The 118,391-nt window shown below is 38.0% G+C and overlaps 2 protein-coding genes across 7 annotated transcripts; one reads left to right on the top strand and one right to left on the bottom strand.

Moving 5' to 3' along the window:
- Window positions 1-2,929: 2,929 nt before the first annotated feature.
- On the bottom strand, window positions 2,930-5,513 carry LOC107306542 (uncharacterized). The gene is made up of 4 exons (XM_085530034.1): window positions 5,504-5,513; window positions 5,042-5,447; window positions 4,901-4,957; window positions 2,930-4,629 (listed from the first exon to the last, which is right to left on the bottom strand). The coding sequence occupies exons 1-4, from the start codon at window positions 5,511-5,513 to the stop codon at window positions 4,590-4,592; spliced, it is 513 nt and encodes a 170-aa protein (XP_085386160.1). The 3' UTR covers window positions 2,930-4,589.
- On the top strand, window positions 5,408-118,029 carry RASGRF2 (Ras protein specific guanine nucleotide releasing factor 2). Of its 6 annotated transcripts, none has more exons than XM_015849798.3 (27): window positions 5,408-5,796; window positions 38,937-39,043; window positions 47,982-48,129; window positions 48,601-48,690; window positions 50,445-50,698; window positions 51,846-51,925; window positions 52,418-52,611; window positions 54,138-54,247; window positions 56,622-56,740; window positions 60,561-60,721; window positions 61,642-61,708; window positions 62,577-62,713; window positions 65,829-65,911; window positions 66,752-67,000; window positions 67,272-67,660; window positions 70,997-71,122; window positions 74,038-74,127; window positions 88,469-88,575; window positions 100,502-100,614; window positions 107,331-107,391; window positions 108,061-108,164; window positions 108,782-108,866; window positions 109,596-109,793; window positions 110,854-110,933; window positions 111,911-112,028; window positions 112,792-112,860; window positions 113,360-118,029. In XM_015849798.3, the coding sequence occupies exons 1-27, from the start codon at window positions 5,512-5,514 to the stop codon at window positions 113,450-113,452; spliced, it is 3,717 nt and encodes a 1,238-aa protein (XP_015705284.1). In that variant the 5' UTR covers window positions 5,408-5,511; the 3' UTR covers window positions 113,453-118,029. The 6 variants fall into 6 exon arrangements, with proteins under 6 accessions (XP_015705284.1, XP_015705283.1, XP_085385793.1 ...); XM_015849797.3 differs by having other exon boundaries at window positions 70,994-71,122; XM_085529666.1 differs by lacking the exon at window positions 5,408-5,796 and adding an exon at window positions 7,265-7,294 and having other exon boundaries at window positions 70,994-71,122.
- Window positions 118,030-118,391: the final 362 nt, after the last annotated feature.

Here is a 118,391-nt window from a genome sequence, read left to right as displayed (position 1 = left end):
TTCCTTTAGTTTAAAATCATTCCCCCTTGTCTTATTACCTGTGTAAAAGGTTGTTTTACCGGACTCAAGATGGACCCCTGGGGGACACTGCTCATTACTGGACATAGTGCCATTGACCACAACACTCTGGCTGGGACTTTCCAATCAATTAATTACCCACCCAATAGTCTACTCTTAAAATCCACATATCTCCAACTTAGAGATAAGGATGTGGTGGGGGCCACGTCAAAGGCCTTGCAGAAGTTCTGGTGGATGAAATTGGTTACATTTCCTTTGTCACTGATGCCATCACTCCACCACAGAAGGCCACCAGATTGTTAGGCACAACTTTCGTTTGGTGAAGCCATGAATCTTTGCTCTTTTTGAAACAAAGAAACAGGCCTGAAGAGTGAAACAGTGTCTTTCCTTGCTATGACATTTTAACAGCGACTTAGACTACTAGCATTTCCACACTGTCAATGCTACTTTATTTGTCGGCATTAACCTCAATCTCCTCTTGTCACTTCATTTTCTGCATTGGACTGACACTACTGGATTCTTCTCTTCCATGCTACTGCCCACCAGCCCCCTCAGTCTGCTCCTCAGCATAATGGTCTATTTTCCACTCACTGCCTAACACAACCCCAGGGTCTCTACTGTTGAATTCTGTTTCTTCAGTGACCACCTTTTTTTCCCCAGTGTACCCACAAATTGTACAACTGCTATGCTCTGTCACTCCTAACATCTTCTCTGTGACTCTCCACCAGTATTTCCCACTAGTTTCTCCCTCTGCTTATCCCTGTTATGCTCCTCATACTGTCTTCTCCAATTCCCCAGCCATTTTCATCCCTTACTTAAGCAGAAGCTGCTGGCTTCTGGCTTCCTCTGCACTTCATCTGCAGTGCACTCATTATAATCAGTCTGCCAAACAGGCAGCATTCCTCCACTACCCACTTTCTTCTGCCTCCTGCCTAAGTACAGCTATATTTTTTTCAATTTAATTGAGTCCCTTGATTCCAGCTTTTCTCTCTCTCTCTCTCTCTCTCTTTTTTTTTCTTTTTCTTTTTCTATTTTCTTATTTCTTTCTGTAACTGTAAGACGGCTTCTGCAATTTCCTTTCTTTGGTAGTCCTATGACTCTTTTTGCATGCTGTTTCTGACCACGGAGCTCCCCAGTGACCTCCCCAGACACACCGAATTACTTCTTTCAAAAATTTCCTTTAAAATCTCCTTTTGCTGTCACTCTCCCAGAGAGTGAGACTAACAAATAAGTTAGTCGTGCCTATCAGGATAGGCATTACATAAACCTTTTCCATAGCACTGAGCACAAAGAAGCTCAGGCATTAGACTACTGCGTTATCGTCCTCAGCTGCATAATAGCAAAGTGATTTGCAGATGCCTGCCTTCTGCTGCGGTCTGCCACTGAGAGGAAAAGTCACTTTGTTACCCTTCAATACAGCAGCAAATATCCTTTTTCCAGAGCTTTCAATCCACATGAATCAGTGTGTGCAGAGTTACAAAACTGCTGGATAGCACTTACTTGTGTTGTAACTAGATGTTTCTGCTGCACCCAGAACATCAACACCTTTTTTTTTCTTAAAATAATTGCATATGTTCTTTCTTGGAAGGATGTACAAGATGTATCAGAGGCACTCATCATGTTTGGCATAGAGCCACTGTGTAATTACTATTATGCTTAAATTGCTGACCCCAAATATTCAAGTTGCTAAAACAGTTAGTAGCCTTGAGAAATGAATTTAAAGAACTTGGTATACAGAGTGATTTAAAAGTGGTTTGCTAGGGCAGTTCACCCCCAAAAACGTCTTGGTAAAAGAAGCAAATTTCCTCAAATGACATCAATTGGTTGATTCAACAAGCATGTCATTTGTTATAGTTGTTTAAAAGGCGAATGGCTATAGCAGAATATATCCGAGAGTTGCTCCAAAAGTAAAGCCTCTGATGTTATGATACTGGCCCACCATGTCAGAGGCAGATGTTGGTGGCATGGCAGCATGGGCTGAACATTACATCCTGTTTACATCCCGTTACATGTCATTACTGTGTGACAGATGGCAGCAGAGGAGCAACCTGACAGAATGGTGTCTGACATGGAAATGTGGATGAAGCAAAAGTGTGTCACTGAGTTCCTCTGTGCAGAAAAAAATGGCATCCATTGATATTCATCAATACTTGCTGAATGTTTATGGAGACCAAACAGTGGGTGTGAGCACAGTGAGGGAATGGGTGGTGCATTTCAGCAGTGGTGACAGCAACAGTGGGTCAGCTCTGCTGGTGCAGATGGTTACGAGTGTGGCTTGCAGGCTCTTGTTCATTGCTGGTGAAAAATACACAACTCACTGTAGTGACTCTGGTGAAAAATAGTGTTTTGTAGCTGAAAATGTGTTCTGTTAAACCATGTTAGTATACTCTTTGTATCTATTGTAGTTTCAATGGAAATAAATAGGAGGCAGTACTTTCAGAGCAAACTACATAGTAATTTTCAAGCTATTTATGATTTACTGTGTTGGTGATGCATAACATGTTCAAAAACATTCCTACTTCATAGGATAGCTAATTTGTAGATGGATGTTTCAAGCACCTTTTCAATGGACAAATCCTGTTCTGTGCCTTAATGAGTAAACCAGGGTGTCAGTAAAACACCTCCTGAGTACAATTATGAAGACGCTGGCTCAGTTCTGCCTTTCAAAGTGTACTAATGGATACGCAAGTGCATTCTTAGTGAAATGGAATTCCTTCCCCTCAAGATACTGCAGTCACTGTTTACCAGCTTTACAAAATTATTTTGTATCTGATACGTTACCTTGACATGTAAAGGTAAATAATGATTTACTATCACAACCTAGTGACAAGTGGAGAGAAAGACTTCTAAATGTGTAGAAACATACAGCGAGACCGGACAAAACCAGACATAAAATGACAGCAGAACAACATTTTTCCATTGCTTTAAGCAATTTTTATTACCATTGTATTAACATCACTTTTTTCCCCAGTGTTATTCAGAATAGAGCCTTACTTTTTGCAGACATTCGGAAATAGATTTTCCTGACACCTGTCAATCAGAAGAATGACAACTCACTGACTTGCCCTCACAAGCTTTTGGTCCCAGAACAACATCAGCACTCGCACCACCATACACACTGGTATGTATTTTGCTATCTATGTTAGCGTTAAACAACTTGCAACGAATTACCTCCCAAGGAAAACTGCCAGGTAACACAAGCTGAACTGACTTAACCAATCTCAGCTGGTGTAACTTTCCAGCTAGCCACCAGTGGTGTCTAACACTGCCATAGATGGGGATATGGTTTTACAGATTATCCTCTGCAATGAAAATACACAAAGCAAAGTTATTTAAGGAAGATGTAATGAAAATAAGGTAAAACAGCGTGCTTGTCTGTATGTCCTGTTCTTCAGAACCCCATGGTACCAATGATATCAACATTACATCCCTTAAATCCATGTCTACATAAACAGCTTGATCATATTCCTACAAACTTCTTTACTGCTGGCAATGAAGTTTTTTTTTAAAAAAAACATACTTACTTGCATGCATTTATATGCATTGAATATTACACATGGGTAATACATGGTAAATATTTCAAATGGTAAAACCTGGGCTGTGTTTTATAAGGACAACCAAGTGATGAAGCACTTATCCCTCAGACAACTATGCCATACTCTGTACAGTAAAGCAGAGAAGTTCACAGCAAACTGATGGTTGCACAATCAACGTTTACTTCAGTGAACAGGAACATAAGATGCCTCATAGTTCCTGTGGATTGCTATGCATACCAGCATTCTCTGTGCAAGAAAAATGCCTGTTGTCTAGAAGAAAATGCAGTGAAATGAAATCCTCTTTCTTCTATTTGTAGTTGAAATACCTGTCATCACATTTTAACGTATGTTGAAGCTGCTGTGGTAGAATAGATGTAACCATTTCTGATTTATGCAAAAAGCACATTGATGTACAAATGACTCAAATCGGGGCAAAACTTGAAACCTTTCTTTGGCAAATACATGTTTGTACTATAGCTTTTGTTCATGACATACATGTGGTTCTGTGGGAAAAAACTATTTATTCGTGCGATCTGCAGTATTTGAAAGCTCTTTTGAACAGCACCCTACATCTTTCCCTTAATTTTTCTGCCTTGACATTTGCTTCTATCAAGAAATACAGCATGTCATGATGTTTCACACACCTGAGTTGATGCTGGCTTGGACAGCACAGGGCTGAGTGATGCTGAACCAAAGAAGCAGAGTGAGGTCCAAGTAAGAACGCAGTCATTAGTATACCTGAATATGGATTATGTCATACATGCAGGTCATCCACATGACGTTTCTTCAGTCCTGGTCCAAAAGCTGGAGTCCCCTGGGCACTCAGACTGCATGATCTGAAGACACGGGGGAAGGCAGCCAATTTCAGCAGAACTTCTGTACGCTTGCTTCTCCCTACGCAAAGTTGTGCGTTCACAGAGTGCGCTCCGCATGGGGCCGCGTGTTCATCAGCCAGGCTCAGAATCATCACTGCTGCGGGAGATCACAGCGGAGTATCTCACAACTCGTGCGTTCACAGCAACTTTCAGACGTTGTTCAAATGGACAAAAGGTCCAATGTTCTTTTTCTAAGATATCTTCAAAGCAAAAGAGGCAGGGATACATTTTAAATGAAAGAGATTTAAAGGTGAAGGAGCTACAAAAGCTTAAATAACACAGTCGATTAAGTAGATAAAGATCCGGGGTCCTCAAGCGAGCAGCAGTTTCCACTCCGCCTATGTTTTAATGTAAAACAACTGCTGCCAACAGCTCCTTTCCCACACGTTATCTTTTACGAGGGGGTCTGCCCGCCCCCGGTCCCCGCCCGGCTGTGGCACAGCGCCGAGCCCCGCGGAGCGCAGCACTTACCGTGCAGTCTCAGCATCCCCTCCGGGCAGGTTGGGGGCTCCCTGCGGCGCTCCTCTCCTTTAAGAAAAGAGAAAACCGGGTTAAAAGTGCCGTGTTTCCGCGTTTGATTCTCCGCGCAGCTCGCGGAACCGAGTTACCGACACGGCGCGCTGCCACACGGCGCTTTCCAAGGTTTTTATCTCAAAGAGAAGCAGGAAGGCTGGGCGCCAACAGCGGCCGAACCGCCAACACCCCATCCCGTCCCATCCCGTCCCGTCCCGTCCCGTCCCGTCCCGTCCCGTCCCGTCCCGTCCCGTCCCATTGCCCGCTGCCGCCCCCGCGCCGATCGGTGCGGGCGGAGAGGGGCGGCCCCGCGAGGCGCGGAGGGAGGGACCGGGCGCTGCGGCGGCGACTTTGCTCTTTAAATCGCCGGGCTGTAAAGCGGCTTTGCGGCTCAGCTCCGCCACGTGACGCCGCTCGGGGGGCAGCAGCCGCAGCTCGCTCCGGCCGGGCCCCAACTTCGGGGAGGCGGCGGCGCACGGAGGCGGGCGGGGCGGGGGCCGCCCGGCTCAGCCGGTGCCGGGGCGCCCGATGCCGGGCGGGCTGTGAGCGGCGAGGCTTGGCCGGGCACCATGCAGAAGAGCGTGCGGTACAACGAGGGGCACGCCCTGTACCTGGCGCTGCTAGCCCGCAAGGAGGGCACCAAGCGCGGCTACCTCAGCAAGAGGACGGCCGAGGCCAACCGCTGGCACGAGAAGTGGTTCGCCCTCTATCAGAACGTCCTCTTCTACTTCGAGAGCGAGCAGACCGCCCGGCCCAACGGCATCTACATGCTGGAGGGCTGCAGCTGCGAGCGGGCGCCGGCCCCCAAGGGTGCGGCCACCGGCAGCGCCAAGGACGCGGCGCTGGACAAGCAGGTGAGCGGGATGGGCCGGGGGGGTTGTGTAACCCGGCACGGACGGGTCCTGCCGGGTCCTGCCGGGTCCTGCCGCCTCACCTGCCTTATCTCCGCTCCGTTCTCGTCTTGGAACCCGTCACAGCCGCACCTGGCGCTCCCCGGTCGCGCCGTGCGGATGTCGGAGCTGTTTGTAGTCACGTTTAGCAGAGATAGACTGGTTTCTGGACGGCACGCTGCGTTTTGCCTCCTCTCAAACATCGGTTATGTTTATGTTTCTATAAATGACGCCGTAAAAACGTGACAGACCAAGGGGTCGCTCTCACAGAGACAGAACACCGTTTAGGTTTTTCTTGAGGTTTTAGTCTGAGTTTGCGAGGCAGACCATCAGAAAACACCTTTCTCCCATTCATCCCATTTCACAGAATAAAGCTGCTGAGTGTTGGAAGCTTTTCCAGACCTTAACTCTTTCAAACACACCCTTGCATGCATGTTGGTGTAGACACCAGTGTTTGCTAAGGCGTGCTGCCACAGTGACCAGAACTAATCGAGAACAAGACTGAAGAAGTATTTGAAAGTCTTTTGCCATTTAAAAACAATGCTTGTTTTCTTCCAGGCATAAAGTAAGGCATAAGATGTGAACCTTCCATTTGGTTACAGAGGAAGACAAATTTATTTTAATCAGATGCTAATGAAAACTCCGCATTACACATTTTAACTGCTGGCAGTGTAAGAATAGTGCCTCGATTTAACTTGCTTTGATTTATCCTCTCAAGTGTAATAATGGAATGAAAAAAAAAAATGAAAACAAATGAAAGTTGGACCTCAGCTTTTCACAGATCAGATCAGCCTTTGCCAAGGGACAAAAGAGAAAGAAGCCCACACAGTTTTGGTGGCTGGGATAGTTTAAACACCAGAGCAATTTGTGCAGAGGAATTACACAGTGAGAAAGAACAATTAATTACACGAGAGTTTCATCAGCATCCTTCAAATTAACATTTGGACTGACAGTACATTTTCTTTAAGTTATGTAGCCAAAGACTGTGGCAAATGCGTGCAGAAAAATATATTTTCCTTAGTTTTCCTATTCTTTTTAGTTTGATGTGCTTTAGTCCTTATTATCACTTGGAAATTCATAAGTCAGATCAAAACTCTGCTGAGGGGTGTTTGGAGTTGAATGGGGAGAGTGCTGGCACTGTGCTTTGGTATCCAGGATCCTGTGTTTTAGGCAACAGATGCATTTAGGCTTGGATATCTGGCTCCCAGCAGGCACAGCAGCTTAATTATTTCACATTGAGCCATGCTGGTGCTGTTAGCTCTTCCAACTGTCCGTCATGAGGGAACACAAGGTATTACAGACACGGTCATGCTGTTTTGCAAAAGATGCCAATAAGATTTTTTTAAGGTAACCGAAAATAATCAGAGCTTTAACAATTACAAAGGGATTTTTATTTTCCTCCTTTGCTGAAGGTTTTTGTATACTTTTTGCTTCAGAGTCCTTCAGGATGCTTGTTTTGAAAGTAAGTACAGTACATTTCTCAATATTAAGAAGTTGCGCTGTGCATGAATCAGTTGGTATTCTGTGAGTGAACCAAACGTGCTGCAGATACTCTTGATTTTCAGGGAAAGCATTGATTTAAAAATGGTGTTTTGATCTCCCTCAAAATTTTAGGAGTGATTTTGTAAATGCTATCTGCTCTGATTTTACTTCAGAATTATTTCAGGAAAGAAAACAGATTGAAATTGAGAGAACAGCGTGGAAGGAGCGCTGTTTCAAAACAGCAAATTATAGCATGGAAATTTGAAGAGCTTAAATTCTGATGTTAGTTAAAATACTTCTCCCTGCAGGAACCACAGAGAGCAAACAAGTGCAGGTCCCAACAGCTACTCCACTGTGACAGAGATAGAGATGATAGGAATGAGATTCAGCTTTTCTGTCAGAGATTCTGGAGGGAGATTGGTTTTGTACCTGTGAGTGGCTTCCTTCTTTCAGAAGTTAAATAAAATCCTGAAGAAGCAAGCTTTTCCCAGTATTTCATAGGAGACCAATGCTTGTTATCCAGCAAGTTTTTATGATTATTATTATTTTATTTTTTATAGAATTTTGGAAATTTGTGTAGTTTAATATAAATATTTTTGTCTTCACTAGGAGGGTAACTGTTTATTAGTTTGTTTTGTAGCTGTAGCCCGAATACATCAAAACATTCTGATTTGATCATTAGTAACTGTCCTAGTGTGCTTTAGCTTGTGAATTTCTATGGTTTGAGCAGGAACCATTGTTTATATCTTGCCTAATCTTCCTCCCACTTAGCAAAATTAAATGAAGTATTAAGTCCATGTCCCCACAGATTAACAAAATCCAATTATTTGAATTTTTGCTGCTTACCGTAGCTGCGTATTTATTTTATAAAGCACACTGTGATTCTTTTTCAGGGTTTGAAACCTCACTGTTTTCTATATGTTCTGTGAATTAATGAAGGCATGTGCCACTAGCAGCTTTTGCTGCACCTCTCTGCTAATTCAGTATGCATGAAATCTGGCAACAATGCTTAAAGGTCATTTTATCTGAATATACAATGACTTAAAAGTTCATCTCCTTAACCTTTGATAGGCCAAGAAAACCCCTCTGCCACTCAGTGTCTTGTCTGTTACGTTACTCCTCAGGCATGTGTAAGGTCTTTTCGACAAGGCAGGTTACCAGGTTCAGCGGTAGTACTGTTCATAAGTCATACTGCTTGTGTTCAGGCACATATTGCTTCTTTGGAAGTTCCAGTGGGTAGGTCCAGCATAGATACCCAACTTTTAGACATTCACTGTACAATTTTAAAAAGAACAGATTAATTTGTTTTCTCAGTGTCTGGGTAGTTTGCATGGCAGTGGTCCTGTAATAGATATCGTAGAGTATTAGCAGAGGTGTTGCTTTGAATAAAAACGTGTAAAGGTTGTTGGGGTTTTTTTTTGTTTGTTTGTTTTAAGATGTGGAAACACTAATCCCGATAGAGAAAATAGGACCTTCTCATGGTCGATTCTCTGAATGGCTCTTGCATGAAGATGGTTTTGATCTAACTAACTCTTAATTACTTTTCCAGATAAACTCTATCCCCTTGTCATTTCTGGATTGTTGTAAGACAGTGTGGTTTGTGGACATAAGTGCAAAAATTACTTTCAGATACAGTCAAATAGTAACTAATAACGAGCAGCTGATAGTGGTTACCTCTGGCTCCTAGTGGAGAGTTCTGAGTTGGATTTACAGAATACTTTCTGGCCTACAGCAACATATAGTAAATAAATAGAAAAGTTTAGCTCTTCCGATCGCTGAGTTGATTGAACTTTGTAACCTGATAAATGTTTAGGATTTCTGCTTCCTTGGTGACACGTGTATTTTGTGAATAAAAATAACAGAAAATAAGTGCAATAAGTGCTGTGGCCATACTTACTATGGCATGTTGCCAAAGTGTAGGCATTTTTAAGCATTAAATTCTAACCCTTGGAACGATATGTTTCTGTCACGGTATTAAAAAAAATGTCCCTATGTGGGGAATATCTCTGAGAAATGATTCTATAGGTAGAATGAGTTTGTTTTTGAGATGCCTTCCTCTTTAAAAGTTAGCCAAATCTACACAGACATGATTTATAGAATACAGATGTCCTTCAGTTGGTTAATATTAACTCTGGCTTTCTTAATCTATGTCAGGTGACTTTGGTCCTGAAGGTGACAATGATCTGTTGTTTTCTGTCTGCAAATGTTGATCATGCTCAGAGCAGAAAGGCAGCGTTAAGAACATTGGAAGTGTGGCAGAAATACCAAAACCAGTGGGTACAAGGTATTACTGAAGAGAAACTGCAGTGTGACATCCTTAACGACTCTCTGTGAGGTGCTGTAATACTGCAGGATGTTACAGTGGAAAAGCGTGCTCCTTAGTTGAAGTACTGGCAAAGATATGATCCCAAATGGCAAACATCATTTGGCAAAGTCTTGTTAAGGGACATGCTGGGAATTCCTTATAGCCAACAGGTGAGATATTAACAAGTGAAAGACTGGAGGCATGTAAAATTAGAACTTCATCCCAGAGCATCATGACCATAAAAAGTTGTGTAGATACTTAAAGGGTCAGTATTTGTTCAACCTTTGCAGGCTTCAGCATTGCACAAAAGCTGCACAAAATGACTGAAGCTAATGCACGTACAACAGCGTAACTCATGCTTAAAATGTGAATAGTTTCATATCAATTTAACATGAATTTCATTCTTCTTGATGGTATTTCTGTTAGTAAAGCTGCGCACATTTCACTTGATTCGATTCCTCAAGAGTTTTTTAGGAATGGGTGGGAAAGAAACAAAAAATTCTGAGCATAAAAATAGCAAGTCTGTCCCTAACCTGCTGGATATTTATGCTCCATCCATCTTCATTTGACTTTGTTTAACATTTAAAATATATATTGTTTTCTCCATTGTCATAATCCACACACATCTGTAAGAATGCAGCTTGCTTCCCAGCCACTTGCTGTCTGTACCAATTTCTAACTGCTTACTTGAAAAGAGATAAAGGCAGACCTTTCTTTTTTCCTGTGGTAATCAGACAACTTTATTGCACTATTTTCATGTACTATGTATAGCAGTGTCATCATTAGCAGCACTTTTTTTTTTTTTTTTTTTAATCATCTTGCTGAGGATTTTTCATTCTAAGAATGTGTGTGTACAATAAAATCTGCTAGAGTTTCTTACTTCACCCACACCAGTCTAATCACTGGTCTTGTTTTTGTCACCTGCAATTTGTCTGCATTACCAACTAGTTTCTATAGAGAGGAAAGGGACAGGTCTTGTTCTAGGGCATCATTTTGTGATTCCTGGCATATGTACCCATATTGCATCCCTACCAGCAGTGATGTTCTACCTAGATAATAGTGCATACTCTCTGTGTTTCAGCTGATTGCTGTAGCACCTTTTGCCCTCACTAAAATTGACACTCTGGATTGTGTCCCACTTTGTCACCTTATCTTGGTTTCGAGGATGGCTGCTCTGGGCATTTGTGCAGAGTTGGTGCACTATTCTCCGCAGCTCAATATATAAACATGGGGCAGATTTGCATCAACAAGAACTGCTGTGGTACAGTAGTAAATTGTTAATGTAGACCTATTGTGGCTGGTGAAGATAATGAGGCCTGAAAATCTCCATCCACAGGTTTTGGCTGCTCTTAGCAACGGATTTTGCTGCTAGCTGTGGTGTACTTCTCTAGATCCACTTTTTCGAAGCAAGTTTGATGCCATGGCTGCAATGCTAACCTGTTTTTCAGTGTGAATGTTCTAAGCTTCCTCATTTTGTGCTTAAAAGGTGGTGCGATGTTCAAATTTAGGTACTGTTTGATAGATCTGATGGAGTGCTGTAGGGTTAGATTTTGTTTGAACTGAAAACAGTTCTGATACTTGTTGCTTTCTTTTTGCCTGTGTGAACAATTTAGGAAGACAATGCCATTGCTCTGTTCATAAAGTTAAAAGAAAATAAGATTTCACATAGTACCTCTTTTCAGCTTTTCTGTCTGGCAGCCATTACCGATGCTGATTGAAAGATGGGATTTTATTTAGCACACTGCCTCTGCACTAGGTGCCTAGGAACATATGCTTGCAATCTAGCTTCCAAATGCTTTTTGACTTGCCAATCCCATAAGGGTTTCTGTTTGAGGTACAAAATCTGTATACGTAAAAGCAGAGGCTTCCCCAACTCCATCTAGTCATTTCAATGTCTTCATGATCTTTTCCACAAGTTCAGAAATTAGCATTTTATTAGGAAGTGATTATAAATTACTGTCTGAATTAATTTGTGTCATTTTAAGTGATTTTACTTCCACTGTTCTGTAGTGCAGGCATTTACAGTGAGAGCTTTATTCAGTTCCACTACTTCTTTTGTAAATACACATTGTGACTTCAATCTCAGTGTCTTATTTATTGTAAAGAATTGGAATTATTTTCTGTATCTCTCAAATGGTTCCCACTTTTCTTCCCATGGTACTGCAGGACAGTAACTTCTGTACATTTTTTGCCTGTTAAATCTTTGGCTGCGGTGTAATGGCTGATTAATGGAAATTATCTGCCTTATAATCAATCTATGGTGTGACTTAGTGTGGTTGGAGTTCTTAAATCACTGCAAGATTTCCACTGCACAGCTGCATCCTCTCCAGTCTCTTGAAGTCTGCCAGATCATTATGGTGCTTTTGTTAAATACTCTGCATCTATTTAGCATTCTTTGAAGAAATTATAAACACTCTGCAAGTGTCCGTGTATTTAAATTGACATGGAGTAGGATGCTGCTTGTGTAACTTTAGGTACCCCATGTGAGCTGACGGGGAGGACTAGGGAATGATTCATTTCAGCATAAGAGATATCAATATTGGTTAAACTGAGCGGACTCCACTGACACCTTCTGAGTTGCAGCTGACTGAAACATCAACTTAGATTCCTGGCATGCAGACACCTGTATTCCAGGCATGTTACATGATGTGTTCTGCTGCTGGCATGGAGAATAGGCTTCTTATTTTTTTCTTTTCCCTATCCAACCATGAGGTTTGTGGTGTGTCGACAAAGTTCTGAAATGTCCCGTGCTGGGTGCTGAGACGTACAACAACATTGCTGTTTTTTGTTTAATATTTTCGTCATGTTCTGGGTTCTCACATGTTGGAAGTTTAGAAGGTTGGAGTGGGACAGTATTTTTTAATTCTGCTTTCCTTCCTCCCCTTCGCACAAACTGTTTTTCCTGTTTCAGCACATGCTGAAGCTTAGAGGTACTTCTCTGGAATGGTGGAAAGCATGTTTAGTGACTTTTTTTGACAGAATCTGTGATGTCCTCTAGAATTTGGGAATTCATTTTTAACTTCATGCATTCATGGGTGTTCAAGTATGACAAGAAAATTGCCACGTTCTTTTATGCTAATTGTATCCTCTTCCATTTAGCACAAAGAGCAGTTTTAGAGAAATATTAAAAATGCTTCTTCCTAATAAATATGTGGAAGTTCAAAGTTGTGGACCATCTGCAAAACTCTCATAAGAGAAAGAAAGAGAGACTGACTGAAGAGAGGAGGAATCCATCACTGACTGCAGTACAGTACTGTCATAGTCATGCAGATGTTTATGTGTACTGATAAAGGAAAAGTCAGTGTTTGAGATGATAACACTGCTGCATTAGTTGCGTAAGTGTTCTTGCCTATTTCTAGGGCTTGACCAGGAACATTGGGCAAATGAGGGCTGTTGGATAATGTTCCTGGGTTGGTTCTCTGTCTTACCTGCGTAATTTTCCAGGGGTATTTGTCAGGAATTTTGTGACTTATGGTTGTAGCTTCCTTGACACAAAACAAGCATGATGATTAAAGGCAATACAAGCTGAGCTTGGGAATAGTGGAGGGGAGATGAATTTGTTGTTCCAGGCTTTCCTCTTCTTTTTCTTTACTCCAAGCTACATGCCAGCATGGCATGCTTAAAGTTATAAGTGGACAGTGGAATCTGTTGTGTTTCAAGTCCAAGTAGGGCCACAGTTTGGTAACACATTCTTCTTTTATTTTCTGGCTGATCAGTTTCACGCAACATCTAAAATTCAGATAAGGGAACAGCAGGAACTGCATGTACATTGATAGAAATGCCTGGCTAAACAGGCTGGACTATCAGAGACTGTAAGCATTAAACTGTATGCCTTTATGAACTACCACTAGAATCCAAGAATATCAGGACAAGTATAAAAGCTACTTGAGAGGGTGGTATGTCTCTTCTCTCCTTCTAGTGATTAACCCAGATTGGGATCATTGTCAGCTGCTATCACATTGTCAGCCCGGTCCAACTCTCTGATCCCGTAGCTGTTTCTTGTTAACATATGTTCAGGTGAAGTGTTGTCCTATTCTGTGTCTTTTGCTTTACTAAAAATTTTACAAGGGGTTATTATTAATAATTCCTTATTTTGGGTACCTTATGTCAAACAGGAGCTTGGCAGTCGAAGGTAGAATTTAATTCTCTGAAAATTATGACTGAACCTAACAGAAGTGCCTTCTAAACACAAAAGGCTGATGGTTTCTCAGATCAGCATGAAAATGAGTTGCTGTTTCTGAAATGACTGTTTCTTGTGTTGGCCATCTTTGCACTGCTGCCTTCTTAGTTCACAAGCTGCTGTGAAAATAAATGTGTTTATTTTAAGGAAGCATCTGAATGATGTAATGAGGAATGTCAAAGGACAGTGTGTAAACAGTTTCTGAATTGTATTTAGTCTGCAATAAAGTATGGAAGACATACATTCAAGAATTAAGAGAAAGCAAAGTATGAAATTGTGTAGTAACTGATTATAATCAGTAAACTTGCAAATCTGGTACTAAAGGAATAATGCAAAAATCTGCTTCATATGTGGCACTTCTATTAACCTCTGTTTACTTGACTTTGTCATCTAATACCAAAGACTAATGTGCCTCAGTACCATCTTCCCCAAAAAAACAAATCTAAAGCATGAAAGTTATGTATAAACGGACATAAAAGATGAAGTGTTTTGATTGAGCAGATGGAGACAATTCATTTTGCTGCAGATTTGTTATTGTGATGGGTGTGAGCTCGCAGGTCGAAGGCTAATTCTATTCAGATTTGTGTTGCCTGCTGCAGATGGAAGTTTCATAAGTGCATTACTTGGTGGCCTGAGGGAAAGCCGACTTAGCTTGTGTCCAGTATTGTGCAGTCCAAAATGTTCAGCGACCTGAGAGAGTGCTGTCATCAGCAGTATGAAAATTGCTGCAGACCTACAGAAAAGTAATGTCTGCACAACATACACTAATATTAAGATGCTTTGAAGAGAGAGATTCTCCCTTAATGCTGTACTGCATTCTTGTAGCTTAGCAGCAGTATGTTGGCCGCATGCCATCCAAGTGAACCAAGTAAAGGCAACCACTCAGACTGACAATTTTGAGTCATGCCAAGTGGTTCCATGTGAAATAAATAAATAGATCTACCTTCCATAGAAGGGCATAAAATGCAACCAGCTCTGGTTTTAAATAGGTTTTCTTAAAGGTCATTGACTTTGTGCAAATACTGCTTCAATTTTTATTTTTTTTTTACATTAGTTTATTTTTATTTTTTTGAGGACATCTGAATGCATGCATGTTGTATGTGTGCTGGGTGGTAAGGAGTTCTTTGGAGTCAATTTATTCAGTGTACATTTGCATCCTGCACCCCTTGCGGCCTCCTCCTAAACCAGTTTCTTGACTGCCCTACTTCCTCTGTAGTAGAACAGGCCGAATAGTGCTTCCCATATGTTAGCATATGGGTAACACCATCTGCATGGGTATATTTGTTTATCCTTGTAGTATTTTAGGGTATTCATCTGTGGTTTAATGGGAGAACACAAAAGTAGTTAACAAGTTAGTTCTGATGTAGTGTGTGTGTGTGTAGTACCTAATAACTAAACATACAGCTGTGCTTTAAGTGTAATTAATCACTTTAGTTCCCTCTGCTGGGTGCACCTTGGCAAATTATACTGCAGGTGAAATGCTCTCATTGATCTTGTTGACCTGAATTGCATGACCTAGTGGTTTTGATGCACTTAACTGAAATCTCTCTCTCTCTTTTTTTTTTTTTTTTTTTCTCTCCTGCAACAGTAACAACTATTGATTAAGAGCATCAGTTATATGTAATTATAGTGTAGTATCTGTTAATGGTACTAACACTAGCGGGATGTTTCTTCTCTGCTAAGAGTATGATTTTTTGTAATGACTAAAACTCATTACTAGGTTTGTAACACATTATGCACACATCTTTCTAATGTTTTCATTTTTGTCTTTCCCTTTGGCAGAAACTTTGCCTTGTTTAAATTTCACACTGCTTGTTTTGTCTGATTTCTGCCCCACAAATACTAAGGCAGCGCCTCTGAGTTGCACTGTGTGAGTCTGTGTAGTCTCCATGCTCCCTCTCATTCACATTGTAGGAGAAGATGCTTCAGTGTGCTACCAGGAGGGAACACGTGACCAAAACTAAAATACTGTGCATTTTGTTACTCGTGCCTTTACAAATGTGTTGTATCTTTTTTGCTTGCCTGTTCCAGTAGCTTCTAGGGCAAGAACGTTTTATTTCTCAGTTTTCTGAGTAATTCTGACTTTCTACTGTTGTTTCCAGGGGCAGTGAGGAAGTGTAAACAATAAAATCTTGTTCTGACAGTGGTGTGATGGACTTCATTGCTGAAATAAAACAAAGGATTTCATTTGATTTACTCATCTTGCATGAAATAAGCTTGGAAGAAAATACTGTAGTGCAAAGCCTGCATGCCCGTTGGGGAGAGTACGTTGGAAGGTGTAGACTGCCTCTCAGAGTATTATACTCTTATTATACACTGCTGCAGTATTTGTGGTCTCTGGGAGCTTGTTTTCATAAAATCGTAGAATGGCTTGGTTTGGATGGGACCTCAAAGATCATCCAGTTCCAACACCCAGCCATGGGCAGGGCTGCTGACCGCTCCTATCTCATGTCTGTGGGATGTTTCCCCATGGTTGGTTCAACTTCTTTCTTTCTTGCTTGCTTGCTTGCTTGCTTGCTTCATCTTTTGGAGAAATACCTACTGCGTCTTCTCCTTTACATTGTGTACATCTGCAGTAATTTCACTGGAGTGGGTTATTTAAACAGTGAATGCTCCAAATATTTTGAGTGGGATCAGGTGCCTCAGCTACTCTAGTAACACGTACGTTTTATTAAGGCTTGATCAGCTGTCTTTTTTTGTTTGTTTGTTTTGTTTTGTTTCCCTTAAGTTCTTACTTGATTTGAAGTTATTTCTAAGTAACCCCAGTCAGGAAGGATATGATTGGGGTGGAGTGCAGTGGGAAATACAGACAATTAATGGAAAACATTTGGTAAAGCGTCTGGGGAGCTTCCAAAGAAGAAAATCACATGTAATTGCCTCACCTGATTACAGATGCTTATCAGAATCAAGTTGCCCTCTTACCCTCTTGGGATATAGGGAAGGGGTAACAAACCGCTAATGAAGCTGCAGCAGATAATTTATTATTTGTATCACTAATAGTACACAATTCTGCATTTGTTGTACATGTGAAAACTGCATCTTTTAGTACGAGTTACTCATGTCCTGAGAATGTCAGCGTATGTGAATTTGTAGTTGCTATTTGGGATGATGGAGCATGTCAGATCTGTTTCAAACACCTGTGGTTTTTCCATGAACTGCCTGAGAATAATTTGAAGCTGCTAATGCGGTAATACGGAAAATAACAGTCTAGAGTTGCTGACATTCCCTCTTTTTTGAGGGGTTAGAATGTAGCAATACAGACTATGAAACATCGTAATTTCATGAGTGTTTTTCTACTTTTCAAAGTAAGGAATTAAAAGTGAGTAACTATTTGAAAACACATCCTGTCACTAGGGGTGGGCATATGTGATTACAGTGTTTATGTTGAACAAAAACTGTTTCATAGCACCAATTTTTATGTTTATAGCTGTGAATAGAAACAATCAAACAAAAATTTTATTTGCCTTTCTCCCATCAAATAAAAAACTGTCATTAATTCTTCAGTCTCCTGACCTGTCCCTTCTCCCTTATCAGTTAACTGCATTAGGCATCTTGGATCTGTCACTGGCTTGAAGTGCTATTTGACAGGAACTTCAGAATTCTATTACGGAGGTGTTGTTATCTGTTACTTAAGCTGTCTGCTCTAGTATTTGAGAAAATACACAGTATTGTAAACCGTTCTGAGATAAATAAATTCACATGTCGGTCAAAACCTTACAAACCGAATTTTGCTCTGAAGTCAGAATTGTGATGGATAACGTCAGCTCATCTCTGTTTCTGGGTAGGAATAACTTGTGTATCACCAAAAATACCCAAGTACCCTTCCTTTCAAGCGATGATTTAGTGGGCTTGGTGAATTTAAACCAACAGCAGCCATTTGGGTATATGGAAAATTAGAAGTTGCTTGTGTTTGTGGAAGCTGAAGTTGTGTACCAGTAGGTGTCTCTGAGTTAGGCATGCGTATTTTACCATACATAGGCACAGGAAAACATGGTAAGATACAGCAGGCATCCCAGATGGGATAAAATGGAAGTTCTGGGATCTGTTAGAATAATAAACACAGAGTAGATAGCTAAAGTCCTTGTGATCACTAAATACACAGTATAGATGTAGAAATATGCATAGATGCATTTATTTATTTATTTATTATGTTACAGAAATTGCTTTGAGAATGTCTTTAAACATACCACTCAAGGTACTTGTAAAAACTTAAGCTGAACTAATTGTTCTGATTTAACACTTAAGCAACATCAGCTTCATTTTTGGTAACATTTGCCAGTATTCACTTTGAGCTATTTATGCAGCAGGAGCATACTGTAGGTGAATTCAGGTGTTTTAAAAATCTTATTCTGGATATTACTAAACTGAATTTAATACACTTTTTACTGTTGAATCTTGAGTGTTCTTATATTGAGAGCATTGCAGTACACTCCAAAAGTTTTTAAAATTCCCAACTTAAGTTTCCAGTGTAGAAGATTTCTGAAACTTCTCACCTAAAATAGCTCATTTCTGATGTGCTTTGTGAAAATTACTATATAAAAAGTATCCTACATGACTGCTGCTGCCAGGGAGTTTGGGATGTGGTTGTAATAATTCCTGCTTATTGCACTTACAACTTAGAATGTGTGATGAGTGACTTCTTAAATAATATGTAGTTTTTCAATCCCTAACATAGGTTGTGTTTTAAATGTAGCACTTGCACATCTCTTTATGGTTAGCTACATTGCTAGCAAGTCAGCTAGGTTTTCCAGAATCAGATGGCAGTTGGCAAGTAAGGAGTAATTACTTTAAGTACGTAATATCTAATGTATTTTAAAAAAAAAAAAAAAGTCTTGAAAACTTGCATTAAAATTGGTTTCCTAGTCATACACCCACACCCAGATCAGAAAAGTGATGTCTAGTGCCTTTCCTGAGATGTTCTGATGGCTGCAGAACATTAGTTGACTAATAATTATGGTACTCCTATCTAGATAAATATTTCACAGTAAAGAATAAATCTTTCAGGTTCTCAGGTTTTCTATATTCTAGCCACTGTCTTTGTACTGACAGGGAGAAATTGTGCTAGCTTTCATTAGTTTAGTGTGAACCCTCACTGTTTTCCTGAGAATGTATTGTTATCCTGGCCCACAGGATAATGACACAGAACTCAACCTCTCTGGGTGGGCAGCCTGTGCCAGTGCTTCATCACCCACACGGCACAGAAGTGCTTCCTAGTGTTCAGATTGAACCCTTTTTTGTTCCACTTTGTCTTCATTGCCCCTTGTCTCCATACAGGGAACCACTCAGAGGGCCAGTGGCATTCTGGGGTGCATTAACAAGAGCACAGGGAGGTGATCCTCCCCCTCTACTCTGCCCTGGTGCAAGATGGGACAAGGGAAAATGGCCAGAAACTGGAGCATGGTTGTTCCAAGTTCTGCAAGAATGTGCTCAAGAACTTCTTTACAGTGATGGTGACGGAGCACTGGAACAGGTTGCCCAGGGGGGTTGTGGAGTCTCCTTCTCTGGAGATATTCAAGACCTGCCTGGACGCCTACCTGTGTGACCTGGTGTAGGGAACCTGCTTTGGCAGGGGGGTTGGACTCAATAGTCGCCTCTGGAGGTCCTTTCCAAACCTTACAATTCTGTGAGTCTGTCTCTGTCTTCTCTGTCTTCCCTCATGGCATTTATAAGGCACTGTTGAGATCACCCAAGCCTCCTGCAGACTGCTTTCCTCTCTGAAGATGCGTTCCAAGTCCTTTGTTGTATTCATGGTCCCATGTCGTACTCTCTCCAGCACGTCCATATCTGGGGTGCCCAGAGCTGGACACAGTATTTCAGGTGTGGCCTCAGCAGTGTTGAGTAGGTGGGAAGATCACCCTCCTTGTCTGACATTGCAGTGCTATTTCTAGGTGTAGCCCAGGATAGTGTTAGCTTTTTTGGCATGGACATGTTGCTGGCCCGTGATCAACTTGGTTTCCACAAGGAATCCCAGGACCTTTTCTGACAATCTGCTTTCCAGATGTAGTGTCTGCTTACTTAGGCTTGTTCCTCCCTATGTACAGGACTTTGAATTTCTTGCTGAATTACATGACCACCACTTTGACTCTTAGAGCTCCACACAGATGCACAGACACAGATGAATATATTGGAATCTTCTTATCCAGGAAAACTGTTAGAAATGGAGTTTAACAGGAACACAATAAAAACTGTGACTGTGACGCAGAAGACATGGACAGAAATGTGCTGGCCAGATTGGCCCTCTTTTTTTCTTTTCTTTTCTTTTTTTTCTTTTCTTTTTTTTTTTTTTTTTTTTTCTTTTTCTGTTGTTTTTTTTTTTTTTCTTTTTTTCCCTATTTTTCCACAATTGTTCTTCCTCCAGCCTCCTCAGTCCCTCACTTGCACTGCCTTTGGTTCCTGTGATCATCCCTTAACAAGACTTGCACAATCCCAACAGATCTTTCCTGCATCCTACAGGTGTTATACCTATATAGACGCTTACTTTCCATAGCCTGAAGAGTTTTCAAGAGAGCTTTTCCACTGAGTAAACTTGAGGGTTTCTACCTTTTTTTCCCCCCTCCATTTTTCAGGGGGCTTATGATGCATCTGCATTTCAGTCATACTTATGAATGTTTAGTAAATCAAATAGATTTTGAAATAATTCTAGTAGCCATCCAGTGATGATAATCATAATAGATTTTTTGTGACAAACTGCCTGGTCATTAGTTCAGTGCAGGTATATACTTCAATACTAGATGCTCATTCTCTGTAATTTTTGTTTTTCTTTTTCTTTAACGTAGATAACAATATTTGGCAAAAGTCCACTGTGAATAATCTCATGAATCACAAAATGTCACCACTGAATGAGGGAGCTACTAGCTTGTAGTTCATGCTTCCAAATGAAAGAAAGAATAAATTGTTAAATTTAAATAAAATTTATATTGGAAGTGAATGCCAATGCCTCTCATCATAAAACTGTTTTCTGTGTTTAAGTCAAGGTGTGAGAAAAGAGCTGTGAAACTGACATTTCAATTTTGTACAAAATACCTGATTGACATAACTAACTGGAGCCTTTTTTATATCTTTGTAGTACTGAGCAACAGTTGCATGTGTGAAGACAAATACTGAAGTGATTGATGGTGATCCTATGTTATAAATGGATCATTAGCTTGAGTGCTGTCTTAGTAGTAATCATTTCTAATGTAGGAATGATACGACATAATTTTAGTAAAATGAACCCAAACTCTTAGGTCTCAAATTATGTGCGTATAAATACACAACCAGAAAAGAGCGTTGTTTGAGCACACTTGTGAGAAACCTGTCAAATTTGGACTAAGTTGTTGTTTAAATTACCTGCTGCAAGAATTTTATGCTATGCTGACCTGAAAAGACTTCCCTTTCACACTGTCTTAGGGGTCAAGTCTGTGTCAGTGAAGGTTTTGTAGTGTTAAAAGCTGTACTTTTTCCCCCCAAAGAGTTGCTGCTCTCACTGAACTTAGATAGGATGTACAGAAGTGTTTCAAGCTACTGTGTCAAAATTGTGCCCAATATGTGTGTCTCATGCACTATATATCTCTCTGACGCTTTTGCACTACTGATGTGTTGGTCATAAATGGAGTAGGAGTGGCCACTACACATGCTAGATTGGATGGGGCCCTGGGCAACCTGCTCTGGTGCCAGATCTGGAGGTTGGTGGCCCTGCCTGTGGCAGCAGGGTTGGCACTTGGGATCCCTTACAACCCAAACCATTCTATGATTCGGGCTCCACAAGTTTCTCCTAAATGGACTTTCTGCAGAGCCCATATGTATGGCTAGGAAAGCACTCACAGTTGGCCTAGGAAGTACTACAAATATGACTCCAAACAGCAGCAGATTATTAGTCTTGTATCTTGGTGTTATCTTCCTTTCCAGAACTAGAAAGTACAATCTTCAGTGTCTTTGAATAATGTCAGGTTTTCTCTTCCACACTCCAAATAAACAACAGGTGCTATGCTTTGGCAGTTTCTTTTGAGTCTTTGCAATTGAGCATACAATGTGAACCACTAACTCCAAGACTTTTCCTTTAGTTTGTGTACTCTACTAATTTTAAAACTTGTTTAGATGAGGGCAACATGGGTGGTGCAGTGGAGAATCTTTAGGAGGTAGGCAAAGAGAATTATTTTTATGTGGTTCCAAGCCAGATCTTTATCTTCACACTGGAGAGATATTAAGGCTGGGCTACTTGGTAGATAAAGAGGTGGCTGGAACATAGAATCATGGATTTGCCCTTGTTGGAAAAGACCTTAAAGATCATTGAGTCCAACCACAACCTAACCATAACTCTAACTCGAACAGCCCTCCGCAATGGCCATGTGCAACATGATATAGTGCATGATTTACACAGAATCATCTCAGAACTGTAGGAGTTGGAAGGGACATCTGGGCCAAGGGACATCAAGTCCACCCCTTCTGATAAAGCAAATTGTACTGTAAGTTGCACAGTAAAACATCCAGATAAGTCTTGAATGTCTCCAGTGGAAGTGACTGCACATCCTCTCTGGGCAGCCTGTTTTAGTGTTCTGTCACACTCACCATAAAATAGTTCTTCCTTGTGTTTATTTGTAACTTCAGACGCATCAAACACATTTAGTGGGTAGCAATCCTGCCTGTGGCAAGGGGATTGGAATTAGATGATCTTTAAGGTCCTTTCCAAGCCAAGCCATTCTGTGATTTGTTTGCTTTGACCTTAATGATGTGACATTTTCAGCTGTCCAGAAACATGCTTGTGCATTCATGCAAGAGGTAAGAAGACTTAGAAGAAATAATGGGTGATGATAACTGTGATTAGATCAATTTTACTTCAGTGTGAGTTAAATCAGCGTTCTAAATAATTCTAAAGCAACTCTTGCACACGACCAGAGTTATGCCACTTATTTCAGTGGTTATGGATTTCAGCCCAGCAGTAATAATTTATCCAGCTTAATGAGAGTACAGATTGTTAGGAGTTAAACTTCCTCTATTCTTAATTTTTCTAGTGTTGCTACTAGTGCTTTATGATCAGTGTTCTACAAAAGCATCTTGAATGTCTTCATTCCAGCTCCCTGCCTAGCTATGTAAATAGCTCTGTTTGTATTACTGACCTTCTTAGTAGAACATGTTGTTTTCTTTTACACAAGCCCCAAATTATACATTGGTGCATCTGTCACCTTGTTATATTGCAAACTTGCCTTCAGCTTATTTTGTTAGAACACTGGTTTATAGCTACTTCAGCTTAATGACATTATGATACAGTTTAGTAGAACAAGAATAAATTGCTCTTCAGCGTTTCAATTCTAAATAGCAGTAATTTAGCTGGAGAAATTGTATAGATTGGTACCTGTGCTTTTAAAGTTTTAAAATAATCTGGTATAAATATTTACAAGAGGTAGATCTCAAGGGTAACTTGAAATATCTGAAAAGCAAACCTTTGAAGATTTAAACAGGTATGATGCTACTTTCAATGTTAAGGTTTGTTCAACAATCTAAATTACTGTTATAACTCACATAGAAAATCATTGCCTTTTGAGTGATTGTGAAGTAAACATAGTTATGATGCAAGAAAAAATATGCACATATATTTAAAGTGAAGAACTATCTACTTACAGAGCTGGTAATGCAAGTAAAACATTTACATGCCGTGTATTCTAATAGAGCTTGCTCTTTAAAATTTTTAGAAGTAATGCAACTTACATCTCAATCATACAATAGCCACTGACAGCAGTCACTAATACCAGCCGGCAAGAATTGCGTTTTGCTAATGTCAAATTAGGCAATAGGCAATCAATGCCTATTTTCAGCAATAATTTGTTCTTCCCTCTGTCTCTGAATCATTTAAAAACCGAGAAGTGGTTGTGGTGACAGGACAGTAGATAAGTGGTTTGTGGTAGGTGGCAGAATCCATAAGCAGAATGTGTAGCTATCTGCCTTGCCTGCAGAGTTATGTTCTGATTATACAGAAGTGATTTTGTAGCACTGTTACATGCCGTGTTTTTAGCTCAACAGACTTTGAGAGACAGTAGTAGCCAATCTGCAATTCTATGTTGTATAGGAATGCACTTGGAGCAGAATGATTCTGTGGGTCTTCCTGAGAGAATTCAAATCAGGTTGTCAGGGTAATGGTTTATGTTTTGAATGGGTTTGAGGTGGAAGGTATGAAAAAAGCTTTCAAATGTCACTGTTTACACTGGAGCTGTTGGGGTTTTGCATCTTTCTTCAATGCTTACACAAGATTTGCATCACTAAGCCTTAACCTCTCCATGCTTGGAGACTTACACTTGTCTGTAACTCCATAAGTGCTGCATGCTATCAGCTCTGTACATTAAAATAGTTCTCTGCTTGAGTGCAGTGGTAAATATATGACACTACTGTCTTTTCATCTAAGTAATGAAGAATTAAGACATTACTAATGATTGCATTCTGCCAAAACAAGTGTCCAAGAACAGTTACTGAATTAGAGCCATACCTTTTCTTTGAGCTGGGTCCTGCAGAACTTCCTCACAAAGTTCTTGATGGAGTCTGTACAAGTATGACAATACAAATGGGCATGTTAATATGGAAGATAGAATGCTGATGAACACTGTTGTCCTCTTTTTTATCTTCCTCCCTTACTCCAGCTAGCTGTGTCATTAATGCCTCTGCAACAGCCAGACAGATTTTAAGCCATGTATTTTCTTTTTCAATGGGAATAAAAAAATATATTTTCAATGCTACGGTTTGGTACATATAAGAATGGGCAGTAAACATCTGTGTGTTGCTGAAGAAGCAAATGTTTCTCCAATTCTTTAATTTGATATTCAAATTATGAACTTTGGAACTCTGAGCTTTGCTTATCAGAAGCACTGAAGCAACTCTTAGATAGTTCTATCTTTGAAAGGATAATTTTAATGAGTTGACAGGGGCAGTTGGTGGCTTTTTATGTTTAGGGAAACCTGAGTGAGGCTGTTTTTCTTACACTGTGAGGCAGCATGATAGCAATCATCATGATTACTACAACTTCTCCAGTAGAAATAGTATCCCATTTTTATGCAACTGGTAGAACAAATTGAAGTTCTTAAAGCATTACATTACAAACATTGGAGTGGAGGTGTTAGCAATAGAGTTTTAAGGATGAAAGCAAGTAGGATGGGAATGTGGGGAGGGGAAGGTTTTGGCAGATGCTGACCTTTGGCTTTCTGGTAGAATAATTATTTTGCGTGTAATTTCAAGAGACCCGAAGAACTTCCATTAAATTTACTGCAACATTTTCCCGTGTGTCTCAGTAGTTTAAGTTGGCATGAGTTGATAGATCCGATAAATAAAAATTTCCCCTCTCACACTGTGAAATAAATGCTTGTCTTTGACTGCAGAGCTGATTTAAACTTGGTCTACAGCATTTCAGTGACTCAGATAAGCTGGACGGGGTGCTCCATGTAAGCTACATGAAGGGCACATGTAAGTTAATGTGAAACAGGCCTCAAACCTGTTGATCTATCACCATTCACCAATTCAACACAGAAAGATTTGCACTGATTTATTTTTTTTTTTAATTTTTATTTATTTATTTATTTTTCTGAGTACATGTTTCTAAATAATTCTTGATATGCTGAAGCACTGGAATTTTCTGTGGGATAGAGAAGTATTTTTTGCCTTGGTACCACCTCTGCTTCCATTGCCCAGTGATGGTGTAAAGCAAACTAGAAGATGCAAACAGTGTTTTTCCTCTTATTTAAATCTTTCCCTTAGAAAAGATGATTTAAGCAATGTTTTGTCCATTGCTGTTGGAAAAATATTAAGTTTTCAGTAGGAAAGTGGGTGAGGATTTTAAGAGATCTGAAATTTGTTGTTGATCCCTACTGTATTCTGAACTTATGCTTTACATGCCTGCTGGTACAGAATACTGTTCTTTTATATTTTCCTTAGTACATAATTTCTTGTTGTCAGTAGCAAAACTGGGTAGCTTTTCAATCCAACCATTGTGTTCCTGTGGCTTTGAAAAGGATAATGTTTATGTGGGCTAGAAAGCTCCATACATGAGAAAACTGTGAGGAGGGAAATGGAATTTCAGGCATAGTCTTCCTTCTTCATAGCCTACAACAGTCTTCCCACGGTAAATTCCAATGAGTTGAAAACAAACAGCAACAAAACTCACCAGAATGTACTCAAATGCAACTTTGGATTAACTGTTTCTCATGCATTTTCGTTGAAAAACTACCTGTATGTGGTGGTGATGGTGCTTTTCTGTGTGTAGTTTTTTTTTTTTGTTGTTGTTGTTGTTTTTGTTTTGTTTTGGTTTGGTTTTTTGTTTTAAAGGATCTATTTTGGTGAAGTTAAACCAAATTAAAGGGTAATTTCTATTTCATGTGAGTGGAAAATTAATTTAATTCAAAAAAGGGGACAGCTGTGTGCAAATGCAAAGAAGAAACATAAAGCAAACTGAATTTTGACATTTGTCACGTGAAAACTTATTTATCATTTACACTTTATTATTACATTAAGAAATGTGAATCATTGTTTTGAGAAGCTTCAGTAGAATGGTAGCATCGTAACTTCTAAAACTTGATATTGACAGCAATAATGTCCTTTGAAATAATTGTATTTGTATTCAAGCTGAAGCTGATTTAGCTGATCCACTTTATTTTCCATTTTCAGCTTTTCAGCAATGTACTATTAAAAGTTTTTTTGAAGCAAATGGTAGAAAACAGGAAGGTTTCTTTGATTTTATGGCAAGTTCAGTACCTAGCAAACTGCTGTTTTTTGTCAAACTGGCAAGAAATCAATAACATTGAGCCATTAGCTGCTGCAAGGGAAAGACCTGAATGCTGTTTTGCAATTCTCAAGCCAAAGCTTCATGTATGTGTGCAGAACAGCCAAACACCTGGATTGAGGTGTTGTGGCTGTAGTTACTGAGCCTAAGCACCTGTGAATATGAAGAGTTCTCATGCACCCCTTACAGCTTTGTGAAGAGCGTGTAGTGGTAGTTGCTACTTCCTGCAGGAAGTATTTCTCAAAGCTCGTAAAAGAGAATGGTGCCATTTTAAATATATGTGATGTGAAATGCCCTAATGAGCTGCATTGTTCAGGAAGCAAAGTCATGTTGCATGCCCCTTATTCTGAGTAATAAAACAGAATATAATCTATGAATTGAACACAAATACCAGTGCAGTCTTAGAGTGGTGAAACATCTGGAAATGTATCCATCCTCAGAAGGGTGCTTCCAAACACCTATTTTCACACATACCTTGCATGAATAAAAAGATTCTTCAACTTTTCCCTTGGTTGTTGTATTTTGGTACAGTACAAAAAAATTATTGCAGCTGTTTACTTGACATCACAGTTCCAGTGAAAGAGTTGATGGAAGTGTACTATCACTAACTCAGATACTGAAAAGTAGTTCTGATAGCTCCTCTTGAAGTATTTGTTTTAAGCTGTTTTTACTTCTGCACAAGGTAGAAATCAACACACAAAGGTAATTTTGATTTGCATTTACTAAGTTTGATTATGTCACCTCTGAAGACAGGAGATGCCTGCTGTCAAATGACACAGATAAAAACAGCATTTGGAGTCAGTTGTACAAGATCTGTTTTACGGAGGAAGCATTAGTAATTAAATGATAAAAATTGGTATTTGTGGCCAAAAAAGGGAACACTTATTCAAATGCTGGAACAAGTAATGTTTGTGTGTTCTGAATGTATTTTACTAGGATGTATATCTTTTAGTGCCTTCATGCAGTTTAGAACATATCTTTAACATCTTTTTGTTGCAAAAGATTTTGTTGAGCCTTTTCCTCCATGTAAACTCTCCACAGAGAGAGAAACGCTCCAGGAAATAGGACCCCTGCATAAGTAAAACTAATGAGCTCTGGGTCTGTACTCTGTTGTTTTAGGAAAACTGTGGCTCCAAAGGATGAGAGCATCTGTAGTCTCTTAGGAAAATTCTCCTTTTTTTTTTTTTTTTTTTTTTTTTTTAAAAATTAAGGCAGTCCTTTATAATGGTGTCTTTGAAACACTTGGAGTGGAGGAGAGAAAAAATGCTTTCTTGTATGCAGGGGGCTCAGTTAAGGTAGTCTTCGTGTTTGAACAGGTAGAAAGTCCTGTGGATGAACGTTAACATTTTTCCAGCAAAATCTGTGGCTATGTATGAAGTGTTTCTTTTTCTCCCCTGCGTGCTTAAATAGTAGGTTATAGTTATTAACAAGTAACTTCCTATTGCTCTGATTGTACAGATGACATTGTTTGATCAATAGTGGTGGAATGACAAGTATGATTAAAACCAGACCCTTTGCAAACAGTTTTTAGGGGAACTAATATGCAGGCATTCCCTAAAAGTCATGAAACTTTTCTGTCCTATTATCAGAGAATACCACTAATTGTTCAGTTACTTAAAAAAAAATGAAAAGCAAACAAACAAAACTTCAGCATCTCCTTTGCTGTATGCATGGCACTCATTTGGGTGAAAAGACAGATACAATTTCTGAAGGTTAAAAGTATCTCATGTTGCATGAAATCCAAAATCTTTGTTACTAACAGACAGCTTATTGAGTGTATCACAGTTAAAAGTATTTGAAAGATCATTGTAAAAGCCTGAAAACATTTACTGTGGGTGCACTTGGCTAAAGTTTTGAAAACCGAATATTTAAGTGGGCCTTTGACATTCAGTGTAGTGAAATGTGGATTATGTCTCTCATGCTGTTGGTTTTAGTAATCTCCAGCCAAAATTTGACAAGCAATTGTTGACTCACAAGCTTCATTGTAGAACACATTTCTCCCTCTGTTCACTAAAAGCATTTGTAGATGTTTAGCCGTGTGTGGTTTTCATTTGTAAGTAGGTTAATTGAGTGGACTGCTTAAGTTCACTGTTACATAGGGACTAAGCAAATTCATCAGCTTTATGAAACCTCAGTAAATTCTTGCCCAAAAATGTATTGACAAGGGACAGCCTGAAGTTGAAGTAATGTTACTGAGATTAGTAAAAGACTGTTTTACGGAATAGACTGAGTCATCTTAATTGTTGCTTCAGAAAAGTAAACTGCCTTGGAAATTTTTTTTGTCATTGATGAAAAATTGGAGAACTGAGAAGGATATCAGCTGTAAGAGCGTGTAGAGACATGTCATGGAAATCTGACCCAAGTGGTTCTGTCTGTTCTGACAGAATTCATCCAGGTGTCTAGGGACTAGGAAAACAGCTTGATGTGTGTGTGCCTGTGCTCCTTGTGCTGGGGTCATGCTGAGACAATAAGGTCCAAGCCATTGCCATGGTAGTCCTGAATCTCCACACACATCTATAGCCCTAGCTTTAGTTTCCTCTGAGTAGTGTTACTTTGAGTCTTCAGGAACAAGGCCAAGGAGTATGAATATAATGAAGAATTTGTTTTTATGTGGATTGATGTTAGAGAGGCTCAGTTTTTAGGTCAGCAGAGTTCACAGAATTCATGTCCACATTTCCTTGGTATGCTGAGTTTGGAATAGCCAGTGCTCCTCTTGATGCAGTATAAACAAATGTATGGCTGTCTAGGCAGTAGTGTTCTGCTCATTTTGCAATAGCCTCTTTTTACTTAAAACAAGATTCTGTCTTCCAGTATTTTTTTGCTAGCTCCAGCCCTGAACTACTGAACTACAGAATCATTGAACCATAGTGAACTACGAAGTAAAGCTATCAGTTACAGCTTGGTGTTTCCAAAAAGACATTTTTCTGTGTCATAAAGTCATTCGGGTTTGATAGCCACTTTTGAAAACATTATACGTGGCTGTTAACAGTGGTCTTTTTATATTCTATTAGAGCTTTGGCAACTTCTCTTTCTAGAGGGTGGATTCTAACAGTCTTGCTCCTCAACTCACAGTACACTGCAGCTGCTTGAAATTTTGAGTGTTTGTTTTTCCTAAAGCTGTTTATATATAGAAATGATTATATATAACAGAGATGCAACAAGGTCAAGGATGAGCTGACTTCTGATTTTTGCTTCCTTATCATATGTTGGCTCACTTTATGGAGAAAAGCTCTGTTTATAGCAATCTTGAGTTGAATTCTTTCACAGTAGATCTATATTTGGGCATCTTTGCACATATCGTTATGTCTAAAATAAGCACCATAATTCTTACCTTGTAGAGGAGTTAGAAGATTAGTTACTATCTGTAGAGGGCTCTAAAATTGACAGACCTTGTGTTTGTGGATATTCAGAAAGTAACTGCCAATTAATCTTCTTATTAGAAATTCATACTTCAAAATATCTCACTGTGTAAAAATTGCTTAAGTGCATGACCTTGTATATGTACATTTTTATGTGTGTGTTTTTTTTGTTTTGTTAAGTGTAAATTTGCCGAGAACCCCAGGTTTCACTCTTGCCAATACACTTTCTTTGGGCACAATATTTAAAACCGAGGCTTATTAGTAGTTTTGTTATTTAGCTGTTCATTTGTCGTTTAAAGTAAGAGGCATGTATTGTAGTAAGTGTAATTTGACATCTAGAACACTTAAACAAGAACTTAGGTGGATTTTCCATTGCTTGTTATGCTAGCATTGATTGAAGAGGTTCTGTGGCTCACTGTGAGCCTCTCTGATGCAAGAACAGTCTAGTGAGATTTTTCTGGCCTGTATTACCCAAGAGTTCTCACTAGAAGATTATAAATGTCCCTTCTGGCCTTTAAAATTTTATCTGCTAATTAAAATACTGGGATTAATGTTGTGGAGCAAAACAAAAATGGAGGTAATTTAAAGTTGAATTTTCTGAAAGAGCTCTGTATCATTATCAGCTTTTAGAGAAGAAAGTTGGATGACAGGCACTGGAGATGTTTGTTGGACAAGTAGAGGATGGCTGTCAGTACATGGAGAAAGGTTAGGCTTGCTAGGAATGAGACAAAAAAAAAAAAAGTAACTCAAAAAGTCTTAATTCCTGAAATAGGTATAACTGTCACTGACTGTAGTGTTCTGTAATGTCTCCTTCTACCCCTTTCTCCTGTCTGTCCTTTCCCATCAATCTGAACAGTGCTGTTTTTTTCTTATGCAGCTGTTCCGTGCTAGACTACATGGTAGGGCTTTGCTCCTTTTCTGTTCCTTGCATTAGTAGTGGGGGTGATTATGGTTTTAACATAGGCTTCTGCTCAGATACATATTGGTTGAATGTACATGTACTGAACATGTCTTAAACTATAAGTGAAAGGAAGTCCATCAAAGCAAGTGATGTTTTCCTTTTACAAGGAAATATAAGGAATACATTACAAATAAACTGAAGATGAAAAGCAATGTATGTTAACATGATAGCTAAAATTTAGAGATTTAATTGTTGAGTGAGAGATTGGCAGACCTGAGTAATGTTTCCTTTTTGCAGTGCTTGGAAGGGTGAGAATCCTAGGGGAAGCAGTTCATGACATGCAGTGGGAAGCAGAAGAAACTAAAAACAAGAGATAAGAAAACAAATTCTGCCCATCTCTTGGCTTTAGGCAGATTTTATTTGTTTGCTATGTACAGAATACAGTTTTCACCATATAGATATTTGTTTTTATAGAGATATTGTCAGGGTACAGCAACCCCCAGACATTAGATGTAGAGGCATATCAGTGTCAGTCCCATGAGGCCCTGCATGTGGGAGGAGAAGCTAAGGATAAGCAGGAAGGCAGCTGTTCCAGGAATGCTGTGAATTTTTACTAGTGAATATGGTAGCATCATGTTGCAGCCTTTCAGCTCCCTAAAAACTGAGGTGAGATGCTTTGTAGATTGCTTTGCCAGAAACAAGCACATTGATATTGATTTCAAGTCCCATGATGGTTGCCAAAAGGCCTGAAGGAGACCTATGTTATACACAGATTTCCCAACAAAATGAGATGTTTAACCTGACTGTTTAACCTGAATTCCAATCCTTCATTATAGACCTTCTCTCTGTTCTATGCCAGGCCCTGGGGACGGCAGCAGCAGAGAAATGACTGTTGCATGGGGAGGAAAGATGTCCTGCTGCTAGGTAATGCATAGCCTTACCAGGTAACCAGCCTGTGCTTTCTGACAGGAAATTCCCACTGGACAGCATCAAATAAAGTATGAGAAGATGGTACCCATATTCTGTTTATCATTAGTGAATAATTTAGCTGTGCTTTATGTGTTCTATCAGTAACTGTAATCTTTACATGCTGAAGTCTCCTTTTGTGTGGCAGAATTTTTCCCTATTGATGATGTGTTGCTGAAGTACAAATGGTCTGCACTGAAAATTTAGCAGATGGGGCCATATTAGCCTGATTCTCTCATCCATGAAAACAAATGCCATAACCATTATCATTTGGCATCGTTTTAATTCAAGTTAATGTGTTTGCAAGACTACGGTCTTCAGTGACCATTGTGTATTCCCTTTTTTTGTTTTGTTTTGTTTGTTTTACATGCAAGTTGGGTATGGTATTTTATTTTTTTTTTCAATATAGAAAGTGTGAATAAAAGAGAGTGGACTTATGTATATGCTCTCTACATCCAAAATTGTTGATTGCTTGTTTAAATACATTGCTGTTGCTTTTGGCCTAGATGCTATTTGCAGAATAGCTCAGAAATGTGATTAAGTGACCAGGATAGATTTTATGCCGCAGTTTATAACTTGATTAATCCAATATTAGTTAAAGAGAGAAGGTACCATAAAATAACTTGTCTTTTGTAGGGTCGCTGTTTATATTTGGCTGGGATTTAACCAAAAAATTGGATAGATACTACAGCCTATCTCTGAATCTCCTCAATGCAGAAGATAGTATTCAAAAAAAATAACCTTTTATCCTGTTCTTTACTAGCAGCTCACCATATTCTTATATTTGGCATATATTTGTTATGGGTAAGCAGTTTATTAGGCTTCTTTCTTATTTACTTTCAGAAGTTTTTTTTTCCCCCTCTTGTCTGGTTCTGTACCAGTTTTCTGGTACAGAAAACTAGGAGTGATGAAGCAACATTAAGATGATTTAAAAAAACCCTTAATCTCTAATCTTCTTCAGCAAAACTTTGGGATCACAAAGAAACATAGAAGTTAAAATGTTGCAGTGACTCCCCAACGGTTTTGCACATTTCCTCTTTGTTTCTTTAAAATACAGAACTCAATGTGTGCAACAGTAAAGACTAAAGACGTGTGTAACTACTTGCATTACTCAAGATGTTTTATAGCCTAATAGTCTTGTCTGCTCTGTTACCGTCCTTTCCTAATCATCCCTACCATTCTCATCTGCTTTTTTTTTGGCAGCTGCTGATACTGCGCTGGTGTTCTCATGGCAGTATTTGTCATTACCCCAGGTTCTTAACCCTGACAAGCACAGAGCCCACTTTTTTCACATGTGAAGTTTGGAATGTATTCCCTCATGTATGTCACTTTACATTCAAGAACAACAAACTTAACTTGCCATTTTATCGTCCAGTAACTCAGGCGTGTTGAGTCTGCAGTTCCTCACAATTTTTCTTGTCATTTACTATCTTGAGTAATTAACAAACTTTGTCATCCTTTGTAATCCGTTGTTCCAGTTCTCAGAGCCATTCTCTGAGGAAGTCCTTTGGTGACCTTGTTCCATTGTAAGAACTGACAGATGGCCCAATATTCAAATTCTTTCCTAGGTTTTGATTAGATTTCTTTTTTTTCATTTTATTTGTGGAAGGACATGCCTCTTGTTAGTCTCTTAAAATCTGTCAAAAGCATTCTGGTAATGTTGTCATCATAATCCAAATGCTACTTGACCCCAACAAAGAACTCTGATAGCATAGAGGTTATGACATCGTTTTATATCTCTGATACCAGATTTTCCCAAGTACATCATATTAATTAGATTATCCACTAACTCTCTTCTCATTATAGCTTTTAGTAGTTGATGTGGTACAAAAATGATGTGCGCTGTGGGGTTTGTAGATATCCCTGGAAGCTTCTAAAAAATGATAGTAAGTTTAATCCTTCTTACTCTTAGTTCATTTTCATGATAATTTAACAATGAGCTACTGATTTCTTGCCAGTGTTGGTGGCACAGCAAATTTTGATGGAGAAAAACCCAGCTCTGGCATTTGCTTTCTTCTGACTTAAAGGAAAAGAGCTTCCTTCCCACTTCTGATCCAACCCACTGTCTTCCTCACCTCCATACCCTCATCCTTCTGTACTCATTCCTTTTTAGGCATACTGCGTTGTTCCAAAAAGACTTCTTTCCCTTCCCCTGCTTACCACAGGATTTAAGAAAAAGAAAATGCATGTGCTGTTTTTTTATTTGAGAGTCCGGGCATAACACTGACAGTAGAAGATATCAGTAACTTTATGAGTTAGTTTCCCCTTAAATAGTACTTGCTGCTTTGATTTAGAGTGCAGCTTTCCGCTTTTCTTTCAATGATTGTTAAAGAATCTTAGATCACTGCAGCGATTGTCCTCCTCTGCCCAGTAATTTCCTACTGCTTCAGATGGCATACAGATTTCCAGATCCTGAAATGAAAACACCCTTGGTAGTCAGGAATGAGAAATATTTCTGATCTGTCTCATTCAGTCTCAATTAGTTGCCTCTTCTACCTTTTTTACAGTCAAATGATTTTTAACATGCCAGTATAAACTGGGTATTAAATGTAATCCAGAAGGATACAGCAAATGATTAAGCTTCCTCATGTCTCACACTGGAGACAGGCTTTTGTTAAGGCTCCTAATTTTTGATGGTAATCTTCACTCACAGAATAACGTTTCCCAGCTGTTTTGCATTTATTATTACCATTCTCTTCAAAATGTTGGCTGGAATTTTCTTTTTAGATTCTTATCAAGGTTCTGGCTTGAATGATGTGAACAGAACTGCACAGTAATTCATTTGCCAGTCAGGAAATAGCATTAGGTCACTCCACACTCAAGTTCTAAAAATAGTATATTATGGAGAGAACAATTTTGTTTATTAAGGAAAGTTTAGGGAGAAGCAGTGCATAGGCAAGTATTGTCATACTGTAATCATTTACAAGCCCACAATATTAAAAAATTTGGTAGTCACCTTGGTGTCCTTAAAACATAATTCAGATGTTTTTTATACCATGCTGATGAAAGGATAAGGTACCAAAAGCTCATATATCCTTTATCCTGTATGAATTTTTCTATCCAGGCACTGAAAGCTGACCACAGTCTTCAAGGAGCTGGTCACAGGAGCTTGTAGTGGGAGATGTCAAGCAGCATTATTATCTATGGAAGCAGCTTTTCAGTCTGAGACGTGTAGTGGCACATCAATGGGAAGATAAGAGCTTGTTCTTCTCTCATCCTTCAGTAACTTGGAATTGTTGCTTCCTTTGTGAGCATCAGCAGTAATTTACTAACAGAAAAGACTTTTCAGATTGTTACAATAGTAGGGGATGGAAAGGAATAAATGAGGTGATGAGCTACCAGGTGACAAAGCAGAGATGTCCTTTGCAAGATTCCATGTGATCTGGAGAGAAGAGTGAGCTGTGGGACCATCCCTGTTTATTGGGAGTGCTGTGTCTTTGTGTGACTCTCACTTCATAAACAGAAAATGCTTGTGTCAGTCAGAATAGAAAACAGCATATTGTTGCTGAGAAATTTAGTCTTAAGGATGTTTGCATTGATGGAGAATTGACCCTAGTACGCCGCAAAAGTGGTGTTTATACAGGGCATATTTTTTGTTTTTCTTTGATTTCCCCTCCCCAGAATAAAGCTCGTTATTCCCTTTAGGAAGGGGAACATTAAATCTTTTGCTGTCTTATTTTGAATACAACTATTATCTGGGATTTTATAAAGTTATATATGGGTATTACACTGTCAGTGGAGACTTCAGCATAATAATGAGTGGCAATAAATGTGCTGGGGAAGTACTTTCCATCTTGTTCTTGTCCTGGTCACTTCTCTAAGCAGAAGTACTGATCATCTCACTGCGTAATCTTCCATTCTCACCACAGAAAGGAAGTTTGATTAGTGGTAGGTACAAGCCAGAGCAGTGATGCACAGTAATGTTCTTGATGCATCTTGCTCCCGTTTTTCTTTCCTTCATGATCAGGCAAGACAGTGCCTTCAAATTTATGCAGCTAGTAATAACTTAACCTCATTTACTCAGGCTGTGTTTTTGAGAACTTCCTTGTCCAAATATAACTGTATTAAGATGAAGGATTATATTTCACTAGTGCATATGTGAATACTGAAAAGACACCTTAAAATGATATTGATATGTATGCTTTTTATGAAAATGCACAATATTTGTTTTATCTTTTACAAAGCTGAGGACTTCTAGAATAAACATTAAAAAAAAGGCCAACCAAACCACGGGTTTATTTTGAAACATAAATGCCTACTTGTTGGTCCAACAGACATAATAAATGATGATACTGGTAGTTGGTGTTAATCTGTCCTGTAGTGTGTGTTTACTGTCATCAGGAAACTGCTGGATATATACAGAAAAGCACTGAAAATATGGTAAAGCATCAGTGATACCATCATTTTCTTGCAGGAAGTAATTTGCTGCTTGAGAAATGTTAAGAGAGGAGTTAGAATTCGAGGATGATGTAGAGATTCTCTTTGGAGTTATGTTATGATACTTTAAACTCTACTCACTGTAGAGCTGACTTCAGGCTAAGTCAAGTGATAATTGACACTCATGCTGGAGTGCAGTACTACACACATGTGTGTGATGGAGCAGGTAGGTGACTTTTTAAAAGCAGCTTATGGAAACAAATGCCTTTTATAATTTTGTTTTTGTTTTCATCAACTCCAGTCCTTTGGCAGTAGTCCTTTTAAACTTTGAATTTGTGCACTTTCCTGGTATAATGAAAAGTATTTAGATCGTGCCTGTCACCATAATAACTGCACACCTCTAATCCATGACATGAGATAACTGCAGATCTTGCTAAAATGAGGTCTGAATAGATGACTTCTAAAGAAGGGGTAGGGAGAACTGCTGTGCTGTATTTTCCTTTAACTTGAACACAGTGGGATTAAATCCCGTGCTTGTCTATACTTGTATCTGTTCTTATTTCATATGTCAGTTAGCAGCCTTGTGAATCACAAATAACTTGTTACATAAAATGCAGCACTGATTGGTGTGATTTGTCTTTAAATATACTTTAAAAGAAAGACTGTTCCAGTCTATAAACAAAGAACATTTGTATGTAATCGTGCTGCACTTTTTTTCCATCTTGTAGGTTGTATTCAACTGCACTACATTAGCATGAAAGTTACTCTTATTGAAAACCTTATGGATGTAATCATTTTATTTAGTTTCAAAGTGTTCAGATTTAAATGATACACATCACTGGGAAACTCACAGTTTAGCAGAGTTGTCCTTTGAACAACTTATTGATTCTTGACTGTGAATGAGAGTAGTTTTCTTTCAGAAACCTATCTGATCTGGGCCCAAACTTTATTTATGTAGCCTGTTAAATGTGAGTGTTTCTGCTTATTTTGCCTTGCCTTGCTTGTTTTGGATGCCTGTTGCTAATCCTGCAGTGCTTGTGATCTTCTGTATGAAAAGCGTTTTGTATGCATTTAACAATTTTTAGTAAATAATGCAATGCACAGGGAAATAGATTTCTCTTTGTGGAATGCCATTTTATGTGCTCACATTACCTAAAATGAAGTTAAACGTGGAATTGTACTCAGAAGTACAGAAACAGCTGGGTTTTGTAAATGTGAGGCCCCTAGGCACAAACCTAGATACAAGCACAGGTGTGCACTGAGCCATTGTGCCAGTAGTCAATACAATTCATTCTGCGCTCTGTACATGCCATGCATGCACTGTGCTTGCACAGCAGGCTGCCAGATGTTTCAGAAGGGCTCAATGAATGGATGAAACCCTCTCTCTTTTTATATGGACAAAACTCATTATAAATGTTGATTATAAATATCTGCAGCCACTTCTCTGTAGGTAAAATTTCATCCCTCTGTTTCTTTTTTTGCCTGTGTTCCTCCTGCCCTGGAAATGGCTGCTAATTCTGAAGTGGTTTACATTTGCTGGATCTCCAGCATTGTGCTTGGCTCAGAGAGGTATTTTCAGCTGAACTGTGGGTTTGACAAGGAAAGCAGAATGTTTGTTGACATCACTTCAGGTTACTTACTGCTGTAAGCCACGGCTAATGGAGTGCTGAAATAAAGTAAATTGCATACCTCAATTGCTAACTGGTGTGAGCTTGGAATTTGCTGTTAGAAGTCAGAAAATAATTGCTACCATGTGGTTACAGTCAGTTTTCTATTAATGGGGATGATGGTGGAAGAAGAACTGAAAAATTTTAGATAATAAAGACAGTTGAATGATGTGAGATCTCCACAGTCACACACCCTAACAGCTGGATGGCTCTGTGTGGGGTCAGATCCAACACAGTTAAATCTGCCTGTGAAACATCTGACTACCTAATGGCTGCAGTCAGGGCACCTATGGAAGTTAAAGGTGTGTGTTTAGTTAGAATATTTTCTCACTTATCTTCATCTATATTGCAGGAATACTTTTTGATACCAGACTGCAAGTAACCTTGTGAAATGAGTTTTGAAATTGGTGATGATATTCTCAGGTTCTGCTAGCTATTGATTTTATTCATATTACTACATTTTGAAAGGAGGAAAAATTTTCCTGAGATTGTGCATTCCACAGAACATACGGTGGGCAAAATCCTCCATGTGCAAAGCCATCAAAAAATATGACACTTCTTCTGTGAGGAGAATCTTCCTCTGAGCACAAAATATGCAGTAAATGTGTAATTATGGCTGAGGCTTCTTGAAAAAAAGGGAAAAAAAACGGTTTTGGGGTGTGAAAAATATAAAGGGACACTTTTCTTGTTCTTCTGGAGTCATGATGGAGTTTTGTACACCACGTGCACATTCTTGTGATGAAGTGGCATCACCAAACTTGGTATCCTATGATGGCATATAAGAAAAACGTTCGCTGAAAAAAATGCCAGGAAAAAAGAACTACAGGTACTCTACTACAGTTACAGCATTGTATTCGACTGTAGGAGCTTCTAAAGGAGTTAAATTCTTTTGCCTTGTATGTGAGATCTTAAGAATGATATCTTACTGTAAGTAATCATGAAAGCTATTACCTTGATCCACAGGGGAATATGTTACAGCTTCAACTTCAAACCATGTTTCATGACTAATAGCATAAAACATATAATCACGGGTTGGTAGCGGTTTGGGCTGAGTTTAAAATGTATTTTATGTACCTTTTATACTTAAGAGTTTCTAAATATATATATTTTTTTCCTCATTCTAATTTGCAGTATTACTTCACCGTTCTATTTGGCCATGAAGGGCAGAAGCCACTGGAGCTCCGTTGTGAGGATGAAGGTGATGGAGATGAATGGGTGGAAGCTATTCATCAGGCTAGGTATGAAACTTGGTCATTAATCCTCACCTCTGTTTTACTGATAATAATTTGAAAGTCTAAATTCACCTTCTAAAATAGAAATGCATTTTACAATGTGTTAGATGCGTATTACTTGCAATTTAGAGATATGTTTTAAAAATAAATGCTTTCTTCAGTTCATGCTTACAAAGCTGTATTTTATCATTTGAAAGTGATTGTATTCCAGATGAAATTTTATGCTATAATTGAAAATCAGTCAACGGAAGGTTTGAGAAACGGGTTGCAGAGGCAAACGTCTGCTGAAATACACTTTCTCCAGCCTCTTCTCTTATGAACTAACCTCAGCTAATCTACTGTACCATGGTAACACTTTGAGGAAGGAGACAGTTTCTGAGTTGCTTACAACCTAAGCCATGTAAACAAGTGACTGTGCTTTATATGTAAAAATTAACAACACCAGGTAGCAGTGTTTAATTTAGACCTTCTGAAATTAGTCCCTGAATCTCTAGCCCTTATGTCCTCTAGACACCTACAGTCTTTGTTAATGTTTTTAACATTTTCTTAGCATTGCTGCCTAAATGAACAGGTTTCGCTCTTCCTTGGAGCACCGGCTGGGCTGTGGTACTAAATGAGCCAAATTTTGCACATTAGCCCTGTCACTGTACAACACATTTCAGGAACTGAGAAGCTATCAGGTTTCAAAGTTTCTTCCCATACCACCTGTGTTATTAAGGAGAACTGTTCAACTTGATATTGATTTTAGGTCAATTTCTGTTGTGATTTATGATAAAAAAAGAAATGAAGACAGGAAACTGAATTTTTTTTGCTTTCTGGTAAGGGCATTCAGGGTAAGCAGGATCCTACAGAGTGTTCCCTATTCTGAGAATTTTCTTCTAGCTTGTTGCCTGGTATAATAGGCACATATGCAAGAAGAGCTTCACAACACTGAGTTAAAATTTCTTATTGGAAGATTCAGTCCATAAACACATCCCACATGAATTTACAGGGCAGCAGTAAGCAAAATATTAAACCAACCTTAAATGACAAAAAAAGGAAACACAGACAAACTTTTTTATAAGAAGCTAGTCTTGAATTGTTACTTGCACCTATTGTCTGAAGTGACAGCTATTATAACTTGAAACTATGGACATGGACTATGAGGGATATTCTCAGGGTCCTGTATCACCTGAGGGATTTTCAAATGTGCTTTTCTGTATAGGTTCGATATTTCTTGGCAAGGCTTTCCAAGGACCTGAACATTGCTTTTCATGTTCTAGTATTCTTATTTTGACAGAATACCAATAACTGACAAAAATCATGTCAAAATTTAGCTGCTCAGCACACAGCTTAAGACAGTACTGTTGTTGCACTGTTATTCTAATGCTATCCTGCTTGAGTGCAAATTGCTTTTATTTGCTTTATGTTGTGCCTAGCAAAAAACACTTGTGGATTAACACCTACTTATCTAAGCACTGGTCTTTTACCAAAGATCGAGAAAAGTAAAAGGTAATAGTTTTAGGCTATTACCTAAGATGTTTCTTGCCATCTTAAATAAAACAATGTTGTCTCAGGGATTATTTTTTCCACGCGTCACCAGTGTAGACTTCTTTGTTTGAGTTTGTCTTATGTTTTTGACATATGGGGACAAACCGTAGCAACTGCTCAAGTGTTACTGCTTGTCTGAGACTAGCATAAGACATTTCTGACCCTTCTCTCACAGTTTTGTTTTGAATTGCTAAATGACAGTTTGTGAAGTCTTTTGAAGATACTTTTTTCAGTATCTTAGATATCTTAGGTAAAAAAAATTGAAGAGATGTTAAGAACATCTCCCCTTCCCTTAAGTTTAAGGCCTGGAATACCTTGTTTTGTGTGAATATATTAGAAATATTTATTTACTTTCTGGAGGGTCCTTTTGTCATCAGTAAGTGATAATTCCTGTTTTTGGTGAGACAAAACAGGTTTGGAGTGAGTTGCTTTTCTTTTTCTGTTTCATTCTTGTTTTGTTTTTTTTTTTTTTAATTGATGCATACAAAATGTGATTTTTTTTGGACTGCTTTCCCTGACTTTTTGCAAAATGCATGTTGGCAGTCATCAGAGCCTGTTCCATGTTTTATCTAATTTACAAGTTACAAGCATGCAGTTGAAAAAATAAGCCTTTCCATCCCCATACACACTACAACCCTCTTTGAGAATTAGGTATTTTGTCTGGGTACAAATTATTAATTAAAACATTATTTGTTGTGGAGGGACAAACATGTTCCTTGTTTCTTGGAAGATTTTGCCATGGTGAATTGCTGCTGCTTATCATTTGGGGAGTACTATACAGTCTTTGAGAGCTGATGTGCTTTTCTGTGCTGCAGCGAGATGCTGCAGTGCTTATTCTCCCTTCCACAGTACCTCCTCCTCATCTGAGAATGGATGGTTTATGATGTTACAATGGCATATGCAATTCAGTATATTCTACTGGGACTCAGTTCACTGTGAGCTCTGTGTTCATACCTACTTTTCATCTCTTTTCATTTTGTTTCAATTCTCTGTGTTTTGACTCTTCAGTAATATTCAGAGTGGCAGAGAAAGCTTTACTTTTTTGAAGTTACATTTCTGGACTCTAGGATTTATTCTTGGCAAACACTGGCTCCTCTGTCCATGACTGCTTCTGTCTTGAGCTTTTGTTCCAGAACTTGTCCCCTTTTGAAAATGTATTTCTCCGTCAATGAACTCAGACTGATGGGTTCTTTTTGACCTTCTTTTCTCTTTCTTTGATTTTATTTTTTTTCACTTAGCTGAAATCCTATTATTTATTTATTTATTTATTTATGTCTGAAGTACTCATCAAATTTCTACTCTAGCTTATTTGAAAGTCTTAAATTAAGTACCCCAGGCTGCAGTTTCACATATGCTTTAGACCTGTACAAGCCTACACTGCTGCTGGAAGGAGCTGTCATTTTCATAAGTCAGCTGTTCTTTCCCACACCTTTACCAGTCCTTCCCTCATGCTGCCACAAGTGTGAACTTAATTGGGAAACTGATTTGCACTAGAAACAATCATGTTTTGCATATTTTTTGCCAGCATAGTTTTAATCTATCTCAGTTCTCTGAGCCTGTTTACTACACATCCACACAATACACCTGTGTTCACTACACAAAGGAATGGGAAGCACTTGGTTGGAAAAGATACGTGGGGGAGAAGAGTGGAATGTTTCTTCCAGCTTAGATGCTGTTGAGATCATATTATACGCCCTCCTATCCACAGTCCTCAAAGAAAAGGCTCACTTTTCAGTCTTGTTGGCACACTTTGCCTGCTAATGCAAGATGTATTTTACATAGGATTTTGCAGTCAGTTGTAAGCTCAGTGTGCTAGCTTGAAGCTGCCTGGAAGCTCAGAGCAAGTTCCTTTGCTGCTAATACCCTAATGCTGGAAAGGCAAAAACAACCATGATTTTGTACTTTCCATTTGGCTGGGAATGGGTCTGAAAGGATTTCAGTAATACTCAAAATGTAAGCAAAGCATCTCAAATCTGCCGCTCAAATAATGTCTGACTAAATCCACAGAACAAAAGGACAAGCAGTACCAGATCTGAGGTGAGGCTGCCTTTGTCCCTGTACCAAGAGTGAATCAGAAGTGAGCCTGAGCATGTGTCCTCAACACACATGAACACAGATGCAAACCTAGCTGGCCACACAGATCAGCACCGACAAACATTCAGCACTCATGCAGGCACAGACATTGCCTTATCCTCTTCCCCCTCCTGACTGATGAGGTTGAAAGCATACTTACAGAAGGACACATGTATATACAATATAGAACCCTTCAATAAATAGCCTAGGCATGCAGTCTGCCGAGGAACTGGCCCTGGATCCTTGGTCCTCCTTTTCTGGCAACTGGAAGCATGACTCAAAGCCCCTCAGTCCCTCTCCTGCTGACCTTTAGTCCCCCTTGCTCAGAGGTGAGGGTCTCTTGTATCTGGCCTTACACACAGAGCCTAGCTGATAACTAGCTTGTGAGTAAGCTCATTTCCAGAATTCATACATGCAGATACATTTATCAGTTAATCGCCCAACATTGCAGTCTTCCTAGTAACTGAAATGGGTTCTATTGCCTGTTGTGCCTGCTTCTGGTGCTTAAAGCTCCATGAACACATGCAGAATCCCCTCACTCAGGTAAAGGGTTAGAAACTGTTAACAGTGAAGACAGGGCATACTGTGCTGATCAGGGGTAGGGCAGAGCCAGAAATATTACTGATGAGGCTGGTGACTCCTGCTGGTGGCAGGAGCTGGCAGCTTTTTTCTCGACTGGGTCACTGGTGTTCCCTGCCTGTGCTTTTGGTCGTTCCTGTGGAGAATGACCTTTAATGGGCTGATTGGTCTGGTCTCCTGCAGCAGCTGTGGAAGTAGCCAGGCCAAGGGGCTCATTTATCTGCTTAGGTTATTTATGTTTGTTAAAATTAGTCTGTTATCATACACCCTAACATTCCTACTCCTAGTCATAGAACCAGAGAGGATGGCATCACCTATACTCCTTGCACAGTCTGTGCAAGAAGTCTGTCTTCTCCCCCAGGAGGGCTGTGTTCCTGGAGCAGACATCTTAGTTCTGCTGCAAGCTGCTTCTTTAGCCCATTACAGGAACTTCTCCATCTTTGCAGATAGGTTCCTGTTGTGTTTCCCTTTTCTGACATTTCCACATCAGCACACAGCACATAAGATAGATACAAAACTCCAGAGGCAGTCCTTATTTATTGTTATCACAGCTGTCCAGGTGATTGGTGTGGTAGTTGTTTTCCAAGTGAATATTTGCATTTCCACCAGTCCCCACTCTCCAAGAGTGCAAGTTTCCAGGAGCTCATTGAGTCCTTAGCTCACACAATGAGGAGTGTCTGTTCCCCTTGTATTTGGTCTGTTCTTCATAGCTGTTGTTGAATTTGGACCTTTTTTTGCCTAATGGGGTAACGTACCTCTCCATTTGATTTTGTTACAGATTAATTCAGTCAGATTTTCCTGGATAAAGGAGAGCTAGGATAACTGAAGCAGCTTCCTTTTTAGTATGAGTTGTAGTGGGCCCTGTGTTTTGGAATTTGATGGATAATGCATTGATTAATGAAATGTGTTTTCAGGATTGTCTCACTGTCCCATGAGAGGGTAGCACTGCCCTCCAGCATACCCATTGTCCGAAAGAAAGCCATTCTCTTCTATGCCACCCTCTCCATCCTGAGTACTGTAGTCATTAATAGTCCAAATGCCATTTCCCACCTGCATGACTAGAAATTAACAGATGCTACTTTTACAGTCTTTCTTAACAATTGTCCATGTGTAGCTGAAAGCTCATTTTGTATCTTCCAGTAAGCCACAGCCCTATAAATTCTCAAAGCCATTGGTTGTCTTTGAAATCTTATATCATCAGAAGGTCATCAAAAGTAAGCAGTACTCATGTACAAGTGGTCTCGCAAGCCACGCTGATTGCAGTCATAGGGATTACATAGGTGCTTTTGTAACATTTACCATCCATAATGTGTCTGCTAATATGACAGTAAATTTCAGAGCCTGTCTGGAAGCTGTTTATCCTTCGATGAGGAGCCCAGGACTGCTTGAAGGTAGTTCATAGGGGCAGATGTACATGCAATTTCTTTTGCATGCCACACCTCCAAAGCCATCTTGCCTGCTTTTCAGAAAGAACTGATGAAGTTACATTTTGCATTTCAGGTTTTTAGGGTGATTTGATGGGGCCATAAGTATTTCTGTCAGGGTTCACTGCATAGTGCTTTTGGCTGCTTATGTAGTTTTTGTACTGTTAGCATAACTGAAGCCTTTATCTGCTACCAGGAAAGGGAGTTCCTAATAAGGAGACACCTCTCAAGTAGCTCTGTTGTCCAAGTCTTGCTGCTTACTGTTAAAAGAGAGAATTACTTCTCTCAATAAATACTACGCTAAAGAAAACTGTGATCCCACAACAGTTTTTTGTTTTTGTTCTTTTTTTCTTTCAAGCAGTACCTAAATAAGAGAACTGGATCCAGACTGTTTATGTGTTGTTTTATGAATTTTTCTTCTTCTTTTGACAATTGAAGACTTTGGTATCATTTTCTTTATTTATGGACATATGTGTACATATGTAATTAATTAAAAGCCTGCTGATTCATTATTGAAACCATGCTGTTTTTGAAGGCTCCAGAGATTATACTTGATGAGTATTATATCTAACTCTGAAATGTAGAGATGGATGAGAAATGCAGAGAAAAGTGTTGTTGCATATAAGTGAAGTTTATTCCAAAATTCTGTAATTTTCACTTCCCAGAGCAAATGCAGATTTGAGAAGGAGAACAGCTACCCCATTTGAAATTACTGTAGTTGCATAGGCTGTTCTAAGTAACTCAAGTTTACAGTAGGCCTCTCGGTTTTGGGACTCATTTCTCTCTCCTATTTGGCTTGATTCGTTAGATCAATTTTCTATTATATTGTATTATATTGCGCTATTCTGTATTTCAATATAGTATTTAGTGAATAAGTGTGCCTCCTTAGATCATTGCCTCTGTTCTATTATATTGTATTATATTGCGCTATTCTGTATTTCAATATAGTATTTAGTGAATAAGTGTGCCTCCTTAGATCATTGCCTCTGTTTTCTTTTCCTAATTAACTTTTCCTTTCGGCCTAGGGCCCCTGCAGGGCCCACAGCCCCTTGTCACGGACGCAGGTAGATTTTGTTTAAACCCTGACACTAACTTCTCTTTGCACTACCAGTTATGGGAGCAAAGGAAGTGTTTGCTTTCTATCCCGAGACTGGCATTTTATGCAGTCAGAACTACTAGCTAGTCAAAATAGCCTGTATGCATCTCAAAATAATAATAATAAAAAAATTAAAAAATCCAGTCTTTTGTTGTGAACTTTTCATGGCCTTCTAAAGCAAGACTGCAGAAGTACAGCTTAATGCATTTTAAGAATTTGAAAAATTTAAATGAAATTTCTTCACCTAAAGGAAGAAAAGAAGAAAAAAAAAAGCTTAATTCTTGTAAACCAAGAAGATAATTAACAAACATCTGTAAAGCACTGAATCTCATACTTCATTATTGTTTATTCCACAAAAGACATATGTACTCTTCTGTTATACATTTTTTCAGGGATTATATTTTATTCTTTAGAAGAGGTGTTCTGTGCCCTTCTCTGGCCATTTATTCCTTACTACTGTAGCAGTTCAAATAAAAAAATAAATGCAGTAGTTTTGAATTCACTTTTTATCCTTCTCATAATCCATTCAAGGAAGAAAAGCTTTTGCTTTGTGATAGCTAACTATTTTAAATCTAAGTTTCCTTTCCAGGTTAAGCAATTAATTTAATAGCTGTACTAAATAGTTTACCCCTCCAGTATGTAACTGCAGCTACACTGATTGAATTAGCCTTAAATATATAGGGGGGAAAAAAAAGATTAACTGGAGAGGATGCACATTATTACGTTTTTAAAGCAGCATTTAATAGTAGATGTTCTATAGCAAGTAGAAAGAATTTTAAAAGAAAACCACATGCAATTCAAAAATTCCTTCCATCAAATCCTGTACTAAAAAGACCATAGGGAAGATGTGATAGTCAGCATTTTCAGTGATTGATTACTGATCATAAAATAATAACATAATCTTTGAAAAAGGTTTGGACCTTAGTTCCACCATGTTTTTGCAATTTGGTCTTTGTCTTACAAATTATAGATCTGTGGAAGGTGCTGAGTAGGAAAGGACCTGACAGTTCCACCCCCCTGCCACAGACAAAGACAGCTCACATTGCACTCATTCAGCCCAGCCTTGAATACCTCCAGAGTCCCGCCTCAGCTTTCCTGTAGGCCCCTTTAGGTACTGGTGAGCTACAATGAGATCTCTTTTCCAGGCTGAGCAACCCCAACCTCTGTAAACCTTTCTTTGTAAGCGAGGTCCTCCAGCCCTCTGGTCACACTTCTGGTGTTCCTCTGAACCTGCTTCAGCAGGTTCCAATCCTTCTTCTTTTGAGGGGCCCAAAGCTGAATGCTAGATTGTCTTGTGGAAATTAGGAGAAGAATCACCTCTTTTTTTCTTCTTTGATGCAGGCCAGGATACACTTTACTGAGTTTTCTGGGCTGCAAGCACACACAGCCAGCTCCTGCGCAGTTTTGCATCCACTGGTACTAAGTCCTTCTCCTCAGTGCTGCTCCCAGTCTGCTCATTGCCCAGCTGGAACTTGTGATTGAGGTTGCTTTGACCTATGTGCAGAACCCTGCACTTGGCTTGTTGAATTTCATGACTTTCACACAGAGCCCATCTCTTGAATCTGTCGGGATTGCTCTGGATGGCATCCGCTCCCTCCAGTGTATCAACCACACTAGTCAGTTAGGATGAGTGGTTAATTACTTGACTCTCAGGGGAACAGTCTCTTTGAGACCTAGGCAAATAGGCTGTATGTGTCTGTGGGTTTGGCAGCTAAGAGTTGTAAGAAAGGACTGATACCACAGTTCCTGTTACTAAGTAGATTAAATAAACTTATTTGAATAAAACAGTGAAGTAGGTATTAGCAAAGCAAAATAATGGTGTTGAAGATTATGATGGAAGCTCTTCTGTAAAGACAGACAGAGTTAGAATCATTTCAGCTGAGGAGCTAAATGCTGTACGCATATGTTCCCAGGTAACAGAAGGAAAAGGCAGTCCTTAAAATAATTAAAGAATTTGGATGAAGAGAATTCTTGAGCTAAACCTGAGGATTAGAAGCTATAAAAAAGATGAGTACAGTTGTCTTTCTCAGGGGAGATTTGGTACATTTGTATATCTGAAAAGTTTATTGAACGTTTTGTAGCTCTGGATGATTTGCAGTCAAGCTTTTCATTATATATTAGGCCAAACAAGGATTTTTTTTTGCTGCCTTGTCATTTTTATAAGTTTTGTCAATATCACAAAAAGAGATATAAAAGACAACATTTTTGCTATTTTTACTGAGCTAACTGTTTTCCTTTCTAGTTATTCAGATATATTGATTGAAAGGGAAGTACTGATGCAGAAGTACATTCATCTCGTCCAAATTGTAGAGACTGAAAAGATTGCAGCCAATCAGCTTCGACACCAGCTTGAAGATCAAGACACGGAAATTGAAAGACTGAAATCTGAAGTATGTGACAAAGTCATCAAGTAATCAATAAATTGAAATATTTTCCTGTGTGCATTATAATAATTTTCAATATTTCTGTAATTGTTATGAATCAATATATAATATTCCTCCTATGAATACCACTGATGACATTATTTTCTGTCTGTCTGGACAATGAATTTGGTCCAAACTACTCTTTTTCACTGAGTATTAGAAGTTTTGTTGCAGTTTTGATCTTAGGAGGTGTTAAATGTGCACTTCATTCTGAGAGGAGAACCAGTTCTCTTCTGGTTCTTTTTCCATCTGGATCAAGTTCTCAAGTTTAATGAGAACCGTGTTTATGTCTTTGTGACCAAATATATGCTTGTTATTCTGTGCAGCTTAAACAAACTTTGGGAAGAGCTTTAGAAGATAAGGAAATTATTTTTCTGTTAGTTCCATAACAGTTTCATTACACTGAAAAATCATTTAATGAATGGTTGTTTTTGTCAGATTATAGCTCTAAATAAAACAAAAGAAAGAATGCGACCTTATCAAGGCAACCAGGAAGATGAGGATCCAGATATTAAAAAAATTAAAAAGGTAAGTATTCAGTGTTCTCTGTTTGAGAAGATGTTCTTTTTTGGTCTGTCCTGTTTTATTTTCCACTAATTTTGTCTTCAGTTGCTGTTTAATTAAGCATACTCAACTAACAAGAAATATTTTGCCATGATCCTTACTCAAACTAAATAAATTATATTGTTTTCTGTTTTTCAAAGGTGTATTTACCGCATAGTGTATTTCTTACTTATTTAGGTGTTTGTTTTTACTTGGTATATATTCAGCTTATTAGAGAAGGTTGCACATTTCGTTCAACTGCATGTGAAGATTGAAATTTGGTCACAGGCCACTTCCTGTAAGAATCAAGCATGTAGTGAGTTTATATTCCTTGCCTGTAAAAATGTTTGTAAAGTAACAAGAGAATAATTTTCATTCTGCCACTGAATATGGAATACAAACACAGAACATTTGAAGAGCTATATTATTTCAGTTTTTCTTCTGGTCTATTTGATGTTGGTCATTCTAGGAAAATATGGGCAGTGATTTCAACGCAAGGGAAGAACTGTCCCAGTTTGTATGGTATTTACATGCGAAGCTTTTGGTAATACTACTTAAGGCTGTATATAACTGCCTCCAGAACAATGCCCATAGCTGACTCCCACAAAACCCAATACATGAGTATAAATGGAAATCATGCTTGAAAGTGTGGTCTTGTATCTGTCACCCAGATTTTCACAGTGCTCAGTCTCAGATTACGTAATTTTTCTGCTGCACAGATTTAGTTTCACTAACCATTTCAGATAGTCTGAGTCAAGGTCAACACTGAGCTGGTACCCTTATGTGAATATTCTATTTCATTGTAATAAAGCCAGAACTGTCTCTTTTTGTACAAGGAGAGTTCTGATTCTGATTCACTGCTTTCTGCATCTTGATTGTTTTGACAGTCAGGTCTCTTTTTTCTTTCTTTCTTTCTTTTTTCTTTTTTTTTTCCACTTCTTTTTTCTTTTTACTTTTTCTTTTTTAAATCTGTTTATTCACTGTAAACTGTTACCAGTGAAATTTTCCATTTCTCTTTAAGACAAATGATTGTCACATCAAAGTCAGGGCAACTGAAGTTTTCTGTGACTAGAAGTAGATGTTTTATCCACTTGTAACTTCAGTGGATATTGTGCTTAAGTAGGTTTTTCTGTAGCACAGAGAATCACTGTAACAATGCCCCAAACCTACCTTTTCTGGGTAATAGTATTTCTGGTTTAGGTGTCTGCTGTTAAACAGTATGTGTAGTTTTAGATACAAACAGTAAGTTATATCCGTATGAAAAAGAAACCAAACTGGGCTTAACAGCTTTTTCAGAATTATGTCAATGCTGATATTGAAGTTTGTCTTGAAATACCTTACAAAAAATGTTGCACAATATGATTGGTGGTGTAAGAAAGTGGGAAATGTGTAAAGATAGGTAAAAGGAGTTAAAACAACCTGCGCGTGGGAGAATTGTGCTGACAGAAAGAGGTAAAATTTTGGGACTGTAATAAAGTCTTGATGTATACATGTTGTATTCTCAAACAATTTTTGGGCAACAAATATTATTAATATTACCAAATGCTTGTGGGACTTATATTAAAAATAGATACCTAAAAGAACAGTTATGGAACAATTATAGATCAGTAATGTTTTAGAGGGCAACAGATTTTCTTTACAGATGCTTTATATGTAGGAGGTTATTTCCTGAGAGAAGAACTTACAAATAGTCATGAAAGTTTTCTTCTCATCTGTTTTTCTGCCTGGTTCCTTTTTAGGTTCAAAGCTTTATGCGAGGCTGGTTATGTAGAAGAAAATGGAAGACTATTGTCCAAGATTACATTTGTTCTCCCCATGCAGAAAGTATGAGAAAAAGGAATCAGATAGTTTTTAACATGGTTGAGGCTGAATCTGAATATGTGCATCAACTTTATGTTCTTGTGAACTGTTTTCTGAGGCCCTTAAGAATGGCTGCAAGTTCAAAGAAGCCACCTATCAGTCATGATGATGTTAGTAGCATTTTCCTCAATAGGTATGTTTATTTTTCGGTTGTTTTTGGAGATTCCTCTGACCACTCCTTTTCATTCTGTCTGTATTTGCAGTAATAAAGTTTTCTTTTACTTGTTTGTTGTGATGTAAGTAGTGTGTCTGAGTTGAACCTCATTCCCTTGCGGTAACATGTAGGGTGCAGTCTGTGATTCTGTTTGAAGCCGTTTAGTCCTCTCTGCTTCCTTACATTCTGTAGCTGCTGTGCTAGAGGAAGGAAAACACAAATAATGCCTTATGGAGGAGCTCTCTTAAATTTTCTGACACCTTTCCTGTTTCCTTTTCTCTTAAGAAAGTGAAATTGTACTTAGTGGCCTCATATGATTCAGATAAGACCCTGAGGATGAGTCTGTCATATTTTCTATTTTCTGCTGTTGTGCCTAAGGAGCTTCCTTTTCTCTTGCTTGTCTTTTCATATCCAGAAAAAAAAGAACTGTTCTTTGCACTAAGCATCCTAGCGCTATTGTAATAAGTATGTAAAAGCAAGCCAGCAGCCATCTAGAACTTGATACAGAATTGGACTGCATCCAAGACTGCCCCAGACTTCTAAGAGAACAACTTGTTCTTTTAGTTATGATACAGATTTTCCTCTCATAACATCTTATTCATGATCACTGAACTCTTCATGATTTCACTTACCGTCGGGATGCCTGTAAAGCTTCTTCTGCTGATCACATGAGCTCAAGTACAGCATTAAAGATCACCTTATAGAAAACCTCTCAGCTCCAAATCTTGAACAGTACTGAGTGAGATCACCTATAACTGCCACTGGCTAGAGGTTTTCTGAAAGTATTGATACACTGTCAGAGATATTTTTAGAACACTTAATTGCTAACCTATGTAGAATATGTTAATTAATAGACTATTTTATTTAAAAGATTAAGCAATTAAGATATGCTTTTCATGGTAAATACTGTGTATTTTGTAAAGATACTGCAGTAAGAAATCTAAATAGTATTAAAAAATTGTTTGCTTCCACAATAATAATAGTAATAATAATAATTTCTGTCTCCTGTTTTTCCTACTGAAATGAAAAATGCACCAGTAAACAGGAAGGAATGCTTGTTCGTGAATTATAAACTGGCAAATAGACCTGAATTGTCTTTTTGTTTCCCTAAATATTTGTTTTTCAGTGAAACAATCATGTTTCTTCATGAAATATTTCATCAAGGTTTAAAAGCAAGAATTGCTAATTGGCCTACCTTAATTCTAGGTAAGTTACTGTATTTTCTATTACTGTATTTTTACAAGTTATTATACTTTCTCGAATTTGTTAATTATTTTTTGAAATTACTGTGAGTTTTCCTTTTATTTATTTATTATTATTTTTAATGACAGTGTCCTTTTTGAGTGAAATGCTTTTGTAGAGCTAGTATCATGTGATTTGGTGTAGTGAGTGTACCGTGTGGGCAGTAGCGTAACTGTCCTGATATCCAGATGAGAATTCCTCTGTTTTAGCCTCAGTGCTGAGCATTATTTACACAGGGCCCCCTGCATTTTCAGAGAAGTTATCTGATTATTAATTCATCAGAACAACTATATTTTGACAGGTGAAAGAACCCAGTATAATGTTTCTGAAAATTCAATATATTGGAAACAGAACTGATTACAGTAATTCGCTTCCATAGAAAATAATCATTTTCTTAAAAATACATTCCAAGACATGGGTAGCTGGAAAAAAAAAGCATTTCTTGACTTTTTCTAGCTGACTTATTTGACATTCTGCTGCCAATGCTGAACATATATCAAGAATTTGTTCGGAATCATCAGTATAGTCTACAAGTACTGGCAAACTGTAAGCAAAACAGAGATTTTGACAAACTCTTGAAGCAGTATGAAGCCAACCCAGCATGTGAGGGGCGAATGCTGGAAACTTTCCTTACTTACCCCATGTTTCAGGTAGTCTCTGTACATTTTTTCACTCTTTGTTTTTAATGTTTTGTTGAATCATTTTGTGTTACTGAAGTCATGGTTGATAGAAGATGTTTCTTGCTTAACTAAAAGTAGTCTCGTGCAAGCTAATTTAGTTTTTTATGTATTTCATTATTATACAGAAACTGCTTGTAGGGATCTTTTCTCCAGCAACACTGACTTAAATCTATTAAAATTCCTGTTTACATGCAAGGAGAATGTTGGGTGAGGACTAGTGCCAAAAGAACAAAAAACAAAAAGTTGAGAAACATATTCTCAATACACAACAGTCCAGACAGAGGTAGTATAACTGGTATATCAAGTTGGAGCAGTCGCAAACATTTTAGGAGAAATATGTTTTGAAACCTCCCTCCTACTTTTATTCTTCAGTGACCTGGTCTGTAGATGATGAAAAATACACAAGTTTTGAAAACTTCATTAGCCTTGTGATATTTTTGAGTTGATCTGTCTGAATTAATTATTTGCAGCTGTTTTCAAAAGTCTTTGAAACACTAGTGTGATGGTTTTGTGACTTTTATTTTTGACACAGAAGTTTACTTACCATGACAATGGTGAACCCCCTCTGTTTGGTAAATGGCAAATGGAGTCCTTTCCCCTTCCCCCATCCCCCCCAAAATGGTCATTGCCATTGTGTTAGAGCTAGGCCGCCCTACTATCATACTTAACAAGGCTATTGCTGCCTCTAACAGTGTACTTGTTCAGCTTCCAGCTTGTGTATCATAAAGTTTGGGAAATTTTGAGTGAACTTAAAAATATATTGGGATTTTAGAAGGGAGAAAGAGAGGTTCATATTGATGTGTGAATAATAATATTGTGTTGAGGATGTTTTCAGCATAGGAGAAAGCTATCTCTCCACTTTCTATATGGCTCTTATTCTTTAAAGAAAAGTAGTACTGCAGGATCACTTGCTTCTGTATAACATTCATGAATGTGCTTTAAGTGATGACAAAATGAATCAGGATCATTGTGCTACGATTTGGCCTCTAACTGTCAAATCTTGCATGTTCTTCAGCGTCCATTAGTACAATGTGAATCCTCTCATTTGTATGCTAACAGGCCGCCACCTGGCTTGTAAAAAATCTAGATGAATGCAATCTATTACAATTTTAGTAATCTGTATGCGAATCTCCCAGAATGTTTTGAAAATTATCTGTGGTGACACTTGAATAGCAGCAAGAAAACAAGAAATTCATTGTTATCATTGTCAGTGTCTCTGATCTGCTTTTCTTTTCATAGAATAATGAATTGAAGTTATGTTTCCTCAGACTGAAAATGTATGCACACATATGCAGCCTCTGTGACCCAGAAGTTCAGTATTTTGGCAGTTTTATTTAGATTGTATGTATAATCACTTGGCTGTGGGTATTTGTTAAAAAAAGACAGTGTTTGCAAAACTTTTCCAACCAATGTAATAGCTTGTATTCAAAGAAAAAACAACTGTTTCAAAAGAATTTCTTTAAGGATTTACTGATTCTATACTGAATTTGTTTAAGATTCCTAGATACATAATAACGCTTCATGAACTCCTGGCTCACACACCACACGAACACGTTGAACGAAAAAGCCTTGAATTTGCAAAATCCAAACTAGAAGAACTTTCAAGGTGAGACTTTCTACGCTTTTATTTGATTATTCTGAAGCAAAGACCCTGAAATGTAAAATGAGTTTTCTCTCTTTAGATTTGGTTTTGTTCTTTAAAAAAAAAAAAAATATATATATATATTTTAAAGAAAAGGAACAAAACCGAACCAAAGTCCTGAAAACAGAAGGAAAAAACAGTAATATTTAAAGTTTTCTAGTCTTTGGTTTAACAGAAATCTACAAGTATCTCATATTTTGGGTAGGGGAGAACAGAGTTGCCATAGAAACCACCTACCCTTGAGTTATGAGCAGTTTTCTTTATATAAAGAAATACATGTGTTTTTTCACAGTTTTTTTTAAAAAGGGCATTTTCAATATTCTGCAACACTGGAGATCAGTCAGGGTCTTGAGAATTACTGAGTTCTTAATCGATTTTACAGTTTGCATGTGTTAATGAAATAACTGATTTTCTTGTATGCTTTGAAGAACGCCAAATAAACTGGAGCTAAAGATATATTTTCAGAATTAGTACTTGCTGTAAAAGCTTGTAAAATAAAATCTCTTCCCAGAAACTCCAGGCCTATCTTAGATGCTTCTTTCTGTCAGTCAAGGAAGAAATTTGGTTGCTATCACTAGGAAACAGATCTTTCTGCTGTGAACAAAGACATGCTATATAAACAAGAATGTATGCCTCGAATATCTGGAGTATTCACCAAAAAAGTCCCTGTAAATTATGTAGCTGTAAATGCGCGATTGCTTTATAGCTCTTGTAAATTATATTCTTTCAGCTGTTCAGATTTCTAATGCCTTTTAAGACACAGTAGCTATGTTGGACAAACTACCTACTAGTTTGGATCTTATTAATTTTTCTTTTTAGTCCTGCTGCATCTTCAATGCAGTCAGCTTTCTGAGTCATCTAAATGTTATGTCCGTCACCTTTTAAAGCTCTGGCTTCTTTTGAAAAGCCTTTTGAAGAAGTAGCTGCATTTGCTTCTTGCAGTGTAAGCAGGGTCTGCCATATTCTGAGGCCATTTGAAGCAGAGAAGTAATGACTTCTTTCCCCTTAGTCAAAGCCAGGAATTTCTGTGGGTAGGATTATATGTAAATGTGTATAGTCATATCAAACAGCACTGACTGTGCTTCATCTCATAATGACGTTGCCATCAATAACCTGATTGTCCTGGAACCTCGACAATCCAAAGGAGAGAGACACAGTCATGGATGCCATGGAGTCTTCTCTCACTTTACTGCTGTATCACACAGCTCATATACCAGCATGACTTCCATGCACGCACGTCCCGTACACCCACTACGCAGCCCCACACAGACATGACCCTTCCCACACCCAGGGTCCTCCCTTGCATAAATGATGCCATCGTGGGGCATCTGGCAGAGCACTTCTTCATATCCTTTTTCCATGGTTCTGCTTCAGCTGCTTTGACTGTTGTTATCATAGCAGTTATTTACTCAGGCACATCCCCTGGTTGACCTTACTCCCCAGCACATAAGTTAGAGTTCATCCAACTAATTTATTTATGAATGTTCAGAATTGGAGGCTGAAGTTGACTGATACTCTCCTGCTCACAAGTCAGGCAATATGGACCATGTGTATAAAACTTAATGGCTCATTTATTGTAGATGGGAGGGAAGAGTAGCTTTGAGACCTTACAGTCAAGTGACAGTTCAGGAACATCACAATACCATATAAATTTCTGTGTTGACCTCAGTCTTGGAATAAACTGTGCTTTTCTGTGTAAGAGGAGGATACTTAGGAAAAGAAGAGGAAGAAATTAAGAGATGAACCATTAAAGCTGCGATTGTTATAGGGAGCAATGAGGAAGTGAATGGTACATTTAAAAGTAAACTGAAGCAGACATACTGGGAAACTAAAACCAAGGTCATGGAGTCTAAAATGTGTTTTATAAGTAACACAAAGAACTAAGAAACATTTCTAGTTTGGTGGATGCTATTGAGTATCAAGAAGTACTCTTCCAGAAGCTGAGAAGTTTGGTGGTATCTGTCACATGTGTTCAAAAATATTCTAAGAGCAACTCTGGCAAAATAGGTTCCGCTGCTGAAAAAATATAAAATAAAATAAAATAAAATAAAATAAAATAAAATAAAATAAAATAAAATAAAATAAAATAAAATAAAATAAAATAAAATAAAATAAAATAAAATAAAATAAAATAAAATAAAATAATGATTACAACAATGGCTTGAAAGAAGAAACTTGCTCTGGACTAGTCATGGACTGCATGTATATATCTGCTGTGCTGTAAAAGGCATTATCAACTCTTTGTGTGTACACTGTCAAAGGTGCAAATGAAATTAGATAAAACATTGCAAGATATATTTCAGAGAATTTTAAGTACATTTTGTGTTCTGTCTGAAAGGGTGATGCATGATGAAGTGAGTGACACAGAAAACATCCGGAAGAATCTGGCCATAGAAAGAACAATAGTAGAAGGCTGTGATATATTGCTAGATACCAGTCAAACTTTTATACGCCAAGGTAAGACTTCTCTTTTAAAGCTACCTATGTAACCATGAAAATAATTGCATTAAAAACAGCAGGGTTCACATTGCCATCATTGGGCAGGTCAGTGCACTGGGCACAGGTAACATCCTTAAAGTCTAATGGAATGTTGTTAAATGGAGTTAAAAATACTCAAATAAGAAATTTGAGATTGTAGTTGAGCTCCATTTCTGTACTGTTTTATTGAGGAACTATGAAAAACAGCAGCATAGTAATGGTAAATCATTCATGGAACAGTATTATACACTGACTGGGCTGTGATCTTCAATTGTAATCACCTACAGCTCCATAGAGACTGGAGCTGTCTGGTCAGTCAAAATAGTAATAGCAGCTGATGCATCATCTAGACAAAAGTGCATGAAAAGCTTGAGATTTGGTCAAATGATAAAGTGGTAGCTAAGAAAGAAAAGAGCTGTCATTACCATTTTAATCAGTGCTTCAGGAACATCTCAAATTCATAGTGCCAGAATAGATCCAATAGCAGATATACTTGCTCCCTCTCTTGAGAGTTACATTTTGGGGCTTCAGTAGAAGTCTGGTAAAGGTACAAATATCACCTCAAGAAGAAAGTCATGAAGAGAATAAAGGCTTCTTGTTCTTCCAGAAATGTAGAATTATGTCTAATAAAATGTGGTTAACAAAAGGAGAAAAGGGAGAGGCACACCATATTCTTTATTCTTGGTGGTTTTGGAAATTCTTCCCACTAAAGCTTACGTCCATCATGTATAGAGAAGTGGTCATTCCATCTCTGCTCAGCATTTGTGAGACTAGCTGAATACTGTGTCCAGTTTTAGGCCACCCAGTTCAAGAGTAACATGGACAAACTGGAGAAAGTTTAGTGCAAAGCTACCAAGATGCTGAAAGGCCTGGAACACCTCTTCTATGAGGAAAGTCTGAGAGAGCTGAGACTGTTCAGCCTGGAGAAGGTTCAGGGAGGACCTTATCAACATGTATAAGGACCTGAATGGGGTGCAAAGAAGACAGAGCCTGACTCTTTTCAGTGGTGCCCACTGCCAGGAGAAGAGGCACTGAGCGCAGCCTTGAACACAGATGGTTCCCTTTGACCATCAGGTGGCATTTCCAATCTGTGAGGGTGTGGGGCATAGGGACCCAGAGGCTGCGGGGTCTCCTCCTTGGAGGTCTTCAAAAGCCACCTGGGTGTGAACCTGGGTGCCCTGTTCTGGTGTGGTCTCTGCTTGAGCAAGAAGAGTTGGACCAGATGAAACCAGAGGGCTGTTTTCCTTTGATATCAGGAGATAAATTTATTATTGTGTACCACAGAACTGTAATTTAAAGTGGTAACTTTAACCAGATACTATAAACAGATTGCAGTTCTTACCTTGGGGGGCTCACTCTAATGGTAAACAAATGGAAAAATTTCAAAACTGAAGTCTATTTTCCATTTACATAAGAATTCTGGTTCTTTTATAACAAGGTAGTAGTTTTGTACGGAGTAGCTACAGGTCTGTAGTGGAGGATTTTAACAAGCTGCAAGCTACTTTGTGTCCATAAAGCATTGCATATATTTAGGAATATTTGAGAATTTAATTAGATATATCCCTTCACAGGCTCTTCTTTAGATAGTGTCATCAGAACATTTGGTATTTAAGTAGAAGCATATGCAAAGTTGGTTGTTTAATATAATATAATAGATTTTGAAATCCATTCTGTAGTGTTTCTGTAGTTACTTAACCAAACTATGAAACTTCCCATAATAACTTCTAAGATTGTTTGTACAGTGGCCAAACTTAAGTTACTCTGTTGTTCTTTAAATGTATGTGTTTGTTATAATTGAGGTGTTTAAGGAGTTATGAATGTGGTTTCAAGAAAATGTAAAATTGTTACATTGCAGCCACCTCCAGAGAATTACAGGGCTGATTGTCCATGACTGACTTATACCGTGAAATTTTCTTAAACTGAGTATTTTTTTTCACTCTGATTACAGTATTTTATATTTAAACGCATATGATGCTTTTCCCCTTAAAACTGGCTAATATCATTTTGTCTGTGTACCCAGTGTTTCATCAGTAGAAACCTACTAATTTTTCTGTGGGAATCAATCTGTGAAGGATGGAATGTTAGAATGTAAGACCCAAGTCAACCCCATGATTTAAGTAAATGAATTTCAGGTTTAATTCTGGGAATACTGTTAAGGACAGTGGATAAGCCTGCATGTTAGGAAAGGCTGCATCACAATTTACCTTTTAGAACACCTAAAGCATTTTACATTGTATGAGTGCAGAAATCTGACTTTGAGCTAATGAAACAATGCCAAGCCCATTTTTCTTTCACATCTGATTGTAGGGTCCCTTTAAGAGTGATGTCCACCTCTTTTAATTTCAGTTAACTTCCTATTCTTTGTGTTGATTAGGGGGAGAGGTAGAATCCTCTTTCTGACCAAGGGTATTCTGTCCTTTACTCAGGCTTATTTCTATCAGGCATGGTTTTTCTTTTTTGAAGGTCCACTTCAACTTTGACATATGTTATCTGTGTTATATAATTTATTTTTCTAAGAAAAGATTGATTCTCTTAAGCTATAGCCGTTGAGACCATGGAACCATTTCTGACAGTGCTTTGCACAGTAAATTTTTAATTTGCCTTCAGATTTCTTGGGGTCTCCTTTTATCTATCTCTTACTTTGATACACTTTATTGTTAGGGCCTCTGTCAAGCCAAACAGTATCTTCTTTATCTTACATTCTTCTCTTTGACATGGTCCCTCATCACATCCTTCCCTCTAAATTGGAGAGGTCTGAATTTGAAGGATGGACTGTCCAGTGGATTAAGAATTGGTTGGCTGGTTGCAGCCACAGCATTGTGATCAGTGGTTCTGTGTCAGTACATCCTTGCTAGATTTCAACTGTATAGAAATTTGCTTTTTTTCTGTAAGTATTAAGTTTATCATTGAAAGGAGATAATGCAGTCTCTCTTCATGCTATTAAATAGTAATATTTCAGGTCCATACAAGAACAGTGTTTAACCTTCTGCTGTTTTAGCAGAACATAATATGGTATTTCTGAAACAATCATAAAACTAAAACAGAACCAAACAAAAAAGAAGTTGAGTTGCAAAGCCATATGTGCATGTGCTGTGTTTATAGATAACTTTTTTTTTAAGGAACAAAAATAACAATTAGAATTGGTTGTTACCAAAATGTGTAGGAGACTTTCAGGAGAAAAGTGACTGAAGGACTTTGGAATGGGAAGCTGTTTTAAACTGCTTTGTATGTACTATTTAGACTCACACCGGGAGCTGGAGGGCAGCTGGCAACATACAGAAAAATCACAGCTCCAACTCCAGGGAATCATCTCCTTCCTAACATTTAGTTTTTCTTCCTCTCTCTCTTTGGCTTGGAACTAGTGTACCTTTGCAAATCTAGCAACTACCAAAATTTGAGCAAATGGAGATTGCTGTTCAGCTTTGTTCTGATTAACATGGTATTAGCTCAGAGCTGCATGAGAATGTGATGAGTATCTATTGGTTTAGATTGCACTTGCTTGATTCTAAGACTGTAGATACAGAGACAGATTTACAACTTCCATTAAAAAAACAGTACAAATCTGTGAACTTGTCCTAAAACTCAAAATGAACTCGTACAAAAAAGGTAAATGCCGGGTTTTTTTTGTTTTGTTTTGTTGTTTTGTTTTTTTTTTAAAGATGGAATCTGATGTTTGCTAATGCTTATTAGAATGAAAAGTTGCATGGTTTAATACCAAAATGTTTGGTGGATTAACACTTCAAACACTGCCTACTAAATATTGTAGTTTCAGTGTATTTTTTATTTTTGTTATTACCAGGTTCCCTTATTCAGGTCCCTTCAGTTGAAAGGGGAAAACTTAGCAAAGTTCGTCTGGGATCATTATCTTTGAAAAAAGAAGGAGAAAGGCAGTGCTTCTTATTTACAAAACATTTTTTAATTTGTACAAGAAGTTCAGGAGGAAAACTGCATCTACTTAAGGTACAGGTGTTATGCTTCAGTGAAATTTTAATACTGTTTCTTTTTGTTGTTATAGTTCTAAACTGAGATTCTGTGTTGTTACAAACAGAAGTGAGGCGATGTATTTCTCATTGCAGTGAAAAACATTTTTTTTTCCAGAAGCGTGTGATTTAATAAACCTAGGGCTAGAAACAGTACATCAGTGTCTGTTTATAAGCCAGTCCACTTACAGTGCAGTAATCAGCCAGTACACCCCCACAGAACTATGAAAGAACAACTTCCAGAGCTGTAATAAAATTAATATTTAAGGTTGGTTTTGTTTTCCTGAGCAGCATATTGTCTTAAACTGAATGTTCCTCTGAGAATGCTTTGGTTACACATATTGAGAATCGATCTTTCTTGGGCTGGCTTTTGAATGAAGGTAGAGTGGCAGTTTATGGATTAATGTATGTTGAACAAAATTTTTATGTGACAAACACATGTGAGATATTACTAATAATGCTTAGAAGGTCTCTTTTGTTACTTTCTGTATTCATTTGTACTTTGTACACTTTAAATAATTAATGTATTTTGCAAAGTAAATTAAATGTAAATGAATCTTTCAAAAAGTCATGTTTTAGTTTTATTTAAATTCAGAACAATAAGAATGGAATTCTAGTTACCTTTTCTGAGACTTGTGAGACAAACTATAGTATGGTAAAAAAATGAAATATATTCAGCACATTTAAACGTTTGATTGATTTGCTTGCTTAAGGACAATGCAATATCTAATCCAGCTGGTTTTTGTTCTTGAAAAATGCACATCATGAAATTGATGTATCTTCCGACAAGCTCTGGATTCTGTAGAATCTTACTGTAAGGTGTACCAATACTTTAAAATAATAAAATGGCAAATGGGAGCAAATGTCTAAATTTATCAAAAATGCACTTTGTTTTCATAGACAGGAGGTGTTCTGTCGTTAATAGAGTGCACATTGATTGAGGAGACAGAGGCAACAGATGATGACTGTAAGTTACGTTTAACTGCTTGTAGCAATTACAGTTCTAAGTATTTTATGTTTGTGGGTTTTTTTTTACATTTACCCTTAGTTTATTTTTCAGAACAAATTAATATGTTCTCCTCATTCATGAAATCAGGAAACCTACTGTTAACTGATTGAGTAGAATAAATGGTTTAATAATGCACATACTGGCTTTCATAAGGATTTGTTTTGCTGTGTTTGCTGTTGACATCCACATAAGATTTCAGAGTGCAATGGCTGACGGAATGTGACAAATTATTTGCTGACTTTTCTGTACAGCTTCACCCTGAGGATCTTAGAAAGAAAAAAAAAAAAAAAAAGCCACCTTGAAAGACAAAACAGATAATTGGGTTTCTTCTTTCATGGAAGTTGAGAGAGTTGGCAGAATTAGTGGAAAGTTTTTGTCGTGGACTCCTTACAGATTTTGACTACAGCCTTGTTCAAGTGAAGTAACTGAGCACATTCCCAGGCTGGGTGTTTTGTTACTCATTTTGGCTTCCACCCTGTAGTTTTAGACAAGTATTACCCATGAATTGTGAAAGTAGTTTCATTAATTTCAGTTATCCTTCAATATGCTGAGAGCATACAAAATATACAAGTGTTAGAAGGGCTTCAGCCTTATTTGGCATTTTAACATTTAACTTACTTCAATTCCCACTATTGTCTATTTGTAATGTTTATTGTATTTGATATATGTGGAAAACCTAAATCAGCGTTTTGGATTCCCGTTTGCATTTATTCCTTTTTTAAGAAATATTTTAATATAACTTTTCCAGTAAGTGGAAACAACATTTGCTTTATACTGTGCTTTGAACTCTCACATTTTGTCTTTTTTTACTCCTTTCACTCTGAAGCAAAAAGCTCTGGACAAGTGTTTGGACATCTTGATTTCAAGCTTGTAGTTGAACCTACAGATGCTCCTCCTTTTACTATTGTCCTCTTAGCCCCTTCACGTCAAGAGAAAGCTGCATGGACAAGTGATATAAGTCAGGTAGCTTTCTGCAATCTTTCTCTTGCTTGTAATGAGATTATTTATTCCATGTTTCTGAAAACTAATCCAGGAGAAAACTGCTTTCTTGAGAGCTGACTAATTGCAATGTATTTGAAAATCCCCTAGTGTTACCTTTTCTCCCTGAAATTTTGCTTTTGCATTAGACTTGTCAGTGGAATGTGTGTCCCTCTGAGGGCTGAAAAGCTGCATAACATAACTGAGTTGTGTGCTGCATGTCTGCAAAGCTTGGAAATGGCATAATAAGGTGTAGGTAAACACAGCAGCTGAGAGAGCATCGAGTGAAGTAGTTAGTCAGACTGCCAGTGGAAAACAGTAGGAAACTTTTCTCGTTTATTCATTTTGAGGATAGGAAAATCTGAAGAGATTTGAGGTCAATCACAGAGATATTTTAACAGTGTGAGACTGAAGAAGATTAAGCTTCTTAAGAAAGCAGAGAAGCTGAATGATGGAAGCACCAAAGCTGGAAAAGACCAAGATCAGCTAGCCCAACATCCACCTACCACCATTTCCCCACTAAACCTTGTTCCCTATTACAGCATCTGAATGTTTCTTGAACACCTCCAGGGATGATGAATCAACCTCTGCCCTGCGTAGCCTTAGCCTGTTCCAGCATCCAACCACTCTTCTGGAAAAGAAGCTTTTCCAGATGTCCAACCTGAATCTCCCTTGGAGAAACTTGAGGTCATTTCTTTTAGTCCTACTGCTAGTTACACCAGAGAAAAGACTGACCTGCACCTCACCACAACCTTCCTTAAGGTAGTTGTAGTTGAACTGTAAGGTCTGCCCTGAGCCTTCTTCAGATGAAACAATTCCAGTTCCCTCAGCCTCTCCCCGTAAGACTTGTGCTCCAGTCCCATCACAGCTTTATTGATCTCTGGACACTCTCCTGGGCCTCAGTGTTTTACTAGTACTGAAGGGCTCAGAGCTGAACAGAGTACTTGAAGTGCAGCCTCACTTGTGCTGAGTACAGGGGAACAATCACCTCCCCAGTCCTGCTGGCTGGCTGCACTACTTCATATACAAGCCAGGTTGCCACTGGCCTTCTTGGCCACCTGTGCACACTGCTGAGCATCAGCCAACACTACCAGATCTGTTTCTTTCACACGGCCTTCCAGCCACTCTGCCCCAAGCCTGGGCTTGTTGTGGCCAAAGTGCAAGACCTGGCACTTGGCCTTGTTGAATTTCATCCCACTGGCCTCAGCCCATTGATCCAGCCTTTCCACATCCCTCTGAGGGACCTTCTTACCCTCAGGCATATCAACACTTCCTCCTATTGGTGTCATTTTCAAGGGCAGACACCACCTTAAAAGAGTAAGGACTCAAGACCCTGTGCAAACATCATGGGCATTGTAGAGGCCGAAGTGGTACTACCGAACCTCTGAAGAACTGAAACCACTAATTTTGAAAACAAAATCATTTTCCTGATTGAACCCATTACTAGAAACCTTGTCATAAAAGCATAATGAAGTGCCTGCCCAGAAGCATTTAATTTCTTCTTGTCTCTGGCTGCAGCCCTCAAGGAGAACACAGGAACCACACTAACAAAAAAAGAATGTAGAAAGTCTTTTTTTTCTTTTTTAATAAGAGGTATTCTCCTAACAATGTTTGCAACTAAAAATGTGTTCTTGAAATTACATTCCTTTCATCTAAAACATACGCTTCCTATGAAAAATGCCACTCTCTTTGCTGCTGCTGAAGAAATCTCCTCTCTTCTAGTTTAAGTTTGTCCTTTGACCCTCGCTCCCTATTACTTCGATTCCTTCACTAGAAAGATTTTATCTGTTGAATAACTGATAAATGCTAGGACTGTGCAGTCTTAGTGGAAACAGTGCTGAACCACCATGGACATTTTCATGCTTAGAGCTTCTTTGCAACATGCAATAGTCACCTGAGGTAAACTATGTATTATTGTTAGATATGTATGTTGTTGTTTTTTTCTCAGTGCTTTAAAGAACCAATTTGGTAAAGTCGTAATGTTAATTATTTAGCTTTGAAACCATTGTTAAATACCTGATATTAAAAACACATATAGTTAAATAAATCATAGAAGACCAGAAAAAGCCTCTGGTAATCTTCTTTGACTGATCTAACATTATTTTGCTAGGTGATATTTCAAGTTCAACAGATTATTCTTAAACTCAATGTAAGTGCATATGAGAACTCTGGAAATTCCAGTTTCTTTACGTGAAGAAATAGCATGGTCTGTATAATATATAATTGTTTAAAATGCAATTTGAAAGTATTACAAAAGCAAGAGTCCTGTAGTAGTATGTGTGAGACTTGTTGCAGACCATAAAAGCCTTAACTACTGGCAGACTGCAGACTTCCAAGAGCAGGGTTTTGGGTGATGCGTTACCTCAGCTATGTCAGAATACAAATCAGCAGAAAATGCTGTTCAGATGGCTTTGAGCTGTACATATACACCACTAGTGCTGAGCTGCTTTGAGGCTTGAATAACAGCTTACCCACCTATAACTTGTAAACTTCTATTGGCCATGGGACAGCCTGTAATTTTAAACTAATGTGTGCTATGAACGTGTCCCAGAAGTGTCTTTACACCTTCTGATACCTAGCCCAGAGCATTTATATGTTTGCCAGAGACTGCTCAGACAGCAGCTTCATAGCTGTATTTCAAAATAATAGCACTGTTTGAATTTGTTTTTAAAGGAAATGTGTGCTTTTAGAAACAGTCTGTTTATATATAATGTATATAATATTCTAACTGTTTCCCAGTGCTGATTTTTCAAGATATAGGTATTTAACAACATTCAGTTTCAAATGAACTTCAAGGTCATCTCATTTACAACTAAAAATTTGTAGCCATGTAAAATAGATTCTGTGCCAGATTCTCTGAGCATGCTGGTATAGATGCATGGAATTGAGTCTTTGCAAATCAAAGGTAGAAGACTAGAGAGTCGTATCTTTTATGATTCCTTCATCACTGCTGTTCTTTTATGAAAATACCTTGTACTAGTCTGCTCATACTCTATGAAAGCTATGCTGTAGTGATGCTAATGGTGACACTAACAGCATGGAAGTTAATCCCTGACCATGTGTTTTGATATTAATGTTTTTTCAATATTTATTTTCACAGTGCATTGATAACATAAGGTGCAATGGTTTAATGACCATAGTGTTTGAAGAAAATTCTAAAGTCACTGTACCACATATGATAAAGTAAGTGAGGCATTTTATTCCCAGTGAACAAAACTTGGAAGTGTGTTATTGAGAAATAAAGTATTTGCCCCTCCCTCCCTCCTCACCCACCTTTTTGTTGACTGTAATTAAATCTTCATCCCAACATGTATTTTTTTCAATCTGTTTCCTGAAATAGTATGAATAACTGAAAATAGCCAACACTGAAATTACTGTGTTGCACTATGTAGGATCACAGCTCAATTTTCTCTTTTATTTCTGAAGATGCATAAGTTACGGGTTGGCTAAGCAGTTTAATTCTGTATTGGGTATTTATTTTCTGTCCTACCGCTTATCATTTTATTTAATGTATTTTTAAATGTTTGGTAACCCTACAATGAGTGCAAACAAGTATGACTTTCCAAAGCATTCCAAAGCCAAAGTTTTTCTTTTCCTTGTTTCTCCTATTTCTGAGGGGGAAAAACAAACAAACAAACAAACAAACAAAAACACATTATCCTAAATTTTTGACATTGGATAAAGGTAGCACGTTTATTCTAAACCTGCTTCTTTCATGCTTACATTCATTCACTTTTTTTCTTTTTTTAAAAAGTAATTCTTGGAGCCTGGGTGCAGATAGTATCTGTGAAGTAAGCCATAAGTTTATTTAAGGGGTTCATTTTACTGTCTTTCACTGGGATCCCCTATAAGGCAAGATCCCAGCAGAAACAGGTTTCTCCGTAAGTGAAGCGTCTTCTTGTGTTGATGAAAAACGAGAATGCAGTATGTATTTTTTAGTTCTGTGAAAAGCTGAAGTGATACCTCTAGTGTACCATAATCACTCTTCCTCTCTGATGAAGTGTTCTTCTTTAACTTGTGTAGGTCTGATGCACGTCTTCATAGAGATGACATAGATATCTGCTTCAGCAAAACTCTAAATTCCTGCAAAGTACCTCAAATCCGTTACGCAAGTGTTGAGCGCCTTCTGGAGAGGCTAACAGACCTGCGATTTCTGAGTATTGATTTCCTGAATACGTTCCTGCATACTTACCGTATATTTACTACTGCAGCTGTTGTACTGGAAAAACTTTCAGACATATACAGACGGCCTTTCACTTCCATTCCAGTTAGGTGAGCACTGTCTCTTGTCTTCTGTGATAAATTTCTTACAGAATTACCAAGAGATTATTTGTTTGTTTTTAACCACTATTTTGTGTAAATAATCTGAGAGGAAAATTTGTACTCTGTAAATAAGGTGTAGATTTTTAGGTAAGACTATCTCAATTTTCTGCCTGTGCTTTGAGGACTAAATATCTCATAGATTTTGCTTTCACAAGTGTTTTCACTTAAATCTGTTTTGCATTTGTTACTACGGTGTTGCTTTTTTGTTTCTTACTTTCAGGGCTTTGGAGTTATTTTTTGCTACCAGTCAGAACAACAGAGGAGAGTACCTAGCTGATGCGAAGTCACCACATCTCTGTCGCAAATTTTCTTCTCCCCCTCCACTGTCACTTTCCAGAACATCCTCACCTGTCAGAACTCGAAAATTGTCATTGACTTCACCACTGAATTCAAGAATTGGTGCCCTCGATCTTTCTACTTCATCTGTGGCAAGCAGTCCTACCTCAACCTATAGTCCAGCCACCTCTCCTCCACCAACAGGTAGCAAAGTACCTCTGGACCTTAGCAAAGGGCCCTCCTCTCCTGAGCAAAGCCCTGGCTCCATAGAGGACAGCTTGGAGAACCCTCGCATTGACCTTTGTAACAAGCTGAGGAGAAGCATTCGAAGAGGTATTCTATATCTGCAGAACAGTGAATGTTACTGTTGTGTAAATGGAGCAGTCTCAAATTAAAGCTTAATTTTTATCAGATTACTGCACAGCAGTTGTTTCTTTTTCCTTTTCCGTTCTCTTCTTCTTATTATTATTCTTTTTCATGATCACAGTAACCTGTACTAGGGAATAAAATACACTGCTCACTGTTTCTTTTCTTGTGCTTGTGATATGTTTTCTCTGTTTCCTGTTCCTTTTTTGTAGGAATACTAGTGTGGCAGACTAAACCTGTCTGTTTTCAGTCCAGCAGTATGTTTCAGATGAAGTAAAAAAGAAATACTTAATGCTAGTTACATTTTATTGGAGTTGTCCTGTGTCGTAACGCTAAAAAAAAAAAAAAAAAAAAAAAAAAAAAGATATTTAAAATTAGAGGGAGTTATCCAGAAAGATTTATTTGCTAATCCAAATAATTCATGTGAGCACTGAGTGCATTAGTGAGATTCATAGCACCTGGTTGTGATCGGTCCAGAAGGTAGATGTCTAAAAAGATCAATTGTTCTTGTGTGAATGCATGTTGGCTTTTGTAAGGCACCTTAGAATAGGCACTACTTTCAGAGGAATAATGCTAGTTGATATAAACCTCACTGTGGGCATCTAGAATGAGAGCATTGCACATAAAATCACAGAATAATTTAGGTTAGAAAAAAAACCCCATTAGATAATCAGTTCCACCCATCTGCCTAACACTACAAGTCCACCACTAAACCATGTCTCTAAGTGCCACATCCATATATCTCTTAAATACACCCAGTGGTGGGGACTTCACAACTTCCCTGGGCAGAAAATAGATGACAAAGCAAGAAAGTATCTCTATTTTCATAAGGTATGCACAGGGTGAGTAGTTACTACTGTTTGGGAATGGAGGTATGGTCTTCTGAATTGGAATAAAAACATACCATAATTTTGTATCCTGTTGCATTAAGCAAAAGATGAGGAAATGCAAAATTACTGTTTTCTTCCTAAAATTCACATCTTCTAGTGCCTGAGTTATAACCTGAATAAATATGAGCAGAAGATAGCTCAGTCTCTTTACAAACACTGCTACAGTGGTAGTTGGTAAAACCAAAGAGGAAAGAAGAAAAAGACAGACAAATGTAAATTAAGAAGAATATCATTGAAGCATTCAAGCCGCTCTGCTGCACAGAGGCTCGAATCCCGGGGGGTTGGACTTGATGATCTCTAAGGTCCCTTCCAACCCGCACAAGACTATGATACTATGATACTATGATACTATGATACTATGATACTATGATACTATGATACTATGATACTACGATACTATGATACTATGATACTATGATACTATGATTATATCTCCTTCTTACTGATGCGTTATTTTTACAGAGTGTAGTGTATTGTTCAACCTAGAATTTTTTCATCAGGCAGTATAGCCATATTAACATTCTGGGAGCATGTGACTGCTTACACTTTATAAAATACTAGTTTATAAAATACTGCTTGGCTATTACATTTAAACATTGTTTCTGTTCACTGGATATTTGTAGATTAATTACATAACAGTCCATTTATATGTCTAAAATACAGTACTCATTATATGGAGTTGGGCAAATTCTTTGCATACACTCATACACCAGAGTAGTCGTATTCATATCTTCATGACAGCACATTCCAAAATATAGACCAAGTGTTAATGTGATTTGTAAATAGGTAACTGTAGTCTTAGATGTAACATATTTTGTCATGCACTAAACATACGCCTACTAAAAAAGAGATTATTCTGACTAGCATTATCACCATGCATTATTGCAGAAGTATTCACATGCTGTGTTCTACTCTGTCAAAGCCATGTCACCTGGGCAGCATGAGGGAACATTTGGAAATGGCAAGAATCTCATATAAATGCTAAATGGCTGTCTCTAGTCCCCTTGGAGATCTGCTGAACAGTTTGCACACAGTTTAGAGGAATTTGCAACTATCTAGCTTTGTTCCCCAGGGGAAAGTCCTTTTGTCACAAGGCTGCTTAGAGCATGTCCAAGAGGAGGAGTAATTTAAAAAGAGATTGCCCACGGAGAATGGGAATGAGTAGTGGGGGAACTGCATAATGCTGATCTGTGTTTTCCACATCATTCGAACATGGTTCTTTATTTCTGAAGTTTTCTGGGTAAGGAGACAAGTTCTGCTTAATCAGGAGCCACCACCACTTCATAATTGTTAATGCTATTGCTCTGGTACTTGAGGATTTCTGGGAAAACAAAGGTATCTTATTCTAAATCCAAAATAACTATACAAATTCAGTTTCCCATGACCTATTATTATGGTGATGGTTGTTCTTTTTGAATGTGATTCATTTATATTCCAGAATCTTTGCCTCCTTCCCACACTATCAAACTTTATTTATATTTTTATGGTATGTATGCTGAAGGCACAGTTGTGGTAAATACCGAACATAAAAAATATTGTATCAGCTTTTTAAAGTAGTTGGCTTTCCTGCAGAGAAAGTATTTTTTCTGCTATTCTGAAGTTATGACCATTTCTTTTAATATGTTTCTAATGGAAGAAGTTCTTCACAGAATAATCAGCTCTCCAGTGTTGTTGGCCATTTTAAGTAGTATTCTGACTATAGATAGTAATCTATCAAGGATTTCTTCTTGTGAGCACATATGAAACTTGTGATTTCAGGTACCCTTATTACAAACGCACTTTAGTGCATGCTCTTCAAACTTAAACTGCAGTCATAACCAAGCTATTTTTTAAAACTGACAACTTTCCATTTTTCACCAAGTTCTCTATTTATGTGCTTTTGTCTGGTTATGTCATAGGTACAAAGCTTTCATTCCAGACAATAATTATTGCTGAATCTTCTTAGCACAGAAGATGCATGGCAAGTTCCAAAAGCATTACCATTTGAATGTAGCATTATATAATGACTGCAGAATGTAGATTAAACTTAAGTAAGTTTATGTACTAGTTTTGGTATTTAAACATTAGTGTAAAATGTTCTTAATTAATGGCCATTTTTAAAATAGTGCTTTTCAATGAAGATTATTTTGACACACAAATTCTTTTGTATGATTGCAGTCAGTTTCCTCAGCTTTGACTTTGCAGATTTTCTATCTTTCAGTGTTCATACACAGAGAATTCTGAGTCGCTTACCTACTCTTTATTCGCTTCAGAACTGTACCATGTTCGTATCTAAAACAAACTAACCTGACTGTGCTCTGTACTTTAAAATGAGTGTCATAAAGCCCCATACTTTTTCTCCCAAAAACCTCTTAATATGTTGTAAATTTTGAGCTATCATCCTGTTATTGACATCTGTTCTCTTTTAAAGCAGCAGTTCTGGAGTCAGTGTCAGTGGACAGAACTATTCCTGAAAGCACCTCAGCAGTGGATACCACAGAGCTTTCCCCATGTAGATCCCCTTCAACACCACGTCATCTCCGCTATCGTCAATCAGGAGGTAAGAAACTGAAGTTTCTGCTTTCTGTAACTTCCATGAGTTTAAACAGTGTAGCCATAATCTTTGCAAAATATTAGAAATTCATAGTCTTTCAATGATGTGAATTACTATCTCAATGAATAAATGAGGGCTGCTCTAAAAGTAATGCTTCCTTTTTTATTACGGTGGCCCATGATGTCAGAGGCAGATGTTGTGTTGTTGGTGGTATAACAGTAGAGTTTGAACCTTCCTGCCAGTATTTTTACTGTGCTGTACTTTGTTCCTGCATGATGAATGGCAGCAGAGTAGTGCACAGAATGGTATTTGACATGGAACCGTATCTGGTGCACAGCCTTCCTCTGTGTGGAAAAAATGGCATCCATTGACATACATCCATAATTGCTGAATGTTTCTGGAGACAGAAAGTGGATATGAGCACACTAGAGATGGGTTTTGCATATCAGCAGTGGCAACAGTGGTATGAAAGACAAGCCACATTCTGGATAGCCATGCACAGCTGTCACAATGCAAAGTGAAATGTCTTGAGCAGTTCATCCACATGAGTTGGCATATTATGAGCAGGAAACTTTGGAGATGATTATCAGTTGCAATACATTGGAAACAATGGTGCAAAAATTGGAATGTCTTAAAGTTGGAACCAGGTGGATCCCACAAATGCTCAGACAGGAATAGAAAGAACACTGTATACAAGTTTGTCAGGACCATGTGCCTGTATGAGGCTGAAGGTGGCAGTTTCCCGGATTACATCTTTACTGATCATCATCATCATCATGTGGTGTCACAACCACATGGTGGAGTCAAAATGGCAGCCCATGAAGTGATGACATATGAATTCCCCACTGAAGATGTTCAAGATGTAGTTCCGACTAGATAAGTGGCTCACACTGTCTTTTGGAATAGGAAAGGGGTGATCTGTCTGGATTTCCTGGAACCTGGACAAGCCATCAACTACTGATAACTACTTTGTGACACTGATAAGCAGAAGGCTCAAACCTTCTGTACCAGGTCAGAGAAGAAGACAGCCTTTCTCTTACAGCACAATGATACCAGGCTCCATACTAGTAAGAAGATCATGGAGCACATTGCCTGTCATGGCTGGAAGGTCCTACTACACTGACCTTAAACAGTCTGGATTTGACACTTTCTGTTCTTCACCTTTTTGGGCCAATAAAAGATGAACTGCACAAGCAACATTTCCTAGCAATGATGCTGTCATAGCACCTGTGAAATGGGTCGTCTCCACTGCTGCTGATTTTTTACAATTCTGAAATGCAGGCTCTTGTTCGTTGCTGGCAAAAATGCATAGCTAATGGTGTTGACCGTGTTGAAAACTTGTGTTTTGTAGCTGAAAATAAGCTAAATCAGACAGGGCTCTTGTGCTCTTTGTATCTATGTTTGTTTACGTGGAAATAAATTGGAGGCATTATTTCTGGAGAGAAGTTTGTGTTAATAACAGGAGATCTAGAAGCATGCTGGAGCTTTGTGTGTGATGAAATTTTCTTTAACAGCTTGAGCAGGGTATACCCAAGTACAGAACTAATACTGAATCAGCCTTATTCTCACAAAATTCTCTAGATATTTGCATATTTTTTTCTCAGCCACTATGGAGACATATTTTGGACACGATACGTAATCATGAAATACACAGTACCCAATATTGTTACTGGGAAGTGACTGTGTGAGTTGCCTTGTGTGAAACTGAAAATTTACAGGTGACAGCAAGTGATTTGTTCCAAAAATTTGAATACACTGCTCTGTTGAAGAGGTAAAGGAAGAACTGGAATTCCTCAAATAGCTCTCACAAGTCTCTTCAAGAACATTAACTGGGCTGTGAGATCTATCCATAAGCTCCATCCACTTAAAATGCTTTCTTCTCACACAAAACAGATCTCAAGGCAGTTGTTTGACACATGGGATTTTAAAAAAGAGAGAAAGAAAGAGAGAGAGAAAGAGAGAAAGAGAGAAAGAGAGAAAGAGAGAAAGAGAGAAAGAGAGGAAGAGAGGAAGAAAGGAAGAAAGGAAGAAGAAAGGAAGAAAGGAAGAAAAGGAAGAAAGAAAGAAAGAAAGAAAGAAAGAAAGAAAGAAAGAAAGAAAGAAAGAAAGAAAGAAAGAAAGAAAGAAAGAAAGAAAGAAAGAGAGAGAGAGAGAGAGAGAGAAAGAAAGAAAGAAAGAAAGAAAGAAAGAAAGAAAGAAAGAAAGAAAGAAAGAAAGAAAGAAAGAAAGAAAGAAAGAAAGAAAGAAAGAAAGAAAGCAAACAGAACAGAGCCTTCTCAACTGTTAATAAATTACTGAGACACTTTAATACTAAACCAGTAGTAATCTTTTGCTATTGACTGTAGTAACAGTATGATGGCAAGACTCTGGGGTTGGAAGGCGTGGGGAGCAGTAGTACATTATTTGAGTACTGACATAACATCAACACAGCTCCCTAAAGAGAAAATCTGACAAATATTGCAAAACTGTACCCAAGTGATGAGCTGGGAAGATCTGTAAATCTCATCTGATTTGTTAATGTTCATTGTCCTTTAATGTGTTTGTTGGGTTTTTTGTTTGTTTGTTTCAGTTAACTCTGTACCATTACTTTTGTCATTCTGTTTGGTTCAAGTTTATTCCTCATCCTTAGCAATGTCTTAAGATCTTTTTCCCATAGCAACATCAACTGAACAGGCCTAGAACTAATATTCAAATTGCAGAAATTACAGTGATATTTTTATTTTCTTTAGTATAGAATGATAGAAACATAGAATTGCACAGGTTGGAAAAAGCCTTTATGATCAAATCAATATAAAATCAGATACATAACATGAAAATAGAAAATGTTCACAGTGTATGAACATTAGTAAAGATTTCAAATGTTACTGTCACTTACTGAAAAAATTGAAGGTATGACCTTTCTCTGTCTGTTCTCTTCACAGTGCAAACTGCTGACAACAGTCACTGTGCTGTTTCTCCTGCATCTGCTTTCGCTATTGCTACAGCTGCAGCAGGGCATGGGAGTCCACCAGGTGAGAAAAATTTGCTGTACCAAGCATTAAGATACTTAAGTCTCAGAAGATAAATATTTCTTAGGGATTTACCTGCATCCTAAATAGCCTCTGATTTGTTACTGTAATCTGCTAGGTGTCTTATATTGGCTGGAGGTTGGCTTCCATCAGAGGCCAATATGAAATATTTGTAATTTAACACCTTTAATTTAAAGGTTTTTCTTAAAACTTAAATAAATGAGGACTTTGTATTGTACCGTATACCTTCAGGAAATGCTTTGTGCCTTTGTTTTGTGAACTCTAAGAATATTAAAAAGTTGTTCAACAAGATTTTGGATGATCACTGTATAAACCAGTGATCTCTTTTCTCACTTACTTAAATTAGAATATATCCATGTTGTTTAATACTATATCTATTACATTTCATCCTTTATGTCTACAGTTGTGGTTGTTTTCTTTGACTGAGTAGACATCATATGGCAATAACTTCTGGACAATATGGCTTGTGTATTCTTATTGATTTTTTATACTTATTGATATTTTACACTTATTGATTTATATATATATATTTATATATATATTGATTTTTAGATGATCACAAAAGTTATATTCAGTCCTAGAGTCCTTGTGAACATCACACAGCAGGTATTTAGTAAATTTTTTTGAAGTGAAGAATATGGTTTGCCTTTGAAAGCAGGCATTGCCAAAAAATCAGTGACATATTTTACTTTTGAATTAATTCCTATATATTTACAAATTGTTTACAGAATAAAATAAAAAAAAAAAGCCCAACAACAACAACAAAAAAAACCCTGTTGCTTATCCACTAGGACCAATACAATTTTAAATCACAGCTTTTATATTTTTAAAGCACTAGTTCCCAATACTTATCAGACAAGTGTTAGAGAAAATAACATACATTATTGCATTGCATGAGGGAACTTCAAAGCACTGTAAAAAGAAGATACATCTCTAATATTCTTATAAGTACACTTTTGTATTGCTTTTTAAGATAATTCTGCATAAAGGGCTATTTTGCTGTCTATAAAAGGCTATTTTGTGAAGAAAGGAATTGAAGGAACTGGGGCTGTGTAGTCTGGGGAACAGGAGACTGAGGGGAGACTTTATCGCTCTCTTCCAGTATCTGAAAGGTGCTTACACAGTGAGAGCAGGGCTGGTCTCTTTTCACTGGTGACAGGTGACAGGATGAGAGGAAATGGCCTCAAGTTGCAGCAGGGTAAGTTTAGGTTGGACGTTAAGAAACACTTCTTTACAGAAAGGGTAGTTAAACACTGGAATAGGCTCCCCAGGGAGGTGTTTGAGCCACTGTCCATGTATTAAGAGCAGTTTGGATGTGGTGCTCAGGGGCATGATTTAGCGGAGGGTTGTTAGAGTTGGGGTAGTATGGTTAGGTTGTGGTTGGACTTGATCTTTAAGGTCACCCGAGTGATTCTAGTATTCTGTGATTCTATGGAAAGAAGTTCCTAGGGATCACTGCTTGTCACTGATTGCATAGATGCTTATCTGTTGACTAAAGATCTCTGGATGCAGCTGTCTTTGTGCACCAAATAGTCCATACATCGAATACATCTCCAATTTGGAGACAAGGATGTTATGTGGGATCATGTCAAAGACCTTACAGAAGTGCAGGTAGATGACGTTAGTTTGTCGTTCCTAGTCCATGTTGTCACTTCAACATAGGCCAGCAGACTGGTCAGACGTGATTTGCACTTTGTAAATTATCAATAAAACAAAGTGTAACCAATGGTGTAGCAAATTTCTACTTTACCAAGAATATCTAGCACAATTTAAAGAAAAATAGTTAATTTGATCGTTTTATCTTGTAACAGTTCCACTGAACATGGGCTTCATGGAGATTGCAATAATGAAACCTAGATTCGAAATCCAAATTAATCTTGTATACTGTATATATTTTGAAAAGTGCATTTCTTTCTCAAATTAAATTAGAATCCCAAAATCTCCTGACATAGAAAACAAACATTTGACAAGAAGCAAATACTTCATCCCAAGCAAACATTCATATATTACTTCCTAATGAATACAGCAGCTTATTTCAGCAATTCTGTCATCTCATTTGAAGTTGGATACTTTGGTGTTTCCAGCATGCTGCATGCTGCAAACTTGCCTTTCTCCTCCTACAGCATTCTGATCTGCCCTGTAAAGGATGTACCATTTTTCATGAGAACAAGGTGACGTGTTACAAGAGGGGATGGGAGTGGGATGGAAGCTTGTGATTGGCAGGAGGGCCTGGCTTCTTCAGTATAAGCATTTGTTTTTAAAATGCATATTAAAGGAAGAGGAGAGAAAGTGAGAAAAGCAGGGAAAAAAAAAAAAGTCATTGGGGAAGTATCTCTGACAAATATGATTTGCATGCAGGAAAATAAGCCCCATGGTACTAAGGGTATAAGTTGATTTTACTCTGTATAATTTTAAGGATTTAAAAGACTAATTAAAATAACAGCTGGAAGTTTGAAAGCATCTTCTCAAAAATGAACTGTTTATGTACCATCCCTTTCAGTTAGTTGCCTGGACATATCTCTGGTGGTAAATCAATTTTTACTTGAATTATTTACCTGAGTGTGATTCAGGATAGAGAATACTTTTCTACAACCTCTGTGTTTTGCTACTTCTACCTTATCAAAGAATATTTTTAAGTATCACTCAAGCAGTCATCTTTCAAATCACAAATATGATATGGACCATCAAGGGATGGAACACTTCTCCTGAGGACAGTCTGAAAGAGCTGGGGCAGTTGACCCTGGAGAAGGCTGCAAGGTGACTCTATAGCAGCCTTTCAGTATCTAAAGGGGAGCTACAGGAAAGAAAGGGACAGACTCCTTAGATGAGTTTGATGTGACAGGACAAGGGGGAGTGGTTTCAGGCTTTAAGAGTGCATGTTTAGATTAGATATGAGGAAAAAGTCTTTTACAGAGAGGGTGGTGGGGCCTTGAAATAGGTTGCTTGGAGTTGTGCTGGACACCCTCTCCCTGGAGACTTTTAAGGTTAGACTGGATCAGGCCCTTGGCAGCCTGGTGTATCTGTGGTGTCCCTGTTCATTGCAGGGGATTTGAGCTAGATGACCTGTGGTGAGTGGCATTCCTAAGGGATTGTTGCTGTGACAGATGTTATATAACATCTTTGTGGGCAACATGGACAGTGGGATTGAGTGAACACTCAGCAGATTTGCAGATAACACCAAGCTGAGTGGTACAGTTCACATGCTAGAGGGAAGAAATGCTATCCAGAGGGACTTGGATGGGGGATGGGCTTGAGAGGTGAGTCCACACCAACCTCATGAAGAAGGGCAGGTGCCTGCATCTGGAGAGGGGCAATCCAAAATACAGATTCATACTGGACAGAGGATGGCTTGAGAGCAGCCTTGGGGAGAAGGACTTGTTGGTGTCAGTTGGTGAGACTCAACATGAGCAGGCAGTGTGCGCTTGCAGCCCAGAAGGCCAACTGTATCCTGGGTTGCATCAAGAGAAGTGTGACCACCGGCTCAGAGGAGGTGATTCTGCCTCTCTACTCTGCTCTTCTGAGACCCTACTTGGAGTACTGCATCCAGTTCTGGGGGCCCAGCACAAGAAGGACATGGAGCTGCTGGAGCTGGTTCAGAGGAGGGCCACAAAGATGATCATTTCTATGAAAATTTTGGTGTGAAAATGAGCCACTGAAATGCATATAGAATGTCTTTGTCTGCCAGAGTTGCTGTGTATGTCTGTATGCAGTAATATATCTTAATGGTAGCAGCAGTAGCTAACAGAAACAGACTTTTGTAAATTACAGTTGTGGTTTCCAGAATGATGTATCTCTTGAAAGCTGAGTATGTACTGAACTTGTGTCAGATGAGTCCTTTGGACTCTGGAGTTTGACACACATTAGTCCTGCTTTGATTACTATCACTTTATGGGACAGATAACAATCAGCTAAATGTTCCATAGAGACCCAAATTACACTGTGGGTCACGTGGGTCATTTATAATAAATCAAGCATAGATTGTTTATGACTAATTGCTTATTTAGGAAAGCTAGAAGTGTCATGAGAAAGTTCAGCAAAATCTTTCAGTGAGAGCTGCTTAGATTTTTTTACATATTGACCAATGGTGATGTTCTGCAGGCACTCAGACTATCAGCCAGTCCCCCGTGTTACAGTATGTTTGTTTTGTTTTGGCATAAGCTCTAACTGGAGTAATGGAATAACCCTTTATACCAAATGATACAAGAGAGACCCTGTGTGTATGTTTGTGTGTTCATATATCTGTAATTGCATGTATGATTGTGAAAAGGGACTCGCTGTAGCTTTCATGCCCTTGCCTGTTTGGGATACTTGGCATTTTAACTCTGTAATGTGGCTTGGGAGTGATTGTATGTACTCCAGAGAATTTGTATCTTTTTCTAATTGATTTTCAATATGTTGGCATAAATGTTGATGTTAGTACTAGTTACAGTACTTTTGCAGTGAGTAATTTACTGGTATATATATATACACTGTTTCATTCTATTTACTGGAAGAGCTTTGTGTAAATTTCTTAGGAATTCTGACCAGGAAAAATAAAATAAAAAATCATAATGATGATATCCCAATCTGTATTTGAAATACAAATACAAAGAATCTTTTATTTTGGAGTTCTGTCATTTAACCCAGTGAGGATACTGCAGTGTAGATGGGAACAACTACATGGCAGATATTGTGGAGATTGTTTCTATGCAGTTGCAAGCAGACTTTAAATGTAATGTTTTAAGTAGTAGATTTCTACGTGGAGCTGCAACATTTAATTTGCAGGCATCTAGCTTCCTGTCATGCTTACGGGATATCAACAAATCAGTGACATCATGGTTCCAGGTATGGTTTGCAATCATGTTCCAGCTGTGTACCTTTCCAGTCTCTACTTTGTGTTAATGATCTGCAGTGTTTAGCTCCACAAAAGAAAAGGGTTCGTGTGGTAGCTGGTATCCTCCCTTGATCTTTTCTGCAAAACAGAGAAGGGTTTTTGTTTGTTTGTTTTTATTTTTAGTTTTAGGCAGGAAATGGAAAAGTGAGTATGCTTGTTCCCTCTTGGGAACATGTTATAAAGAGATTTCCAGACCAATTCATGCAGACTAAGGAAGGTTTGAGAAGCTCTGAGACCTGAATACTACATAGCTTCCTCATGTTCCACATTTTGACTGAAGAGCTACAGGTGGGGCTGGGTAATAAATCCTCATTGGCTTGCTTTACACCTGGCACTGTTCTTCATCAGACAGGGTTGTGTGACAATTAACCATTAATAGACCAGCCAGCTTTCTTTCTTTGTGGCTAGAGAGTTGTCAGGAATTAACCAGATGTCCTCTGTGGTATTGGACGTAGCCAGTGTTGGTGTTGCTGGCTTCTGTGGGGCAGCAGGGAGTGATGTTGTTGTTGCCATAGAGAGGCAAACTATTTTCTGTTGTAGGCTGTGACTTTAACACATGTTCACCAAGCTGCTTTTGTGATTAATTCCTGTAAGTTTTCTCCTGCCAGAGGATATTTTACAGGGAAATCAGTAGGGAAATGAAATTAAAACTAATTTGTTTGGAATCTACCTTCTAATTCGGAAACCCTAAATGATATTCACCTACTCTGTGGTGAATTTGAATAGATTTCTATTCTTGCTCCTGAATTAAGAGCCCTTCAAATGGAACAGAATTGTTGCTTAGCAATTTTAGGTTACTGGCTAAACGTTCAAATGAAGTTGAACCTTCCCTTTCAGTTTTGATAGAACAATAACTTTGAACTGGAACAATGGCTTCAAGATGTTTATTTTTGTCTCAGGTGACCCATGCTTTTGGAAGTGAAAAGTCAGAAGAAAAACAATGATTTTTCTCACTTTGCCAGAAATCTGGAAAACCATTCTCTATGGGTTCCCCTCTCATAAAGTATTTTCTTATTCAGGCTTATGAAAGAAACTGGCTTCTTGGGAAAAAATGTAAATGCAGTGGAGAATTCCTGACTTATAACACCATTAACCATGGGCTTCCTGACCCATTGCACTAAGCTTGGAGCAGCTGGTTTGCAGCCCAGTCATATATGGTCTGGGAGCTGAAAGATGGACATTTTGCTGATAAAGCAGGTTGAAAGTATACGCAGCCTGTAATTAAAGAAATGAAAAGCTGGAGATGAACTGCAGAAACACTTCAGCAGGTAAAAACTGCCTATGTGTTCCTTAAAGACTGAGAGGCATGGCAGGAATCGAGGCAAAGTCACTTGGCTGACATAGAAATTAAATGATGTATCAGCTGCAGTGTCACTATTCTTGTCCTTATTCGTGGAAGATGAGTCAGACATTTCCACAGTAGAAAACTGTTCAAGATGTACTAAACAAATTACAGATATGATTGTTAAGGTAGGCTGGTCAAGAAGTCTTTTCTTCTTTGTCAATTATTTCCTACAGTTATTTTATATAAATAAGTCACAGTTAAAGGAACTGTTGTTGCATTGCAAATTTGTTGTGATATTCTACAATGTGTAAACATAGTTGGCTACAACAGCTTTTGAAATTGAAGATCTGTTCTTTTGTAGAGTTATGACTGTAAGTACAGACATGAGATTTTGATGGTGTGGCCTACAATTTCAGTGGAAAATTGGACTAGGATGTCACACATACAAGCGATTACAAAACTTCCATGAAAGCAAATATGGTTTCAAAGATGTAGGCCAAAATTTAACATTGGGTTTTGGTGAATTACATTAACTCCTTGTTGTCTCTCTTTGTTATTGCTGAAAGAGGGAAAGAATATGGTTCTACCCTAATGGAATTACCATTCCTTCATAGTTTTGCAAATATACTGTAGTATGTGCTGTAGACTAAAGTTACAGATAGGTACTTGTTCCCTATGAGGGTATAGCGTATGGAAATGCTGATACACACATGTTCATTTTTATCTATCTAACAGAGGAGTGAATGACGCTGCTTTCTCTGAAGCCATATGTTTATCACAGTGTTCCAAAAATAAAAATGCAATTACATCTTGCCGCTGAATTGTACTTACAAATACATTAGCAAACAGATTCTTGATTGTTTCTTACTTCCTAAGGTGTGCTTTAGATTTTCTAGAACAAGTTGCGTAACTGCAGTTATACTCTTGGTGTTGAGCAACCTGTACCAGTAAACTTTAGTTAAGGTAGAATAAAAGGGAGAATTTTCAGATTTGAATAGTTGACTTTAAAGGAGGATTTTCATTCTTCATTATGCCCTTGTTTTAACATCTCATCTAGATCACTGTAATTTGCAACCTTAATGTTATGATTAAGACTTGAAATAGTGGGTTGATGTTATGCATATTATTTAGACATCTATCTTATTTCCCACTCATTGATCTAAAATTATTTCACTGTACAGAGAGATTTTTAGACTTCTGGACTTAGGTTCAAGTTCACAACATAATAATAAATGCTTTGTCTCAGTTATGTGTTTTTTAATTTTCTATTATTAGAAAAATACTTTCTAAAGCAAGACTCCTTTAAAAATAGTTTACCAACCTTTCTCTTAAATATTTTGCAGAAATGAAAAACAGTAATTGTAGCTCTGTCTAGAGTGTTACACTATTGTAGATCAGCTGATGCATGTGAATCCAATGGGATTTACTCTACTAAGACTATAATCCCTTGACTTGATTTGATAGTTAGATTGTGTTTGCTGTGGAGGCTTTAGGCAGAAGAGTCAAATACATACTTGGAATTACTTCTGACGTGGGTGGATGCAACAGGGATTTTCAGCAGCATATTTCTTAGAACAAAATGATTTCAGAAGTCCCAAGGACCAGTCAAAGTAAAATTAAAAGCCTGAAATGCTTTGGGTACTCGATTTCTTCTTTCTGTAATGATCACTGCTTTTGATACGGTATCAGCTGTTAACTCTTGATGAAACAAGGAAACAAGCCAAGCCAGGGTATAGTAAATGATTATATATGCTTCTCTCAAACTAAGGTAGCCTGAAGAGCATGATTAGACTTGATAATTCCTACCTTCAAGCCATGGACTGCACATATGACCTATTCCATTATAAATCTGAATATATACATTTGGTAATTCCTTAAGGAGAACTATATTATTGATCAAATTTGCTGTTCTTTATGCAGCGAGTTGGAGTTCATCTTTTTGCTTCTTTTTCTCTCTGTTAATATAAATGGTCTTATTTCCAGCTTTGCCATTCTCCAGCTAGCTGATGCACGGCAATCTAATGTCATAATGAAAGAAATTAGAACAAGAGCAGAATCCTTGCAAATGTAGATTTCTTATCAATATTAGACTGCTTGCTTTCCAATGTTTTTCTGTGAGAATGTGTGAAACTCAATAACTTGCTTGAGAATCTGTATCCAAAAAACATGTATATTTTTAAAACAGTCAGCCAAAATTTTTAGTTGTGTCAGTGAAAGCCTTTTAAAATTTGTGTGTGTGTGTGTGTGTGCTACTTGTGTTGCAGAGGCTTTTTCAGTTTTAATCTGTGTATGAAAATCTCTCTGCTCGAAGCCTGGGTGTTCTGTTTATACTTTATCCACGTCAGAAAGTACTGCTGCTGTTTGCTGACCCTAAGCTTTTAGGATTTGAGCTGGGCTGAATCATGAAGCTGGCTTACAGCCCATCAGTGTATTTATCAGAAGAAAAAAACACATAAGAGAGAGAAATGTATTTTACACTTGTTTTAAAAAATTACTGTTTGTCTGTTTTATGGTCAGTAGACATTCCCCTTCCACCTTACTGAGACTCTGGTGTTGGTTGTTACCTCCTCCCTTGTTGAACTGCATTCTTTTTTAACCATTTCAGATGCTAATGCAGCTTTGTTATATGATTTCAGGGTATTTTGTTGAAACTGACTGATAAAATGCTTTTTAGAAATGAAGACTTTTTTAGGAGAGTCGCTAGAAAGTAGTTGTAGTTACTCTTCTTAAGTACAGACAACTTTCCCCTAATTTGGGGAATTTAAATTATTTTTATATAGATAATTCATTCCAAATAGGTGATCTATTTTTAAAGCTTTTGACAAGTTAGTTATTGTGGTCAGGAATCGTGTCCTACTGTATTAACACTGAAAAATAAAATTAATTTGTTACAGTTATTGCAACTGAACTCAGAGGCTTTTTTGACATATTAAGCAAAGCATAAAAGTGAGTATTCATTGATCAGTTTTTTTAGCAGTGCAAAATGTGACATAGTATAAATGCTTTTGTTGGATGAGAGTGGCTTTTAAATGGGGAATTATGAGAATTTCTGATAAAGTCAGGTTTGCTTAGAGGTGGTGGAAAAAGTGGTATATGGTGTCCTTCTGAGCTTTTGCTTTATGAATGGGATAGATAATGATGGCATCTACCTATGGAAAGTGCTGTGGGCTTTCTCATGAAGGAAGCTCCTTATGTAAAAGATCGTAATTTAATGTGTTTGTGTCTTCAGATGTTGAGATTCACGTTTATTCAACGCCATTGTTTTCCTTGGTGGTAACTTCAAAAATATCAGTTTTGATAACAGTACCTGTAATAAAAACATCTGGAGGTGAAACTGGATTTTGCATAACAATCTGAAGACAGCTGCACAAGCAGGATGATTAAATTATGTTAGAAGTAATACTAACACTAACAGTGGTCAGCACTGTGTTTGACAGCATGTGGTAAAAGTTCTGCATCACCATTATGTGAAGTGTTATCCACACTGTTTTTCTCCTTGAACCAAAACATAGCATCATACAAGACACTCTGAAGACAACGATTCCATCTCAGCTGAAACTAAGACATGAAGTATGGCTATTTTGTTCATTTTTCAATCCACCTAGATTTATAGACTTCATGGTTAAGAGTGTTAAAGAGCCTAAGTCACAGACAGGAATGATATTATCCAAGGGACTGTGTAATCAGAATTAAAAATTCTTTCTAGACCCAAACGAGGTAGGAAAAGTATATGAGGATTACCAGCATAGATCTGGCAGTGCTGTAAGCTTAACAGGAAACTGCTTGCTAGAATTGAAACTCTCAGATAGATCTGAGATGTATAATTAAACCTTTCCATTTATTGCAGTTAGCATCTGAGCTGAAGCCTGTATTGGTTCCCTAGTCTGTAGTTCAGTGCCGTTTCTTTTAGCTGATACATCTGCAGACCCATAAAATTTTGTGCTTCGATTAAGAATCCTGGGCAATCTCTGACAGGCTGTGTATCAATTCCAGCCTCTCATACGTGAGCTCTGCATTTGCAGAGTAAGAAACCTGTGGTTAATGAGCAAAGAGGCTCAGTGAAATTAATGATCTGTTTTTGCCATTGACTTCCAGAAGATGGATGAAATTGTGCACCACGTTTCTGTGTTCTCTGCATACCATACCTTTTTTGTTACCTCACCTGGACACAGTTCCATTTAAACTATGTACATTGTAAGCTAGTCTGCTGGTCAGTACTATCAGCACTTTCCCTCAGACCCATTGTTCTCTACCATTTGTCCGTAGCTGCTCTGATTATTAGCTTGCTAAGACTGCAAGCTCTTTGGTTGCGGAATCACTTCTCTGTTGTAAGTGCACCTTTTTATCTGCTGAACTGAAGGATAGCTAGATTTTGGATTACCTTTAGCAGACACATCTGTTTGTGGCTATCTTCATAACTTCCTTTTCCACAAACCACATGGCTTGGAAGTTGGTAGGAGCAAAAACAATGCTAGACAAGAACTTTTTATCATGTCTCTGCTTTTATATTAATTTTGCTGTGGTAGTAAGTTTCTGTTGTTTTTCTTTGTGTTTTGTTTAGACCTTTTCTTTCAAAATTAAAAGACCTGAAAGTAGCAGTACCTGGAGATCTTATTTGCTTACAGTTCCTATATCTGCTATTTTTTTCTGAGTTTTATAAGATTCCTAAAATTAACACCATACTTACATGAGATTTGTATGTTCTTGAGTACTGTATTTCTTATTCTCACATTCTCATTAATGAGAAGACCTACTCAGTGTCTGCAAGAACTAATGAAATTTCTTTTGCTAGCACAGTTAACTCACCAACTTTTATTTAGACTGATAATGTGTCAGAATTCTCTTAGCATCAGGAAAAATACAGTCCAGCATTTTGAATGGTGGGTGTTTTTAGCTGTTGCTGTACTGTCTGGAAGGGAGTTGTAGTATTAGTTTTGAATAGGCCTGCTGATATCTATATACATATAGCTGCACACTTATCTCCTCTGAAGTATAGGTGTGTAGATAAAAATAATAGTAGGTTTTGTCTATGACTATAACGAATAGTTCACATATATAGTCACTGAAGTTTATTTATCAGTTATTTTAAAAACTTAGAATTTTAAGTATAATCTATATAATCTGTGTTTGATGGGCATGTTAACGGTGTGAATGGCAACCATTTTTACCACCTGCTGGCAGTCTCTAGCTCCCATTTCAGTTATCAGTTAGTTTGGAATTGAAAAGCTGAGAACAAGTGGTGTGCTAAACACCATTGAAAAGGTTCTCACTTGTGATGGTAGACCCAGTGAAGATAATGTGCTGTGCTTCTGGACATCTGACCACAAGGTCAGTGATAACTGGCACATCTCCATTTGCATGAAGGGCAGTTTGCATCTGTGTTGTAGAGCAGGTCCTCAGTGTTGACCAGAATTTTTGGTCACCCCTTTTTAAGGTGGGAATATGATCGGTCCCTTTGTCCAGAACTGCTTGCTGATCTTTCCATGTCTATGCAGAAACACTTGGAGTATTAACATAGAAGGGAGGCTTCATGGCACAGGCTTCATTTTCTTAGTTCTGCAAGTCCCACCAACTTTGCCTGCTCCAACCTCGGCTGCTTCAGGGAGGTTCTGAGACTCTGTGTGTTGTTTGTTCTCCAGTGTACCTGGTTCTGCCTTAAGGCCTGACTCTGCTGTGCTGTTGTCAAAACTACTGAGTATAGAGCCTAGCTAAGGTCTATTGTAACTAAAACCAAGAATTCTGAGGTAAAGCTAGACAACCATGTAGAAGGAGGCTATGTCTCCTTGTATACAAAGAATAGTGACAAAAATGGCTGTGACTTTTGGGTTATTTCCAATATGCCATTTAGTCCTTATAATAGTCTGTTTGGGGATGGAGGGTGGGGAGTGGAATCAGAGGAGAGGCTTTTCCTATGCTTTGCACGTCTTTTCTGAAAGCTTTCAAGAATGTAATTAATTATAAAATAGATGTTTTTGGTATTTAAAGACAGAGCAGTTATGAAATCAATAGATTTTCAGTTTTGAACAAACATGTTACATAGCTATTTAGTGAAGTCTTGTACCTGTGTATGTACAAGAGTTAACACACATGGAGTTAAATATACCTCTGTACCCATACGTCTCTGGTCTCTTAAGTTCTTTTCATACACAACTTGCATATCTGTGTATCCAATCAAGACATCAGCATTAGCTACTGACTATGTGGATCTGACTGGTTCTGTTGCTTAGACTCCGTTAATGATAATTACTGATAAAAAATTAATGACATTCTGAGAACCATAGAAGTTTGCTGAGTGATCCCTGAGGCTTTACATTTTTCCTTTCTTCCTCTTTTTATTCTTTTTTTTTTTTCCCAGCTAGCTGAAAACTGTCTCTGTAGTTTTCTCTTTTTTTTTTTTTTCCTTTCGACTTACGAAACTTCTTTTCTTTAGTGTTACTTTCATAGAGACTCTGCTGCATTAATACATAATTTTCATTGTGATTTTCATTGCTGAAATTAAGTGGCTAATTGAGCAGTTTATAATGTGTATGCCTAATTGCTTCTGCAAGAGGTTAACTGCGGAAAACATAGAAAATTAACATACAAAATGTTGCCTAGGTTACCTTTTACTAAGTCAAGCCTCAGAGATTTTGTTTGCTTTGCTGTTTATGGGCAGTGAAACTCCTGAAGATGTGTTAATATGAAAATTCCTTCAATACTGAGTCTTAGGTATCAACTACAATGTCATATGCCATATTTCAAAAAAACTTCTGTAAAATAGAATAGTAGAGTCTGGGGTCCAGCCTGTAGTAAAAGATGCAAAATTGCAGTTGCACTTGTTTTTTTTTTCTTCTGTCTGAAAATATAGAACAGCAATTTTGTTTTTGGGGCCTGACTGTATTAAATGTCTGTAATAAAAATAGTGTAATACTAATGCTAGCCTCTGAGAATACTTCCAATGTTCTTTTTACAGAATAAATGGATGCTTAATCCCCCTTTGCTATTTCTAATAATATACAGGCTTCAGAACAGCTTTTAAGCCAAAAAAATTGCAAAGCACCGGTCCATAAGTAAGGGAATGTCCAGTTGTTCCTGGACTCGGCACTGTGTGAAATGGAAAACAATATACTGTAAAATCAAATCCAACAAAAACCTACAGAAAAAAATAAATTCACTTCTCAAGAGTTTTGTCCGAGTTATTGTTTGTTGTGTTGTTTTTAATAGGAGTATTTAATGTAATCATTTTGTTAGCAATATATAGCTACAACAAAACTAGACAAGAAAGAAACAACGGTCTGAATGCAGTAAGAAACTTACCATCCCTGGATGTGCTTAGAAACTGTTTGAATGTGGTGCTCAGGGACATGATTTAGTGAAGGGTTGTTAGGATTAGGGCAGTGTGGTTAGGTTGCGGTTGGACTCAGTGATCTTGAAGGTCTTTTCCAACCTGAGCAATTCTCTGATTCTATGATTTTTAAAAACATTTCTGGATGAGTAAATATTGATGACTTAAAAAAAAAAAAGTAATTATAAGATGTGAGGGGAAACGCTGCAATTGGCACATTATTGCTTTCAGTCTATAAATGTGTTTTCTGTGTACCTTCCCACCTTCTTGTCACTACAGAGGTAAAAAAAAAAAATCAAATGTTTGTTTGTACGTGGTGTTGAATAGTAGATTCAATGATGCTTTCATGAAGGGAGGAACATTTCTTGTGTTGACCTTTTTCTCCTCTGCATTTATACTATTATCCTGCTCTGATTCCTTACAATGTGCCACTTCTATTATGTACCACTTTCCTGTTTCTAAATCATACTTGCTTTCTATAACCTGTTTGATTACAGGCTCTGTTTGCTTTTGGGTAAGTCATGTTTTGTATTGTTTCTTTCATGCTGAAGAGAGACCTGACTCAGTGTTCATGACACAAGCCAATACTCTTCATCTTTCTAAAGCTGAGCAGTGAACCAAGTAGATGTCTGTATTATTTATGATGCACAAGATTACACTGTACTGGTTTTGCATAATTACAGTGATCTAAATGATCATGTTTTAAATAAAAGCTTTCTTCCTCTCATTACTCATAAAGGCTCAAACAAGCCTTCTATTTAGCAGTTACTAGTACAGTATTTGAAGAAATTTTGATACCTCTGTTACTTTTAATTCTTATATCTGTGTTTTTTCCTCACAGGTTTTAACAATTCTGAACGCATGTGTGACAAAGAGTTCATAATACGCAGAGCAGCCACTAATCGTGTCCTGAATGTGTTACGTCACTGGGTCTCCAAGCACTCTCAGGTATTCTTGTGTTGCACTTGTTCTCTCCACGTGTCATGCATAAGTGGAAGAGCGCTATCTGACCTCTGTCAACAAATGCAGTTTATGTATTATGTATGTAGATTACCTCTACAAAATATTGTGAGGCTGTTCAGTTAAGTTACTTCGACTGAGTGTGTTGAAGTGCTTGTGCTTGCATAAAGATATTTATATAATTGTTCTGAAGCATGTCTGGAAAGATGCACCAGTCCTTCATTTTGGTCACTCTACAGACCAATTCCTTGAATGATCACAAAATGGGGTACCTAGTGGAATTTCTTACATAGCAGTCTTTAAAGCTGCTAGGTAAGAAAGATGTTGGAATGTTTTGGAATGCATCAGAAGACTATCAGGAAAATTGTTGAGAGAAACAAGGGAAGGAAGAATGGAAACAGGGACCGTAAACATGAGGAAACTAGCAAGAGAGCACTATGGAAGCATATGAAACATCTTTAAGCCTTGGGCAGATGGTACGCTGTGGCAATTATTGACTGCTTTAACGCTCCATGTTAGTAATAAAGAACACATGATCAAAGCAGGGTTCATTGCACAGCTGTCTGCAGCACTCTCCTGTGTCAAACACTATTCCCTTTTTGTCCTTATAATGGATTTAGATTTAATAGAGATCAAATTTGCTAGAGAATGAAGACAGTAGGAGGTGCCTAAGTGTGAAAACTGCTCATGTTTGAAAAGCTGAATAGCCAAGAAGATATTTTGGCATTGTACTGTATGTGCTATGTCTGTGCTGTAGTTATCAATAAGTGAGTGCTATAAGTCAACCTTCTGTGCTAATTAATTAAACGACAGAGTCATCAGACTTTTATCTACATTAAGTAAATCTCTACAACTTGATAAACTGATGTTTCAGTTTCAGGGCTGACCCTGATTGAGTTGTGATGATTCGCTAATATAAACACAAAATAACTGTAAAGAGTGTAAGCACTCTCTGTCGCTGTGACAATTTAACAAATGTACTCTTTCTCTCCTGGAAATGAAGACATTCTCTGTTCCCGTATCAAATGCCTCCAGTGATATGCAGAAATACAGTATTGTCCTGATTATATTTGAACCTACTTTTACAGAATATTACATAATTAGTTTTTTTTTTAACTATTGTGGGAATTAAGGTAATGGACAAAAGTCCAAAACAATGGATTTTCAAAAAGGAAGCTGTTACTTGAGCTCCCTAATCATTACTGCCTTTTGTATTTTCTCTTGCAAGGATGGCAGATTTTAATTCTCTCTCTCTCTTAACCCACTATTTCAGTATAGCAAATATTTTAAAATATATAAGGACTTTGGCACAAAAAAAGTAATACATGCTCTAGTAATAAAGCATGTAATCAGCTGTTTGTGTTGTTTACTTGAGAGAGAGGGGACAAAGAAAGGACATAAGACCTAAGCAAAACAGGAATAACTGGCTAGTTTCTGTCAAATAAAAAACCAAGATCAGGACTGCTTTAAGGGAGGCAAGTGAAGAATTACTGTCTGACCAAACAGTGTGAAATGTTGCCAGTGAAGATAGATGGTCCTTGGAGAGCAGTAGCTCAGAGCCTCATTTTACAATAAGAACACAAACTGCAAACCAGAGAACCCTTAGCCTCCGGTGTCTGCTGAAGAAACGCTTATTAGGTTTCCAAAATGACAAAACAGTGGAAGCACAAAAGTTTGATGGGATCAACAGACGTGCCAAAAACTTTATCACATTTTAAGGTATTTGCATCATTTGCAGGCCATTAGTGTACCTGGGATATCCTTCACCTTTGTCTGCTGAAATGGGAAGTTTTTATTCTCTTAAAAAAACAAAAGATAGCAAGAGAAAAAAGTTGACAAAATAAGTTGGTATTTGCAAAGATAAGTGAGTCACTCAGTGTGCTTTCCTGATAGCATTTTCTCTCCACTTGGCTTTGAACTTGCTCTTGCTGCAAATGCTCCCAACACCAGAAAGTGTTTCTGTCCTCTGTGGGGAACCCTTCTCCTTGTGGTATGTCTAGATACTTGTCATCACTGCTAGTCTGTGCTGCTGAAAAAGGTTATCTACTTTGCCAGACTTTTTCTGCCAAAATGCCATTTCCTCATTGGTGGATAAAAAGATACAAAGGCATTAGATGGGTGGATTGTGGAGCCTTGTTTAGCTCTATCTTTAGAGTTCTGGATGCTACTGCACATGTGCTTAGTGTTGCATGACTACCTCTGCAGGATGTGAATTGCTCAGTGCTGGTGTTCTCTGAATCACCAGTAATAGTAATTTATTTACAAGTTATTTATTCACCTGAATTATTGTACTGATTCGTAGTGTTTCAGTGACAAGGGTATACAAGGTGTTGCACAGTGACAAAACAGTATGTGGCCTATGTTCAGAAATGTATACAACCATCTGTTGTAAGCATGCTCGCAAATTTTAGTCAAGTTATTTATTCCCTACCCTCCATTCCTCCCTCTGGATCCCTTTGGCTCATTTCAGTGTTCTACTCTCTAGCGTATAATAACACCAGGTCAAGGTTAGTGCATGAACTAAGGGAGAGAGATACTGTCCAAACAAATGTTTCAGAGCTTTGTATTTCCTCACTTTTCCTACATCCAGTTCTTGGCTTGGTCTTGAAGATATTTCATCTGCTGTGGAATTAATTAGCTTTCTACAACATCTTGCATTTGTGTCAAAACCACAGTTGGGGATGATTAGGTATTTCTTAAGCACGTGTTTTTAAAAACTTGTCTGATTGTAGATGCTGTTTAATATGTAAACTTGCCTGTGTGCAGAAAACAGAATCATTAAAATTAACATTTCAGCCCATTCAGACAGAATATGTTCTCGTTAAGCAGTTTTGTTATCTTGAAATCATCCTAAATAATGTTTAGAAAAAGGACTAATTATTTTTAAAAGTTGGGTCATTCACTGTAGGAGCCTCACTTAAATTCTGAGTAAATACATTGCGATGCCAGATCTGCAGCCCTTTCAGAAGGGCAGAAGGAACTAATTAATGTCTTCAAGAGCTCCCAAGGCACAGACAAAAATTTGGAACAAACATACTCATGTAATGTGATATATACTTTTTGCTTTTTGTTTTTACCATACTGAGCAAGTGAAATCAAACCTGTATTGCTAATCTTTTTTTTTTTTTCTTTTCCCAGTTTGATGTTGTTTTGTTGTTGTGTTTTTTTTAAACTTACATTTTGTTCTTTTCGTTTTCTTTAACTCCTCTTTTTTCCATTATTTTCTTCATCCAAGCACCAATAGGCCAACAAAGCTTTCTTTTTTCCCAAAATAACAGCTGAATGTCCATGTTTACATTTTGTTTTTAGAACATAATTGAGAGGAACAGCATAGGATTCTCTGGTTGTAAACAATTGAAACGCAAATGCTGAGGCAGACAGTTACTATGATGACAAGAGCTTTGATGAGAATGGAAAGGACTTATGAAGGCAAAACTCCCACTTAACTCCTGTCAGAGATGGAAAAATAGGAAGGGAAAATGAGGCAAAGAGGAGAAAGTTCATGCATGATTTTCATTTTCCTGGTGAGATATTGCAGCCTCGTCTTTGTTTAACAATACTTTCTTTTGTCTAAACACTTCAATATACAAAATGAATATTTTCTGCTTCTGTGGCAAGCAGATGGAAATGGAGATTGTCCAAGGATGAAAATTTTGCATCTGCTGCTGAGGAAAGAAAAGCTGGCTTTTCCAGACTTCCCTGTTTTGAATGATAGTTCGGTTCTTATTCCTGCTGGCTTCTTTGAGAATCTCAGCTGGAATGAATTGGAAAATCTTGACTCTGTTACAAATGACATGACTGCCAGATGGTGTCAGTGAGTTATGAAAATACCACAGGATCTGGGGAGCAGACCAAAATTTGCAATTTGAGAGCGTAGGTCATGTTTTTGGTGCCTGACTCCTGTCTTGCTCCAACTGTGGAATAACTTTCTACACATCATCCTCTTGCTTGCCTGATTAAGCCATGCTGGGTTTTCAAAAGAAGGTTTTTCATATGTAGTTACTGATCTTGCCTGGAAAATATGGGAGGAAGACACCTGTATATAGAAAATTATCCAAGAAAGTAGGTTATGGTTAGGCACCTGTAGTTTTAGTACATCTTGCATGTGAATTGGCCAATCCCATTTTGTACGTTACAGTAACAACAAAAAGATATGAAAATTCATTTTTCTGACCCTATTTTGCTCTTGTTTAGAGGCATAAAGTAATGAATATTAGAGCTGACAAAGTTACAGTGAGCTTATTGTAGAAATGTGAACAGATCACACTTATGCCATACTGACTCTGTGATAATCTGTATTTTTCTTACAGCAAGATATTCTGTATTCCGAATACCTGTGAAGTAAACCCTTAAGACCTGTGATCTCTCTCTTGAAACAAGAAAGATTCTTCTGGTGTTCTTTCTGAAGTAGACATGTAAAATACTAATTGTGGATAGAAAAAGAGGCTGCCACAAGGAGAGGCAGAGCAAGGGAGCTGTGAGTGAATGTTCCAGCGTACCATTGGTCACTCAGTAAAGAAATCAAGTTTACATAAACTTACTCCATGTGCTCAATACACATGTATATTCAGTAGTAATATACTTTAACTTTTGCTTTGTCCAAATATTGCAGAAGCATTAAGGTTTTGATATTCCATGACATTTTAGGGAGCATGAGTCACCCTCAGAACAATAGCCAAGCTTGCAATCAGTCAAACTAATTAGAGGTACACTACCCTCACTTCTGCTGGAGCATGACAGATCCACCCTCACTGAGGTCTCCCTGCAAAGCTCTTACTTGTACGAAGTCCCAGAACTTAGAGGCAGAGATGTCACATTTCCTATCAGTCCTGATTACTTTAGTCTGACAGTACCTAGTGGCTAGATTCTTCTTTCAAGGTTCCTTTATACTACCAGGTTTTACAGTTCTTGGATAATGAAAGGTTCATGGTGTATGCACAGAGAATTACTCAGTCAAGCTAGTAATGTAGCTTGTACTTTTATCCCAAATATATTCAACCTGGAGTGGCAAGCTAACAATGATACTATGGTACCAGAGCTGGCACTTCCCCAGCTGATGATTGTTTCTTTGCACTTGAAACTAATTGGAAGACAAAGCTATTGTCCTCTGATTGCTTTCTGAAATAAACTAGAAGTTCACTGATGTAGTGATGGATTTCTCTGATTGCCAGTTTTAGTAACTTTTATCTGTGTTGTTTTTTTTCCAAATATTTAAATGTTTTGTTGCAAGTGTATAAAAATTTCATGCAGCAGAATTATATATGATAGTTGTGCTTTTATGGGAAACAAAACAAAACAAAACAAAAAGGAAATGTTGTTGTAGAGTTCTGCATCACTGGAGTAATTCCAGTTAATTATGATCAAGTTTGATCTTCTGTGTAGTAGACTAGAAGTTACCCTGTTGATGTCATTGCAAAGATTATCTGTTTACACTTTGTCGTAAGAACAGATACATTAAAATTGTAAGGAAAAATGCATCTATTTAAAAATATACCGATTTCATTGTGTATAGTCTTTCAGTAGGTCTCTTTGTGCTCCTGAACATCTCCAGTGTTGGGCTCCCAGCAAGATTTTATTGTTATCCTGTCACTCTAGAGTAATCAGTTGTAGCCAGCAGCAGTGCTAGTCTTTCTCAATGTCTGTGCCCGTCTGCTATTTTCAGTTTGCTGCTGGCAGTGGGGGCAAAGGACAATGAGTCTGCACACAGTATATCCACATCGTATGAATACTCACAGAGACATCCAAAACCTGACTCTAGATATGCATGTAGTTTTCCCTTCACATCTGACATTTTTAATCCTTCATTATATTTTTATTGTCCCTTCACTAATTAAACTCTTTTTTTCACTCTCCATTATAGCATTTTTACTTCACATATCTCTAATAATTTTCCTTCTTCCCAGCCACTGTGCTGTATCCCCACCAATTTCTGTCTTCACTGACATTTCTTTTTACTCGGTGCTTCTCCCTTAACATTCCATTTTGGAAATGTGACCACTTCTTGTTCTGTCTACATGTTTGTGTTTTCTACTTCCTGGTGTTTCCTTCAAACACATCTCTCTTCCGTTTCTCTTGTTTGTCATTTGCAGACTGAAAGGTCTTCACTGTGTAGTTATTCAAAAGATGAAGAGAATTAGCTAGTAAAAACTTCTGTGCATTGATTCTTCTTGCTTGTAGTGACAATATCAGCTACATCTGGAAAACACCATTATGTTATGTTATGGTTATGTGTGCTGGTGCTGGGAACCTGGATTGGAAAGCAGTCAGCTTTCTTCCTTCCCTGCTTGAGAAAAGGCTTCCATCTTCAGATGTGTTCTTGGTCAGTGGATTAGTTTTCCGTCCATTTGTAATGATGCAGAGCCATGTCGGCTTTGGGTGTGCTGCTCCCAGTCAGCCAAGCGTGCCTGCCACATCTTTTTGAGCAGCTCTCCTGTGTTTCCTCAGAGCAACAGAGAGAAACTAATAAAATTGATCCAGATGTATTCAGCAAAGTCTGTCACAAGGGATTAGCATTACATTTATCATGACAATTTGTACTCCTCCTACTCCTCTTCACATGGCAATCAGAACTCTGAAGCCAGTCTTCCAATAGTTGTTTTCTGCTAGGTTGTTTTGGTTTTTTTTTCTTGCCTTCTAAGGAGACACCTGAAAATTTGAAAACTTGGCTGTATTTTGAGATCTGAACATGATTGCTCCTTGTACAGTTCCCTTGCGTACCTAATGAGTGGCATTCTGCTTCAGAGCTTCAGTGGACAAAGAAGGGGTAACTGATGGACCTGCTAGGCCATTGACATGATCCCAAAACGTGTCCTTATCTATACACTCGAGGGAGATGATTTGAAGGCTGGACTATTCTACAGAGTAAGAATTAGTTGGATGGTCACAGCCACAGAGCTGTGGTCAGTGGCTGTGTGTCCAGTTGGAGACTGGTCACAAGTGATGTCCCACAGGGGTATGTCTTGGGACCAGTGCTCTTCAACATCTTTATCAGTGATATAGACAATGGGATTGAACATACCCTCAGCAAGTTTGCTGATGACACCAAGATGAGTGATGCAGTAGATGCAGTAGAAGGAAGAGATGCCATCCAGATGACCCTGGCTTGAGAAATGGGCAGGTGAGAACCTTGCCTCACAGCCCAGAAAGTGAATCCTAGACTTCATCAAAAGAAGCATAGCCAGCAGGTCGAGGAAGGAAAACCTGCCCCCCTACTCTGTGCTGGTGTGGTCTTACCTGGAGTACTGCATCCAGATGTGGAGTCCTCTGCATAGGAAAGATACAGACTTGTTAGAGCATGTCCACAGGAGGGCCTCAAAAATGATTCAAGGGATGGAGCACCTCCACTACGAGGACAAGCTGAGATAGCTGGGGTCATTCCGCCTGAAGAAGAGAATGCTCTTGGAAGACCTGAGAGTAGCTTTCCAGTATCTAAAGGGGAGCAGACTCATTAGCAGGGTCTGTTGGGATAGGCCAAGGGGAAAATGGTTTCAAACTCAGAGAATATTTAGGTTGGATATAAGGAAGAGGTCTTTTATAATGAGGGTGGACGGGTACTGGAATAGGTTGCCCAGAGATGTGTTGAAAGCCCCATCCCTGGAGATGTTCAAGGCAAGGTGGGACAGAGCTATGAGCAACCTGATATAGCTGTAGATGTCCCTGTTCATAGCAGGGGAGTTGAACTAGGTGACCTTTAAAGGTCCCTTCCGATTTTAACGTTTTTGTGATTCTAATGATATTCACCAAGGCCAAGTGGTAAGGTAAGGTGTTTCTATTGGGTTGAGGCAATTACAGATATATGTATGGACTGGGAGAAGAATTCAGGGAGAGCAGCCCAGCTAAGAAGGTCTCAGAGGTTCTGGTGGACAAAAAGTTGGATATGAGCCATCATTATGTATTGCTGCCCTGGGCTGTATCCTGGGCTGAATCAACAGAAAAGCAGCCAGCAGGGAAAAGCAGGTGATTGTCTAATTCTACTCAGGTCTTGTGAGGCCCCATCTTGAGAACTGCATCAAGGTCTAGGGCTCCCCAGCTCAAGAAGGATGTGGAGCTGTTGGAGGAGGTCAAAAGGAGGGCCATGAAGATGAACAGAGGGTTGGAGCACCTCTCCTATGAGGACAGTCTGAGGGAACTGGTGGTCTTTGGCCTAGAGAAGAGAAAGCTCTGGGGGAACCTCACTGCAGTATTCCACTTCTTGAGGGGAGATTAATTGCAGGAGGAAGATGAAGTTTTTACACTGTCTGAAAGTGGTAAGACAAGGTAGAATGTCTTTAAATTGAAAAGAGTGGAGATTTAGCTTAGATGATAGGCAGAAATTCCCTATCAGAGGGTACGGAGGCCCTGGCACAGCTGCACAGAGAAACTATGAATGCCCCATCCCTGTAAGTGCTCCAGGACAGGTTGGATGGGGCCCTGGGCAGCCTCATCTGGTGGGCTGCCCTGCCCAAGGCAGGGGGGTTGGAACTAGGTGATCTTTAATGTCCATTCCAATCTTAGCCATTCTATGATTCTGTGACGTACTCAAATATTTTCCAAATAAATTATGTTCTCAGGCTTTAGCTCCCTTTTGTTTGCCTGGGTTATTCAGTGTTTCCTGACATTGTTTAAATGGAGAAAGTTTCCTTACACTTAAGAAAATTTAAAGAAAGGGAGGAGGAAATGTTTTCGGAGTTTCACATGATGAAACCTAAAAATTATGTAACTCCCACCAGTAATAAACCTACATATTTCTTGTCGAACCTCACTGGCACATCTAGTTGATTTTCTTGCTTTCTGCTGCCACTGTCACAGTCTCTTGTTTTCTGGGCAGTGATTCTAAATCCAGCATCCCTTCTTTTTTTGGTTTTGCACTCAGATGGATAGGTTGCTTCTGAAGCAGTTTCATACTGCAGCACAGCTTTTCTAGCTCCTCCTGGCAAGGGAATGTGTATGCACTTTCTGAAGAAAACTGTACCATCTAGTCTTGTGGGTGGTACTGATCAACTTAAAATGTGATCATGCTGAACTTGCTGTTCTTCAGCTTTAAAGGAGATTATGTTGTTGAACCCTGATAAGCAGGTAAGCACCACAGTTGCACACTTACTCCCATCCAGTTCACTTTCAGTCCATAAATGACAAACTCATGAGCCAAGATAAAGAGCGTTGCTCAGCACCTGCTGACCAGTGCCTAACCAATCCCCAGGCAGTGACAGCATGGCTGGCCAGCTGCTCCAGATCTATCATTCTATATGACACCAATGGTGTGTGACATCCCTTTGGCCACTTGGTCAGTTGTGCTGGTTCTGTTAACCCCCAGCTCCTCACTGTCAGAGCAGTGTCAGAATCTGAAGAGTCCTTGGCTCTGTGCAGCACTGCTCAGCAGTAAATAAAACATCAGTGTGTTACTTCTGTTGCTGCACTGCTCTACTGACGCAAATTTTAATAAGTGATGGTGACTACTTAAATAAGTGAAGCTGAGAACTTCATACATGCTATTCTTATCCCATTTGACCCCACAGCAGCCCTCCTACTTAATTCATCAACTGTCATGTTTTTTTTTTTATATACATGTATTTACACATTTCATAAGTGATTTTTTTACTTAGTTAATTTCTCTGCTTAAGCCAACTGAATCTGAATAAAGCCAACAAATCTTCAGGCTAATGTGGACTCTAAAATATGTTGGAGTTATGTACCATTTCATAAGGAATTCAGTCACTATCAGACTGAAGTCTGCCTTACAGAAAGCTCAAAATTTGAGCAGTTCTTGTCTGACTGACTGCATTCCTTCTGAAATATGTAAATTCCAGCTGAAAGTCTCTTTCAATACTGGTATGCTGCAAATTCTGAGCAGCTCTTTAAATGTAAGCCCACTTCTGCTTGCCAGCCTGTACTTCTACTCAGCAGAAATTAGGGTGCCTTTTTGCTTCTGCCAGACCTGGTGGGTGCTTCAGTCTGCTTTGTGCTGCTTGGTGCCATTGTTTTTGCTACTCTTCCTAGTGCTGGCATGGTGGGATACTGTCAGGTTAGAAGTGCTGAAGAATTAAGGAAATGTGTAAACAGGAGATAACAACAGATAAAAAATTTCAGAAGATTAATCTAAAACTACATAGAGAGAAATGACGTACAAATACACAGTATATCTAGACCTATCCAAATTTGCATTTTGTTCTATACATACCAGTACTATAATATTATATATAGTATATATATAGTATATATATATTATAATATATATAATATAGTATATATATTATACTCGTATAATACTATAAATAAGTGTAACATGTAAGTATATATTCTTGCATATTGCTCATAATTGCAGTAGATCTGATTACTTATCTACAAATGTTTCTTGGAATTGATAGTTTTTTGGTGTGTTTCTATAATTCTGATAAACTTTCTACAAGAATTTAAACACATTAAATGATCCCTGGATTCTTTAGACTTTCTCTACACCTGTAACATCTTAGGAACCCATAGGTCCTTGATACTAGCTGGAAAATAGGTTATCTCTGCAATTTTGTTTTGAATTTTCTTCAGCACTTTTTTCTCCTCACAGCATGAGAATCAGATCACACATTGTAATAAAAAATACATCCAAGCACAGTAAACAACAACAAACCACAATGCAGAACAACAATAAAAACGAGAGCAACAAAAAACCAATGCCAAAATTTGGGGCTGCAAGGCAATACCTGCTGAAACAATATCAGTAAGGGGCTTTCTCTGTCCTATGGGAAAGATTGTCATTTCTTGAATGTACTGTATGCAAAAAAACCCTGTCCTTCATCCTCAACTAGCGAGGACACAAACCACTGAGCTATTGAGCAGACAACATGCTGACCAGGAGGTTGATGGAGATGATTCTGCCCCTGTATTCTGCTCTCGTAAGACCCCAGCTGAATTACTGCATCCAGTTCTGGGGTCCCAACATAAGAAGAACATGGAGCTGTTTCAGTGGGTCTAGAGGAGGGCCACAAAGATGATCAAAGGGCTGGAGCAGCTCCCCTACAAAGACAGGCTGAGAGAGCTGGACCACTTCAGCGCATCCAGGGAGTACCTTATAAAGGCCTTCCAGGCATTTTGGACTACAGGTGAAAAAAAAATAACATTATAAAACAAATACAGTGCAGTACCTGGAACTATCTGTACTTAGTCTTGCGATATTTGTCCAGCATTCAGTTTTCTTATCCAAATGCAAGCTTTGAGCTTAATACAAGTATTTTTGAAGTCTACTCCACAACCTACATTATTCCTACCTTAAGATTTGTACATTGTTCTGTTCTTTGATTTTCTCCTATATGAGGTGTCAAGAGAAATTGGAGTTGTGTGTTCCTGTTCTTCAGTTGTGGTCCTGTGTAAGATATTAATCTGCCTTAAAAAATAATTAAAATACTGTTAAATTAAATGCACTGCCAGATAACTGATCTGATTGATCAAGACTGTATTGACTGAATACTTCACTGTGTCATACCAAAACCAGATCATTCCTGAGAGAAGAGTATGGAAGAAGAAATAGCAGAGGTTGAAAAAGGTAAATAGAGAAACTCAGAAAACAGTGGGGAAAAAACAGTGTCCACCCTTGCTAAATAGTAATCTCAGTATTGGAACTAAATTGTTTTTCCACTTTTTTAGTCATTGTAGGTAAGGAGAAGATAGGGCATAATCCATAACAGAAAGATTAAGTCATTTGTCTGGTTCGACAATAGATCAGCGGTCAGAAGAGTAGATAAATCACGGCCTTTCAGGTTCCCACTTTTGCAGCCTGTTATTTTCAACAGCTGCTAAAGTGTACTTTGGTGTTCATAGCACACAAAGAGAAATGGGAAACTCACAAAACTGTATTCTTTCAGTTATTTGATTAAAATAGTTAACTGGGAAAAAAAAAAAAAAAAAAAAAAAAAGAAGAAGAAAATAAAACTGTTTTCCTTTGTAGGATTTTGAACTAAACAATGAGCTGAAAATGAATGTGTTAAATTTGCTGGAAGAAGTTTTGAGAGACCCTGACCTTCTACCACAAGAAAGGAAAGCTACTGCAAATATACTGAGGTAAATATATTTCTATAAAGTTCATCTGTCCATAGCACGTGGGATATATATGAGAACATGTATTATAGAATTCACATGATCTGTTTTCCTCCAGAGTGTTTCGTTTTGGAATATTAGTAAGTCTTTTATTTGCTGTAAGGCAGAAGAAATTTGAAGCACGTCATCCAGCAGCAAACAGAGCATATGATCAGGTTTATTTGTAGTGATTATACACACATTGCACATATTGTACAATGGGATCTAAAGAATAATTAACTAAAGTATAATTTGGATGTCTTCAAAATGGACTAGGAGAAACTCAGCCATGTCTATTATGAGGAATGTTTTAAAATTCCCGTGTAACTTCTTAAGTCTACACAGACATCAGGTATCAGACCGTTCCAAGTTTTATCCAGAAAACTGTCAGTTAAAAATCCAGCAGCCACTGGTTCAGTCTTTATGTGGTAGGGAAAAGTGCTGTCTAGTAAAGCAGGAAGACCATTCACTATAAAACCTTGAAGAACTCTTATCTCAGTAATGAGCAATCAGTGCTGCTAAGCTCTTGGGAGGCTGTTGATAGTCTGATGTGTCATGACACAGTCACTAGACCATGCTTGCTCTTTCCTTTGTGTTGACAGTTGTGTCTTTACTACTTTGGGTAGCTTAGGGAAAGAAATTCTTGCTTAATTAGTGCCACAGCGTAGAAGATCCTTAAACTCCTGCATAACCAGAATTATTTAACTTGGGTTTGAAAACACTTTATTTTGAAATTTAGGGTTGTTGTTAGAGAGCTGAATGTCTAGTCATGGCAGACAAAGCCTTACATTTATCGCTGAAAACAATTCATTATAGTAAGTGTGAATGTTTTATAGTAGCATTTTTTCATGTAATTTATTCTACATTACCAAGAAACTGTAAACATTTAAGAACCAAATAATTACTAAAATAAGACAATGAAAAAATGAAGATAAACCTATTTTATGCCCAGTATTTTCGTAAGTATTCTGCTGGAAAGCTAACAAAGATGCAATCAATGCTATGTGTCTGAATTTTATAAGAACATTTGACAGTTTTCCCCATCAGATATTCACGTGATAAAGAATATCAAAAGAATAACATTAAGTTGCTCATCTGGTGAAAAGAAAATCAAATCGGAGAAAAGAAACAAAGTTCTTAATATAAGCAGTGTGTGTTAATAGGATCCTACTTCATTTTTATGTAAATAGAAATAGATCGTTTTGTTAATGAATTTGTGTGTGCTGTTATTCAATGTAAAAAAAAGAAGTTAATTTCATGAATTTCCTTGGAAGAAACTACAAGAAAAGCACAAGAAAAGAGATTAATGCTCATAGTGGAGAAAGTTACCTCAAGATCTTTAGCTTCTTGAGAAGATGTGAGTGTCCCAGACAAAGTAGTGGAACAAATTTGTAAACCTGCAGGTAGGCTGTTATCAGTTTCCTGTATCCAGTTTCAAATTAGCCAGTTTCCATTAGATGTTACATCCAAAAATGAGGTGTTGGTAATTAAGTGTTAACTGTGAGTTGCCCCCAGTTACATCCTGTTATTCTATGAAATGGTGAGTATCCTATTCTTCTCTTTGCTTTTTAGTAATTGCTACTTCAGTATTTAAACACATTGTATATGGTAGTGGCTGTTCTGTGATTTTCAATGGTACTTTTGTGAAAAAGAAAAAAGTTAAAGTCTTTAAGAAGTAAAAGTTCTGCATATTAACTTTTTAAGTGATGAATGAGTAGAAGAGAAAAGGACTGACAAAAGAAAACGATACTTGTAAATTAAAATGCTAGTAACAATGAAAAATGTAGGCACAGAAATTGAACAGAAATTATTTTTAATTAACTAATTTAAAGTGTGTTGTAAAACAGACTCTTCTATAAAAGTCAATCTTTCATAGCTGCTGTCCTATGTTTGTGAGAAATATCATGGCACTTTACAAGAAAGCAAGTAAACCACAAGTAAGATGATCTATTCAAGATCTTAGTTAAGAGTTTCCTTTGGAAACAGGAAGAGAATGAAAATTTCCTGAGATAAGGTCTTCAACAAAGCTATCTTTCATCAGGGTTTGCAGGTGCACACCCTCATCCTATCAGAATCTTCAAACAAAGGAGTTTGATTATAGATTTCATCATATATAATGGTCACAAGTATTTGGTTTCAACTTACAAACTAGCACTAGAAAAAAAGACATTGGTGGCTCTGCACATGGAGCTGAAAGAGGCGTGAATGCTCTACTTGCCTTCAAAATGAGATATGAATATTAGGCTTTGACTATCAGTGATTATCAGAAGCTGTACATTACTTTTCAAGACCAACAATGTTGCATCCTGAAACATTATGATTAATATTTCCTTCCATACTGCCTAGCCAAACTCCAGTAGACATCATTGATGCAGTGTTGTTGTCTCACGGGTCCAGTACTTCTCTGTTCAATTTTCTGTGGTAACCGTGTTCCTGATTTTCCAGGAATGGGAACTGCTTTGTGACCTTGTGAGAAAGAGTGTGTTGGAGCAATTCTGATTTTGGATGAAATTAATTCAGCTAGGATGTAGTACTCAGATGTGTCATGTGTCTCATTCTTTCACTAAGAGAAGGAACTCTGGCTCTCAAATCACCTTAGGAAGATGGGTTGTGTGCTAATTAGGAGCAGTTTCTCTGCTTTTGCACTATAGTTACTCTCAAATATATGTTCTCACCTAGTTTATATGGTTAACAGAGAAGAGGAAATTATAGGACTTCAGAAGTAAGCTACAATTTCATTGAGTTTTTTTTGTGTATAACTGTAGATCTGTGGTAATGACAGAAGGTTGTACATTCCTTTCTTTTTCTACAAGTCTTCATTTTTATTGCATGTTGTTAAAAAATGAGTGCTTATAAGCTTTAAAAAAATAATAAAATTGCTAGTCCTGTTCAGTTCACCTGTTGTCACACGGAGAGTGAGCATAGGCTTCTGGCTGCCTCTGGAAGCATGACCTCAGGAACAGTAACAGATAGGTCTCCCTCTGGTTCACCAGTTTCTCATCTTGTTAGTGGATTCACAGGTCAAGCCAACTCCAGACTGTTCTTTAGAATCTTAACTTTTAATAATCCAAATATAAAAGTGAGTCATGGGTTCAGTCAGGGATTTTTCTGGACAGCTGAAAAGTTGCTCGATTTTGGAACTGGTTTCATGAAGAATGAGAAACCAACAGAAGCAGAAGAGACATCATCTACATGTCTGTATCCTGTCTGATAACATAATTATATAAACAAAGTACATATCTAGGCTTTCTACCACTAGACAAACAAAGAAAGCTTTCTATGTTTGCACTAGGCTCAAAAATATAAGCACTGACTTTTCCTGCGGAGATCATAAGACACCTTCCTCTCTCTGACAGTTAGAGAATATAAGCACTGACTTAAGGAGGATATGAATTCCACCACTGATGTCTGAAGGACAGGCGTCCAGAGTCTTTCTTGGTGTAGAAACTTGTAGAGGTGTTCCAAGATACTGTGCTCCTCTTGAGCTCAAGTACCCTTGCTTTGGGCAGATTCTGCTCAGTCCATCACCACCACATAACTCCCCATGGAAAACTGTTACTTGTTGGGTTTTCTTCAAGGTGTGGGGCTCCCAGCTGATACTACTTAAGAGTTCTATAAATTACCCACCTAGAAGAATTTTTTACTGTTAAGACATAACAGTTTGAAGACTTTTGATGGCATATTTTATATGTGAAAGCACAGATTTATGAGAAGGTTTTGATGAAACTTGATGATTCCCCCATAGTTTGATCATATTTTGAAAGACTTTTAGAGTCTGCACACAAGTGTATGCCGTGGGCCATCTCCTTAATGGATATTGGATAGAAATGTCTCGGCTGAGAGACTGATGCAGCCTGTGAGTTTACATGTGTATATGCAGGAATGCATTTCTTGGAAAGTCAGTTCCTTTTAATGATTTTTGTTAGCAGATATTGGAGGAGGAGGTAAGAATGGTTTGTATTCCAGAAGAATTGTGCTAAGCTCTAGGAAAGATGCAGCAAAGAAACTGAATGGCAAGGAAAGTGTTTATGAAAAATACTGTACTGGTTTGTGCCTTCATGCCTTGAGTCATCAGAGAGAACAGCTGGTATTTCTTTCACAAAGGGAAATTTGGTGAATGGACTGGCAGGGTTTCTCTGTGGAGTAGAAGAGCTTCCTTTTATTCAATATTATTTTAGAAAGCTAGGCAAACATACTGAAGTATGGTTTGCTTGAGATTTAACCAGCCCTTTTTAGTATCCCCTGAAGTCTAGATGGCATTTCAGCAACGATGAGCCAGGAGAGTGTAAAGTACTGCAGCAGATAACTTGGCTGGTGAATAGTCGTATGTGGGATAAAAGAAGCTCAAGAAATACTTTCTACTTCATATTCCTCAGTATGAATGTAAATGGAATCCAGGAATATGTGAAGGTCAAAATTTGATCTGTGACGTATATTCTACCCTGTATGATCTCACCAGACAATACATTTGAGGCTGTATAATTTACTGCAGATTTTAAAATATTTAGAAAAACATTGTATGTGCAGTTATAAAAATAAAAGACGGGTGTTTTGTAACACATTTTAGAGTTTTATGTTGAAAATTATTTGGGCTGGTCAAGCATGAAGAGTATTTGAAATGACAGAATTTTAATCCTAGCTTCTAGGTGCTGGAATTAGAAGGTTATTTCCCACCTATTTGCTTTCTTCATTGATAAGAATTTTACTTCTTCTGGTATAAGAATAACCACTGAGTTATCACGCCATTCAGTCCTGCTGAGATATTGTTTCATAGTCATGCAACGTTTCCATAGCTCTGCTTTCTTTTGAATCTATTTTCCTGTGATCCTGAGGTGCTTACCTGATTTTCAGGAGGTATTTAATGGTAACTGGCCAAGCAGAACTGAGGAGCTCAGCATGTGCTCCTAGGCCTCTGTTGAAATTAATTGTTCCAAGGCCAGAAACTGCAGACTGAAATGGAAGCTACTGCTGTTGTTATTAAGAAATAATTTTATTTGGTTTAGAGAGAGGTGATGTCCTCTGAATAGTTAAATATGGAACATTTATGGGTAAAATAATTTTTTTCCTGAGCCATCTCTGTAGAGTAAGGGATTAAAAGTCTATATAAACACTGTGCATGTCATAAAAGAAAAATCAGGAAGTAAAAAAGGGAAAAAGTAAAGTATCTTAAGCCTTTTGAGAATCTCATGTCTCTTAATTTCTATTAAGTAAATAAAATCTTTTCTGTATATCTCTACTAACCTAGTCCTCCAGTTTGGCAAACTGAAAGGAAACAGCAGCAGCTAACAACAGAAGAACCTCGTTTACTAAGCACTGATGCTTCCTCCCCACCCACATAGCACAGATTCCATATTTTACACTCACTGCTGAAGACTCTAGACAATAGAATCCTTTTCTTTCAGTCCTTTCCCAAATGGCACAAAGCTTATCTCTACATAGCACAGAAAGAGAAGCTATGAGAAAATATCTTCTCCAGTGCTCTGTTCCATGGAACAATCAGTGAAACTGGATCTTCTGTGAAAACAGTTGTCAACTTTACTTAAAAATTCAGTTGATAAATACTCTGTCTTCTGCAGAAAACTTGTCTCAGTGATTTCCAGCTGTATTCAAGTTTTGTTTGAGTCTGTACTTCTCAAATGCTTTATCAGAGTTCTTGATTTGGACTCATACCATGTTGTCTTTGTCCTGCTATGATGTTCAGGTCTGGTAATAATACTCCAGTTGAAATTTAAGCAATGCCAATGGAGTAGAATTACATGTTATCTGTGCTTTATATACAGCAATCTTGAAAGTCGAGGTGTTACCTGACTTTCTGGAAATAATATTACATTATGAAATAAAATCCCTGAAATCTTTCAATCCCTGTTACCTGTGCTTCATATACAGCAGTCTTGCAAGTTGAGGTATTACCTGACTTTCTGGAAAGAATATTACTTTATGAAATAAAATCCCTGAAATCTTTCAAACAGGATCCTCCTAAGACTGATGACTCATTAAGTTCATCACTGAGACTGTTTGCAGGCTAAATAGCATACATAAAAGGAGGGGGTAAGATCTTAGAATGATGTACTTCGTTAATACTTTAAAGAGAGTGGGCTTAGGTAGATACTTGTTTTTTCTGCTGGGTTCATTTTTGACCCATTATTCTGAAATAACATTACAGGGTAATAATCATAGGTTCTACAGGAGAATTGGAAACATGGCTTAACCCTTCTGTTACTGAAAGCACAGTATGCACACGCTACAAATAAAATCTGCTGTTTGTTGTCTGTTTTTATGCTCAGAGTTCTTAGAATAGATCAGTGAAGAGGATAATCTGGTGCCAATAAACAACGTTTCCCAGTGAATCACTCTTTCATGCACATCCATAGTACTCTTTTCTTCTTCAAAAATGTTGATTACTGAAACATTTCTCCAAAATATCATTTAGGATGCCATTTGTAACTCAAAGAAGAGGCTTGAGATGCAGTTCCTCTCTGTAACTCGCATTGTAACTAACATAGTGCTGATATGTGATTTTATACACTATATTGAAGTCAGAAAATTAGTTTTCAGGTCCATTATTATTATTATTTTCAATTTGTGTCTTCAGTTGCAATCTAAGAATTTATGTTAAGTGAAGATGCTTGCCTGTCTCAGAAGGTTTCTCTTAACCTTAAGTAATTCTCTTTCTATATAAAGTTTGCTGCTTATTTTTTTAGGGCACTTTCTCAGGATGATCAAGATGATACCCATTTAAAAATAGAGGATATCATTCAGATGGTAAGTTCTATGATTCCATGATTCATCTTGAAATGTAAATAAGCCTATAGAGATATAGCATATGTAAGTCACTAAATTGTATCACTTCTTCACCTTTGCAACTCAGTACAGACATAATATTCTTTTTATTCTTTTATACCATGGATGCACATTTCAGTTTAGAGAGAGAATTTGGTGCTCATATCAAAGAAGGTTAGGTCAGATCTTAACAATTTGGTGTTAATGATGTAATGAAAAACAAAACAAACAAAGTGAGAGATGAATATATTTGAAGTGATAAATACCTGCCATCTCAGCCACCATCAAAACCTTAGTTGTCTTTCACTGATGAGAACTGTCCTCCAAACTTTACAGTCATCATCATCAACTAAGTGTTGCTACAACTACGTGTGTGAGCAGTGAATGATTCTGTGGAAAGTGGTACAGAATGTATAGACTCTAGTTAACGTGCCTACCTACTCAGAACTTAGCGTGTGCCAGTTTTCATGTGGGTTTCCAGCCTGATGTTTAACCTCATGTTAACAGTTTTAATTAATTCTTATTTCTCTGTCCCAAATAAGTTAATTACAGTTCTGTACTGAAAATGCATATGAAGTTTTTAATCCACTGTGCTCTGAAGTACTCTTAAATACAAAGAGAGATCCATGCATGTTTTTCTTGTTTTTGCAGTCAGAATGTCCGAAACCAGAGTGCTTTGAGACTTTGTCTGCCATGGAGCTTGCAGAGCAAATAACTCTTTTAGACCACATAGTTTTCAGAAGCATACCCTATGAGTAAGTGTTCTCCTACAGCTGACTGAAGTGAATGCATGGATGTGAATTAACTGGTGCAGTGAATTAACTGGTTCTGGGCACTACACTAATTCATGCTACTGACATCCTGGCAAAGAGATCTGCAAATATAACAGGATGAAATCTATTTACTGCTTTTGTTATTGCTTATGATTCCCCTATAGTTTGATCTTTTTTTGAAAGACTGAGTGGCTATGAAAAAACCTGTGATGAAAGGCTTTGAGCCAGTGAAAGGCGAGTATAGTATGGATGTGTTCAGTCTCTGGAGAGGGAATGTCAAATAGACATTCCTCATACAGCAGTTTGCAATGCATATAATCATGTAAACTGATAAGACCAATTTCAGATAGGGTCAGTGCTGAAAAATTGGAAGATGGCATTAAAACCAGCATAAATATTTATAATGCCTACAGCTTTATTTGTTAGCAATAATAATGTAATAATGAAGTGCTGGAATTAGTGTAGAGCTTTGTAGTTATCTTCTAAAAATATGAGGTATACTTGAAATACATTCAGGCTACAGTTAAAGACAAAGGCACTGTAATGTGTTCATTGATTACATTTTTGTTTTTGTTTTTTTCTTTCCACTCATTATCTAGAGAGTTTCTTGGGCAGGGCTGGATGAAACTGGATAAAAATGAGAGAACACCCTATATTATGAAAACTAGTCAACATTTTAATGATGTAAGTACTTACAAATATGGATCACCTTCTAGGAACTCTTTTCACAAAAATACCATTTTTACAACATTTTATAATTTCTAATCTAGCAGTGACTGCATGCTGTAGTCTTTTTCTCAGTACCTTTTAAAATCAATGCATGCAAAGATTCTTCTTTTCATTGATTTCTTCTCAGCGTTTCAATAACTATTAAGTAGACTAAAACGTTTTAAACTATCCTAAACTGTCTTATCGCTTACAGAATAAAGTAGTTCTTTTTTATAGTGAAAACATGAAACCAATTCTATTTAATGAACGCCCTTTGAGTCTCCATCTGTTTGTTCTTAACCACTTTCTGTGAATTATCCTGGAAGACACTGCAATCAGTGTTACTGCTGTTGCCTTGAAGATACAACGCGTTGCATTTCACCATTTCATGTGCTTATTCACATTCACTGTCCTACAACAGTGCTCTCAATATATTTTTCTGAATTTATTAGGAACTATTATTTCTGTTTTGCATCAGTTGTATTTTCTACCATATGCATGCAGGTGCTCCTCCAATCAGTCATGAGCCATCCCTAGCCACGTGCTCTTTCTCCAGTCAGGGTCATCATCATGCAGCCATCATGCAACTTACTTGACTTTGTTTGTCTATTCTGGAGGTGTCCTTGTTTCTCAGTGTTGCTTTCGCATGCTGTTTATCTTGCTCTGCAGCTTCTGCTCTGAATAGTCTTTCTTGTATTCCCACAGATGAGTAACCTGGTTGCCTCCCAAATAATGAATTATGCTGATGTCAGCTCCCGGGCTAACTCAATTGAAAAGTGGGTAGCGGTAGCTGATATTTGTCGATGTATGCACAATTATAATGGTGTGTTAGAAATCACGTCAGCCTTGAACAGAAGTGCAATCTACAGACTGAAGAAAACTTGGGCTAAGGTATCCAAACAGGTAAGAAAGATGTTACGACAATCACAATTCCTAGATTTCTCTCATCAGTATTTTGTCAGAGAGCAATGTGTTGTAGGATTCCTCTGATAAATGTTTCTACTTTGCAACTTTTTTTCTTGAAACAAGAAAGTTGTGCTGGTATGTCATGTCCAGGTGTTTTGCATTTAGTATTTCCTCTTTCTGGTCATTGATTAACTATCTGTGAGAACAAACTGATTTCAGTGGAATTAGAGCATCTGCTTTAAACGGTTTGGAAGAAACTTAATGAGCAATGTAAATCTCACCTTTCTGCTATTAATAAAACTATATGATGCTGTAACAGAGTGCTGAGGACAGTACCAAGAACCACTAATAAGTTAGGTAGTATTTGGATAAAGAGTTATTTCCAACCAATTGAAATATCTCTCTAACTGATGTGCAAGAAGTTGGGCTTTTGTTAGTACATTTCCTCCTCAGTATGTTCCTGCAACTATTGCAGAGTACTCAAGCAGCCCAAATAACAAAATCCATTTTCTGGCTGTGCTGTATTCTCCAGTCAGATTATTCTCAGATGTATTTTATCCGTGGCTGCTTTCTTTTGGTTAAAAATATGATAAAAAAATCCTTCAATATAAACTCTTTGGTAAGAGTTTCCCTTAAAAATAAACAAATAAATAAATAAAGTAAGTCTGGGATTTGTAAATGTAAAATGAACAAACATAAAGCCCAACAAATTAATATTATTGCATTGTTCTCCAGTGCTTATTAGAAACATGATCAGAGTGTTTCATCAGCTGGAAGAAGAAGGCAACTGTTTCTGCCTACAGCTTCCTATTAACTGGAATTTCCACCTCAAGTATAACAAATTCCTCAGTATTCTGTTTTCTCATCTGTAGCATATTTAAATAATGAAAACAAAATGTATTTTTCACTACAGTGAAACAAGATTTGCAGTACCTCTATTGTTACTTCTGAAAATATGGTGAAGATGCAAAGTGAATTACATCTTTAAAAAAAAGAAATCTTATTCCAGTCTTTTACATGCAATGGCAATGATGTTGATAATGTTTTCTCCTTCTAGGCAAAAGCACTCATGGACAAGCTTCAGAAGACTGTGTCATCAGAAGGAAGGTTTAAAAATCTGAGAGAAACACTCAAGAAGTATGTTTACCCAAACACCACACAACTGTGTTTTGTTACTAACAGTGAGCAGCATATGTTATAGCTGAAGTGACCTTGATTAAGTTTTAAAATTAATCTAATGCTGGGTAACACTTTTTTACCTAAAAGCTTTTTAAATTCTTTTTTTTTTTTTTTTTCTATTTGGATTTTTTCTTTTTGCTCAATATCCTACAGTCTGGCACTCTGATAGGTAAATGTGACATCTGCAGAGAATTACTGAAGCAAATTTAACTGTTATTCTGTGCAGTGTTACTTAAAGACTTTTTCACTAAGTTTAAAACCAGGTTTATAAATAAAGATTGTCATTCAGAAACAAGACTGAAAATTTTCTTGCTCCAGATAGTTTAGGGGTGATGAATAAGCTTTAGTCAGAACAAAGACCCTTTACCCCTTTATCTTATCTCTGACAGTGCCCTGTAGCCGATGCTCAGAGGAACACAATGCACAGAGCATTGGTATTTCCTCTCCTACACCCTTCCAGCCCTTGTAGTCTTCTGCTCTGGAAAAAGGCCTGTGTATGCACATACACATGGGTATTTGGTGGCCCTAGAAGGCTTAACACTGATGGATAAGAACACCAGCCACTCAGAAGCACATCTATGTGCACTTTAAGTTTGTTCGTACAGTCTGTTTCCGATATCACCTGTCAGCTGGGACTGAAATATGCTTGAAAGTGTTTTTTGATTCCCAGAGTGCACCAGCCCTACCTCTTGCTCCATCATATGTTAGCTAAAGGCTACCTGGCTTTAATTTAAATTTGATATTTGATGTCCATTCAGTTCTTCACACATGGAGTGAGAATAACTCAAGTCAGTTTTATGGACAAATGTGATCCACTGCATAAAAGTTCTTCAACTAATGAAGAGTTTGCATGAGCTATGAAATAATAGTTTATAAATTTATTTATATGCAAATATACTGATTTTTTATTTTATTTTATTTTATTTTTTTTATAGTTGTAACCCACCTGCTGTTCCGTACCTTGGAATGTACTTGACAGATCTAGCATTTATTGAAGAAGGAACACCAAACTTCACTGAGGAAGGCCTTGTTAATTTTTCCAAGATGAGAATGGTAATTTTTATTTCCTTACACGCTTTCCCAATGGATGTTTAATTGTGAGCAAATTACTGATTTAATTACATCTGCTTTGAAAGTAACCACTAAAACTTAGAAGTGTATTTGCATCATGCATGATAGATAGCTATTTGAAAGCAATTGTCCCAGTCTTCTATCACCACCTTCTGGTAAACTGAGGATTTGTATGGTGTGAATTTGTCTCCAGTTTGTTCACTGACAAGTCACTGACAGAAAAAGCAGCTGCCTTAAGCCTGTGAAGGAGCAGCAAAAGAGCAACATTTTTAAATGAGAAGATCAAAGTGATTCATCAGAAAATAGTGCTTACCTTTTTTTCATCATAGAATAGTGCTCACAATTTATTTTTTTTTATAGGATCTATTTAAAAAAGCATAACAAAGTTGATTCTTCCCAACTGTTATTTTTATAAAACTCCTTGTAGAGAAGCATGGAAACTTCTCTGTTAATCTCAACTTAATGCTCATGTAATTACTACAGTCTACAGCAGTAACTCAAGGCAAAGATAAAGGAGGTTATTAGTATACAGAGGGGAGAGAAGGTGGATCACTTGAGACTAACTTTACAATAAGTGGTTAACTGAAAGAAGCAAAATCCTTGGAAGGCATTAGGAGATGATCTCTGCACTTCTGTTCCCCAGGTAGTTCAAAAATTTGGCAAAATATATATATATATTGCACTATGTGCCTAACTGAAGTCAAAATGAAGTTGTACTCACTAGATTTATGTGTTCTTTTGAAAGATCTCACACATTATCAGGGAAATACGCCAATTCCAGCAGACCTCCTACCGCATAGAACATCAGCAGAAGGTAAGACACTGTTACCTACCAGTGAAACTAAAGCAGTGGTAGCAGTTGGCTGTAAGACGCTGTCACGGGTTAACGCTGCTGTTTTTGAAAGCCAAAATGAGTTCCTCACAGAATCCCAGAATACTGGGATTAGAGGACAAGAGATGACACAAGCATCCACTGATGCTGTGTCCATCCTGAAGTTACTTTCCTCTTGTCATTTATGGGACCTACAAAGAGTTGTCCAAAGTCAGCCTTTGTCTCCAAAGAAAAGACTCCAGAAAATCAACGTGAGCCTTGGTAACCTGGCTAAGGATTTAGTCCTGTGACACTGTTCTTGATTCATAGAGCACTGGTGGTACAGCTTTATAACGTTACAATGAGATGTTGTGTTTCTCTGAGAAAATGTCAGAGGAACTCAGGCTCTGAAATGGATTGAAGAGAGAAAAAGGGGGATGAGGGGGAGGTTGGGGTGGAAAGCAGAGAAATTATCTGTTTAGCTGTGTTTTCTGCATTTCAGGTCACTCACTACTTACTTGACAAGACACTCATCATAGATGAAGATACTTTGTATGAGCTTTCCCTAAAGCTTGAACCCAGACTTCCAGCCTGAAGATCCAGCTTTGTCTCAGAGTCTACAGAAAGTTTTAATATAATGAACAAAATTGTGCATGCCCAGTCCTAAAGACAGCAAGGGAAATATTGAGAAGAATGCAAGCTCTCTTTTCCAGTAAGAGATACTGAACCTCACAGCATTTCCCTCTCAGGCAACAGAAAATTGCTGTTGGACATGGAAGACAAAGATGCTTTCATCTCTGCATTAAGTGATTGCTATTTTGCAGAGATAATGTTTTGCAGTAAGACGAGTGCATTTAATGGAAAACAAGAAGCTTTCCTGTGAAAGATAACTCATTCTTGCCATCTTACTGTTGACAAATTTAAATGGTGTGAAAGTAAATGAGCAAAATGAGATGGCTCTGATGTGGTCTGTGTTGATGGCTGATAGTGCAGTCACTGAGGAAGTAATGGTACTGGTGTCCTCCTGTGACTTTAAATTAATTGAAAAAAACAGGATCTTAACAGGCATCTCCTAGCCTGGAATGACTCTAAGGTAGCATCTAGTATCTCTCTCCATATCTGCAATTGCTCTAAATGTTTGTTTAATGATATCCTTTATAGAATGTTACCTTCTTTAAATGTCTTATCAGCCTTTTCTAAGGTGACTGATTTTACATATAAATAAATTGTAAATACTTTTTCATTAATATTCTATTAGAGTATTTTCAGCACAGAAAGTAAATAAACTAGCTGAATAGTTGTACACAATTGCCAGCCTTGCAGGCTTCATCTGGGAAGTGCAAGGTTAGGAGCTATACCTGAGACTCGAGAGATCTGGACATGCAGTGAATGGGATGGTTAGTCATGTTGGAATGCAGTCCTGAAAAGGCACTTTATTTTTTCTGCACCTTCAGCAGTTTCTTTGGCAAGTCAGGCAACAGAGCACTTTCTGGACACACTGTGGAGTGTATGTACATGGTCTGCCAGTGGTTAGTAATCAGCAGTGACCATTAGAAGCTGGAATGACTGTTTTGCTTGGAGTTTTTGTTCAGTCATTCAGTGCTGACTCAGCTCTAAAATCATTCATATCAGTGGCAAACTTGGAATGGTGCAAATACATACTACACGTTTTTATTTGAAGTAGTGATTGTCGTTTGTGTAGGGGCACATGTTTCAAGGAAATGTAACTAATGGTAACTGTTTTTAAAGCCTATGCTTTTGTGATATGTGCCAGGTAGGCAGATTTCATTTCTACAGCAAGTTGGTACTTCCTAAAATTTACTGATCATAAGTGGCCTGTTGTAGCTGCATGGCAAGTGAGCTCAAATGCATGCTGTAAAGTACATCAAACTACAAAGCGCTGGTATTAGCACTGTTGAATAACTTGGCTGGAAAAGTGTCCTTACTTTTCCAATGATATTCAGCCAGTTGAAGAAATAGGGCTATATCACTGTATACCTCCCTTAAATCCTCTCAGGGAGATAAATGTTTAAAATGGATTGTGACGTAGGCCTATTTGATCTGACCGTTCTCACTACAGTCACGATGCTTCTGAATGCTTGCAATGAAAAATGGATCTGCCTGGCTTGTGTGCTTTGTCTTTATCTGCACTTTAATTATATTGTTAGTCCAGCCAAGAACTGCAGAGTGAATTAATTCATTCTACCCAAGTGTAAACACGAGCATTTATAAATGTACCTTAGCAACTGTAAGTTTAGTAAAAGTTCTTCAGCACAAGGACCATCTCTTTGTAAATAACTGCATGAGCATACACCACAAATACTGGGAAGTTCCTTAATTAGAAAAGCAGACAGCAACAAAAAAGGAAATTCCAGAAACATCTAAAGTATTTCTAATGATTGCTGTAGAAAGGAACATGGAAGATATTACTTACAGAAGCTTTTGATTATCAAAACTGTTCTTGTTCTTTTCATTAATGGCTGAGAAAAAGCTGGTTGCATCCCAGTGCATGGTAGAATGAAAAGCATGGTTTGTTTGGACCACAAAACCAGCTTCGTGTGTATTTTCTGCACAAAAACTGATACTGTGTGGGGTTATTTTTGTCAAAGACTTCAAGGTCAGAAAGAAATGCGGGGAATATGGTCCAAAATATGATTTCTTAATTTGGTTTTGTTGTTTCTCTGTTAACACAAAATATGTAAGAACTGTCAGTGTGACTTGGCATCTCTGTTGTGTGCTATAAACTGCTGCTTTATCTTCCTGTATCCCTCTATACCAAATTTCCTTGATGCTTTTAGGGTTACAGGGTATAGTTCTTTGTCTTACTTTGTTCAGTTTGTTGTTTTGTACTTTTGGTACATATACTGGTTCTTCGGAGTTTAAGAACACCAAATACGTTTTAATGCCTGCTGTACAGAGGGGTGGTGCTGTGCTAGTGCTCCAGTATTACATATGGACATAGGCTAGGAAGATGAAGGATTAAAGATGTTTATTTCAAAGGTGCTAAGCATCTGTATCTTTAAATCAACTCAACCACAGTGTGGTTGTTCAGCCCCTCTGGAAAGGCATGTCCTACTTACATGCCAAAATTTACCTCTTGGGTCAGTGGCAGGATTTAGATTAGCATCATTGGAGTAACTTGATAGATATTATGGTCAGAACAGTGTTTGATTCAATGATAAACACTTTAGTAATTCAATTTAATAATGGTTTTGGGTGTGGATTCAATGTGTTCATTAAAATAGAGGAGGTGGCTGCTCAAAGAACTGAGCCTATATTTTGACATTCCTATTCTTAGCCTGTGTTTGCAATTCTAAATCAGAACTGGTAAAAGCTGTTGTGAAGTTCAATGCAGTAAGTGCAGAGTGATGTGTTTTGCCCCGCACTCAGGTTGTGTATGTATTTCAAGTGTAAGCATCCTGAGTGCCTCTGCTACAGTACTGCTGCAGTGCTTGAGCTATGGCTGTAGTTAGTAGGCAGTGCCAACCTGCTTTATCTGAGACTTTGCAAAGTACACCTGTGTAACCAACTAGTGCAGTTATCTGTTTCCATGTACCTCACAGGGGTTGTGCAGCTCCTTGCTAACAATTTCTCTCTGCCATTCCACCACAGCCCTGTAATATAGTATATTGAGATGCAAATCCCATTCATCAGACACCCCCTGTTTGCCACTGGTGTTACAGGGAGTGTGTTTCCAAGTGAGGATTTCGGCATTTGGACCTTGCTGTCTTTTAGGATCTTGTCCATTGTAGCTTTTATGCCATGGAAGCAGTGTGGATGTACTCATTTGGAACTGGAGCTGAAAAAGCCCATATGATTTAGCATTTGTGAGAAAGAGAAAGGCTGAAGCACCTCTCTACTTGCCTTTTAGCTCCTCAGCACTGCTGCACCAGTGAGATGCAACAGCAGTTCTTGCATTGCGAGGGGGTTGTTCACTTCAGTGCTCTCTGGATTAAAATGCCTCAGGGCGCATGGGCTGGCTAGCTGCAAAGGGGATAGCATATTTCACCCACTGGTTTCTCAGTGGGCACATCTGCCAGCAAAGTCCAGGAGAGTTCTGCAGTATTTTTACTGCACAAGTAGCATCCCAGAGTCAGCCTGCAGTCAGCTGGGAACCTGGGCAGCAACATGGGCACTGCCTCTGTACGTGACTCCAGACACGTGTCTCACACTGGTAGGGGGTTAGAGATGCCTTCACCCCAGCCTTCATTCCCTCCCTTCTCCCTCCCCTTCCCTGCTCAGCTCTGCAGTGTGGTTCATGGCACTCCTCACCAGCCAGTGGATGGAGGCCGTGATCAGACATTGTGTGGAAGCAAAGTGAATCTGTTGAATTTACTGTTGCAGTGGGTATGTTCTGTCCCATTCTTCCCGCTAGTCTTGTAACATGCAAACATGCCGCTTAGTAGCGAGAGATTCAGCCAGGACTTATAGCTGTCTAAAAGCAAGAAAGAAATCTCTGCCCTCTTTCTGCTTTCCTAGTTCTTGCTGCTGGTTGTTGTTCTGTAGGGCAAAAAGAAACCTTTTATTTAAAAGTATTTATTAAATTTAGTCATGTTGATTTTGATTTGAGGACACTTTCATGAACCCAATCTTTCCTTAATTACCATTATTTATTTTAAGGGATTTTTAAAACATTGTTTTATTTGTGTGGAGATTCAGTCATTCTTCCTTTCACTCTTAGCAATGACATTGAATTTAGATATATAATTTAAAATTCTCTCTGATAGAGATATTTTTACCCGTTCATAATTGCTTTCATTAAGGGCAAAAAAATCCTTCAGACCTCATTCAGACACTACGTTAGGCTTCACTGAGAGCTTTTCATAAGTACGTTTTTGGGGATCTGGCTCTCAGCTATTTGCCTGTTAACAGTTTTTGCCTCCAAAGGTCAAATGTCTCTGCGTAGTTTGCTTTATGTCCAATATGCTGCTCACCTATGGTGGTTTTGTTGTACCTTTACTTTTGCAATTGTCTCTGAATTTCTGTTCTTTAGGTGAATAGATGTATGTTTATTTGACAGATGTACCTATATCTAACTGCTTGTTGCACATCCAGGTGTTTTTGCATGTATTGTAACTTATCTTTTACCGGAGGTTATTGCTTTGTATTGTTAGTAAGGCATAGCAGGCAGGGTGTTGTGCCTGTGCGCTGATTAAACTTTTTTTTTCCTGAGTTTGAAGAGTTCTTACTGTTTTCTGTTTGCTTTTAACCCCGGGTCATGAAAAAGTGGGATCTTAAACACACCACAGCTGAATTCAGACAAACAAGAGGTAAGAATGGACAAGCCATTAATAAGGAGAAAGTCAGAGAAAAATCTGAGTGCTTGACTTTGAATTTGACTTTCTCCATTTTATTCTTTGCTCGTTTATGCTGCATTGCAACTGCTGTGGGCATAATGGAGGTGGAAGCTGATTTTTAACTTGGAGCAAATAATTAAACAAATTTCATACAGACCAAGACATGCTGATCCATGGCAATGTGTAGTGGCAAAGTAACTAAATTAGACATGGAGCAGACTAAACAGGACCAGCTGC

Source organism: Coturnix japonica, chromosome Z (genome assembly GCF_054131305.1).
Source record: "Coturnix japonica strain WE chromosome Z, WE-NBRP24, whole genome shotgun sequence".
NCBI classification, from domain to species: domain Eukaryota; kingdom Metazoa; phylum Chordata; class Aves; order Galliformes; family Phasianidae; genus Coturnix; species Coturnix japonica.
The sequence above is the reverse complement of the archived record's forward strand: the minus strand, read 5'-3'. Positions and strand labels throughout refer to the sequence as shown.

Bases quoted from the DNA above. Each gene is read 5' to 3' on its own strand.
- LOC107306542 (XM_085530034.1), bottom strand. The intron at 4,958-5,041 runs GTCGGTAACTCG...CTTTTCTTAAAG, and splicing joins GCCGTGTGGCAGCGCGCCGT to GAGAGGAGCGCCGCAGGGAG. The intron at 4,630-4,900 runs GTAAGTGCTGCG...TTTGCTTTGAAG, and splicing joins GGGGATGCTGAGACTGCACG to ATATCTTAGAAAAAGAACAT.
- RASGRF2 (XM_015849797.3), top strand. From the start codon at position 5,512: ATGCAGAAGAGCGTGCGGTACAACGAGGGGCACGCCCTGTACCTGGCG. The intron at 67,661-70,993 runs GTATTCTATATC...TCTCTTTTAAAG, and splicing joins GAGGAGAAGCATTCGAAGAG to CAGCAGTTCTGGAGTCAGTG. The intron at 110,934-111,910 runs GTATGTTTACCC...TTTTTTTTATAG, and splicing joins CTGAGAGAAACACTCAAGAA to TTGTAACCCACCTGCTGTTC.